The sequence below is a fragment of the Rhea pennata genome, chromosome Z, assembly GCF_028389875.1.
Source record: "Rhea pennata isolate bPtePen1 chromosome Z, bPtePen1.pri, whole genome shotgun sequence".
Classification (NCBI taxonomy): domain Eukaryota; kingdom Metazoa; phylum Chordata; class Aves; order Rheiformes; family Rheidae; genus Rhea; species Rhea pennata.
This window is the reverse complement of record NC_084702.1, coordinates 68,685,850-68,830,028: the sequence shown is the minus strand read 5'-3', so window position 1 is coordinate 68,830,028 and position 144,179 is coordinate 68,685,850. Positions and strand designations below refer to the sequence as shown.

Here is a 144,179-nt window from a genome sequence, read left to right as displayed (position 1 = left end):
AGAGTATAGAAAGAAGGGAACCAAAGGAAAAGAAAAGACGTAATCAGATCCACAGAGAACTGGACCAAGGCATGCACACAAAAATGCTGACACAGCTGTAAGCAGCAGAGGGGAAAAAATTGGTTTTTATAAAGACTTTAGCATTTACATTGGTCCCTGACTCCCCTTTTTCATTTGATTCCTCCAGCAGCTTCCCAGCACTGGGAACTCACACGGTCCCAGCACTGAGCTGAACACTTACGCCGTTGCTCACGTGTGAGGCACAAGAAGCTGAGAGGCACCATGGAGCTGGGGGAGAGGGAGGTATGTGACCTCTGTGTCACATACTGACATAGCTGAGCGCTGTAGAGGTTGGTCCCTCATGGGACAGACTTATAACTGTCTGCCCAAACCAAAGCCTTCCAAAATATTTCCTCCTCTCACATCCTCTGTCAAGCAGAGCTGTAGCTAACAGTGGAAGTGGGGATACACTCAGGAACCACTGGAACTTACTGCAGACAGCAGAGAAGAAAGGAAAAGCTTGTCTCAGAGAAGAAAAGACAGGTCAGGGATGCAGGAAGAAAAAGCAAAGGTCTACCAAGTGGCTGGCTGCCAGGTCTGCTTTCCAAGCAAGCTGCTGATGCTCTGAGGGGGAGCCTACCAAAGCAGTGCCGCTGACAGCTATCTCTGCAGCTTGGCTGTAACCTGCACAGTGCCTGGAAGCTGCGGTTACAGAAAATGAGCATATACTTAATCATATGGACCTACAAAAAGTGGAAACAAAGTCTTGTTCCTTTAATCGTACAATTAGAGTTTCCAAGCGTTTTTCATCATGACGATAAAATAGACATCAGTGTCTATTGAAGCGCTGACTCCTGCATAGTAGTTCATGAATTCTTCTGTTGTGACCTGAGACAGAAGGATTTAAAACAGGAAAATGAACCTTCATTTTCTTCATGTTGTAATAGAAAAAAACTACACATTCAAAAAAAAAAATCTAAATTAAACCTTAACATCTGCTATTTCACATTATTGCCGGTGAAAAGGAACCCAATAGGAAGAATGAAAGCAGTGAAAATTTGCAGAAGTTACTGCAGAATTTGCAAAACTTCTTCATTAGAAATAGAGCTCTTGTCCCCCAGGTATGCTTAGATGGGAATTAAAGATGCACAATTAAATTAATCTTACCAAGAATTGAAGTTAAAATGAGTGATGCTCAAAAAGACAAATATTGTTATGCAGTTTTTACACTGATGCTATCATTTGGTTGTTTGCAATATCTTTAATAAAAATGGATTAGATTTCTGGTGCAACATAGATAAATAGCTAAGAGTTTTATATACATTCACCAGAGATAAAATATCACTGTTCCACACAGGTCTCATTTAAAAAGTCTTTCAAATTCCCAAAGAGTTTTGAATACTTTTAGTGTACATTTTGGAGTTAAATAAAAGTTAAGTTAAATAAAAGTAAGTTAAGTTAAATAAAAGTAACTAGACTAAGTGTCAATTTTTAAAAATTAAATTTAGCACCTACTACAAATAGTAGCCTTAATTCTTGAACCATATAGGTCATTCTTTGAATAAAACATCACATATAAAAATATTTTCCCCTATAATATTTTGCCTTGTGCACTTGAGAGCTAGAAAAAATGTGTGACAGTCAGAAGAACTGAACATTTTAGCCTATCCTACCATTACAAGCATCCTAGACCCTGGCTGTTTCAGAGGTACTCAGCAAGATTACTGAGAAGAGGCCCTTTCTACATTTCTAGCAGCTGCAAAGCCATGAGGCATTTCAGCTAAAACCGTTCTAGGTTTTCTCACTTGGTCAGCTATCTTCTTCTAGTGTTTTGTAGGAATAATTTGAAATCATTCGTCAGCAAAACCCAGATCAAGTAAGTCTTCAGTGCTAAAGTCAGGGAATGTAGCTCCACTTCAGGTAGAAGTCACATCTGGACAATTAATCTAACATGTCCTTGGTTTTTACTAGTGACACGGCAGATTTAGGCACAGGAAAGCCATGTTCAGTTCTCAAATGAAACTGCATCTGGTGGGCTAATGTCAGGATTGCTAAACAAAAGGTAGGGGTGGTCAGAGTAACTCTTCCATTAGCTCAAAATCTGCAGCATTTACAAAGTACAAGGCATTGTGGAGGCCAGTTAGAGATACAGTGGCACTAAGTTTGTCGAGGATCATTTTGGGAACTCATCTTGTTTAATGTTTTCATGTATGACCTCAGCACAACAAAGCAGGAGCGTTCTGCTGAAGTTTGCCAGAAGTCGCTGCTGCTGCAGAGAAGGAAGGCGACAAACCACAGAACTGGGTAACTCTGAGGATGGTGTAACAGAAAAGGGGATGAAATTCAGCTCTACCAAGTGCAAAGTATATACCCAGGGGATATAAAAACTAATACCTCTCTACAAACTGAGAACTGGCCTGTTGGAAACAAAAGAAGTGGAAGATTTGGGTAGAGTAGCCAAGCATTAGACTGGCAACAGTCACCAGTGTAATGCAGCTGTGAAAAGCCAGGTGCAACCTAAGCAAGACTGTTTCAGAAGAGACAGGGAAGTGTTAAAAACATTGTAGAAAGTTCTGATGAAGCCTTATCTGGCTCATTATTACGAACAGCTTGGACTGAAGATATGGACATGGAAATAGCAGACACATCCAGGCTCACTGAGTTGGTCAGACATATGCAAATTTGGGTCAAAAAACTTTGCAGACACATATTGAGGGGAAAAAGAAGTCTGAATGGCTTGGAAATTGAGAAGGTTATGAAGTGGATGCATGAGAAGTCCATTGCAGAGGGTGATCAAGCTCTGTACTTGAACTGGAAAACCTCAGCTGAGCAGTAGGCAAGGCCTCCCCATCCTTCCCCAGGCCAGCAGTTCCTCGCGGCACAATTCTCTCAGCTGCCTCAGGTCCCTTTGGCAGCCCCTTTCCAGCCTCTGCTTCAGCTGGAGCTGTGGTTTTTCTCTTTTTTCTACTCTAACCCTAATCTTCTATTCAATTCTCTCTGGATAAATCCATATCTATTATGCAGTGATTCCCAAGCCACTGGTCTAAATAATTACACATACTATAGAAGTGCTAAACATAAAGTATTTCAGGAAACATGCTTCTGAACTAGGTCCTGTTTTTTATTCTCCTGAGAAGTGAGAAATCTTCCAGTTTACAGAGATTTTGAAAATTAGCAATTGTGGTGGGTTAGTTTGAAGATATGCTTAGTGTTGCTTATAAAAGTAGAGTCATAAAGCCTACAAGCCTGTAAATGCAATCCCTTGCCTAGCTTTCGCATCTCCTGCAGATTATTTTTGCCTCTGAATGCCTAAGCAAGCTTCACTAATAGTCCTAAGCATTGTATATTCACCTGCTTTTCTGTCTCCCATGAATGTGACACAAATGCCCTGCAGCTGCACATTTGGTACTGGCATCATTATCACATTTAATAATTTTAGCTGTGAGTCAAATGTTGTATTCATGGTTGCACATCAGATGTTTCACTTACCTTCCCATCCTTGTCATAGGGTGAATCAAAATTATCTAGAAAGGACCGGAATACTTGATCTTCTGTCCAGTCTCCATTCTGATATTTAGGATGATGTTTTGCATTGTAAACCCCCCGCAAGTCTTCAATTGTTATGATACCATCTCCAGTTTTATCTAACTTCCTAAATGCCTGCATGATTATTTCTTTTCTGGCATTCGACATGGGAGGCTGTAAAGAAATATTAACAGATCCATTTGATTTCTGCCAACTACTTGCCCAATTCCAAATTCAAGTAGCTGCTGTTGTTTTCAGTAACTCTAGTTCAAGCACTTGGGACAGCAAACTACTGATAGTTTACATTGTCTGTGCGACATAAAGCACAATATATTATCAAAAATCAGTAGAATGGAGTTTATTCAGTATCTATCAAAAGGCTAGTAAGTAGACAAATAGAGAAAAAGTGTTTCCTGGAATATTTTTCTATACCATCAGTTTTAATTATTTTAACAACAGTAAACAGTAAATATTTTCTCTTCTTTAGCTGTTTAGATATCAGCAGAACAAAAGATCCCCAACCAAAGTCAGTCATGCTGTGTTTAATTAGAGAAAACTCTCACTGGATTAGCTTATGTTATAAGGAGATAGAAAACAAGTGAGATTAGTGGACAGAACCTCATAGGACCTGAACTGCAACACAGGTGGAATTTAGGTACTTAAGACAGCAATTTGTTAAAAAAGAAAAAAAAATCACAATCATTTATTTACTAGGAGCCTTAGGTTTTGTCAATAAATTGCAGAGGCATGTTAGGTTCTGAGCTCTCTTAACTACAAAAGGGTCATTTAGGACAATTTTTAGTATATGCATTAGCATATGAAGATGGAATATTTTATCTTCTCAAGAGTTACTGACATTTTAAATACAACTGTAGATTTTGCTAGTTACTAATATGAGTATCACTACTCTATTTAGCTAGCACTGACCATGTTCATCTAATGATGAAACAGGGCTCTTTCTCCATTTAGTGCAATAATACCGTAAATTCTCACACTTACTCTTAGTGTAACAAGAAACTCATCAAAGTCAATTGTTCCACTGCCATCTTTATCAAATATCCGGAAAATCTCTTGTGCTTCTTCCTTGTCTATCATCATAGCATAATCATTTAATCCTTTCACAAACTCTTTGAAATCAAGGGTCCTGCTGTTGTCATCATCCATAATCCGAAATACTCTGTGGAAATGTGTAATTTGAAGTTAGTAGAACAGAAAACGTAGAGAATGATGCAGCAATTTAAATGCCAAAGCATGAGGCCACTGGACTGACCACTACAGTCTTTGGAGGACAAAGAAAAAAAGAAAAAAATAAAGCCAAACAATGAAAATCTCCAGAGGTCCCTTCCGACCTCAACCATTTTGTGATTCTGCAAATTTGACTTCTTAGACTCACCTGCCAAGTCCTTTAATGCCTGCAGATCCCCTTGCTAAACACCGCAGCCGAAGTCTTTCTACTGGGTCCGTGGTTTTAGTTAGACTTCTCTTGGCCTGGATTGCCATCTCATGGTCATGCCTTGCTGTGCCTGGCATCTGGAAGACCAAACCTCCCATATAGCATGGATTCACATATACAACACATAGTACTGAAAACTGTCTTAATATATTGAGTATCACAAATCCTTGACCTGTAAGGGACCTTCTACTGAGAAATGCTTTATGCCCGTCTTGCAAATATTTAGGTACTCTGTTAGTTTTTCAGAGTTTGGGCTGGAGCTCTGATTCATCAGAGCATCTTGTTTTGATACTTCACATCAGTCGTAACTGAAGTATTAGTTTAGACACTGCTGTGAGTTAAGGGAATGACCTGGACCCGTGTATTCGCATGCTTTCCTAACTCAAGCCATTGACAGAGTCTGTTGAGCTCTGCTTTGGACTTGGCAGGATTAAAGAGTTAGTAGAGAAGAGCTCAGGGAAGGCTTCCCCAGCACATCTGCAAGTCTAAAGAAATTTATACAAGGAGAGAAACCAAGCTGCCGTCCCTTGCAAAAGGTCGTCAGGACAGAGGGGGCAGCTCTCACCTCGAGCTTCATGTGGAGTAAGTGGTCTGGACTGAAGCTAGAGCTGCGAGGAGAGGCCTGGTGACTGAGTCCAATGGATGAATAATCAGAGCATTTGGGGCTGGCAGCTCTCTCACAAGGATGTGATTTGACCCTCTTCTATTTCCTTTTACTTATATCCTTTTCTCAGAAGGGGAAATTGTCAGAGGAACTGAACTTTTTTCTTTTCACAGAGTGAAAATAATTGCTTTGATCTGCACTACACGGGGTCATCAAATCTGAAAGGAGAGCTCAGAAAAACATGCTATGACCTTAACCCATCGGCAAGGAATAAATTGCGGTTATGAATTTGTTTAAGACCACACTGAAAGGCAGTCCAGCGCAGACAGGAGAGCACTGCTGCCTCTAGAGACCCTACCTCCAACCTCTGCCATGCCAGATTTGCAATTGCATTCCCACTCAGGAAGAACTGTGGCAGCATAAATTGTGGCTGTGGGTCACAATAAGACTTTTTTCTTATATTTGCTTTTGTTCCTAATTAGTTCAATTTCTCCAGAGCAGGGCTTTGCACACAAGCAGCTATCACCATGAGACTTTGTCTCACCTAAGGACACCCTCTGCTATTTTAAGACAACTAATGAACAAAATAGCTTAAACTGGCACAGCATTTATCACCCCAGGCTGTCAGGACTCTGCAAGCAAGCACATAAGCCTCCTGGCTTCCCTCAGAGGTAGATGGTGGAATAGGAAAATCAGCCCACGGAGCTCCAGCACTGTGAATAATGCAGTCAAGAGCAGCGCACACAGGCTGGTAGTGGGTCACTCCTTCTCACACAAGGATTACTTGTGCCACACGCTAAGAAAAGTAGCAGCAAGACTGCCACTGCTCAGCTGCTGTTTTCGGGCCGTGTCAAAGCCTGACCCTCAGGCACATGCAAGTTTTTGTGCAGCAGCAGGCCACGGAGGGTAGACATTTGTCTGTAGTTCCCCATACTGACATCAAGTGCTGTGAGGAGAGGACCTGAAACCCCTGTGGGCAATGATGACAAACTCAGGTTTCCACCCTTGTCTGGCTGGTTTGGTTCGTTCCGTATTGCAGGCTGGAACCGGGCAGAGGAAACATCTGCTCCAGACCAGGACAGCGGCGCCAGAGCCTGTCTGCTGAATTTGCAGATCACAAAAGCCCCCAAAGTATTTTCCGGCCTCAAAAGCATCACAGGACCAGAATACAGCATGCAGAGAGCCACGGCGGGGCTGTGCTGAGTTAGCGCAGACCCCTGGCGCAGAGGAAACGCTGTCCTCTTCTTCTTGATGAGGGTGCTCAGGAAAGCAGAGAAGGAAGAAGCTGGATGTCTCTGTGAGCCCCTGTCACCCTGTCATTGCACCTTGAAATTCTTATCTTGGCATTATTCCACGTGCTGCAGTTGCACTGAAATGTTCAAAGCAACCATCTAAGAAATCCGGAATTATCCTGCTTCATCTAAACTACTCCATTTCTGTCTGCAGAGCACTGGCTACAATGCGTTTATCTTCAGCATCCCAGTCATTCAGACCACACCAGTTGGGTTTGGAAAAATATAAAGCAAAAATGTATTTTTTCCCCAACTGGTTTCAATACTAGAACATTGCAGAAGTTGAGAGCAGTAAAAAAGAGATAATTTCAGCTCTTGCTTCATCCAGAGTGAGCAAATTTCTCAAGGGAATTCATTAATGAATGACCAAAAAGACCTTAGAGCCATATGAGATCAGCAGTCAAAAATGTTTCTGCAAACAATGACCTGTCCTAAGAGGAAATTTTATTCTGGAAAGAATATAAAGTATAGTGAGTTTACAAAAATAATGTGCAAACTCTGTTTATATTATATAATTATGTACTATAGCATTTTGTATACATAATGCCTATATATATATAGTGCATATAGTGTGCACAGTGTATATATAGTGTACACAATATTATATGCAGCATGTCTCTATGTTCCCTATATATTTATATAGACATACAAATAATGATCTGAGACAAATAATGACATAATTTGTATCCACTGAGTGCTGCAAAAATCTACACAAATACATGCCACAGAAGAAGTTTAGTCTCCTCTTGCCACCAGTTTGGTGGAGGCATTTCAGTATACTGCAATGATGAGCATCATATAATTACAGTGAGATCCATGGCCTGAGGCTGTGGAGGGATCATCTAATCTGATATCTATTTTGGTTTCATGTACATCAATAAAAGCCACTAAAACATGTCAAATGTCAGTTATCCCTGCATTAAGTATACAATTTAATTTTATACCTAGAAACATTTCTAGCTGAGAACCCATCTCCAGGTTAAAAGTTGTTCCAGTAGTTAATCATTTTCATTTTAAAATACAAGTTTTGTTTCTAGTCTGAATTTTCCCCAACATTAGATGCTATTACAGTTTCTTCTACTAGATTAGAGAGCTATTGGTTCAAAATTTGTCCTCATGGAAACACCAGAAAGCCCCCTCGCGACTCTCTTTAGCCAACTGCTTAGGCTGAGTTTATAACTCTTGCTACAAGGTCAGTTTCCAGAGTTAAACAATCCTGTTGTTTCTGAACTTTCCCAATTTTTCCAATATTCTTTTGGGGACGGGACAGAGCACTCTAATAATCTCGTTAATGCTACAGACAGAGATAACATCACAACTGTTCTCCAACGCATCATAGTTAAAAATACTAATACAAAATATTTCTGCTGCTCTTTGTGAACATACATCCTCTCAAATATATCAAAATCACCAACACCATGTTGCAATACCAAACATAGCAACTGAAGTCTATTCATATAATATTTCACTTAAATAAGACATTACACTAAAGCCTCTTAAAGATGACCTGAAATTGTATGCCACAGAACAGTATGTCTTTGAGAATCCTTTCTATACATTCAATGAATACAAAAAAGCAAATGAAATATGAACCCAGACCACAGTAACATATACATCACTGCAGATTCCTCTTTTCTGTTGGTAGCTGGTTTAAGCCAAAGATAAACTGTTCCACAGCTGTTGAAAGACAACACCATACTTCAAGAAAATAGATTTTGAATCCTAGCAAGGATGGAGCAGTCACAGAGCTTCTTCATATGTTCTTTACTCTCCTTTCATTTTGCTTTTTATATGCTGCTTCTTCCAAGTCTCTACAGATTGAACTACCAAATATAAGGCAAATGAAATACCTAATCCTGCCTGTGCTTGAAAGGAGTGGCAAAATCCTCCTGGTATGTGGTGGGAGCACGATCTGATCTCAGGCTTTGACAGGTCATGAGCTGCAGAGCCAACAGACAATACAACAAGATATGACCCTGCAAAAATGACTGTTGGTTATTAGCGCAGATGTTCCACAAGCCATTTAAATTGAAGAGTGCGTGAATTCTCATTCGGACAAACCCTGACAATAAATAAACAAACCCTTTGGACAACAGCAGTATACTTTGGGTGACAGACATCTACATCCTAAGAGACCACCAGGCAGGAAATACCAGTGCCCTCGACCAGAACCTCTCTGGAAAGGTGAGAAATTTTCTCTGAGGGATTATTTGGTCTTCTCCTCGCACACTCTGAAAGCATGTTCAGGAAGGCACCTTACTGTGCCTGCATCCCACAAGTCTCCATAGAGTGACGGTGCAGAGCAGAGGTGACTTCCACAGGAGACACAGCCAAAAGAGTTGTTGCTTCTATTCACTATCCTCCTTGCCCTGCTGCCAAAGAGAGGGGTAAAAGGAGCGTGCAGCCTTTTATTTACCTTCTCTCAAACCTTCGGAGCACCTGGCCAGAGCTCAGATAGCACTATGTTCTAGCAGGTTAAAAAAAAAAAAAAAAAAGCTTTCAAAATTAGGGCCCAGATCTACTGTCATTGCTGGAACTATAGCAGAAACAAAGCTGGCCAGAAAGCTGTCACAGAAGACCACCAGATCCAAGCAACTGGATAGATACTGACCCAGCAGATAGACGCAGTTGTTCGGACCCGGCACCCGCAGCAGTATTTGCTAGCTGGGGCCCCCGTGCAGCCCCCACTCTCTTCCTGCTCTGCGGTGCCTCCAGCCCTGCGCTGGCAGATGGCACCGGAGGAGCACGGCCTTATTTCGAGGTGCCACTGGAAGGCTGTGATTGCATCGCCTCTCTGCGCAGAGGTCTGCGACTGTGCGAGGTGGAGGTAAAATATTGCATGAAGTAACTCTGAGCAACGAGAGAGGTAAATGGGAGGCCCTAGAAGGGCCCTGCTGCCTGTGATCCTCTTCTCCGGAGAGGATGGAGGCTTGTCCGGACGCCTTGTCCTCTGCTCCATCTCTATTTACTGACTGTAGGCAGCTATTCCTGCAGACTGAGGGCTGGGTTTGAAGTACCTAGCCTCCTTCTGCAGTGCATGAGGGAACAGATGTGCGCAGCGTGGTATGCCGCGGGGAGCAGCCATCTCGAGGTACGGTAACCACTGCAAGGTCTAGCTTTTCGGTACCAAACCCCCTTCTGGGATCTAACATGAAGGAATTACAGATATAGACAGGACCTGCTAAATGTAGCAACTCCCTGCGTCTCCTACAAGGACCCAGGCACCCGCGCGCCGCCAGCTTTCCACCCCACCGAGCGCCCGGCTTGCAGCCTCCCCGCTGCCCTCCCGGTGCGGGAAGCCCAGCGGCTCCCCGACGAGCCCCACAGGGCTCCCTGCCGCGGCCCCGGTGCCTCGGGCTGGGGGGCAGCCCCGTACCTGCGCTGCCGCTCGGCGCCCCCCCGGGGCGGGGGCCGCGGGGGTCCGGCCGCCTGGGCGCCCCCAGCTCTGGGCCCGGTTGGGCAGCGCCGGGGGCGGCGGTGGCGGCGGGGGGGACGCGGGCCGTGCCGCAGCTTCCTCGCCCGTCTCCGTCTGCTCCCTTACGCCGTCTCGCCGCCGCCGCGCTCCCCTTCCCGAGGCCTGGAGTTTACCGGCCGGTCTCCAAGGCGACGCTGGCGCGGTGACGGGCCCCACCTGCTCCACGGCCTAAAGGGCTGCGATTCCCTTGGCTCTGCTCGTCTCTCTTCTGGCCCCCGTCCCTCCTCCCTTCCGCCCAGCGTGGCAGAGGAGACCTCCTGCCTGCAGGTTCGGCTTAGGTTGGCGTAGGGGAGATTTAGGTTTGATTAGGGGGGGAGACCCGGCACCCATGGGTGCTCGCCGGAGGGCACCACGGTGCCAGGCGAGCCCGCGCACAGCCGTGCTTCGACAGCGCGTTCCCCTCGCCGTGGCCGGCAGCGCTGGGGAAACCTCCTCCTCCGCTCCCCTGCCCTGCTGGCTGATTCCCATTTTACAGGCCTGCTGGCGCCTCCCCGGGAGCGGGCTCCTTTGCAGGGAGGGGGGAAATAAATAAATAAGAAAATTGGAGAAGGTTAAACGTTTGCACAACGCACAAAAGGTTTGCAAATGTTGTTAGCGACGTGGCGCAGCCTGCGGAGAAGGAATCGGCGCGTGGGTAGACTCCTCGGGGCTTCCTGCAGGAGCGGGCTGAGCGCCCCGGCTCGGAGCGGCAGCTCCCGCGGGCCGCGCCAGGGGCTGCGGGAAACGTGGAAAGGGCCCATCCTGCGCCGGGATGCGGCAGAGCCAGGACGAGTAAGCACCTCATTTCCGGACAAGAACAGAAAACGAGCATAGGCAATCGCCCGGGTCATAACCTCCTGGGAGAGGGCTTATCTCTCATCAGCAGGTACCTCCTGGCACTAACCTGCAGACCATGCAGAACTTCATGTGGGCTTTAGCCCTCCCCGGCTGTACATTAACGTGCAACCAGGAAATAATGCACGTTTAACCATTCAGAAATTCCCAAAATATTGACTTTGAGGCAACATAACATCCCCCCAGTCCCATTAGGTTTGTGTTTCATGACCTGATCTCCAGGGGCTCTCCGGGAGCGTGGAAAGAGCTCTGAACGCGCCGGGGTGGCCGGCGCAGGAGGAACAACCCTCGCCGCCTGCCCGCCTGCACTGCATGTGCAAAACGCAGACCCCAAGACCACAGAAATCCTTCACACTGAGCAGCAGCTTGGCCTGTGAAATTCAGCACCCTGCCCGAGTAAAGTAATTGCCTAAATGCAGAATTTGCATTCGTTTTCAGAGGGGTACGTGTAGGTGCAAGAGCAAGGACAAACTCCAGAAAGCAAAGGAATAGGCTAGTTTAACATCTCGATGCCCTGTTGACTTCCACACCTTTCCTGCCCGCAGAGGGGGAGCACAGACGAGCACCTGTACACTGGCACTCCGTCTGCCTTCAGGACTGGCCTGTGCCCTGCCTGGGCTAACTCCTGAGTTACAAATCTGAGCAATTATTTATGCACTTTCAGGCGTTCCCAGCTGCACCAGGCTGGGATTAAATTTACCTGATTGCATCTGCTCTGTCGCTGTGCACAAAGCTGCAGGTGGAGCTTACTGTAGTCAGCAGCTCGCCAAAGGTAGAGATTTCATCAGAATGCTGGATTTTTTTCACCTCATTTTCTAACTAGCTCTGAATACCCATTTATTTGTTTGATTTTTACTGTTAGTCAGTTGAGTGCACTTGGCTGAGTCCACTAGGAGAAGAATCAGAGATGTATAATACATACGTATAATATATATAATGACGTTTTCTTTGGTGCTGGTCTCTGGGAGCCCCCTCTCCAGACTGCCTCAGGCAGCTCTGGTTCCTGCTCCTGAGCTTCCCTGTGGTACGTGAATCAAATATTTTTCCCTACCACGAGGGCTTGAAATAGCAGAATGATTAACCAGTGCCGCCAGCCCAAGGAACAGCATGCTGGCGGTACAACAGTGATCTGCACAGCTTAGTGATGCCCTAACTTCCCTTCCCTCAACCACCAGCTCACTTCAGAAGTGACTTCTGTCACCCAGAAGGGTTAGCTGCTTGTCAGAGCCCTCCACGCACATTGAGCCCTGAGACAGTGCTTGAGCTGCCACCACTGCATACGAGCTGCCCTTGCTCCAGCGAAGACCTCCTTTCTCTGGCTGCCAAGGGCAGAGTCTTATGGGACCAGACCCCAAGAAAGATTCGTGCAAAATACAGGCACTTACCCTCCCCTCCAGCGCCTAGTTCTGCCGTGCCCAAAACCCTGTGGCTTGTCACCACCAGCACCTGAACGTTCAGTTCCCTCAGAAGTACCACTGTTTTAAGAGGGCTGCCCTACTACCAAAATCTGATGAGAGCGACACAGCAGGAGCCCAACAGTACGTGCTTACTGCTGTTTTAGATACCTTCGGTCTGCCTCTTGGCTGCCTAGAGCTATGCAGGACCTGCCTGTGCTCTCCTGGGATAGCAGATGCTGGCATTTAGGCTACCAAGTCATCCTTTAGCTGTCCCTCCACCAGACTTACAGGATCATAATAACGTTTAAAGTTAGAAACTAATTTGACTGGGTCAACCCAAAGGTCTGCTAGGCCCAGTATCTCAATCCCTATGTGGCCAGCAGCCACCAGTGGGAGTTTAATCACGGAAAGAGTTATCCTCCCCCCATATACACCCCAGCGGTCAGCCATTTCCTGGCTTCCTGAGCTAGAAATTGCACCCATGGAGCTATTCTTTATGAGTTAGATCTGCTTAACTTGAGCCCCTTAATATGCCTGTAAATTTTAGGTCCCCAGTAAAGCACCTCTCTGAAAAAAAGGGCCTTTGTTCCCTGTCTAAGCAACGGAGACATGCAGGTGCCCTTTACACCCTTCAGGCAGCAGGTCCAAGGGACTGACATGTCCAGATCCTGCGGATGCTCTCGCAGCCATTCGTGATGCTCAGCAGAGGCATGGGGATGTGCCGTCAAATCTTGGAGCTCTGATCTGAGCCCACAGCTCGCTCAGGGCATTTACAGGGCATAAAGATCAAGACATTTTCCCTCTCCACTATCTCCTAGCTCCCTGTAGTTTGGCTGTTGGGCTGCTTTTTCAGGTATCACGCACTGACATCCAGTCTGTGGCTGTTCTGCACCTATGAGAGGAAGCAGACCACAGAGGCAGGGTAACAGCAACCCTGAGCCTCCAGCTGCAGCTTGTGAACTCATGCGGCTTTACAAGTGCTGACTAGAAGAAACTGCCAAACCCCATTTTCTCTGGGGTTTGTCAGCAGAGCGGTGATCTGAGGAGGTCAGACCTAAATAACGAGTTAAGACGCTACAGAAGCTCTGAGCCCAGTTCACTTGTAGTGAACATCATGAACTCTTACGACTCTCACTCTGAGGTTACTGGCAGGGGGGAAAGTCTACTGCCAGATTAGGAGAAGAAACAAAAAGAAGACTTTCCCTTTCACAGGATATGCTTTTCATTGTAAATTAAGGAGGAAAAAAAAAACACATTTGAAATTTCGAAAAGGCTTTCGGCAGCACGGTTTCAGGCCCATCAGAACGTTCAGTGCTTTGGCTCTTGCGTGGCTTGTGCTGCACGTGCATCACCAGCCAGCCAGCCCACATGCTGAAGCAGACAAGGTGCTTCTCTTTCTCCTGCTAAAAGCCTTTTCATGATCAAAATCCTAAGATTTTTTTTCTGTCATAAAGCAGTTTCAGAAATCAAGTTAAAGTCTTTTCCTATAAATTTCTGTATTTTCCTGTTATGTGGGTCTTAATGGCTTCAGCCAAACTGATCCTGCTTTAAAAGTCCTTTAAAAAAAAATCACAACAAGAAGTCCATGGAAAAACAGTTCCATCTCTTTTTTCTCCCATGTTTTGAAAACCATTGAAGAAGCAGAAGGCATAGTGTTGAATGGATTATGCTGCAAGCAAAATTTCCTCATGCCTTTGACATACATATGATGCACAACTTGACTTGCTCCTTTGACTCCAATCTGGCAGCATAATACTAGAGTTAGGAAAGGTCCTGGGAAATGTGTTTGTGCACTGAAAACTTGACTTAGTGCAGAATAATGCTGAAGAAAAAAATAGCTGTTACTTACTTCACTGTTCCTTTCATAGCTACTGATGCCTAAAGCTTGCAAAATCTGGATTCTCTCTTTTTTTGGAGAGTGCTCAGCTAGACAGGTGCGGGCTTGCATGGGACATATTGCAATTTGAATATTTAAAGAAGGGCTCAATATGAGAGGATGTTTTATTTCCTGAGAGGCAAGAAATGCTGAGAAGTGTGACCGTCTAGCCTTGTAACACAGTACTGCCATTACTAGTAACACGCTATTAGCTTCATACTGCGTTTGCAAGGCCTCAAGACAGAGGCTTTTCAGGTTTAAGATGTTTTATTTTGGCTCAGTAGATTTAGCATCAGTTATTCAGATTTCTAGTAAAGAGTCTCCTTACCAGCTTGTGGTGAAACATTCCGCATTTGTGATGTGCTCTTGCCTTCAGCTCAGCAAGCTTTGCTCTCCCTCTGTTTGCTTTCTAGTTTATTAACTGAAAAAAAAAAAAAAAAAAAAAAAAAAGCTCACAAGCTTTATGGAAACATAATCCAGGTCCTCTTATCCAGCTGCAGGTTAGGTAGGAATGTCACCGGAAGAGGAGACCACTACTCCCAAGTTATGATTCATGACCCTGTCCTGTCCTGATACCTCCATGGCTTGTTTTGGAAGGAGCCAGGGGGACACTGTGTCCTGACACATGCTGCAGATTGTGCCAAACAGGGAAAAGTAGACACATCAGTGCAGATACAGCAACAGGATTCCCAATACTTTCTCGCTCCACAGATGGAGTTACGAAGAGTTACAGACCCTCCTTTGTTCAAAGACCTTCTCCATCAGTCAAGTCTTAATTTCACTTCCTAGCAAAGTTCCTGCTGCAAGCGCGGCATCTAATCACATAAAGCCCTGTGTAACAGAGATGAGGTGTTCAGGAACCCTACTGTTCCCTGAAGTTAAAGTCATCTGGCAACCACTAGTTCTCACTGTGTGTCTCCATCAGTGATGCCAATGCTGACTGGAGTTCTGTCACAGTACAAACCCGACAGTAGCAGGAACCAGAAAAGAGTAATTTATAGCATCGATTCTGAGCTACTGGCATTTGACAGCACTTAAATCTTTGTAAAACACTTTTTCTTCATGAAGACTTGTTCTTTTTTAGAAACAAGTGGGCCAGATTGTCTTAAATGGATTTACACTAGTGAAAAATGTAATTTGCTGGCTTATTCATGTAGCTAAACTACAAACACTCCCATGTTTCTCTGATACACTGTTCCTGCATTTAAAGCTAGATAATGCGAACAAGAATTTGCAATTATCTACCCAGAAATTGCATAATCTGTTATGTTTGTTATCTACAGGAGGAAGCTGCTATCTTCTGATGGATGAAACCTCACAAGTTTTTGTATAGTCATGTGGTCCGGATGCCACCAAAGATGGCTGTTTTGATGATGCCAAGTAAAAAATAAATAAATAAAATAAACCAGAAGGTAACTTAACATTTCTCAAAATAAAATAATTACAAGAATAATATGAATCCTACATTGCTAGTTATAATTCTACTGTAAATACTTTGCAAGCTCTAGTAAAAGCATTTAGTCCACCGCTCACTGCCTCTGCCAAGGGAAGAGGCTACAGGGCCATGCTGCAGCCAGTGGTGCAGTACTTACTGCAGCTGCCTGGAGTGCGAGGCTCTGCTGAGTGGCGTTCACCCTGTATAGAGTCCAGCTCTTCCTCTAACGTAGCCTGATGTCACTCCCTTCCTCTGCTGACATAACATAGTCCTGTCAAGCCATCACCAGCACTTAGCATCAAGAAAGAATAAGAGAGATGAAGCCTGGGACTACTTGCTGCCTTCAGCAATGTCCTGACGGAAATATGGAATTACTCGTATGCCAAGTAAATGCTCGTGACTGCACCATCACCCCAGTGCCTGGTTGCCTGTAAAGAACTAGACCTCCTCTAGCCAAAGGAAAAAAGGGGGGTCAAGACCCTAGGAAGAATCAGAGCTCCAAGCTGATCTTGGGGGACTTGCGGTTACACAGCACAAATCAGTGCCTATTTCTCAGAGACAAAGTGATGGGACAAATTGGGTAATTTGGGAGGAGGAGGACATAAGATTCACCCCTCTAACAGTGGATCTTCCTGTGAGTTTTGGTTCTTGGCATCCAGGTGTTCTCTGGCTGTCACGGCTTGGATCCAATCAGAATAAACACTGAACTCTGCCTCCTTTTGCCACAGGACTCTGAAAAGGCAGGTGTTACTCACTCCTCAGTGGGGCTCAGTTTTGAAGAAAAGGTTGATTTTAGTCTCCAAAGAGTCCAAAGGAAAAAGAAATGAAGGTTGAGTTAAAGATAATATGTTAAAAATATCTTCCCTTAAAAAAAATGTAGACATTATTTCAGTTAAAACAGGAGTAGCCCAAAACCTACTGAGGCTCAAAGTTCACTGGTGGCCAGGACTCAACTGATGAATGTGAAAAAGGTTTTGCCAGCTACATGGAAGAGTTTGTGGAGGGCACGTACCCAGTCTTAGTGATTTCTGTGCACAATTCTTTAAGGAGTTTGGATTATTTGAAAAGACCACTAGCATTCCTCATGGTCCTAGATAACGGCTTTTTAAATATTAGAATTTGAATATCAAAGTAAGATTGTAAAAGTTACTCAACAGAAGTTCTCTCCCCCTTATGCATGTTCTTAAGCATATTGAGCCTAAGCAAAGCTGCTGCTGCAAGATAAAACAATTTTAGGTAAACAAAAGCATAGAATTAGGTTTTGTAGTACTTTAAGTCCAGGGACTTCCACAGTGGACCTTGTTCTTTCAAACAAATACAAAACGTTTTGGGCACAATATTCAGAAGAGTCAGTGTAGTCCTCAGTTGATGGCAAATGCTCTGAAGTAGAGCTAACACCCAAACTGAGAAATATGGAAACAAGAGGAAGTGCAAAATGCCGTGTTTCACTTATTTAGATGGTATGAGGAGATGGTGTCACATCAGCCTCAAGGTGTTGGATTTCTGGTTGGAATATCCCTGGTCAACAGCGTCGGCATTCTCCTCTGAGTAGGGGTGAGTCTTCAGTCCCCTGCTTTAACGTTCAACTGTACAGTCAGAATTGCACTGGGAAAATTGTTAGGTGACAAGTTAGGTGACCTAAAATTTCATTTGCAATGTTTACACAGCAGTTGAAATTTCTTAATTTTCTAGCCCTTCCTCAGTGACTTTTCTAATGCAGAAATTTTCTGGAAAGAGACAAATTGTTGAGCTAGGGAATCCTGACATCCAGCAGTTCCCAGAATATCACTGTTAAAAACAATGAACTCTTCCTGCCACTGCTAAGAGCTCAGTCCAGCCCTTCGCTATTGAAGGTCTGCGGGGTAGAAGTCATCTTGAGCCTTATGATGAATTCTGCTCCAGAGCCTTCCTCAAATATTGCTATAGAGCCATTGTAAAAACTGGAGATTGCTCTGGGGATAGGCTTTTCAGTAGATCAGGAAGATGAAAGCATCATTGGACTCAGCTCAGAAATTTGGTGATTTTGGGGCTAACAGGAAGAGCAAGCTTGTTAAGTGCTTGGGCTAGTTTTTTTCTTTTTTTGGTTTACTAGCATGATCTGTTCTCTAGAACTTTTCAAGACTGCCCATGATTTCCTGTGAGGGAGGACTTTGCTTTACTTGAATGATGAGGCTATTTCAGGCACTCCGCGATGCTTATCTTGTAACTCCGGTCTCTTGAAAAGCAACACATGGTTTCCTGTTGTCAAGAGCAAAGTGATAAGTAGTCCTGAAGAGTGTGCTGTGGTGCAGGATGGAAGAGGCAGCCTTTAAGTAGGCCAGTCATACAAACGGCTGTCAAGGAGGCTGCTGAAACAAGATACATGCTCCTTCTGTTTAAGGATGCTCTCAAAGTAACTCAACCTAGTAAGTGTAATTTCAGTGTTAAAGACACCGATTTTTTTTTCTAATCAAGAAGTAGTAGTGTTTTGTTTTGCTTTTTTAATTTTTGCATTTTATGATGTTCACTTGTTGAAAAGAATATGCACTGTTCTTGATACACAGTGATTGAACATTTGATTCCATTCTAGCAGCATTTCAGCAGAGTAATGTCTGCTTAAAGAGGAAGCAAGTTTGTTTGACTTCGTGGAAGTGCTTCTGAGCCTTTATTTATTTTTAGCTCCACCTCTATTCCAGTCTACTCAGAACTGGCAGAAGACGAAGCACTGACCAAAATTCATGCTGCTTTCCTCCCTCTGACGGGGGCTCTGACCTTTGTGGAACTCAGCTGCATGCCCACCAGCACCCCTGAGCCCACAGGTTACAGGCTTGTTCCTCTGTACAGCTTTGGCTGTCCCTTTATAATATGCCATCATCTAAACCTGCATACTCTCTGCAGTGTATTGCACAGAGCTGACAACATCTGGAGTGTTTTATACAGATGCTTTATGCCTTAATCTAAGAAGTCTGATTCCAACTGCCTGTCCTCCCAATCCACTGCTGAAACTGTCCCTGTGAGTTGATGTAACACACTTGAGATGTTTTACTTTGGTGCTCTGAACAGCATGTGCTTTCTCTCTGCCCCCACCCCAAACCCACCTACCTCCCTCTTCTTACTGTGTAGGGAGCTTGTCTCTTAGCTTCAGTCCTTGAGCAATGCTTAGGTTAGATGCCTAAAGAAGGGCAAAAGCTGCAGTGTGTTTGCAGCATATCCAGCCCAGTACAGGCTTTTAGTTGTCCCTAAGTGGCATTTCTAGACTGGCTGTCAGCATGTTACTATCAGACTTCCTACAGAAAACTCTAGGTGAGGCTGTGAGCAGCAAAGGTTGTAAACTTACCGAGGGAGTAGGCAGACCTCACACTTTGCTCATCACCGCCACTCCAACCCTCTCCTACGCATTGCTCTTTCTCCCAAACCACTTCCTCTTTGTCCGCTCTCTCTGTCCTTGGTTCACCTTGGCTCATTCCTCTCCCCCTGCTACAGTACAAGCTGCCTTGATGGCTTGCCCAATGCAGATTCTGAATTGAGACCGTGCTGTGCTGCCTTCCAGCGATAGCCTCTTGCAATAGCCTTGCTAGTTGTTTGTGAAACCTGTGCGAGCTGGTGTTGCTTGCTCATTGAAACATGTCGTGGAGTGGTGCGCTTCTTTTGCGTCTTCCTCTCGATTCCCAGGTGTTTAAAACCCACCTCCTCTCAAGCACAGAAACAAAGCAAAACAAATGAACAAGCTAGGTGTTCTTTAGAGGAGTACTAGTGCTTATGAAAGGAGCTAGTGTCCAAGGGACACTAGCACAGAACATGTAATAAAACTTCTGAGCAGGGTCCTACCTCTGTGAAGTCTACTTAGAATAGATGACCTTTCCTAATCTTTGGAAATCATTTGTGCATTTGACTGTGAATTGCTTAACTATAAACATTCACTTGAATTTCTAAGGTGTAGCAGGTTTCCACAGAGCATGCCCAGGCACTATCTCAGTTACCCCTTTGATTTTATGTTGACTGAGCTACTCAAACATAGACGTTTAACAAGATAAGCTCTTTTTGTGGAAGTAACACAAGAACTTTTAAAAAGTGTTTATTTGTAACCCACATTCATAAAACCACTCTAATACCTGCCCTCTGATTCCAAACAGAGTTTTTTGTTGGAGCTCAGGTCCACCTGACCTCAAGTGAAAAATTGTCACTTCCAGTCCCAATCTGGCCATGACCAACTTTGGCTTCTTGACAGATCTCTCAAAAAAATGAAAGCAGTGTTGTGTAATGAACCAAAGCATGACAAGATGATGCAAAAGATATGACATGTTTATGAGAAAAATGGGGCAAGATTTTTATCACAGTATGCAGAGCAGAGCCTGGGATGAACAAGCAACACCGTCAGGCACACTGTGGCACAGTGCAGGCAGAGGTGAAGTGAGAAGGGCAAAGCAAAATTAATCCACAACCCAGATAATTTGCAGCTGAATAATCAAATGCTATTAAAAAAAAAAAAAAAATTCACTGAGCATATAAGGTAGTTGCATTAGCAATGACTGAAGACTAACCAAAAGTTGAACATCTCTCAAAAATACACATCTGAAACAATGAATACTCTAAAGTTCAATACAGGGCCGTTACCATCCTCTGAACTCTAATGCTCTAATGCTTAGTACCAATAGCTACTTATCACAGTAAGTCTGGAGAAAGTATGTGGTTAGTTAACTATGTTGAAGTGAATCACTTCAACAACCAAATTGTCGGGGGGGGGGGGGGGGGGGGAGGGAGGTGTAACCAAAACCATGCACAACAGACCACTTTGCTACTCCTCTCTCTTCTTCTGTCAATAAAATAATGCTACATACTGGATTATGATAATACATGAGATGGCTCAGCTTGTTCCACTGAGCTTTGTTACTGATCTCTGTGAACATCTACATGCATCATTCATTTACTAAGCTGTTTCTGAAACCACATATATAAAAATGCCTACCAAAAAGATCTAGATAAAAGGCACTTGTAGTGCAGCAAGAACAGGGAGGAAGCATGGATGGCTGTTCTAGAAGGGTGTGCCAAGAAAGGTCTTTATCAAAGTTTTGAGTCATTCCTACTACAGTGATGGCAAAGACCAGTGGTCTTGAGTGCGCAATGTTTTCTACAAGTTACTTAATCTGCAGCTGCTCTTAAGTATAGCATGGCAGAAAGCAACAACAAATCATATACAGCAGTCATCCACTCAACTGTTAGAAATATTCTGATGTGCTAGAAAGATTAACTATTACCTGTTCTGAGATATAACGTTTCTACCTACTACATCCAGCAGATGATTCTTTACCTTAAGAGAAATAACACCTCATCAGAAAGAACAAAAGAAAAAACCCAAACCACTCTTGTCCTACCATGGTAACTGTATAGAGAGGATAACATATTTTAAAATACATTTTCTTTTCTTAATTTCTCTTTTTTTTTTTTTTTTTTTACTATTATTTTCTACCTTCAAGAGATAGAGGGCACCAAAATGATAAGCACACAAAAAAGACAGTTTATTCCCTACTCCCTGTTCACTTTTGCCTGTCCCTTCACAGCTGTAATGGGAACAGTCTCTCGCCTCCATTGCCCCTGACCGCACCTAGAGGGAACTCTGTCCCAGTTGCAGTCCAACTGCTTTTGGAAAAGGAAGGAGGTGCACAGCAGCCATGCCCTCTGTCCAACCTTATCCCCCCCAAGATACCGGGACCTAGTCAGCCACGGACGCGCACACCGGTTCCTCACGGGGTTCTCCCCAGGTGCCGTGGGAAGTGTCCATCTCCAGCAAGGCCTCCAGCGCTGCTCTGCCTTCTCCCGTTCGCACAACGCGTACCCCGCCGTCAGAGAGGCACCGGCCCAAAGCGCAGCTCCGCGTCCCTGCTCCAACAGGGAAACGCCTGGGGAGGCAGGTTTCCTCTCGGCTTCTCTTTTTCAATCTGTTTTACATAAGACGCAAAAAGGAGACCAAAACATTGCTGAATTATCTTCCAAACTTAACTTCTGATTTCTGCCAGGAAAAAGAAGAAATAGGTTGAATTTCTCTGAAAGATTAGTATCAAAAACATTTCAGAGAAGTCTGAATGTCTAAAATACACCAGAGAAAAACGTATTGCAGAAATGATTTATTTCATGCCAACTCCTTTACTAGATATTTAAACATACATTTCAAAAATATATCCAGTACATCAATAATTTAGAACACTATACAGAAAAATTTGTAACTCAGTGAATTTCAAAACAAAGTATTATGCAAAGACATACTTGTATCATAAGGCAAAAGAAGCTAGTCTATCCATCAGCAGCACTCCTACAGACTGTCCTTGATACACACTGGAGAATGAAGTTCTATTACTAAACCTATAGTTACAAATAAATTCCCTTATCTTCCGTATACTTCCATAGTAATTTCAGGTGTTTCTACAGAAAATAAAGAATTTGTACAGAATTTGAGAGAAATGCTAAGCTATCACTCTCAAACTGTTACAATTTACAGGAATATGCCAAATATAACATCATCCTGAAGAAATAACTGAAGGTGCATATTATTATTGCCTGACCATTACAACTGACATACAAAAAGATAAATTTTTAAGCATGCTGAGAAATACATTCTAGTGCATTTTAATAGAAACAAGAATAAATCTGACTGGGCTAATGTAACATAATCAATGATAGCAATTAATACATGAACAGGGGATCTAGTTCAAAGTGCTATTTTGCTGGGAATGCTAGGTTTCTATTAACATAACAAAATAGTGTAGGAGTGTCTTAATTTCAGACTAGATTACTCAATTAGAGGCACAGCTAATATTAGCAGAGAACTGCTGTGAAACTGTACCTTTACCTGCAGAGTTTGTTAGAGAGGAAAAAGAAACAATCTCAAAGTTTAAGTTTTACAAATAAATTACTCTATAAAAATTAATCATTTTCTGAATTTCGAAGAAAAAATATAAGTTAGGAAACAATATATACCACAAATAATGATTTTGTTAATGATTAAAATGTATACATTTGACTGTCATGAATATGTCAGATTTCTTTACGAAATCTCATAAAAATTCTTACTTCATAAAGTAATCTCTATTTGGTATTCTAAATGCCCCTCAATTTGCAAGCAATTAACAACAATGAAAACTGGAACAAAATAATGTATTTTTTCATGTAACAATTACATTATTCCAAGATAAATTTAATAAAGTACAAATTATCCTTAGAGTAAATCAGAGTAACCAATTTTTTAAATCCTTCATATATAAAAATCATTGTCATGGTTAGTAAGAACAAATATTGAAAAGACAGCAGCTTTCCCTCATTCCTATTAACACTGTTAGCAATAACTTAATTTACAAGTGTTTGATTGCAAAACAAAGGCAGATTACATACTGTGATTAATTCAGTAGTGTCATTTACAACAGTATAAAGTTGGCTGTTTTTTAACACGTTATCGTACCTAAATGATAAAATACCTCACAGCTCTCCCAAAGTGTCACTACCAGCACACAGCAAAAAGAAGCTTCAACATCTTTTACTCATACTATACTCCCTCATATAGAGACTCCCACATTTCACTGCTGAGAGCTGCACCTCACTTAAGTAAAGTGCAAGGGACTCATTTTCCAATAGATAGATTGGAATATGTATATTTTTAAATGCCTGAAAACACAGAACTCCAAATCTAGCAGGAACTGTTAAATTTGACTATAGCTTTTTGCCACCCATAATTTTAAGAAACTCGCTCTGCACCGACATTACTAAAGCAGCTACCATTTTCGTTCTCACTTTGAAAAGTTCATTACAATTTTTATGGGTTCTCTGCACTGGTTAAAATACTTGATATGACAACATTTAAACATTTGTATTAAGCCCGGGGTTTCCTTTTGTTTTGTGTGTTCACAGCTTAAGAGGAAACAGTGTGATAACGATGATAAAATGGAAGTATACCCGAACTGTTCAGTAACTCAAGAAGTGAAATTATAAAGAAAAATAACTTACTTTTTAGTTACAAATAAATATGACCATATACTGGCAGAATAAATACACTAACATTCAGTTTCCAAAAGCACAGTTGCAAGGCAGTTATATTTTATATCATCTAATCTGGAGCATCAAATGTGTTGCAGTAACATTAGTCCATAGTGCAGCCTCTCCTTGAACATGTAATAGCTATTTATTTTTTAAGCTGAGGTACTGTTAAGAGTAGAGCTACAGCAGCAAAGAACTCAGCAAGAGTTACCACAGTCTGGCTGTGAAGTGGGGTAAATCCTCAGGCATTTAGCCTCTAAGCAAGTTCCCCATTATTTATACAAGCAGTAAAAAAACTAGTTTAAAACTAGATAAAGTACACAGCAAATGATGTGCAAGCAAACCCTCTATTTCTCCAATGTTCTTTTATAGTTTTGCCCTCTATTTCCTTTTTGAAAATCTTCCAGATTTATATTCACAATAACTCACAATTATTTTTTAAACACACTAGATTAATTAGCCTACTAGATTGCACTTATTTAGAGCAAGGGTAACTGTTAGTCAGCACTGAACACTATAGGCAAAACTCTGGCTTCACTATCAATTCCTAAGTTAAACTCCAGCATCCAGGGAGCTTGTGACATTTGGGAACTCCCAGCACTATCCAGCAGAGACATCCTGAGAGATTTTAGGGGCTCTGCTGCCCATGCTGGGAGCCACTGGTTATTTCATTACTGCACTGCAACATCAAAAAAAGGCCAGTAGGTTCCCACCCCACATAGGCAGGAATTTCTGCATTAGTAACTGAAATTCCACTGCCATACATTACCATACGCAAAGAGAATTATACAGAGAGCTTACAGCAGGGACTAGCTAGCTTTCGCACATAAAATCCTACCCAAGTTTCCATTGAAAATTCTGTTAGCAACCATTCCACTTATTTCTGAGAGCAGAAATGAGGCCCCACTAAGGCTCCATCCAACTCTCTGAAGTCAACAGCACTTAGGTGTTCCTACGCATTCAGAAAAACAAACATTCCTTCTGTGATGATCCATCAGCACTGAATTAGATCCCATTGTAGAGACATTTCAGGTGTTAAATGAAGAACTGGCACCTTACTTCATCTGAAGAATCTTACAAAGAAGCTTTTGGGCAAGCAAGTGAAGTATTTCCATTGTTAAAACTTACAGATATCAAGTCTAGGTACATTCACATGGATGTCCAAGAATATACATAAACTGAGTAAACCAATTCAGTTAAGGCTGAATTAAGGATATTTTTTTCTAAATATATCTAATATAAATTAATGTGTTAACATAATGTTGCTAAAGATCAGCCTGCATAAAAATGTCTCCCATTTTCTCAACTTCCAGTCCATGATGCAGCCCTGATATTTTGATAAAACTTTTCAAATAATCAAAAAACCCCAAACTAGAAAAGTCACCTCTTGCAGATATTTTGGAAATTACATGTGCTTGGACAAACATGGGCACAGCTGTCATTCACTGTATTCACCTAAGAACAGAACTGACAGTTGTTTAATGTCTCCCCATTTATTAATACAATTACTTCTACACAAGTAGATTACTTTTTCTGCTTCATAGTAACAACTCAGTGCTCTAAAATAGGCAGATCAATATCCTACAGATAGCACTACCATACTAAATACCACTGATGTACTAAATCAGAGGAGGTAGATAGAATCCCGTTAACATCTGCTTCAAAAAGCAAAGACTAGAATTAGCAGAACACCTCATTTATGAAAATTTCCAGAATAACCCATTCCTAGCTGCTTAAAGGGCTGCCTATCTTCTAAGTATGATTAAGAAAGAAAGAAAGAAAGAAAGGAGAGAGAGAGAGAGAGACAGACAGAAACTATGCTTTCAATTTTCAACATCACTTTGCAATAAACACATAATAAAATACCCAAGTAGCAAAAATATAAGACAAACTGCTATAAAGCAACATTTTAAGTTAATCAAATTTCCCAAGGTATCATGAGTATGACTACATCTTTTACCTTATGATTAAATTTGAAAATTCATTCAGTTAATTGCAGTTTAAAAATATATCTACACCACTGAAATTAATTTAAAACATTTTATGTCACTAATAATTGGCATTTTTGAATGGCATTTAAACGAATAAGCATTTATTCTTTTTGCGATGATTTACTGTAAAATACAGGCACCTTAAAAACAGATATGTAATGCAACCAGTGCAGTTGTGACACTAAAAGTGTTTACAAATCTAGTCATGCTATATAGTTCCCTTCTTCTAAAGAAATACTCGTAAAATTTTAAACCGTGCCTGAAACATGTGCAAATTGTAAAGTTTCAGCATTTAATTCAATTTTCACATTACATTTCTTTTACAGCTACAAAACCATTAATGTGCTCAGATTTTCAACTTTTATACCTGTAAAAATCTTAAGCAAGCATCATACCTAGGATAATGTATTCTTGCTATTGCACTTACGCTCATATGATAGTGAAACTCAGATCCATATTCAATTATTTACACATGTGAAAACCATTTATTTGCATATAGCATTGGAAAATAAAAATTACCTTTCATGATTGGTACATATTGCTCCAAAATTTATGCCAGCACATTTTATGAAGAACAGCCAGACATTCAAATTTTCTGCTTATAAAGGATCTGATTCAAAGGCTGCTGAAGCCAAAAAAAACAAAAAAGCCTTAATTTAATTCACTAGATTCTGGACATAAAGTTCAAATAGAAAAATTTTAGAAAGTGTTGATATAACTGCACTTTGGCTGCATTAAGATGCTCTCACAACATCTATTTAGAAAAAAAAATCCTTCCAAAAAAATCCTCTTCCTAAAACTTACATGTTACAATTCAAGTTGAGCCTTATGTACATTTATCAAGTTTATTCTGTAGTAATTTAATTGATTAGTTTTCTCCTTTTGGTCATGACACAAAAGCCCACATTGATGCATAACAGTATCTACAACATAAGATAATAATCTTGACATAAGTCGTAGATTTATCATACAGGTGCACTTCCAAAATATAGTTGTTCCTTCATATTCTCTCTTTAAATGGAAATGGTCTTTTCCAGTTCAGTGATATATCACAAATACAGTATTTTTCCAATCAATGAGTAGGTAATAGATTTCCACAGAATTTTCCTTAGGAGTTCAGACATCATCAAATATTCTGCTTCGAGACATTGACAAGTATCTTCCACCAGGCTGGTACCTGTAAAATGAATGTTAAAAAAGAAAGAGGGTCACAGAAAATCAATAGATAAAGATCTGTGAAATCATATCATCCCTACTGCAGTCTATACATAATAGGTCTCTATGAATTATAGGATCTGAAATTCTACTGAATTACTGTTTTCATGAGAATTTGTTAGGTGGTCATTAAATTAAATCTCACGTGAGCAACAGAAACAGTGACATGAACACAGGAAGTCTTAAGAAATTGTTTCTCATTCTACAAAGGAAAGAATTTGATTTTTTTTTTTTTTTTTTGAATAGTAAAAACTTAAAAAAACCCCACACATCCAAAAGTTGTTTGGTTGGATAATTCCACTGGGTATTCCTAGGAGAACAGCAGTATCTGAAATGATTAAAACAAATGGGTGGATACTTGGTGGGGAAAAAAAAGCTGCCTCAAATCATTAGTCAAATATGTTTTAAATGGATTTAAAAAGCAGAAGTAAGTTCTACTACATGCAAAACGTACTTCATCTTTGCAGCAGCTAGTAAAACCCTGGACACAAAGCCAGAACCTAGCCTCTCTATTGCTGTCACACTGTCCTAGAATGCTTGTAACCATTGCAGGGGAAAAAAAAAAAAAAAAAAAAAAAAAAAAAAAAAAAAAAAAGCTACTGTTTTAACAACTGATGTCACTCTAGTTATTTTCAAGTGAATTTGTATTTTATGTGCAATTACTCTTGTGTGAAATGAAATGAAGGTTTCTAGAGGAAGGCTCACCTATGGCTCCTGAAACTTCCTGGCTTCCAACTATGGAACTCTGTGGCTCCAGATTTTCTTAAACTAAAAGTTCAGAACAGTCTACATTGTAAAGTCTGTAAACTTGCACTTGAAAAGGATTTGTCCCATATGAATTATATATGCATATTTATATCCTTGTAGACTCTTGTCCCAATCACTGCATAAAAGTGAACATTTATTAGAACTGCTACACCAGTATCTCTTCGAACTTTTGCTCTGCTTAAAGTGAATCAAATTTTGAAAGGTAGTGGCACTAGATTAGACATGATGAGTTGTGAATATCAACTAACTTCACTGAATCAATATGTAAAAAACAGTAATGTCATTTAACAGGATTCTTGAGACACTTTTGAACTGCAGTTTATTTCCTGAAGCTACAAATGTAAGTCAAATGAAATCATTTCTGAATTTTTTTATTCTTAGCTAAGAATAACAGAAATTATAATGCTTCATAAGGACTTTTTAAATGATTTATCATGAAATAGTTCTAAATTGTAACTGCCTAGATAAAATACAGACCCATAAATTATTTCCTTTTCAAACACACACCCATAAATTATTTCCTTTTCAAATATGAGCAGACCTTACCAACTAATATAACATAGGATTCAGAATATTTGGTGTTGGAATTAAGCCTTATTATAGGCACAATTACATTGTGCAATGTGAGGACATTTTGTCCAATAGATTCAGATTTTCGTTTACTTCAGTAGTTCCAGTCGCTAGCTATATTCCTGCAACTATAACACAGCCATTAATACTCAGTTTTATTTTTTGCAAACTTTTGTGATGGTGCTTCTTTAGGAAAATCAAGTGAGCTTTCTGAAATCTTATGAGACATTAAAGATGACGTAATTTGTATCTTTGCAGGCATTTTTCAGTTCCTTCACTTCTGTATCTCAGATTGTACCAATATACTACTTGATATTCAACTCAAATGTAACTCAGACTTTTCTAGAACACTTAAAAGAAAAAAAAAAAAAAAAAAAAAAGGAATCCTGAGGTTTCAGTTGGTTTTAAACCATTTCCTGTACGATCAGGGAGGGAAAAGAAAAGAACTTGGTGAGACTCATCACAAACCTATCATTACTAAATTATCCCATATAGTGGTTACAGATCAAAAGACAGAAGACATTAATATCCCTTAATTTTAAATAAAACAGATGATTCCTTACCTTCCAGACTCTGATTCAAGAGGGTCATCGTTAATAGAATCTGCATTAAAATCCAAAGGTTCTGCATCCTGGAGGAGTTCTATTCTATCTCTCTCAGTCCTACCATTTGATCGGGTATACTTTGATAGTGCTGAATAGTAAAAAGAGGGAAAAATATTTGTTTGCTATATAAATGTCCCTTAAAGTTTGGTATTTCCACTCACTCCAAGACCAAAATAATATTTTTGTAGTATCGCACTCAAAGAGTAAGCCTGATTTAGAGTACATTCAATATTAAATCATTTCTAGTTGTATGCTTTTTAAAAAAGAGCAAGTTTATGAATTAATGAAATACTATTGTTTTGCAATTCACTCTACCACCTTGATAAGGCCAATGCCTACAGTTGGTTGCAGTGTTGGAACCCTACATATTTATGTGGTTAACATTAAAATATAATGTTAATATACCACTGAAAATTTATGTTTCCAACTGGGGTATAGGGGAAAGTCCACTACAATTCTTTTATCAAAAGCATGTTCAAAGCTTCCACGTGCTTTGCTCTTTTTTTTTTTTGTTTTGTTTTGAAAGTAGTCACCTTGATACTTCTCCTGTCTACTCAGTAAACTTTGCAAACAGCTTTGCAAAACTCCGTTCAACCTGTCACATTGTTTACTTGTTCAGTTTCATTTCTCATTTGCTGTTAGCTTACAGAAGCAAATAAAATTTATATAAAACATTCACAGAACGACAAATGAACTTTTTAGCAAAAAGTAGGCACTAAAAAAGTTCAACTTTTTTAACACTGTTCTTTTTCAAAAGTTACACATGTAACAATCTAAATAGGCTAGTTTCACAGATGTTATTATAGGAACACATACACATTCACCTAATAGGTTACTGGCTTCACATTTGTTGGTCAATAATCTGATGATTTCAAACAGAAGAGAGAAATTTTAATATAAAACCCTCAACTTCAAGACATATCCTAAATAAAGTCTCTTTGTTGATCACTGCTACTCTAATTGCAAGTTTTACATGTCCCTTCGGAGGTCCCTACAACTGAGACCAGCCAGGATCTCCACCCTAAACTAGAAAGAGAAGTGTTGGAGATGGGAGGAAATTCAGAACTCTTTTCAGGTGGCTTTAATGGGCAGGATGGTACTGTGCCATAAAAAGGAATGTCTTAGCACACTATTCTAAGACAAACAGGAAATTATTTACTGTTACTTACAATCATTAGTTTCATAGAGACAAAGTATTAAAAAAGGTAAAAAAAACAAACAAACAAACAAACAAAAAACTTACATCTATTTGCATTGGTCTCTGAGAAGCTGGATTCTTTTTGGTCTGTGTGAACAGCTCTGCTTCTAGTGGAATCTTCTCTGTTTCCATATCGCTCTTTCCATTCCTGGAAAAAGAAAAAAAATATCAGCTACAAGTAGAGAATGTCACAACAAGAGCATAATTTGGATCAAGAGACACTCTAGACCCACAATCTAGAGCTAACTGGTCATTCATATCAAATTATAAAAGCAATACTTTGAAAACATTATTGCTCAGTATCTTGATACAGGTAGAAATTTTGCTTCGTTTTTTTGAACTCAAGATATGTCCCTTTACTAACCATATTTCAATAATTATTCTTTAGATGAAAGAGTTACATTAAACAAGCTACCAATTAAATCTACAGACAAGGTTTGTTCAACTGCTTCAAGTTATGTGAGAAGACAGACATTGCTTTTTTTTTGTTTGTTTGTTTCTGCTTCCACCTAGTGGTAGAATGCTAAAATAGCCAGTTGTTGATAGCACAACAAACATTTGGACAGGCCATGTTTACTTCTGCTGTGTTTTCATTCCATCATATAATGTTTCAGCATTTATACTTGTTAACGGATTATCACATGCTACTTTCAGGAGATGGCTTCATTTCTCAACAGAAAACTTTTCCAATGGTTCAAATAACTTCAATATATTTCATATTTTCATCTAGATTCCAGCTCATGAACTGGTAGGAACCGGATTACTGTTCTAATTTGTGTCATGAGCTCTAACAGTTCTCAGCTGCAGCAAAATCAAGCACTGAACAATCATGACCCAGTAAAACACTAAAAAGCTCCAAATGTTTTATGAACGAATGTGCTATTTAATACAAACAGAAATTGAGGTTGCTGTTGAAATTGGAATTGTTGCTTAACATCAGATTGCTTCAGCATCTACTAAGTGCATCGTGCATTTGCTTCTACTTGGTTTTGACAAAAGTATGATGAAATCTCATAATTTTAGAGCTTATCCCTGCTACCTTTTGGAGACCCTTTACGATTCCTGCTCAACTTGTTTTTTCTTTGGGGGATTGGGGGGGGCACTGAGCAAGGGATCACAGAAAAGGCCTGCTCAGTATTTGCAGTCACAAGGAACTCAAGGCAAGTACACTTAAGCTTTAAAAGCCCAATGGTTTTAGTTGCAGTATGATCTTGCCTTTCTCTAGACAAGATTTTCCTCTTCCTTCAGTTCGTTCATTTTTAGCATGCATCTTTTGGATTCATCTCTTTGATTTTAACTTTCTGTATTAAATACCCAGTGTTATAAATTTATGAAAAACTGAAGGTATAGTTAACTGAATTTAACTAAACATCTTATTTGTGTGTCTAATCAGTGATGGCAGCCCTCCTTCTGTCTTAAATTTAACTCCTGCCTCCGAGGAAAAAATAAATTTGTGCCAATTGCTTTCTAATAACTGCACACAGCAAAAGGGAAGTCTGGGAGGAGCATAAAGTTCCAATTCCAGTGACTTTGACAATATCTCATACAAATCAAAAGTGCATTACCAGATACAATAAAAATATTTTTAATTCTGTTTGTGTACTTGCATGAGAAGAAAACAAGGTCAGATCTAGAGATCTCAGAGGTTGCCTAACCTGAGAGGTGTGAACTGTTCTTTTAAAAACAGGCTTCCCCTCACAATCATTCTTTTTGATCGCTGTATAAAGTAAATATATTCTAGATACACTACTGGTTCCTAGGACATAACTTTCAGGTTGAAAACTACATTTTAGTTTCTTCTCAAATAAATATTTTATTCCAAGGAGAGCAGTATCCAAAGAAGAGATCAAGAGCAAACCATGTCAGGATATTCTGCACCGTACAGATTAGGAACCTTCCTAAACTAGATTTAGCAAAAGGATTTATGCCCATTACATAGGATTAGGTCCTTCTCATAGCACACTGAGTAAGATGAGTATGCAAGCAGTGTAACCACAACTATTCTCTCTTATTTTATAATTAAAATGTAATATTATCTTTTCTTCTCCCAGCCAAGAGTATTCTACAAGACTAAACTGATTTAAAAAAAAAAAAAAGCCAAATAAATCAAATAGGATATTTAATCTATTAAATGCAATCTAACAGATATCAGAGTATATTATTATAATTAGCTAAAAAAATTTCATACCCTTCTTCGATTTTCACCTTCTTCCTGTCTTTGCCGTTTTCTTTTCTCTAGAAATAGAAAAATAATTTGTCTGTAGCTAGACAGACTGAAAATCACTACTAACAGATAAAGCATGTATGTGTGTATTATGTATTTTATTTATTTATTTTTAGAAATATCATTAAAATTCAGAACTAACTAGCAAATATTACTGGAAAAGGTGTTCATACAATTGAAAAAAAAAAAAAAAAAACCAAAGAGCTGCTTAGCAATCATTATGGAGTTTTCCATTAAAATTCACTGGCTGCGGATAATATCTTAGGTCAAGGCAGAACCTCTGGAAACTGGATGGCAAGCATACAGAAACTTTTAGAAACAGCTGGAAATACTACAATGTAGAGAAGAAACTTGAGCATTATCAAACCAAGATCTTTTGCTTAGGTTCTATTTGGTCTAAAAAATGACCCAAATAGTTTCTGCCAATATCTATCCAGCTGGAAGTGTAACATCACTGTATCAGAGAAATGGCAATCTCTTGTTTAAGAGAATGAGACACACCTCTTCCAAAAAAGAAATACTGCTACAAATAAACCTAGCTGATTTTGTTTTTAATGAACTATGAAGGAAGAACAGCAGTATCGCAGTGTATCCAGAGATTTTAACTGCTAAATCTTTACTCAAGAATCACAACAGCTTAAAGTAACTTTAAAGGATACCTTCAACAAAAGACTACTACCACAAATCAACAAGAGAGTCTAAAAAAAAGCTTTCCAAAACAGCAGGTAGTAACAGCTCCACAGGACTACATACTTTCTTTGATAACACTGTAGTTAGCTGAAACTGCAAAAAGATCTTAAGATGAATTTGGAAGGGACAACTGAATGATCACTCCAACACCAAGAAACATTAAAATGAGGTTGTTAATGGTTAAAAAAAAAAAAAAGGTGCTAATTATCCTTTATAACAGATTTCACAGGATCTTAGCACCATTAGATTGGATCAGTATCAGATCAGTACTGACTTCAGAAGAGCACCACCTAACTGAATCATAAAACATGCCTCATCCAGTGTCTAAAATTTAGATACTGGAAGAAGTCTGTACTTCGGATGTCAATATAGTCCAATACAGTTTATATAGCAAGCATACAGCTGTAAATTTATTGCCTCACTCTTTTTCAAAATACTTACAAACTATTAAGTTATATGCTTTTTTGCAACATTTTAGATTCTTTTAATGCAAGAATGTATAATTTTTTTGTAGGTAGAACAGGATAGAGGATCTAATTTACCTCTTCTGATCAGTTCTTTTCCTTCATCAATTAAATCAGATGTCATTTCACTGTCCCCCATGAATTGCTGGAATCCCAGAAGATTCAAACAACGAGTTCCTAAACTGGTGTAAGCAGAAGGATAAGCCAATTCCTTTGTTAATCTACAATGAATAATTTTGATATATCATATTATAATGCAAAATGTAAAATTACTCATAAATCATGAATAAATCAAAGATACAAGAAATAGAGAAGACAGATTATTATACTTATTGAGAAATCAAAAAAAAAAATCAGAACAGCTTCAGGTTCTTAAATCCAAATTAAAGTAATGTAATATTCTTATTAAGGGAGAGGAGAATGCTAACAATGCTAAGACAACTGTTCGTAGTTTTCTCAGATATTATTTATACCTGTGTTAGCTCACCGACTCTTCTCTGCCAGAGCAAACATTATGCCTATTTTGATTTCTGTGTTTTCTGAAACCACAATATGGGAAGCTACTTTCATCTCAGTTTTCATTCAGGAGAAATATGTGGCATACTCTTAAGCTTTCAAATTCCCATCATTTTTCAACTTCTCAATGCAACCATTGTTTTTATTGTTCATGTTTTCCTCTCTCTAAACTGGAACATCTACATCATTTTTAAACTTGGTTTTGTTACATATTTACGCTGAGAAGTGCATTCCTGTACTATGTCTGAACTTTAAGACTGATGGATTTAATACGGGAGACTAGCTTTCCTCAATGGATTTTCATTAAACATTTAATGTTTCATTAAAGATGAATTTTTAGAAGGCATAAGAATTTAAGCAAAGTAACTTCTTTTCCTTCATTTTGCTTCCTTTTCACTATGATATTTAACACCCACGATCATCCTGAACAAGAATTTGCACAGGCCATTTTTTTTGTCACTGACTTTCCTGTTTGCTTTAGGGTTGGGTTCCTCCCTCCCCCCCCAAGTGTATGTCACCTAATCTGAAGCTGAACAGCAAAAAAGCTGGGACTGCATCCTTACGTTATTACCTGTGGATGTGTGCAGGCTATTAACAGACACTCAAGGCACTGAACTACATTCTATGTAACTCTATAGATTACCTTTGACTGAATGGCAATGCAAGTTTGAAGAAGCAGACCCAAATGCAGCCAAATAGGGTTTGCCCAAAGATATCTCATCTCTTACAGTGGTCAAAAGCAGGTATTTTGAAAGAATGTAAGGACAAAGCAAACATATCATGATATTTTCCTCAAATATTCTTCCAACATCCAACAACCTCTGGCTCAAGAAAGCTGTATTCAATGATTTAAACCACTATGCTTTTAAAATATACTCTGGTAACTGATCAGATATTTGTTACGAATCTGTTAGAAAGTTCATTACCTGATGTTTCTTTTACTGTTTCTTAGTCTATTAGAAAACCTTCCTGAAAACACACCCTCCTTATGTCAACTGAACTAGCAGAATCTAAATGTTCGTAGGCTCCAAAGTTTGAACAGTACAGACCCCAAAACCAAGAATGAACTTAATGAAAAAAAATCTATGTTCAGAATTAATATAAAGGATACCTTAAAAATATACACATTCCAAGAAGATAAATAATGATCTACAGTTTTATTTTTGGCCTTTTTATTAGTATGTCACAACAACTCAAGTGCTGGAAGAAGACTCTATTCCTAACTGCCGAAATTAATACTTATTAATGCAAACAAATGTGAAGGATCACAATCCTGCAAATTACTTACCTGAAGTATGTGGCAATACAGAGAATGACAACAAGCATTGGATAATATATATAGAATCCATCTGCAATGAAGGACAGCACTCTCATAGAGCCCATTATCTGGAAAAAAAAATCCACTAGTACAACAGTAAATTTTACATACCCTACCTATATCCAGAAAGACAGTGAACGTTGCTTTTTTTTCCCACAAATACACATTCTTTTGTAGTTTCTGAAACATAGGTAATAATTATTTAGACAACTATTTAAAGTATTACCACTACAGATCTATTTTAGGCAGCTGACCTGGAATGTCCAGCTATAAAACAAAGCTCACCTCCAGCAGCGTGTTCACTCTGAGGTTTCTAAGATACCAGATCTTTTTGCCTCACCTGATACAGAATCAGTTCAAAATTGTTGGGAGTTTCACATGCTGTAAAAGGAATCTCCTGACTAAGAATTTATTTTCCAGTAACAAAGGGAAAGGTGACTGACCCCCCCCACAGAAATTAGTTGTTCAGTTAAAAATCAATCTCATAGTTTTGAGTGGCAAATCAGTTTGCTCTCAATCCATAAAGATACTTCATACACTAAAGCTAGCAGATGCGAAAGCTATGAGGAAGTGAAGAACAGCTTGCTTCCTTCAACGTAACACTGTATTTTCTTAGCATAAACAGACCAAAGTAGAAAAATTGAACTATTTACAATTACTGTGAGTAGCAATCAGCATCTAAACCCTGGTCTATAAGTGCTCTACCCTGTTTAATATTAGTGAACCTCTGGGCAGGGTTGGGGAGAAGAATCTGAAGCTTAATAGATCTTAAATGTCTCAAAATACACTTCCTCTTCTCTAAATCACACAGAGGCCTCAAAACTACATTTTCTGTACTTACTGACGTGTAAGCAGTTGGTTGAGTGTTTTTATGAGAAATTGTTGCATCCATATGGGTCAAGCCCAAAAAATTCAGACATAATGGTGGAGTAAGACGGCAAAATAACCTGTATAAAAGTAAGATGGAACAATGTTTAAAAACAATTTATTGTATTAAAAATATTAATAAATGGTAACTAGATACAACATGGGTTAATGATGAAGAGTTTAATGGGATTCATACCCATATGATCATAAATGAAAGAACATAAAAGTTTAATGAATATTTTTAATTATTTGACAGAAAATCTGTAAAATATATACTATGTACTCACATTCCACTGAAAAGGAGACTGTAAGCATCTGTCTGATGATGTGAAGCTAAGTAATAATAGTTAAACACACGGATCCTGAAGACAGTAGAGTAAACACAGATACTTAAGAAAAAGATGGTGAGAAAACAGGCCATCTGGGAGGGAAAAAAAGGCACCTAAATTTAGAACTCTACTAAAAGTTTTAACATTTATAGTTTGTTTACAACAGGTTGATCGTACAATTTTCTATTCTGAGACGGAACAATAATAGGAGCTCTAAGAGGGTTTTTTTGTTTGTTTGTTTGTTTTACTAATTTAATTCAGAAGTATTATTTATAACATCCTGCACTTCATGTTAGTGAACACAACTTACTGTAGGAACATGTATGCTATTTCCTTCTGTTATAGAAATTAATATAATTGCCTTGGTAATTACTGCGATTCATTTGGCATTTTCTTCCCTTAAAATACTTGTTTTATTTCTTATTAAGTTCAACCTATTTTTTAGCGTACTGAAATTTTTCAGCCTAGCTCCTTTAGTGATAAATTTGAGCACTCTTATGCTAACCACACCTCCCAAGGCTGAATTTTTAGTCAGTAACAAATTAATATTTAGGAGAGAGAGGCTGCATACATAGTTGATTAAAAACGTATCATATACAAAGTCCAAACATCTAAGTTCCAAGCTACTATTTCACAAATTATTCCACATATGTACTACTCAGCTCAAGTGTCATGTAGTAATGGAGAAGTGCAAGAACCTAAAAAAGGGGGACCTTCTCTGCAGAAGCCAAATTTGGTGTTAAGTATTTTAGAGGCCTTCTGGAAGTTGACAGCTTATTTATGGAAACTTATTTTAAAATCAGCATAGTCTGCTATTATTGTAATAACAATCTAACTATAAAGATTTTTGTTGTGTAATTATCTCAAACTTACCTCTATGTATATATAGTTGTATGTCTTTTCTGCCAACTGTATGAAAACTGCAAATAGGGATAAAACAGGTTTTGTGCTGAAAAATGTGCACTCCGACCACACAACAATTACAGAGAATGTGGCCAAAACGATTGCAAGAACCCTGTAAAACCATGGTCGTAGAAGACATTCCCAGTACCACTCTGGAGAGGGAAAAGACACACAAACACACAGACACAGACATACCCAAATTGGTTTATGTAAATTATACAACCAGAAATGGACCTGCCTTACCAAACACTTGCCCTTAAAATTAAGGCTGGAATCTGTGGTGTCATTCACCCAAATTTAGTGCTTTTTCTGACACCTAGAGATCTGGCTCAGCCCTAAGGAATCAGTTGGAGAAGTGGGGAAAAAGAGGGTGGGATTTGGGAGGCAAATTTTGCAAAAGGATTTGGCAGGGAAGGTGGAGACTAGAACTCTTCATTTTGGGCCAAATTATTGTGGGTGATATATATTGACAAAACCTAGCAACAACCCACTGCTAGCACACAACAAATTAGAAATTAGAACAGAATGAGGAGAAGACACCTTCTAAGAAGATACACAAGGAACTGCATCTACAAATATTTGGTATAGGATGGACAAGAATCCTTTCCTTCCCTTTTAATAGAAGAGCTGTGCCACCTCAGTAGTCTCACAAATGTAGAAGGTAACCATGATCCCCCAGCTTAGAGTTTCTATTTTTCCTCTTTTAAGTTCTAAATTTTCTATTGATATTACAACATGCAACTGTTACTAAGTTTGTAGAAAATTTATGGTCAAAATCATGAATCGAAAATTGATGGCTATTTCATCACAAACACCTGAAGATATACATTTGCTTCCCTCTGTTATAACTGAACTATTTACATAAAGCAATGTAATTTTCTTTTATAAAGGCACCAGTTACTCACGTATGTACTCAAAATCTGCACGACAACACTTACCAACAGTTGGTGTGTAGAAATACTGAAAAATTTTATTATCTGATTCCTGGGATTGAAAAGTATGAACAAATTGGCGACTTGCGCTGGTTTCGTTTTTTGCCACATCTTCCAGGTAAAAAGCTTGTTCTAAAAGAATTTGCCACTGGACCTGTGTACGACGATGTCTCTGTACTGAATAAATTACCTATAGTAAACGAATTCCAAGAAATTACAGTTACAACATCCTTGTTGCAAAGACGACTTGTAAAATCTCTCAAAAATTTGTATGCTACAGAACTGCAAAGATTAATACTGTAAACTCACCAAGAACAGGTAGCTAATTCTCTTAAGAGATATCGTAAGAGGACTACAAGATTCCTGAATTTAAAAGTTCTCTCATCATAATCTATCCAGAGGTCTGTTGACATACTAAACTTCTACGTTTTCTCCCATGGCAAAAAGTTTCCAGAAGTAGCAATCCCAAAACCCACTATACTAAGCCTATCAGGCATCAAACTGTATTTAAATTCTTAGTTTGACTATCATTTATTCTCACTACATTAGCATAAATAGGGCATTATCTCATTATCAACACACCTGCTTGTGAAGTTTGACCAAACTTTTTTCACTTGGATAACTGTTCTGTCTTTCATCAAAATCTTCATAATCATCCATGTTCCTTCCCATTCTTTCCTGGTACTCTGTAGGACACTGGAAGGTAAAGGAAAATTGACTGGAATATGATGAAGGGGTAGTGAGTGCTCTTTCTTATTATTTTTAAGTATTTTGGACCTTTCATGCAAGTTAAATGCTCACTCTAAATATGAATTTTCCTTTTTGATATCAGTAATTGTCTTCCACCAGTAGAAGAAAAATCCATATTTTCCTGTTCCAGAATGATCAATTTCTGATTCTCAAATACTACATATCTCAGAATACAGTATGCAGATAAATATGTACACTGTAAGAAAGCACTGCATAAAGAATTTCAGTTCAAATGTGGCCAGTGGAAGTTACAAGATGCCAATTAGAGATTTTAAGTTAAGATAAAGACGAAGACAAAGAATTAGTTACCTTTTTCAATATCGTATCAACACATTTTCTCAAAGGGTGATTATACTTGATACTCTCATTTACTTTACGGACTTCCTGTTCATTAAAAAAAAAAAAAGTTGCTTCACTATATTAAATAGATAAAATAAAAATTTACAAGAGCTCCATCTTGTGAATTTAAGCAACAAGGATCAGAGACTAGTAGCGCATCTCAACAGAAATTCTTTGAAAAAACAGCAAACCATTCTGTTCTAAAAAGGCACCCAGTGTAGTCAAGCAAATCCAGCTTGGAAGCTCTTCTTAAGATTCCAGAAACACATTGGGAGCAGAGTACACAAGACAACATGCACAATCTGCACAAACACTAGCAAAACAGCTCTATGCTATATAACCAAGTATCACTATGGAATGTTATTATTGATCAATACTACTCCAAAGGGCTCAATATAATAAGAAACAAGGGTTGTTGAGTTGCCATGAGACATAAATTCTTCAGGTCAGGCAATACTTCTCCCTTAAATTTTATGTAAAACCTAGTGTTATTAAGTGGCACACTATGATGATACTCCCGAATTACAGTTACTTCACAGCAGCTTCATGCTCCTTAAGTTTTCTTGATACAAATGCTCACCACCACCAGGAAAATCAGATATGACTAATGACAGTCTCCACTGTTTACATTTCATAGTGAAAGCTAATTACTAACCTCCATAATATCCTCTAAATTCTCCTCTGCATCTGCTTTTTCGGTCATCAGTTTGGCAGCTTTGAAATAGGTCTTCATGAGAAGATAACCCCGTTTGGCCCCATTCCAGTGAGAACGGGGAATTTCCACCAAACCATAACCCAAAAGCAACACAAGAAGAAAGAGACCCCAGGTGTTTGCGGCTGCTATCCCAATAGTCTGAAGTTGGTTCCTAAAAATACATACATAAATAAATAAACAAACTAACACCTCCTCCACACACACACACACACACACACACACCTGGAAAGGGTGGATATGGGGCTAAACTCTTTTCAAGAGCATGAGGCTAAACTCTTTTCAGTTGTCCCATGTGACAGGACAAGAGGCAATGGGCAGAAATTGAAGCACAGGCAGTTCCGCCTGAACGTGAGGGGGAATTTCTTCACTGTGAGAGTGACGGAGCACTGGAACAGGTTGCCCAGAGAGGTTGTGGAGTCTCCTTCTCTGGAGATATTCAAAGCTCACCTGGACGCGGCCCTGTCTAACATGCTCTAGGTGACCCTGCTGAGCAGGGAGGTTGGACTAGATGATCTCCAGAGATCCCTTCCAACCTTACCAATTCTGTGATTCTGGAAAACAACCTTGAAATATTTGTGCACCAACAAGGTGGGCTGCACAGGAACAAGCTCAGTATCATCTGTAATTCTGCTTGTTCAGGAACAATCTATTACTTTGTCACATTTAGAGCTGCTATGATTTTCCATGTCTCTCATGCTTCTGAAAGAGGCGTAAGTTCTTTTGCCTAAAATGCCCTCTCTGGAGGGGAAACAAAAAGGCTTGCTATCAAAAGAATCTTTTTGCTTTAGGAAACAACATGAACTTAGCAAACTTACTGAAACAAAGCATCACTACAAGAAACAGCCTCTTTCAGAGCCCAAGATTTGTGTTCAGCGGCAGAAGTTGAAAGCAACTAGGCAATACACAGTAGTGTCTACTACTGTGTAGAGCATAGAAGACTAATAGCAATGGTACAAATATCAATGATTTTGACTTACCGTAAGGCCTGCGAACAGAATCTACATTAGACAGAAGTGCCACACAGAAAGTGCTGGCACACAGTTTTTGAACAGTGTTATTTTCAAAACACTGAAAAAAATTTAGCACTAGCTTTGCAAATGCCTATTTGTAAGGAGAAAAAAAATTGCTGCAAATATAATTTGCAATCCTACAATCCTATATATCAACACCAGAAAATCCAAAGGGGAAGAGGGGAGGGGAGTCAAAAAATTCCTGCCTATAAAAAAGAAACAAATTCTCAAAGTGCCTAGAAGAAAAAAAAACAATCAAAATTAAGTTTTTTAAAAAGACACATTTCATCTACAAGAAAATATATCTGTGATGATACATTTTAAAAAATATTTCATGTAAGTGCATATAACATTGTTCTTACCATTGCAAATTGAAGTTTGGGTTTACAGCCACATATATTAAAAATGCTCCAAAAATCAGCAGGTAAGTACCGTAATAGATTGCATTCTCGATCAGTGCAGTTTTAATCTTCCCAGTAATGGAGAACCCTCCTGATCTAGCATATGATTGCATGAAAGGTAATAGAATCCTAGGCAAAAAAGCAAAAAAACCCAACAAAAATCAGCCAGACAAAAAGTGTATCAGTGACAAGATATCAAGACAGGGCCTTTAACTTAAAAACTCCCAAGCTTCTAGTAAAATGTGTTAATTATCCTGTTTTCGTTCTAGATACACTGGTCTGATGGCAAACCTTAAACAAATTGTAAATAGAAACAAGACAGTTAGCTTTACCATAGAAAACCTCTTTATCAAAAGCTGATCTTCTTGATTGAGCTACAAAGATGATAATTTGATGATAAGCTATTCAGAAACCACATATCGATCTAAACCAAAAGCATGATATTCTGTTTTCTGGAGCAAGGGGGTGCTACCTTGCCTAAGTCTTCAGATCCTCTAAATATATTTGAGATACCTTAGCAAAATAATGGTCATTCATAGAACTGCATTCTATGCACATACATCTTAAGGAAAAAAACACCCTGCAGATGAGAGTACTGCTAGAAAGAGAGACTTTATGCATTTTAATCTTTAGCAATATAATTTTTACACTAATGTGATCAAGAGCAAACTCAGAGAGATAAAGTACATGAAGTTGGGAATGGAAAAAAACTTCTGAACAGTTCGAAGTTATTTTCTGCACAGAGGCCCCAGGGAAAAATATGCATTTATAAAGCTGTATCCAGTAAGTAACAAGTAATATATGTGACTAGACAGCTTTGTGGAACAGTGATATATAATCTTAAGGAGTACAGTAAGACTGCTAAGATGTTACAACTGCATCATGGTCTTTGTTACATTTCTTTGCCTTACTTACCACGTTAAAAACTGTGATGTCCAATATACCACACGCCAGAAAATTGGCATAATTCCATTAGGAATATAACTCCATGGTTTGAAACATTTTTGCTTGCTGTAGTAATGCAAGACAGTTTAATATTAGTTGTAGGATCAAGAGTACAAGAAGTACTTTTCTATAAATTCCCCTATTCAAAAAAGGCTTTGAATATGGCTAGCACGTAATACACATAATACAAGTCAGTAGTCAACCATCACAAATACACCTCAGAATGGAAGTAATGAATCACCATTAAAAATATTTACTGTTCTGCTTGGAAGTTTGAAAACTTTCAAAGTTTTAAGATTTGAGCAGCAGCAACACAGCATCTACTCAATTATTAAGTGGATTTTTCTGTTTGGCACACTTAAGTGATCTATTTTAGCAAATACTCATCAGCATCTTCTAGAACTACAGGTTAATGACTGTTTGAAAACTATTAAATAGTTTTCAAATCATGTATTTATATAGTTATGTTTAACTAACACACAAGTGGTCTTAAAGAAAGGTTAAGTGTTTATTCAGCAAGTCTGTTGTTTCCCAGATTTTCCATGAATAAACAACATCTGAAGAGCCTCCACTTTGGGGTAACAGAACCTGGCAATACTTCATGCACACACTATCACCTGACATCTTAAGTGCTCTAATCACCATGCAGATATCTAACTATATTGCATTTATCTACAAGATGCAGAAATAGCAAATGCAGGCTAAACAGTGAATAGCTACAGGAAGAGCCCCCTCCATCAGCCTACATTCCCCTAAATTTGGGGATTATTTTCTTGCTGCCAGAAAACAATTAGCAGCCATTGTTATTTTCACAAAATATCATTCAGATAATGGTAATTATTTTATACATGCAATTATAATAAGCAATAATATATGCCGCTTGCACTTAATACAAGTCTACTAATCTCACTCATAAGGCATAAAGTTAGATATTCAGACCCAAGGCTTTACAAAGGCCTTTACTCAGGGATAACCAAGATTCTTCAAAAAGTTTAGTTCTACTGCTTTAACAACAAAATAGAGAAGAAATTCAGTAGAAAATTGGGGGGAAAAAAAGATCATAGCATTTAGAAAATCAATTTAAACTAGCACTATTAAGTATAAATGCCTAGCAATAGACACAGATGCATTTTTATTCACCTTCTTTTCCCTTATCCAATCTTCAAATGTCACACCACACAGATAATGCTTCTTTATTGGGCTTAAAAACACAGAACTCACCCAACATTAAAAAAAAGAAAATTATAAAATACTTCTTTAAAAATAGTCTAATGAAGAAAACATACAACTTATACCTTGGAGCAAGTGTAACGTAAGAGCCGTTATTTTCTGGAGGGCTTGAGTTAACAGCAAGTTTGCAGCGATTATATATAGTCTATAAGACAAGTAATTTTATATCAATGACTAGAACAAGGTAAAATATTTATTTAAAAATAACAAATTGCATTTTTGAAGACATTTCTTGCACTCCAGTTTTACATTTGAGAGTAATTAAACTGCCAAAAAGCAAACCCTCAAATAAACATACAATCTGCAGGGCCAATAAAAGGAAAACTGAAAGTCTTTTTATGTTGTTCAAATTAAAAAATATATACTATAAACAAATGGAAAATTAAATTTTAAAACAAACTCTAGTTTACTTGTCTGATGACAGCATCAACAAAAATAAGAAAAATAGCTGTAAATAGAGAAACTGTCAAGCTAAAAGCAGTAACAGTATATAACAGTATACATTCAAAAAAATCCATTTTTGTTCAAGATTTCTAATTTTAAAGTGTTTTGTCTTCTGAAATTGTGAATTAAGAAATGTATCACACACATTTTATTTAACTAAGTAGAAAATCTTAGAAGTATCTCACCGTGCTGACATCCAGAGGCAGTATAAACACAATAAGAAAGCAGAGATACCAGGCCAACAAGGTTGCTATGATCACCAGCCTATGCTGTTTCTTAAAGTCTCCATATCGATGAAGTAGGAATAAAGCCAGGAAAAAGACAAATACTATCTCAAGGCCCAAAGCTGCACCACTCATTATTGATCGTTCACTCCAGCCACACAACGCAGCTCAGTTAAGGAAGTGAATTATAACTGTAAGACAAGAAGACATTTCCTACATTAAAACCTCTGGAAGAGACTCAGAGCTGTGTAGCAGTCATTTACTTAAAACACTAATAGCGTTTTCTAGTTCACATGAAGAGAACTTTGTTCAGATGAAGCATGAGATTTTCAGTAAGGTGATCTGCAGAAATCACAATATTGTGTCATTTCAATTCTGTCATTTTAGCAATGTACTATGACAACTTCTCTTAATCTTCTTGATATATAACAGATCCAGAAATCAAATCTCTGTCATTGAATAAGGCTATACTAACTTTTAAGACTGGTATAAATTTCAAAAGAAACTACACTCTGTTCTTTTTTATTCTAGAAGAAATCAATTTATTCGGAAAAAGCCAGATGAAAGTTTTAAGATAAAATGTGTTTCTAGAAAGCTACTGAGAAAAAATGTTAAATGGACAGTTTCTCAAATATGCATTTAAATCTTCTATTCACAATTAATAGAGCACAAAAATAGGTTAAGTATATGTTAGTCTACTGCTGATGTACCTTTTTTTAGATTTGAAATTTCATGTAATAAGAGGCAACATGCTAATTGATTCATCTTCCCACACCACTTCTGCTCTTCTTCAGAAGAAACAGAGGTCCGCATTCATTTGTTATTAATACCATCACGGTATATTTTTGTTTTGCTCACCCTTTGGATTTATTGACTTTGTATTACAGGCAGGGCTGTTAGGAACGCCTAGAACTTCAAACAGGCCTGCTATTACGCAAAGAGCCAGTTAGCTGCATAAAACCTAGTTTACACAGAATCAGTCAAGGAGACAGCTTCTGTTGATCACCAGCAACTGATTTGACCCTGAAAATACTGGCAGACAGCATAAAGACTCAACCAGTTGTTAGCTTCTGTTTCTCACACGTGCAGATTACCCAGTACACAAACAGCTAGAACCATCTCTTTAATCTCTACCATACCTCTTTGCCATGGAATGTTTCTGCAAAAATAAGCCACCTTCAGCAGATCTCTACTGCTTTATTCTAAAAAGAAAAAAAAAAGACAATATTTAATCATAACAAAAAATGCAAGTTTATGTGAATTATTATCTATAAAATATTTCCAGAAAATTAATTGTTAAAGGTTTCTCATTCTAAAGAATTTCCAAAATGTCAAGTGTATAATCCTGGTAAGACAAATAAACTCACAAAACCACTCCATATCGTGCTGTAAGGATCATTCCCTAAGATAAAATTGTACTTTCAATGCATTCAATTTTCACTAGAAATTCACAGATTTAAAATAAACACTACTACCAGAGCTTGCCTCAATTTACTTCTAAATCTCTTCAAAGTTTATTGAAGTAAACCATTTCATTTACTAATCTTTCAGTATAGTGCTTAGCAGACAAGATAGGTATGAGAGAACTAAGCAGTGAAAATTGTTTTATTTCCAGTTAAGTAGCCCTAGTTTGTGACACCGGTATTTCCTAAAGGGCGCAATGGGCAATAATTCTATGATAGCTCCCTGAAGATTTACCATTTTGCTACTTTCACATTTAATTCTCAAATGGTTAAAGCAGTTTGGCAACTCTACAATGGCTTTTATACAGCATTTCATTTTCTGAAAGTAGCTTGAACTACTTTCTTGTATCTTATCAAAGATGTATACATTTTCCTTTTACCTTCTCTCACACACTTAACAGGTTTACCAAATTATTAGTATTTCTATCAGGTCAAAGCATCCCCTTACTATCTGCCTGTACTATATTTTGGCTAGCTCATTTGTCAGTCATGAATCTTGGTTTTCTAACCTGCTGCCGAAAAACATATTCTAAACAAGTTTTTGCCTGTTCTATTGTACCATTCTTACTTCCTCAGCAAAAGAATGTGGTTTTTATTTATATATAGTACAGTAGTAAATTCTACAAAACCATAGTATTTATTCTGCACTCATATTGACTTCATTAAGGCAGTGCTATCTGACATATTTAATTATGGGTGTCCATTATAGGTGTACCTTATGCTACAAAAATAAATTATACTCTATACCCTCCATTAATCACACCTATACAATTTTATATTATGGTCACACCTAAAGAGTTGCAATCAGGACAAAAAAGGAAAAATTATTGTGCAAGATGCTGCACTCAGCTACTGCCCCAATGGAACTTCAGAAAAGATTTTGTAAGTCTTGTACTGAATGTGCTAAACTAGAGAATTGAGTCTTACCACAGCTTCAATCTACTTTCAAACATAAAAGCAATTCTACAGTATCAAAGGAACCTATACATTTTTCTGCTCTTGGCCTGGCTCCTATTTTAACCTCAAAATAAAAAAAATGTAGCTGAAGGTAAATGGAGTTATTGTAAAATAACACACAGATTTTATCAAAGCTGCAGTTCAAAACATCTACAGGGTGAGCAAGAAGCAGTGCATGAGAGCAGCTGTTACCATGAACTAAAGCCTGCTTAATAGGACAGCCTTAGCTGTACTAGAACTGTGACACACTTGTATTGGACCTTAAAACATACTACCGCAGGTTTTAAAGCCATGCTTTCTTGGCAAGAAGCATTTGCCTCTAAACTTAGTTATTAGGTTAATGAAGGGTAAGTTGCTTACTTGTAATCATGCTTTTTCATTTTGTTTAGATAGGTTTCTCATCATTAGCTCATGGCTCCCTAATAACATCTGGCCAAAATTCCTAAAATCCTTAAGAAATTTTCTGCTGAGAGCAGTGAACTACTTTACAGGGGTTCTCTCCCAACGTTGCCTTAGCAGAACCTTCAATTGCCTAGAAGATGCTTCTACTAAGCAATGACAAGTAACAAAACTCCTAGCACAACAAAAATATATAAGATGATACAATAGCGGAAACAAAATAAAAAGAAAAACACTAATGAAAAATAATTCCTTACTTCTGAGAAGTCGCATTTGAACAATATAAATATGAAATGTTCATCTGTAAAGCCAACAGGTCTTTCCTATGAAGCGGAGAGTATCTACTGGGACACTTCTTTTCTGGAGATTAAGGCAGTTTTTACAGAATCACAGAATGGTTGAGGTTGGAACAGACCTCTGCAGATAATCTCATCCAACTCCCTTACTCAAGCAGGGTGAGATAAAGCAAGTTGCCCAGGACTGTGTCTAGTCAGGTTTTGAGTATCTCCAAAGATGGAGACTCCACAACCTCTCTGGGCAACCTCTTCCAGTGCTCTGTCATCCTCACAGGAAAGAAGTTCTTCCTCATGTTCAGATGGAACTGTCTGTGTTTCAGTTTGTGCTCACTGCCTCTTGTCCTGTCACTGGGCACCACTGAAAAGAGTCCGGCCCCATCATCTTGACATCCTCCCTTAAGATATTTGTAGACACTGATAAGATCCTCTCAGTCTTCTCTTCTTTAGGCTAAACAGGCCCAGCTCTCGCAGTCATTCCTCGTAAGAGAGATGCTCCAGCCGCTTCACCATCCTTGCAGCCTTATGCTGGACTCTCTCCAGCAAGTCCATCCAGAACCGGATGCAGTACACCAGATGTGGTCTCACCAGGGCTGAGCAGAAGGGCAGGATCACTGCCCTTGATCTGCTGACAACATTCTTCCTAACGCACCTAATGCAGGATACCATTGGCCTTCCGGACCACAAGGGCACATTGGTTGCTCATGGTTAATTTGCTGCCACCAAGACTCCCGGGTCATCTCTGCAAACCTGCTTTCCATTACAGCCCCCAACCTGTAATAGTGCATGGAGTTATTCCTCCCTAGGTGCAGGACCTTGCATTTGCCTTTATTGAACTTCATAAGGTTCCTCTCCAACAAACTCTCCAGCCTGTCCAGGTCTCTCTGAATCACAGTATAGCCCTCTGGTGTATCAGCCACTCCTCCCAGTTTGGTATCATCCTAGTTTTGCATCATCAGTTATGAATCAAGATAAGTGAGTTAAGATCAAATGCTGAAGTACTGGCACCAGAAGTGCAACTTAACCAATAAAAACCAAGTGCATGCATCAACAAAGCTAAGGATTTTGTTGGTTTTTTTTTGGTTTAAATAGACAGAGGCAAAAATACTATGTTTTTATTTTATGAATGGAAGAGTTTGATTACCCTTATATAGGGGAGAACAACTTCCAAAATTCCTGGAAACTGAGACGAGATCCTTTCTGAATTCCAAACTTGGCTAACAGCATTTTGCAAGTGCCATACTGGGTCCAGTACACATTTTCATAATTGCTTTGAAGACTCCCTACCATGAACCATCAACAGTATTACATTACCTTGCCAACCTAAGAATGAACCATGTTCATGATCATCTACATTACAAATGAACTACTCTGCTTGGTACAGAAACACTCAAGTTACTAGATGAAACATCAGAGAATGAAGCGCACAGTCCCTCTGAGCTTTTATACAGCACCAAATCTGAGAGAAACATCTGTCAGACAGGGTCTCCTACCTCAAGCTGAATTCACAACTCTATAAGTTATAAACTGACAACTGCTATCCCCAGTAATATATCAGCTGTCAGCTCAAGGGTGACCTTTGTCTTCCTGCCAGGTGGTAAGTTTCCTAGTTCCTAATCAGCTTCTTCCTGTAGAGCTAACTTTGGAAAAAAAAAAAAAAAATATATATATATATATATATGGTCTGCCAGAACACCTATGATAGGTTTCTGAAGCCTGCCTTAGTCTGTAAAACTATGCTCTTAAGTATGCTGAAGTAAGACATGTTTTACACACATGCTTTAAACCTTTTGGACTGATGGAACTGCCTCCTATCAATGACCCTTAATACTTCCATCATTAAACAATAAAATGGGCTAACTTAACTTAGCTTCTCACATTTTAGCAATCTTAAAAAAAAGAAAAAAACAAGAAATCAAGCAACATTAAAAAATAATCCTTTCAGCTATTTTCATATCCAAGTCTTTCTATGTGTGTGCATGTCTTTTTTTTTAAAAAAAGAAAAAAGAAAATAAAGTTGCAGCTCAGGAAAATGAGTATATATAAGCAGACAACAAACAAGAAGCTTCTGTATCTTAACTCAGAGATAAAACTATCTGAAGAAAGAATCTAGTCATAAGCTGCCCAAGACAACTGACCAGAGCAGTTATCCAATTGCACTAGCTGGGAACAATAACCTCCAAGATGAATCAAGAAACGTATTTGCATAGCTCTGATGTTCTAAGAAACATGAGTACAGCTACACAGACATATTTTATTATAATCTATAACTTCGATTATTTTGAAAAGAAGAAAAGACTTAATAATTAATTGCTAGCATATAAGTATTTAAGGAAACAAAGCATATAAGGAAATAAAATACATAATAAAATACTGTGCTGGCTCAATTCAAAATAGCAGTATTCTCTGATTTGGAGGGAAACTGGATTCTCCTTAGGAACAGTAAATAAAAGCCAAATGCTTTACTTAGGTAGATAAGGATGTTCAAAAAGAAGCAAGTAATCAGCAGTAGAAATACACAGTAAGTTTGCTTGCTTTACTTGGCACTGTCTAGTCCTCAAATGAAAAATACTGAGTACCACAGAGACTGATGCCTTCAGAGAGGTGAGTACTACAGAAACAACAGATTGAACAAAACAACCTATTTGCAGAAACTAAAATAGAAGACAAAAGCTGTCTAGTTGCCATTAAAAAAAGAACAGAAATTGCTATCTAGGCAGCCTGACTAATGCACCTACAAAGAACAGCTGTTGTAGTAAGGAAGGTAAGGAGCTAAATCACAGGATCAGAAGCCTAACACTGCAGTAAGACAAACTTAATTTATTTGGCTGGTAATTTAGAGCTTTTAAAAAATAATTGAATTTTCTTTCTTTCACCAAACACTTTCCCATGCTTCAATAGAGAAAAGTGAGTATAAAAGCGTAAGAGAAGAAGGAAGAAAAGGGATTGTGGGATAAAGTTAAATGCAGATTAAAAAAAGATAAAGAAATTGGCTATCATTTGATTATCTCTTTAAATAACCTTTAAAGAACCATTCCATTATTTTAGTTAAAACTAGATACGGCTGACACTAAATTCTCCATAAAGATTATATGAATGACAGTTGAGTCATACCAGTGACTACATTCAACTTAATTGTGCGTGATTTGCTGTGCTTTCCATTACCATCTCCAGTTTTGTAGGCACATCTCTCCATCATTATGGTGTAAACAAGGGACAGCATTTATGAGCAGCTTGCTGAGTAAGGGTGGAGTTGTAGGTGTGTTCAGAATTAATTTTCCATCCCTACCAATTTCAAAACATGCAATTTGGATGTTATGGGTGAACAACTGCATTACTGGAAGAAGGTCTAGCAATAATCTGAAGCTTTGTGTGAAAAAAAAAACATATATGTTTTAAATAGGTGAACAGGTGTGGTTAGTGATGTGACCAGAAAACATAGACAGAGCCCCTCAAAGTCCCTCAATTCCATACCTCCACTGCTAAGTTGCTCCCAAAAAGGCAGGAAACCCTTTCAAGGCAAAATGTCACCATCACCATGATTCAAATCTCCCAAACCAGATACTGCTGCTACACACTGAAGCTGCTAAAGCAGATCGCTTTACACTCACTGACCACACAGAATACACTCCAACTCCACATAAATTTTGAAAAGCCCACCGATATGCATACTTTAAACGTACATGCTTAGCACCTCTGAAAAAACAGGAAAACGGGAGGCTAAGAGCAGACCAGGCCGAGCATACAGACTCCCTCCTCCCCCTGAGCCCTCCCGGCCCAGCCGCTGCTCTTTACTCCCACCCAGGGGGAGCCCGCAGCGCTGTCACGGAGCCCGGGGACTCCGTGCCCCCGACCCGGCTCTCGCTGGGGGCAGCGGGACCCGGCCAGGCCGGCCCCTCCCGAGGGCGCTGCGCTCGCCTCGGCTCGGCCCGGCCCGGCTCGGCCTGGCTCGGCTCGGCCCACCGCGCCGTGACTTGGCGCTGCCACACCGCCCTCCCCCCCCCCCCCCGGGCCCGCCTCGCCGCGCTGCCGGGGCCCTGGGCCGCGCCGGCCCCTCACCTCACCGCCAGCTCAGCAGCGGGTCCCTCGCGGAGCTCCGCCGCCCTCCATCCTCTCCCCCCGCCACCGCCGGCCTCCGCACGAGGGCTCAGATCGCCGCGCCAAAGGCGGCGGCGGCCGCGCCCGACTCCCTCTGCGTCGCGGCGGCGGCCGACATCTCCCCCTCGCCAACCGGCCACCGTCGTCGTCATCGCCCCCGCCCGGGAGGCGGCGCAAGGTACTGTGGGTACAGCCCCGCCGGCGGGCAGGCGAAGGTGCGCGGGTCGCGAACTACAGCTCCCGAGAGCCCTTGCGGCGGGCGGGCGGGCGGCTTCCGGCCGGCGCCGGGGAGCCGCGCGCGCCCAGCGGCGGGACGGAGGTGGCCGCGAGGCGCGGAGCAGCTGCGGGGCGGCGCGCGCGGGGCCCCGCCGCCGCCGCCGCCGCCGCCGCCGCCGCCGCCGCCATGCACAGGTGCGGCGCGGGAGCGGGGGCGGAGCAGCGCCCGCGCGGAACGCGGCACTCGCGGCGCGGGCGGCGGCGGCGGGCGGAGGGGAGCGCGGGAGAGCCGCGTGGAGCCCGGCGGGCGCGGGGCTCCGGGGCGGGGGGAAGGGAGCGCGCGTGGGCACGGCGGGGGCGGGTTGCGGGGGGAGGATGCCCACGGGGGTGGAGGCGGGGGCGGGGGGCGCCGCGGGTCCCGCCGCGCGGGGGGCGGGGCCCAGGCGGGGCGGGAGCGCCTGGCGGGTCCCCGGCTTCCCGCCGCCTCCCCAGCGCCCATCACCGTCGCGTCGCGCCCGGTTGCTCCATCTCCCGTGTTGTGTTACCGAAGGGTAATAAAACGGTGCAGCGCGAGGGGGTTTTCTGCCGCCTGTTAAGTTTAGCGTCGGTATGGCTGAAGGCTTCAGTGCAAGTGGGGTTTTTCTTTCTTTCTTTCTTTCTTTCTCTTTGTTGCTGTTTCTGCAGAAAACATCTCCAGGAAATCCCGTCTTCCAGCAGCAATGTCTCCACAAGCTTCACGTGGGACTGGGACTCCACCAAGACCTCGGAGCTCCTCTCGGGCATGGGGGTGGCCGTCCTGAAGAAGGACAAGCTGGGCAATGAAAACACCCCGCAGGACCTGCTCGTGTCGCCCTGTCCGCCCCCGAAGCGGCAGAAGGTGAAGGAGAAGGAAAAGGACTTTGTCATCGTGCGCAGGCCTCGGCTGCTTCGAGAGGCAGAGCCAGGTAGCATTGTGCTGGTCCAGGTTTCTTTTGGCCTGCGAGAGTGATGGAGAGCAGGCACCGTAGGCCGTCAGTGCTTCGTTCTGTCGTCTTTTCTCTTTTTCCTTTTCCTTTGTTTTCCGCTTGTCTCAGGGAAATGTGGTTTCCACGTCTAGTGCCTTTTGGGCTTACGCTGGCAAAAGGGTACGTAAAACAGGACTTAAACAGAGGAGATGTGTCCGAGTCTAAACTGGTGACGCCCGTGTGCCGTGGTTTGCCCCTGGCTGCTCGGGATTTGTGTCCCAGCTCAGCCCGGCCGGGCCTGAGCTTCTCCCGTTCCTCTGCCCAGAGGACCCGTTCCTGGAGATGTTTCGCCGTGCAGCAGACAGGACTGAGCTCCTCACAAAACGCCGTCGTGACTCCCGGGTGAAGCTGAGCTATTGGTGCGGCTGTCCCCTGAGTAACTTGGAAGCTCTGGAGATGGGTCTTTATATGATCATCGAGGAAAGAGGAGTCCTCGAGCCCCAAGGGACTCGGACGCCCACCTCTGACTCTGCAGGCTGTGAGGAATGCCGGAGGGCGGCATCTCCGCTCCTCCATTGCAGCTGGGCTGAGAATGGCTCGGGGGACCCTGCCAGAGAGCTATGAGGAAGGTGCAGCAAAGGGCGCAGGGCTCCCGGGCCAGAAAGGGCCGTTTGGGGAAAGAGCAGGGCGGTAACCTGCAGTGCTGGGACACTTGAAGAGGGGCTGTGGGATGTTGGGTGCCTGTCCCCGATGTTAGAATGTTTTTTCAGTCTGTGCTGTGACTGCTTAATTCAAAATAGAAAAACAGCTCTCCAGACACAAGGCTGTCCTGTGGAAGGTGGGAATGTCTTCAGACAGCCTTGCTTTTAAACGAGACAGTGAGACCTGCTTGGTCACAGGCATCTGAGCTTCGCTACCCGAGAATCTTTCCCAAGTGAATGACAACACCTTCTGGAGCCCTGTATCTATCCCTGAGAAGCTGAGACCACATCATGTCCTTTAAGATAATTCTTGGGGATCGGTGTGCACATTTTAAGGACCACTTTGCAGTGCCGAGTTCTCCGCTGAACTTTGTGAAAGCTCACCTTGGACTATACTCTGGAAGGCTCACGTGCATAGATAGATTGGGCACTTTAGCAAAGAAAGAAAAGACAAGAAGTCCAATACCCAATTTCTGAACCTGCTTTTTTGACTTGTCTTTCGCCTCCTGCATGCAAGGAAGTGTATGAGCCTTAGAGAGAATTACGGAGGAAGTGATTGAGATGCTTTTGCTTTCCAAATGAGTATGTGAGTGAAGATTGCAGTTGTTTTTCAGGAAAATTATTTTTCCTTAGCTTCAGGATATATACCAAGTTGATGCTATGGAAGCTTCTGCATTTGCTTGTCACACCTAGGAGGGTATTATTACCGTTTTTTCCTATAATGAAAAGATGAAAGGAGGCTAAGCAGTGTTTGGTGTATGTATAGCGTAGGGAGGGACTATAGTACTGCTTACTGAACATTTAACAACAAAGCCAAACAAGACATCTGATCAGCAGGCAAAAATGAACCAGCTCTAACTAGAGTACATTCGTTCTTTCCTTCAAGGTATTTCTTGGGATGCACTTCCAGATGAATTGCTATTGGCAGTCTTTGCATATTTGCCCCTAAATGATCTACTAAAAGTTTCCCTGATTTGCAAGAGATGGCGTCGTCTCTCGTAAGTACTGCTTTATTTTTGCTTGGTGCTCAGAAAAACTTTGCTTCTATGGATTGTTAAGTGGTCTGGTTCTTGTCTTGTGTCTTCATGTGTAATTCAGTTGATACTGCATGCGGATTATGTGCATATATTTAAGAGATTATTCAAATATTTTGGTGTTAATAAATTTTATTGAATTTTTTCAATCTTTATCAGTCTTTTGTGATGTGGAAAGCTTTCGGTTGTTTTACTTGTAGTTCTGACCCTTGATTACTCACTGACAAGTAAAATTCTTTTCCCTAGGTTTGATGAATCTCTCTGGCAGACTCTTGATCTGACTGGTAGAAATCTGCTGCCGGGAGTGATTGGCCAGTTGTTGCCTGCGGGTGTTACTGTATTCCGCTGCCCAAGATCCTGTATTAGCAATCCGTTGTTTAAAACCAGCAAGTGAGGCTTCCTCCATGTTCTGGATCCTGAAATCATTAATTTCATATAGTCTTTACTGTTTTTCTATGTATTTTTGGTTAAAATCTATACTGTTACTAACATTTGTGATGTCTCAGTGTAGTGTGACAGAGCTGATCGCTGTGTAGGCATGTGTTGAAATAAGAGGCTTTGCATTCATCAGTCACTTATTTAAAAGCAAGTTAATGCAATTTTTGAAAGTGTTTTTTGAGCACTGTCATCCACTTGAAATATATTTCTTTATTTTAGAAGCAAGAATTATTAGACAATTTTATATTTAAAATATATTTTAAAAAATAGTTCAAGTCCATCAGGATAGACTTACAGCTCTTGTGATGAATCTTACATTTATGTGCCTTGAAGTTAAGAGTTCAGCAGTTTTGGTTAGTAGCTTAGTAGCAAATCTACTAAGCTTAGTGTAACTGTTCATATAAGGTACAACTGTACAAATATTTTCTGCAGATTTTGCACACATTTATTGTAGTAGAAATATTTATGTTATTTGGAACTTGAGGATTGGTTTTTAGTGTATTTTTAGTAATCCACCTTTCTCCTTTTTAGACCTCTCAGGGTTCAACACATGGATTTGTCGAACTGCACGGTGTCTGTTGCGGATCTGCAGAGTATCCTTTGTCGATGTGAGAGACTCCAGAACCTCAGCTTGGAAGGGCTAGTGCTTTCTGATGACATCATCAAGTGAGTGACATATTCAGTAATATTCAATAAATACTTTCTGTTTCGCACCACTATTTTGTGCAGGCTAGTGAATTTACACAGTTGAGAGTTGTGCTGTGGGAGTCTTTTGCAATGCCTGGTTTTAGGCAAGTAACAGAATTAGCTGGTGGGCTCCATGGACTGCCTCTTTGCTCTCTGTCCTCAAAAAGGCAATGTGCAAAGGTAACTCCTTTGTAAAAGAGTTTTTCTCTCGTTCTCCAGAATAAGAGAAACTTAGAGAAACTGCTCATCTCTGTAGGGTATTTATGTCCTTTGGCTGTTCCCACAGCAAAACAACTTCTATTTTCCCATTTCTGCACTCCCAGAGCACACATCTCTTTCTATTTTAAGGGGTCCCAGCAATTTCCCTGCCAGGTGCTTGTGTGTTTCTGCTCCATTTCTCACTTTTTTGTGACCTTCTCTTTGAGTATCTGCAAAACTATAATTTCTGTCAGGCAGATGAGCTGCTGTTTGGTTAAACTGGAAAGACAGTGACATATGTGCAATCAGCCTCTTGTTTGATCATGTCAGGTGATTGCAGAGGAGCCAGGGACCTCAGGTCAAATGGCAGACATTCTAGGTGTCTCACATTCTTCTTTTGAATTTTTCAGCACTTTCCTTGCTCTAGGGAAAAGATAAATAAAGATAAATAAATAAATAAAGCACAACTAAACCAATATGCTTTGGTTTTTGATGCCGGAAAAAGGTGTCTGAAAACTGGGTACTAATTATGTGTGGAGTACAGTTTATTGCCTTATGGACAAATGGCTAGGGTTTTTTTTTCTGTTTGGCCAAGTGCATGTCTGCTGTAGTGTAGTAAACAGATGTGTTCAGGAGGATCCTGTTTGGACATGTTTTGTACTGCAATAATCACCATCTTAGAGAGAGATGGCTTCAGATGGGGTGATTGCTCAGTCTTTTGTAGAGGTACAGTCACTTCTGATAAGCCATAGGGTTTGTTTATTGGCTTACAACAGCAGAAGGTGAAAAGAAATTCTGTTTCCTTTTTAAACACAGCAGTTTATAAATATGAAGACTTATCAGGATCATCAGGTAAACGGGCAAATATTCCTTTCCAAGTATGGAGTCTAAATACTTCATGACTCTACAGTTGATCAGTTTAATAAAGACATAATATTGCATGTTTGACAAACAACTCTGAGCCTGGAATCTTAGCTTTTAAAATCCTAGTAATGCAAGTGATGTCCCAACACTTAAGTTTGATCTGACTTTTCTTTTTTCTCTCCTACAGGAGCATTGCTCAGAATCCCAGTTTGATGCGACTAAATCTCTGTGGGTGCTCGGGGTTCTCTGCAGAAACCCTCGAGTTGATGTTGAGCAGTTGTTCTGAGTAAGATAAAAACAGTTTTTGCTATTCCTGCTTACTGCTATTCCTGAGAGAAATTATATCTGTTCTTTTTCCCTTTCTCTTTTTTTCCTTCCCCCTTCCCCTTCCTTTTCTCGCCCCTTCTCCCCCAGCTTCTTTTTCTTTGTTGCATAGGCATCCCCATTGTACTTCTTCCTAAGAGAGATACTAAGAGACCTGTTTGTGTTCCCAAATGTCTGACAGTTTATTATTAGCTGAATAATCAGATAATTTGTTTCCATCAAGCTACTTCCTTTTTTAACAGCAAAAAGAAAGTCTTGTTGCTGGATAGAAGGTGTGTACGTACCTTTGATTATCTTGCAAATCTGATTTTTTCTCAGTGAAGGCAATATGTCATCCTCAAAAGCGAAAGCATGTGTTTTGCAACTGGAAAGTGAAGTCTGAAATCTCCCTTTATACACAGAATACAGCATGGATGACAGAAAACATCATGCTCTTCCATCTATGTTAAAATAATCCTTCAATAACCTATAATACCCTTCTGCTCTATGAAGTTCTGTGTTCAGATTGACAGATCCAGTGATTAAACCATCTGCTGTCAGGAAGTCACTGAACCCCAACAGATCTGGGATTTGTATTTAGTCTTTCTGCTGACTTCCTTTGAGATGCTTGACAAACTACTTAATTTTTGCTTTGGCAAAAACATGTTTTTAATCAAACTACTGCGAGTTTGTGGGCAGACAAATCCTTAATCTCTTTCTGCCCTGCCTCATGGACAGATAATGCTTTCTATTGCTTGGTCTGATTACTTGGATCAAAAGCGCTTTAGGGAATGGCTGTCTCTGTACAGTGCACAGTGCATAACACTCGGAAAACCGGATCTGGGCTAGGAATGCTAGTGGCAGTGTATACCTATTTTTTTAACAATGGAGCGGAAGCCATATAGTATGTGTATATGTTGGTTTCACCACTATGTGCTCTCCTAAGGTATACTGTGGGAGAGCATCTTACTGCTTTAATGATTTACTTTTTTGTTTACATAGAGCTTGCCACCCAAAGGCTCTGGTTGTGCTGTTTGCTGTGTCTGTATCCTCTGGTTACATCTACAGTGCCTGCACGTGCACGCGTGCGCACACACACGCACAAAAAAAAGTCTTTGTCCATGTCCTTGAATGGTGCTAACCTGTAAATATGAAGCATATAAAGAGAGTTAGGGTCACAACTTGGCCAATGCTTACATAAAACTGTAAAATATTTTATATAATTAAGATTGCTTGGTCACCTGACCAACACTAATATTGGATAGCTAGCGGTGGTGGGTTTTTTTTTCCCCCTTTAAATGTGAACACTTATTCAGTAGGAACTGATTCAGGTCACCAGCCAGAAACAAGATGAAAAGATAGTCTTTGTTTTTGGTGGTCTCATGAGACAACCATTTCACTTCCTAAAGTATTATGGAATCAGGTTGGAAAGGGGCCTGCGAGGTTACTTCAGCACCCTGCCCAGAGCACAGTTTGAATTCAGCACCAAGCAGGTTGCTTATGGCTTTCTCTGATCAGGTTGTGAAAATCTCCAAGGACAGAGATTCCACAGCTCGCTGTGCAACCTGCTCCAGTGCTTAATTGTTGTAAGACTGAAATTTACACTCATTAATAGCAACTTGGTAGTAGAAGTTTTTGCCTTAAAAGTATCAATTTAGTAGATAAATATCAGAACTCAAACTGTAATACATCTATTTCACTCATGCTTCCAAATAACCTTCTGGTATTTTTCTATAGATTGGAGGAGCTGAACTTGTCTTGGTGTGACTTTACAGCTTCCCACGTCAAAGCAGCAGTCAATCATGTTACTTCAAAAGTAATCCAACTAAATTTAAGTGGGTACAGACAGAATCTACAAATATCAGGTAAATAGCAGCATGGCAAACCTTGATCCCATTCTAGGGGAAAAGATATATTGATTTTTAAGTATGAGCTGATTTGTTGAGCTAAACATCAAAGCAGGCTTTTTATTTGCTTCTGGTTGGCATCTGCTGTATATAGTAGAAATATGATGCAGTAATAGTGATCTTTCGCTCAGTGTAGTGTGATGTTCTTGCTATCACAGAATCTTACTCTTGTCTCCTGCTCAGGTATGAGGGATGAGGTAATTTGTCCCTCAATTTAAAAATGAGTAGGTGAAAGCTTGTTTGATCTTCATTTGGAGGTGGAGCCTGCACTTCTGAACCAAGTCCTGCAAGCAGGATCTGTTGGGTCACATGTTCCACTGTGGACTGTGGTCCTCTAGATTTGTGGGAAAGAGTTCAGTTCTTGGAGTCATCCTAAGTTAAGGCTTCTGCTCTTGTGGTTGCTGAAGGTGTCTTCTGGAAATGAACAGATGAAATAGCTACTTCAGTTTCAGCCTGGCGTAATGTCCTAGCGAAGACATTTTTTGTTACAAATTAATTTGATTGTATGTCAACTGAGAAAGCAGATAATCTCAACTTCAGCAATTAACAGTAACTATTTACTTGCTGTTACTTTTAGAGCATAAGCTGATAGAATTTGCTGGGTAATAAAAAATGCTGGGAAAAGGGCTCAGCAAAATGGACAAAAGCATAGATAAAGGATGAAAAGGCTTTGATGGTCAAGAAAAATGAACTATATCAATGAGCAAATGTGACAATAGGGCATTGACTCACAAGCAGTGAAGTCCCTACCTACAAGCTGTGGTCTCCCTTTGATCTGTTTAAATCTCACACAGACCTTGCATGCATTCCGCTTGTGGGGAAATACACCATTCTGCTTCATATCTCCGCCTCAAAACTGTAAAAAACCACAATACCTCCTCTCCTCCTCCAAGCCATTTGGCCTCCTTGCCAAGGAATTCAAACCTTATGTTGGTCTGATCATTAAAGAGATCACGTGGCCTTTTGTTTGCAAAACAATTTCTGTGAGAAAATTATTTAATAAAATCTATAGGGTATAAGATTGGAGCATGGTTCACTAATCATCACCATTTAAGTATTATTACCTCTAGTTTTTGCACATGAGCTCTGAAATACCAAAACTTTCTCTTGGATGCTTATACTCAGTTTCCTAATAGTGGCCTTTTGGATGCTATCAGATATGCTATCTGCAGAAAATGACAAAAGCTCCAAGGAACTTAAAATTTTAATTAGGAAAACCATAGCTCTCTGTCATGAGAAAGAACTTCTGTGTGCATGTGAAAATGGAGACATCTGTAAAAACTGACATTTTAAGCACATTGACATAATTTTAAGCATTAAAGGGTATTTGAAGTGTTGAAAATTTGAAGTGAAGTGGTACAGAAGTAACTTTCACTGTATGTAAGATACTTCAGGCATCTCAATCATTTGTCTAGTAGATTTCTACAATAGCAACATTTAAATTGCTTGCTTGCTAAGTTTCTGATACAACTGATTCTGGATACAGTTTTTTAGACTATCAGTCTGTTTGGCCAAAGGATTGAAAACAGTCCCTGTGCAGTTTCTCAATAGGTAGATCCTATGTTTTAAATCTGCAGTATGAATCGCTGATGAAAAATTGGATTTAAGATGTGGGGTTCCAGTAGAGAAGATATACATGAACATAAATAGAGCTGAGTATTTCAATCTCCGTATAAAGCATGTCTGTCTTGTTACTGAAAAATGTGCTGACTCTTTGCAACGTCTTTTCAGATGTTAAGATACTGGTGGAAAGATGTCCTTCTCTTGTTCATTTAGACCTAAGGTAAGAAACCCTGTGCAGCTTGTATTCAAAACTTTACCGTTCAGGGGATTTCTCATTCTATTTTGAGCAGTAGCTAAGAGTAAGAGTAGGATTTCACAGCCAGAAAACAGTTTCTCAGCAAGCCTACAGAAGATTTCCTGTTTTGCATGACATAAGTTGGAGCAGGTAACATTAGTGTGAAGATTTGTTTGTCACTTGGGCATATATGTTAAATACACAATGGATTTGTCACATAAAAAGTGTTAGGAGTCAGTAGGTAGAGTGAAAGATTACTTTTCACACATACAGCTCCTGAGTCTAGCGCCCTACTTCAGCTCCGATACAAACTTGTTACGTGGCAATAAAATTGTAAAAAGTATATTTTGTTTTTAAGCTGGTCAACTAAATCTTTTGAAATCTGAAGTGTAAAGTAATTGTTGTTGCCTGAGTTCTGATGCAGAACATCTGCATCCAGAGAAGCTGCTGCTTCACTTCCCCTTCAACAAAAATCAGAACCCCCCCCCCAAGCATGCACTTTAGAGATGGGTCCTTTCCATAACAAGCAAGAAAGCGCTTAAATGGTGGAAAAAGAAGTTGACATTCATTAAACTTTACAACTTTGGAAATATCAAATTTGCTGCTTCTTTGTAGTTAAAGGACAACCTCTAATTCATATGCTCTCCTGTGTGCAGTGACAGCGTGATGTTGAAGCCTGAGTGTTTCCAATATTTTCATCAACTCATCTTCTTACAGCATCTGTGTCTTAGCCGATGTTACCAGATATCACCTGCTGCCTTAGTGTAAGTAATCTTTAAAAGGCTTTGGTTCACTGTTCGTAGAGAGGGTACGTTGAACTAAACCAACTTTACTTCACACTTAAAAATTGCAAGTACTATTTTGAAAAAGAACTTACTGGTGTGAAGAATTAGGAATAAAGGGCAGAGAAAAAAGAACCTGATTGCTAGAGCGTGTCCCTTCCAGAATCCGGACTGCAACCAAAGGGGGCTGAGAATGTTTCTGTGATGTGAGCCTACATGCATGAAGCTCACTGCTCAGTGTGTGCATCATGTCTCCCCTTAATGGTATTATACTACTGGTATTTATTACTCTTGGGTAGAGCTGGAGGTTCCAGTCCTGCCAGTGACCAGTAATAGTGTCAGTATTATGCAACTGTGTATGGGTGTAAATTCAGGTGCTCAAGTTAGGAAGTGTGAGTTTCTGGGGAAGCCTCTGGCACCTTCTTGGTCAAATATGTGTCAATACAGCTGTTAATTGTGGAGCAATGGGAGGTGAGGTCCTTTGGAAAAGTTAATAGAGTGGATAGTTCTCAATGAACAACTAATCCGCACATATTCCTCTGCTTTTGCATGTGTCTCTATCAGTTATTGGTTGCCATTGAAACACAGATTTAGAGTTATTTACAGCTAGAGGTTTTTATGCTATTTGTTATTAGAGCTGTGCATCTCTGGCCTGTTTTGAATCTGTAAGTGCATGCCCTCAACTATCAAGCTTTGATTTGACCATAAAGCCTGGAAGGATATTTGACCATAAAGCCTGGAAGATGCAGTGTTCTGACTCTTAGATCAGCAGTGACCAGGAGTGTACTTAGGAACCAACCTGAGTCATTAAAAATAGTGGAAATCTAGGAACACAACACTTTATGTTGTTTTAAAATAGTCTACACAGCTTTCTCTTGTTTCTTTCACTATCCTGTGAGGAATCTCATATTCACATAGGATTCTTTTTTTTTAGATTTTTGTCAGCAGATGAGTGTCGTATGGAGCTCCTTCAAACTGCCTTCTGTACTGTTCTTCCCCAGCAGCTTTCCTTCCTGTTCCCCTTCCCCCAGCTGCTTGCTGTGTGTGGCCTGCCTCACACACAGTTCCTTCCCTTCCTGCTGTCACAGCTTGTTACGATAAGTTGATATGATCCCTATAGCAGGAAGCCATATTGCAGGAAGCAAGCACTTAGAAATGCTGTTTAGAGTGAGAGTAACACCATCAGCCATGGCTTTGTCTGGCAAACCTTGAGAACTTCCAAGGGTGGAGATCTCATAAGGTCTTCCTGTTTTGGTGCTTCGCTAACTTCCCTCTAAAAAGTTTTTCTTAATGTACAGCCTGAACCTCCCAAAGCTTGGGACACCAGTGCTTCTTATCATATGTCTGATGCTACCAGAAAGAATTGGAAGGCTCTGTCCTCTTTGTAGCTACCTGTCAAGTAACTGGAGGCTGCAGCTGGACCACTCCTTCACCTCCTCTTTGCCAGACTCAAGCCCTGCTCCCTGAACTTCTCTTGTGTCCTAGATCCTGTGCATCCTTTCCTCCAATTTCTTAGTATGGCCGGGGGGGGGGGGGGGGGGGCAGGGGAAGAGGGGCCAAAACCGTGAGTGTCTGGTTGACTGTGGCCTCACCAGTGCCAAGGGGCATAACTCCTCTAAGTTCACTGGCCACGCTTCATGTGTGGAGCTTGTGTTACTCCCAAGGAGAGTGCTCTGCTGGCTGCTGCTAAGTAAGTAAGTGTGGTGTTCCTCATAGTCCCCATCTGGGCTGCAGCTCAGCAAGGTGGTTCCTAGCCTGCACTGGTGGCAGCACTTTCCTTTTCTTCTTACTGAATTTTGTGAGGTTTCTGTTCACCCAATCCTCAGCTTTATCAGTCTGTTCCACGTTTCAGTCATCTTTTTATCCTTTTCTTTCTTACTGACTTTTTGGGTTGAGAGCTTGCACAACTGAGGACTGGTTCATGAGCAGGTCTGTTATGTACTGGTGAAATGGCTCACATCTAACTAAAGCAAGGATGCAGAAGACACAACTGGCCTAAGATAGTGGCATTATTCCAGCTGGAGGTCTCCAGTACCTCAGGGATCCTCTGGAGATTCAGCAGGTTACAAAAATGCTGTCAACTAGCAAGAATATTCAGCATGCAGTAACTGCATAGGTGCAAGAGGGGATGTTTACTTACTTTGTGGATTTTTTTTTTTTTTTAGTGTGCTTTTTTGGGGTGGAGGACACAGGGGGGGACTTGAAGGGGGGGAAGTCTTTTGTTCGTTCTTTTCTTGCATTTTTAAGCTCTGCTGAGATGAAGGCAGGAAGGCTAGAAAAGCTTATTGTGCTCTAATAGCGCTGTAAATATTTGTTTACAGAGCCTTGGAAGAGGATTAGGTAACTGAGCTGAAGGAGTTATAAAACCCAGATTATTTACTTGGTGGGACCAAGCGGTTGCAGTCTGTAAGGGCTCTGAGCAAGGATGTGAGTCTTACAAAAAAGATCAACAGGAACAGTGATTCCCTTTGGAAAAAAGGTCTGCCCAAATGGGAATCTGAAGAACCTTTAACGTGGATGGCAGTGTGCTGTCACGGTGACAGCTTGTGTATCCTGTATCTTTTGCCTTCTGCTTTCATCTAAATAGTTGCTTATACATGCAGATACACAGTTCGCATGATTGCTGGGCAAACATTAAACAATAGAGGCGCCAGGGCTGGCTGCTTATCAAAACATGATGACAAATTAGAGATTGACAGTCCCCACTGGCTTGTGTACTGCCAGCCATGTGTTGAAATTTCATCTGGGTCAATTCCTTCCACTTGTTCAAAACATTTAACTCTGGAGAAATGAAAGAGGAGGAGCCAGTTTGTTTCCACTGTGTGCAAGAAAGAACAGCAACAAGCTGTTTAAATCCTATTTAAATGACCCTTAAATACAGCAGTGCTTATATAGATCTCGTATTAATTCTTCAGTTTTCTATTTTAAGCTAGTGGTTTGTCAATTAACCTTACTTTCCTGAACTACCAGTACAGAGAACAGGGTTTCAGTTATATAGGTATTTTTTAGAAGTAGGAAAGGACATTTATTCCAAGTAGTTACTTGCCTTATTTTGAAAAATTTAGTTCAAATGTATTTAGCTAGGTTGGGTATAGATTACATACATACATACATACATATATATATATGTATGTATGTATTTTGCAGGCTAACAACTGCTTTATTGCTCTTTTTCTAGAGAACTTGGTGAAATTCCTTCATTAAAGACTCTTCAGGTATTTGGAATAGTGACTGATAACTCCCTGCAGATTCTCAAGGAAACGCTTCCTGACTTGAAGATCAATTGTTCACATTTTACAGCGATCGCAAGGCCAACTGTTGGCAATAAAAAGAACCATGAAATTTGGGGCATCAGATGCAGATTGACACTGAGAAATCCTAGCAGTTTATGATCATGTGTGGTTCACTCGATGCTATGGACGTGCTGGGTGTAGTGAGGCTCCTTGCGAAGGCAGAGTGCTGGAGTATCTTTAATTCTTGGTCTTGTGCCTTAATATAGTTTCATAAATATTTTTACAGTATTTTTTTACTTAAAAGCGTTTAGAAATCTTATGAGCTGTGAGCAAGTGTAGAGATTTTTTTCAAAGCCCTTGTTTTAGAACAGCTTTTTAAAATATTTTTGAAACAATCATAACTATGAAACCTCTGGCAACTGTTGCAGGTTCTGATGCAGCTTTCTTTGCTCTAAGGTGTTCTAAAGGTGCTTTTGTTCAACTCTTCCAAATCTTCTACTCTTAAAAAGGCTTGCAGTGCTGCTAGATACCTTAATAAGGCTCATTATGGAACAGTCTTGATCTGGGTTTGCAGAGCTCAAACTGAATAAGGATATTAAACCTATCCAAAGTCTTAATTGAATAAGATACAGTTATAAGAGACAATCTACTGTTTGTGAGGACAGAGGAGTCAGCTTGGGCTCCAGCTGCTTCTAAATTCATTCAATCTGAAAACAGGAAGGGAGCATGGGAAGGGAGATCTACACAAAAGCAGCTAGGAGGCAGCTGAGTACTATACAAGTTCCAAGCAGTATAAAGGAGCTACAGTGACACCTTTCTCTAACAGGCCACAAAGTAACTCCTATTTTTAGCATTCCTCCTTGATAGTGAAATATAGAACTTGATAGCCACCATAAACTTTTACAGATGCTTATAATAAACAGGTTTCAGGTTTTTTTTTAATGTAGCCTTGCCAGATTTTCTGACTAAATGTTATTGAAACTTAATGTAATTTTTTCTGGCTTTTGCAAGCTTCAGGAAGCCTCCATTGGGAAGTATGATCTCATCTCAGATAAGACTTCATACAAAAACTATCATATTTTCTTTAATGAATATAGATCTCAGATCAACAACAAAACCATACCCAGGACTGCAGCATAAAAGAGCAGTGGAAGGAAGAAAGCCTTTGGTGCTACTGCGGGACACCTTTTTTCTAATAGCTTAAGTTTTTTTTAAAAATCATTCCACTTCTTGTATCTGTAACATTAACCCAGCACTGCTTTAGTTTTTTTCTTTAGCTTTTCATGCCTGCCTCCTTAATTAGGAAAAAAAAAAAGTTTGAAAAATGAAATCTAAGGATAAGGACAGGCAATTCCATCAAATAAAACTTTGATCTGTCTCCGTCTCTGGTGTCCTCCTGCAGGAGCAGGCTCTGTTGCACCACACACAAGCATTAGCTTCCTGGCATGAAACTTTTATCTTGCAACCACTGGTACAACATGAACACACTGTCCTCATTCCAATGAATGCAAGAGGCAGGTGGTAAATTCATTCATGGATATTTGAGGTGAGGTACAGTGAGAATGGTTAGATAGGTATAGCTTATAGCCCTTACAAAAAAAAAAAAAAAAAAAGGAGTTATGGGCAAATTACCCTGTGAAAGTTGGGGGGGGGGGGAAAGCAGTAGGAATTTGGAGGCTATTAGACATTTTATTACTTCAGTTTGCAGTCTTATGCCTTAAACTGCTTACCAAAAAAAAAAAAAAGAAAAAAACACAAACCTTTGAGCTGGCAGCACAGCATTGCTCTAACTTCTTCCCCCTCAACAACACAATGTAACCACATGAATCTCTTGCATTTAAATAAAAACCTACAAAATTACTATACTGTACCTGTAATGACTGAAGGATGGGAGGTTTTTCCAATTTGACACCAGCTTTGTGACATGCATAAAGAAAAGCAGAAATTTGTCCAAGCAATGAAAAAAATGACACTAACAAAAAGGATACCATCACCAATACACTTAGCATTTAATAGACTGTACACCACTTAAAGACAGAACTGGGTTAGTACTATGGCTTTAGCTTCTGAAAGTTTTTTTTTGTTTTGTTTTGTTTTTTTTTTTTAATATCAAATGTTGGCAGAGTACAAGCATCTGTATTGCAGGTTTATTGGTTACAACAGTGGCTGCAGCAGACAATGCAAATCCTCTGGCTATGATGCAGCACTGACATATTTCTAAAAGAAGAGTTTGGTATTTGGTAGTCCCAGGCAAACAATACTGAACTCTACTACAGAGACAAATCAGGTAAATGTATCATATATTCAGCTGCCTGTAACTTACAATGCAATTTTAACTTTTTTCTACAACAGTTTCTAGGTCCTTACGCCTTCTTTAGGTAAAATTCAGAGATTTAAGTAGTAAGGCACAAGACTTTCAAACAGTTATTACACTTTAATTTTATTACATAATGTATAAACACCACTTTAAAAAGCAGAGAATGACAGGTTTATTTTAGCAGAACACAGAAGTGCAGACCAGCACTAAATGAAAACAGACCAGGGATTTGAATCAGCAGGTAGAAGAGAGACAGAGTTGATTACCAGACTAGGCAAATTAAATCACCATTAAACCAACACTCAAGTCACATCACAGAACACTATCAGGTAAATTGTCTGTACTGTATTCCTTTGTAATAAAGGATTCTTAAAAAGCATTTTATAGTTCTTTATTAAAAGCTAGCCCTGCTTACTGATTATCTACTATAGATTTCTGACCCATCCTAGTTATTTAAATCAAGCATTCACCAGTAAATGCTTCAACAGAAGTGCAATTAAATACAGACACAAAGCCAGCAGAGGACACTCATGAGTAGGTCATGTTTCCATTTCACTACATAATGGTTAGGAACTTAACTGTGAAATCTCTTACTAAACCCTAAACCCTCTGGCCTTAAACCAGATTATACTTAGGGTCTATAGGACTTGGAAAAACAGTGCCTTTTAGAATCAGCATTCAGAATAAGGAATGATATAGTTAAGAGAATGACACCCTACTCAGTCTCCATTTAAACATTACAGAGCTCTGATTAAGTAGGGAAAAGAACTTGTGCCATAAATTTTAATCCATGTAGGTGTTCAAGGGCACTTTAAATACCTAAATCCCAAATAAGTCTCTGGTCTAACAGTTAGTAACAAAGTCCTAGGAAGTTATAAATTCTTTTTTTTAAAAAAAAAAAAAAAAAAAACATTGACTGGTATACTAGACAGAGGCACATAAGCCATCATTTAGCTGGTTATAGATGGATTAGGAATAACTAATCCCCTAGTTTCTGGGCAACCTACTTTCTAAAGGATTAGTCATTCACATCTTTACCTTTAGAGTAGTTTTGCAGATTACTTTAGACATACAAAGAGCTTTATTCTCACAGTTTCCAGAATTTAAAAGTTTCTAGAGAATATTTGACCACTTTGATTTTCCCCTTCCCATTTACAATTCAGATAACTCAAGCAGATATTGCAAATAACACTTCAATCACCAGCACACTTAAAAGATGATGTGCACAAAACAGTGATAGCTTATTGAAAAGGCTGTATCAGTATCCCATTTTTCTAGAATTCAATGGTCTTGTCAAATCCTTTTCCTCTAAACTCTTTCAGAGTGAACTCTGAAGGGGGAAAAACACTGGTGGAAGGGAGAAATCCTTTATCCACTTCCTCCACTTACAAAAATCAGTTTACATTTTTGTGATTGGTAATAAATACACTGATTGGCCACACTGGAGAATATTTCCATTAGATCTGAGAACATCTGTTACAGAAGCCTCTCCAGAAGTATTTTTAGGGAATCTGCCTTTTAAAAATAGATCTGTAGTAAACAAACAAAAAAAAAATTTGATTCAAGTCATGTACCAGAAGAGTTCCAGCTGTAGGAAACATTTTCTCAAATTCTGCCTTCTCCTCTATGCATTAATCAGCATGAACTTCTAAAGGCAGTCACAGTTTACAGTTTAAAACATTATTTAAAAGTCAATTCCCTCTTTTAAAATCATAGAGCTTTTTTTTTTTTTTTTTTTTTTTTGCTGTATTAAAAACCTTGTTTACCTAACAGATATGTAATCAGAAGCATATGAAGTTAGCTATAATTTGCTGCCAATTGAACGAGTAGAATTCAGCATGGGGTTCAGAAAGGAAGCATTTTATGGGGTAGTTAGAAACTCATACTTGGAAGACAGAAAACCATATTGTTAACCTGCACTCCAACTACTACACCTAGCACATCTCATTCTTCTGTAGTGACAAAGCAGCTCAGAAGCCAAAATTCCAAACCATTTTATTTACTAAGGCCTTTTAGTGATAGTTACCTACATAAACTGTTGTGACTGAACACCTGGAAACCAGTTACCCCATTCAGTGAAGCAGCATACATTACTTCAATACACTTTTTTTTAGATAAGTATTCCTGTTAAAGGGCTTAAGAACACCCTTAGGTTTCAAGTCTCTCTATCCTAACAGCAAAGGTGAGAGCTAACTCATTCAAGGTATGTGAACAGAGCTTCTAAAAACTAAACAGATGAAAGTTAATGCAAATCTATACAGTAAGGGAAAAAAAATAGAAGAGCCAAAAGATCTGTCATAAGTTATATGAAAACTATAAAGTTGTGAAATTTTTGAAAAGCATATAAAAAGTTTGTATTTCCATTTTTGTTAGGTATCAGAATTTACCAAAAAAATCTATGTATCCTTGCATCAAGTTATTCAATCTTGACAGTCAACTTTTCTACAAAAGTATATGTATGAAGGTGTTTAGTTTTATCAGTCCCAGACTGCTATAAAAAAACTGTACATCTGAATATTTAATGCTACTCACTTAATATCTGAACCCATCTACCTAAGTTTAAAAAGATGCTCTTTCATGTTTGCCTTACAGGTTATAAGGGTCAATTTTCACTGAAGTTGTAAGACTTCAGATGCATTTTTTTTTTTTACACCAGATGCAAAACAGCTCAAGTATCAGGGTTCTAAAATTTCCCCATCTGAAGGAAAGAAAAGCATCTCAAGCTTCTCTCAAATGCTCTTGCATCCAAAAAAAGCTAACTTCCAACCTAATACAGCATTGTGACATGCTGTCTATCTCCAGGAGTTCCCTCTCTGGATCCAGAATTGTTTCAACAGAAAACACATTCGGGTCCCTCATTCTTCCAGCAGAACAGTGCACAGTGCATCCTCTGTATCAATCAATATTGAAGCTATTGCCCCATCATTAAACTCAAAAGATGTTCCTCCATCTATGACCATACATGCATCCCAACAACGGGAACGGACACAGACTCTGCAAAAAAAAAAAAAACAAAAAAAGTTTCTCATTAAATACATTTGTTTAATGTAGCTTCTATCTCAATTATGCAGTACTTTTATCGATCAACCCTATTTAGATACTATATTCCATTCTCACTACATAAAGGTCAAAAATCTATGAAATTTCCTTTCAGTACAACTTCATTAACCCATGGGAAACTAATCAGCTGTTCAGAACTGGATGCACATCAATACTTTGTCTTAAGAGTTCTTTGAAAATTGCTTACTGAGTGGGTCATAAAAACATAAAGACTCACCCTAACTTCATTAAATTTGTGTTTTTAACCATACCTGAAATTGTATCCTCAGAGGAAGTGAAATTAGACAAGATAATCAAAAGCAGCAAGCAACAGGTTCAGAAGAAATAAAAGATGACATTTATTCATACAGCGCTAACTTGTGTAATTCCTTGCTACAGATGTCATAGCTGCCAAAAAGTTACGAGTTTGAAGGGGAAACTGGACAATTCCATATTAAAGAAGTCCACTTAGAATACACAGAAACCACCTCTACCCCCTGCTCAAAAATCCTGAAGCATGGGAGGCATATATTAGGCAGTATATGCTTCCCCTGTTTTTACCCTCTTAGTACATGCTTTTGGACTCAAAGAGAAGATACAGGGCTAAAGGGACCTTTAGGTTCCTCAGTACAGCTCTTTTTTTTCCTGGGAAAGTACATAATTAAGCACAAATATGGAAGAGGACACTATCTAGATCTGAGTTAAATCAGGGCATCTGTGATCTAATGTCCTTCCATGAATCAAGAGTTAAACTAGTTGATAATGTATGCATATGACTTGGAATAAAACATGCTTTTTGCTTAAGATTCTAACAAGTTAAGAGATTCACACTAGGCTGCACATCCTCTCAGGAGAAGTCCAGCAACTGACTCTTAAATTCATCTACCACTACTACCTTTTCACAATTACAAAGTAACTGCTGTCTATAAACAGCTGAAGAAGATTTAGGATACATAATCCACATGCTCCGCCAGACATATGGCAGGTAGGTAGGTGAGCAAGCACCACACAAGATTATCCTACAAAACTGACAAAATAGATCCCATCAATGCAGAGGAGAAAGTCCTAATGATATTCTGAATCTGTTACAATCTTAGCAAGAGGTGCTATAAATGAGTTTGAGTTGAGGATTACATGATTGGCTCCAACCATGTACTCCAACCCTTCCCACTTCAGGGAGTAGATACCAAGGTGGTCACCTTCACAGAAAAAGCAAACAAGGACACTGTCAGATTCAAATGGCTCAAAAGATGTCCTGCTAGATGTTAGTACCAGACTTATACCCCTGAAAAATCTTTTTATTTCCACAAACCATGCAAAAAACAGAAGTCAGAAGTGGAACATAAATAATAAATGGAGGAGCCTTTTCTTCAAAGAAGAGTGGAGTCTCTGCAGTGTGGGCCTCCATTCCTCTGCAGGAAAACTGGTAACACAGCTTCCTTCAGCCCACCTACACAACCAAGAACAACTAACATCCTCCTGGAAGATTGAAAACACCCAATGCCAGAATGAAAACCCAGTACTTTTTCCAAGTACATAGGCTGAAGAAATCTTTCTGCTGTTAGTCAGAGTACCCATCACTTCAGAAAACCTGGACTCTAAGTACAAAAGCCATCCAGGATGAAGGCTGAGTGAATTTCAGGGAAGGTAAACCAAAGTGTTCTCTGCATTCCTTTATGTTGCAGAATCTAATGAGGCTGCTCAAGAACTGTTTCAGTCAGACAAATGAAAGTAATCATCAAGCTCAGTCTCCATCACTATGAAGTCCAAAAGAACTGCCTATATGTAGATTATCAAAATGAATTACATAACCAGCAAGCTACTCAGCACTTTGCATTATTCTTCATAAGAAACCAAATGCCTCAAAAACATCCACGTGATATGAGGATGCAAGCAGTTCTCTAGGGACAGAGGAGGCACTTAAGGAAAACAAACCCTCCAAAAAACCTCTGGAAGCTTACAAAACAATCTCTATCCAGATGGTCTCACATCAAGGTGACTATGACATGCTCTGAAATAACAGCATATGAAACAGCCATACCATAGACATCCTGTAATAAGTAGATGCTGCCTACTAGTGCAAATGAAAACCCTGATTCTCTGTAGATATCCTATCTCCTTGTGCCCGAACATGCTCTTACTCTAGTGCTCAGACAGCCAGTGAGACAGAAGAAACACAGGAACACTACAAGCACATAAGCCAAGTCTAGACATTGCAAAACAACTTGAAAGTATGTTCCACTCCATCTCATTCTGGGCAACTGAAGTATCTCAAAAAGCAGGAAGAACAAAGGAAGATCTTTAGTAGCAAGAGCTGAAGATCAACAGTGACAGACAGCAAAGACTACTTCAAAAGGGAAATAATGGGCAAACCTGTTTGCATAGATTTCTCTCTCCATTATAGCTTTTATAGTATGTCCCATGCAGAAAATTAAGAATCCTGTAGAACCCATGTATAAAAATGCAGTTATTTGCTCTTATTTTAACCCTCGCTCTTATTCTCTTAAAAAGATTTACTGACTTTTGAGACCTCCTAGATCAAATGACTATGAAGCAGTAAACATGACTATGAAGCAGTAAACATTTAAAGACATGACTTGCACTCAGTGGAAAACTTCTCTAAAATGGTAACACTGAAATCCAATAGACAGATATGTCCTTTTGTTATAACACTGACTTGGGTCAAAAGAAAGGGAATTTGGGTCTCCCTCAAGTTCTCTGATACAAGGTAAGATGAAACAAGTCTTTAAGTAACATTTCAAAACTCATTTAGAGTTGTTTTGACCTAAGTTTAAACACATCTGGTTAATATTGAAACATTGTACTGTTCTTTAGTTAACTTTCAGATTAACTACACCAACAGTTGCATGTGTTCATATCTACTTACTTGTGGCAAACTTCATAGAGAATTCCAAATTAGAATGACCAAATTATATAATAGTTTAGATTACAAAGGGCACCTAGTCCAACCTTCAGTTCAAAGCAGGGCTTATTTCAAAGACAATTAGGTTGCTTAGAGTTACCCAGTCAGGGTTGTGAATATCTCCAAGAACAGAGACGCAGTCTCTAGGCAGCCTGTGCCAGTTCCTGACCTTTTCCATCATGAAAACTTTTCCTTACATTTAGTAAGAATTTTCCATCCTACAAATCACGGCTGTTGTCTCCTGTCATTTCACTGTGTGCCTCAAAGGAATCTAACTCAGTTTCATCTGTAACCATCCATTAAGTACCAGAAAACAGCAATTGGATTTCCCCTGCTTAGCCTTCTCCTCTCTAGGGTTTTATAAAAAAGATCCCTTTGAGTTTCTCCCTTATATGTCATATATTCCAGCCCCTTAATCACCTCAGTGGCCCTCTTCAGAATTTAATCTGCTTTGTAAAGCCTGTCCTACAATGGGTGAGAAGCATATACACCCCAAACCAGTCACATTGTAAGTTGTGTTGATTCATGCACAATCTTACAAAATAGAGAACTGCAAAGATCCTTCTTGTTTATGTGAGATTAATACTCAAGCTCCTCAAAACACCAGCTGGGAGTTGAAAGATTCCAAGTGAAACTCCTGGGTTGCTCATACTTCAACAAATACACAGAATGAAATAACTTCAGTAATTGCTGTAGTCAACACTTACTTTGAAGAGAAGCCACGCTGCCGACTACTTGAGAAAACTCGGTTTGCAATAGGTTCTCGAATACTGAAAAGCATCTTTGGTTCTTCTGGGCTATAGAGCAGGGAGTCATTGTAATCATTTGTTACTGTAAGTAGAGAAGTCAGCCATCAGTTTTTTTTTCCCAGAGAAAATTATTCTCAGAAATATCCTTCACTTTAAAAAAGTGAATTTAACTGTACAGAAGAGCTGTTTCAGTTCCACTGCATGACTAACATTTACCAGCTCTCTTCACATGTTTAAGTATTAGCTGTTTTGAATTTTAGAACTATTTTCCTAAACCGACAATTGTGTCAGTATATATACACACACGCACAAAGCATATTTTTCAACAAAAAAGTGTTTAATAGTGCAAGAGTACTAAAATACCAAATTCAGTGTTGCGTATTAAAGTACAATCAAAATGAACTAGTTGAAGTTGTTATAAAAAAAACTTGTCATTTTCACTTACCTTTTTGTACTAGTTCTGTGTTCAATGGCAGATTCAAGCCTCCATGCTTTTTAGCTGTTGAGCCAAGAGAGAGAACCCCAATTAGACAGGAGTATCTCAGATATACTTAGCCAGTAGTGCTACATTGTTCACTCACCAATCTGAAGGATCTCTTCAACAGCTTGATTTGCTACTTTGTTAATGTTATAGGACCTGGACAGAGAAAAAAGTTCGCTAAGCAATACAATTTGAGAAACACACTTCCATACAGGTAAGAATTAGATTTTACTCCAGAAAGAATAAAAAACACTATCAAGTGTGGGCTGATATTTTAGGGTATTTTCCAAAGAATCTGATAATTCTTGGGTTGCAAATCTCTGTAGTTTGGTAAACCTACAGTTTACCTAAAACTTAATTCATTAAGTGAAATTTTCAGGAAGGAAAAGCATGATACACAGAGCACAGTCTCCCTATCAATAATTCTCTTGCCTTAAAATTCAAATAATTGATGATTTAAGTCCACATTAAAAAAATTGAAACCTGACAGTTTTTGTGTAGATTTTGTTTCCTATCCCTTCAGTCCACCTCTTGTAAATTAAGTCCTTTTGCTATTCCTAACGTATTGGACCCAACACTTCTTTACAAATCTCACGCTACTTTGTCAGTGTAAGGGTATCATAATTTGTGTACTTGAATTGTGCAAGCATTATAGTACAGATAGAAAACAATTAGATGCTTTTTCCTTCTGCCACATTTGGGTGCATGACAAGTCAGCAAGAAACCTCAGTTTGAGACAAGTCTAAATGTCAGTTAAAAAGAAAACAAAAAAAAAAAAGAAAAGTCACTTTCTATGCCCAACCTCAAAATGAATTTAGGTGAAAACACCTGCACAGCAACAGAACCTCAGCTGTTCAGTTCTCAGTGGAATATACAATCTTGCGTTTAGTACTTCTGTGGTGACAGTAAAATACCAGACAACCACCACATACCTGGCAGACTACAGAGAACGTTGAGGATTTTTGTCCGAAGTTGCTCCTCTTACACTCCTTGCCTACTTGCAAAACCAATTAGATGCTCAGGAGAAACTGAGATGCAGAACTCAAAATTGTTCCCTCCTAACTAGCTACTTTTTATGCAATTTTTTGCAGCTAAAGGAAGCATTTGGAGGATTTAAATGCTTCTCAGGCTGAGGAGGCCTGAACTCCAAGAAACCACCTTAATCACAGTCTAAGGAAGGTCATCTTCTGAGGTTGAGTCTTCAGTACACCACAGCATGTCAGAATCAGAACCATAGAGTAAGCTTAGAAAAGTCAGCAGTAAACACAATTGTGGCATTGAAAATGCACAGTCCTGGGATTTGGTCCCTTCTTCTGGGACTGCTCAGCACAGAACATATAAGCAACAGATAAAATGCATAAGAACAGCTTCAGGCTAAGGCATTGCATTCCCAAGCTACTAAGCACTAGAAAAGCTCCCCCAGCAATCTGCCGATTTCATCCTTGGCAGCTTCTGCAACCAAGTTATGCTCATTGAATACAAGATTCTGAAGTACAATGAAAGCTAAAACCCAGTAACCATAGTTACAGCATGAATATTCATTTCTGTATTTCACTAAAAGCTTCGGTTTTAGTCCATGTTAGTCTGTCACACAAATCCAGGGCCTGCTGTACAACTTTAAACCATAACTACAGCCAGATTTCCAGATAAAACAGGCTCACTGTACATTTCTCACATCTCAGAAAATTACATACATTGTATCTATATGCAATAATATAATTTGTTTAAGTTGAAGTTAAGAATATTAGCCCTTTGACTAGACTAGTGTAATTCCACTTAGACATGCCCTTTATTTTAGGGAAGTAATCTGGCAAAAAAACTGTGCCTTTTCAACTAAGTTTAAGAGAGTTGGAAGAAGAAAGGACAATACATGTGCCAGAGAACACTTAACAGATTCCAAGTACGTTTCCCATTCTGTTTAGAGCTTAGAAGTTTTCCAAACTGCTATATCTAAATATTTTTGTTTTAGCCAACAAGAGTAGTTCAAGGAAACCCCCCTTACATGCTCTGCAAGTCAGAGCAGGATCTCTTTCCCTCACCACCTCCCATCATTTGCACATAGAGAATCCAATCTTCTTCACCTGACAAAGTTATAGCTAAGGTAAATTTCTGTCACAATCCCTCAATTCATTATTTGTTTCTTCCTCCTCTTCACCTTTGCAAGTGGGAGGTTTGCTGCTCTTCTCAAACACCTGAGAGGGCTCTGAATCATACTGAGAACCATACTGAGAACATAGCTGTGCCATGCACTGACTGACCATAGCCCAAGAGGGCTTCAATACAGGTAAGATGCTTAGGCAAAACAGATTCATCAAAAGCTAACATATCTGAAACAATCTTTTCTGTCAAAGCAGTGAAATGAACTTACCATGCTTTTGATCCTGTTCCGGTGCATACGTTAAGCCCTGAACTCTTCTGTTTTTCCCAAGGACCACCATCAACTGATATCTCATAATAGGAGGCCCTATGAAGCGAGAATTTAAAACTGGGTTTGCAGGACTTATAGTTCTCCCTGAATGAGACAGAACACACAGCCTTATCAGGCAAATAAAAATTTAGAGGGGCCAGTTTCAGACACGGATGACAATTTCACAGGCTTTGCACAGTGCATTTCTGATTTGGCAGCCACTTTTGATTCACTCTTTTATAGCAGTTTTTATAACACACAATGTGATCTGCAGCATGAACTTTTAAGCAGTTTTTCTGCAGCTGCTTTTCACATTACACTCTGAGCTACGAACTCTGTAGTTCATCTGGCAATAGCTTTGTGCATAAGGGTTTGCTGACTTACAAATGAAACTACAAATATATTACCTTTTTGCATAACTGTTGAACTACCACAAAAACTGAGCTTATGCTGTGATTAGGTCTCACAAAATTACATCAGGGAACACTAAGAGGTAAAAAATTCCAACGTCAGTGAGTAATAGCATGGCTCCAAGCTGAATTCTTGATCACTTCAGTAATTAAAAATCCACTGTGATTCTTCATGAACAGTTTTAGTTTGACAGTAGTCAGCAGGCTCAGTTTCTCTCCAGGGCAAATTCTTCCTAAAACTCAGTGTAATAAGTCTTTGGGCACAATCATCACTTTGTATGGTATTAACCATATCTCATAGAATTCCTTACTAATGCTAGGCCAATGGCAACCACAACAACTCTTTCCATAAGTTTCAGAACATTTAAGCATATATTTAGAAACTATAATTGATGTTTATAATGACTAATATTCATATTCAACAATATGATACAGCTTTCAGAAAAACACAGTCACGGTGTTCAGCATGACTGAGTTGCACCCTTCTTAGCAAAAGGAGCTTACTGAATTGCTTTGGGTAATGAAAGTTTCAGTCTGGATAGACTGGGAACAATATATTTCTTGAATATTTGGTGTCAAACAGTTTAGACTGTTTGTGACTAACAGCATTATGCATACTCACTCTTGAACATATTGAAAAATGAAAACTAGAAACAAATTAAGAACAGAGATGCACAGCTTGACTCAGATTAAGACAAAGTTTTTGCAAACTAGATTTTTCTTTTCCAGTTTTCAACTGTCATGTAGGAAAAAGCCCTTAGAAACACCTAGGGTTATTATACACAATCTTTGCTACTGGAAATTTGCTCCTACAGATATCGTATTCTTTGGTGTTCATCAAATATTCTGGAATCAAAAAGCACAACGTATTTCTGGTATTCAGAAGTAGAGGGTTTTTGTAAAGTGTCAGAAAGCAGCTTTGTCTTCCTCTATTGCTGTATGTTAGAGAAACTTTTTAGCACCTTGATAAAATTAGGTTTGATTTAGTAGAAAGCAAAATTTGTATCTGTTTGAGACTAATTCCTTCTGCCAGTCTGAGGCTGCAGTCCAGATGGAAGATAAAGCACTCATGGAACATTTATACTGTTTCCAGCAGCAACCACAGTGTCCCAGGCACTGTACAAACACAAGAAGAAGTTACACTCTAAAGGTTTTTTTTTTTTTTTTCAAAAAAAACCCAAACAAACAAACAAAAAAAACCCCACAGAGTAAAGGGGAAAGGGATGTAAGATACAAGTAAAAGTTTGGCCAGAAGTCTTGACTCAGAATCATGTTTTAACTCCTTTCCCGCAGCCCCAATCACTTTCCCCACATCCTTCTTTGATTAGGGGAGATGCCTTTATCTTCGGGATAAAAAGGATTGTCCTAAAGATAGTTTGGAGAATGCAGTACCAGGATTTGATATAAACTGGTTTCTTAAAACAAGGAAGGAAGCGTCAGACATTTTTCTATAATAACAAATACTCAACCAAAGGGATGCCACTACCTTTGCCTCTAGTGACAAAGAAAGGAAAAGGAGAAGTTACTGGATTTCAGTTTGGTCATGTTAAGCTTATGACTAGATATTTAAGAAAAGATGCAGGACGAAACAATTTAAGGACAGCCATCAAAAATCTTCAATCCACTGAAAAGACAGCAATCAAAGGTATCTGGTTATGTAAGAACTATCCAGGAAAGGAGTAGAACAAAGAGAAAAAACAGGAATAATGAAACAGAGTGGCCAGACAGGAAGAGGGAAAACACTAATTCATATCACTGCACCAAAAAAGTCTTTGAATACACACTCTGAAACCAGCAACAATGCAGTGTTATATATTCACAGACTAAGATAGAAATTTCACAACAAAGACTTCCCATTTCCAATTGTTCACTGCAATTTCATTGAAAAAATAAAGTCAACTGTGCCTTGCTGCCATAGTAAAGAATTAAACATACCTGGATGAGAGAGATTCCCCAATGAAGACTTCATTGAGTGCTCTCACTGGCAAAAGATGAGGACCAGAAATCTCAGATCCTGCAGGTATTGAATATGGTCATTTCAACTCAAGGCTCTAAAACCCAATTTTCAAAAACAATTCGTGACTCTAGAGAATGTAGTCTGCTACCTGGGATTGCATTCTAGACCTTAATTCTCAGTGTTCAGCTCAAGGACTCAATTTTTTCACCAATTGCTTCTGTATCCAGTCACAGTCCTTTATGAGAGACCACAAATATTTGAACCAAGGCCAATAAAACAATGACACATTTTTGAACACTGTTTTTCCTAGAACCTGTGTTTAACCAGACAGTATGAACTCTATGTCAGTGGTCACTCCTCTAGCTTAGTGAAGTTCACTGACAGTGACTTAACAGATGTTTTGGATAAATTTCAGAGAGTTAGATTACACACCACAAACTAACTTCTAATTAATAAGGACTCAGAGTTCATGTTGAACAAGGCCTTCTCAGCAGGAAAATCCAGGACTAGAAGCAAAGACAGAAATTAGTTCGCCATAAATTAAGCAACTGAATGTGTTTTATTACTTAGGGATTGCCCAGGAAGAAATTCTCATTTCTAAAACATTCTAATCCTATTCAATCCTCCTACTTCGAAGTTGCAGTAATTTGTCTCAATATACAATTAAACTCTACAAGCTATTTATGCAGTAATTAAACACTATTCCCTTGTTGAAACTTCCCATCTTTCAACAATAACAAAAAAGTTAACAGCATGATCTTCCTATACCAGTATTTGCAAGCATACAGCCACTTGTGGGTAGTCCGAGAGTGGTTTTATTCAATTATGTGGTAATTTACTTCAAATTCAGCACAAGTTAAGAGCACATGTGTGCGTATACACACACACAAAACATCTAATTGTATGGCAAACTTTGTGTAGTTACCCCACATCTCCACACTAACACTAAGACACTATTTAAAGAGTTTAAATATTTTTCCAATAGGTAACAGTTAATTTATAGACTTTTTTCCTTTTAAGTGTTAATATTAAATTCTAGTTCTAACTGTACAGTGCAGAAGAAGCACATAAAAACCTAAGGTACTTCCCTAAAAAGATATATATATATATATATATATATAAAGCCTTAAGAGTCTGAGCTAAGAAGAGCCATCTCTCCCTCACTTCTAAAATGCATGCGTCTGTATCAGCCTGGTAGCAACCAGACTTCAAACACTTCATGAATTCTTACAAATCTGTGTTTCCTATTCCAAGTTATTATGGCAAAGGGGTTACATTCTTGTCACTAACTTTAACGTACTTTGATCCTGGAATCTTTCATTTATATGAGCCCTGCTGTGTTGCTCCTGGCTTAGCTGCTGTTCATGTAGATCTACAGGGGTAGGGTTAATACCAGTTCCTTCAAGATACAGTCTGATTCGTTGCCGCCACTGCCACCTAAAAAAAAGAAATTGGTATTAGCAGCTGAAATGCTCATTGTAAAGTTAGCTAAAATTAGAGCCTTGAAGATAGAATGAGTTTTTCATTGGTTCACTCTCAAAGCAGAGTATTTTAAGATCAAAAGTTTAAAGTACATTCCAAGTAACTTTAAGTTTCAAAGCTTCCACTATCACTTCTAAATTTAGAAAAGTCACATTCAAATGCAAATATTTTACATTTACTAATTTGCTAGCTAATGATTTTTGTACATGTGAAATAAGATTACACCAATCAAAACAAACCTACAAATACTACATCTTACCTTTTTAAACAATGAATAATGCATTTAGATATGAATTAGCGACTGGCATAATGAGTAACAGGCTCTTAGGAATTTACACAGCAAATAGCTGCTGGATGTTTGGCATCACTTTGCTTATATTTGCAGACATCCAGAACAGCAACTCTATACATTCCTTTCTCTGTAAGGGCCATAAGTATCCGTCATTTTAATAATCTCCTGCCCTTGCAAGTCCTTTAAGATGATCGAGAGAGAAGTTCAAATGAATGCCTTTTACATCCTTTTGTTTCTTCTTTGCTAAGCTGTTACATCATTTAGATTGTAGGGCTTTTTCCTAGATGAGGGCCTTCTCCCTCTCATGATTTAGAGACTACAGTAAACAAAACAGTAGCAGCAGTTCTGATTCAGAAAGCAAATAGCAGTGAAATGTTTTGAACACAGCTTTGCCCAGTTCACATTGCTGACATTTGGGTCACAGTAACCAGCTTACATTTTTCCTAAAATAACACCAAGGAAGATTTAGGCTGAACAGAAATCCATTACTACTTTCTCTATCTCTGAATTAGGACGACATCTTATCTTACAGTAACTCTGATCTTCAAATATACACACTATAACTTCACTTAATCTTTTCTATACTGAACTCAATTCTCCTCTCTGCACCTTAATGCATCAACTTTCCTAGAACTTCCTGGGGGAGAAGAGAAGGTAATTTCCAATCAGCTTTACTGCTGTTGCTCTTCTGAAACCTCAGTACTCAAATCCTCACACACTATACCATTTGAGGCTTTTCCAGTACTAGACCAAGAGAAAAAATTACTTTACATCTTAAATGTGTCTTGTGTTTATACAAAAAGTTGTATGATGTTTGCTTTTTCCGTAACGCTGACACTAACTTAGATTTGGTTTTCAGCCCATTATAATTCAAGATATGAAACATCTGCCTGTCATTTTCATTGTGTATTTCTGCATCTGACTCTTCCAATCAGTAAATGCAATACTTTGCACATGTCTTGACTGAACTGAAAAGCATTTATTTCAATGTCTCAATCTATTTGGATGCTAATCCTGCTTTCCTAAATGTTTGTAGTTCATCCTACTTTGATCTTTAAGAAATGTAGCATCTATTTACACCTTCGCCCAGATCATGAAAGAAAGTACTAGATATTACAAAACCCAAGGAACATCCTAGCAACGCTGCATTCAATATACCCTTAGTATGATTAACTATCTGCCCTGATATTCCAAGCACAATTCAGGCAGCCAGGCAGAAAGCTTGCAATAGATGTCATTAAACTAGCTTCCTTACAATACTCATGCTAGAATGCATCCAAACTCCTATAAAAAAAGCATACAGGACAGCTACGATTCTGAGAGAGTGTTACGCTGTTTATTGCCATAAAAAGAAACACGGATAATCTGACATTGTTTGCTCTTAGTAAGTCTTGATGACTATTACACAGGACTGTAAGAGAAGAGTTTACACAGATTGTTTCACTAAGGTGACTGTCACATACCTGGAGAATGAAGACCACCTCTTTTCTGGTCACTGACACCTCCCTCGGGAATTATGACCGAAAGCTCTTTCAGTTTCATCCAGTAAACCAACTATTTAAAAAATTTCCTTACACCAAATGAAGCTGAAAACTGCCGAGTCATCAACAACCCACTCCCTTCCTATTCTGCCCTAAGATTTTCATTTTTAGTAATTTTAATAGTGGAATCCGAGAAAGTAATGTTCCTAGGGAAAGGTGACTAAAGTCAGTCCAGTGCTCTCAGTACTGTCTGCTGTTTTCTTTCCCTGTTACTTAATTGTTTTGATCTTTCACTGCTTAATTTACATACCTATCCTTTATACTCCTGGTCAGTTGTATTTCAAAAAAAAAAAAAAAAAAATCAAGGCATGGAATAATTTCATTCTTACACATGTATAGTCTTACATTCCTCATCTGTAATTGGCTGAGTCTTCCTTCTCTCTCAAATCGCTGCTTGCTAAAAGCAGTCATGAGCTCAAGTCTAGCTACTACTACATTCCAATTAAGTTAATCATTTTTTCAGAGCAATGCTGGTTTTCTTGATCCTTCTCTCCCCTTAGAATTTACTTTCCTTTACACTCCCAATGTGTTTTAGACTGCTTTGTTGTAATCCATTTTTCCAGCTGTACTTCTTGTTCCTTCCCTAAGAATTACAAACTATCACTTCTGTTGTTCAGCTATTCCTGCAGTCTCAGTCAATTCCTTCCTGTTGCAGGGGGCTCCAGACTCAACTGTTAGCTTATTAGATTAATATCTTCCAGTAAAATGTTTCCTGGGTGTTTACAGTGACAGTGAAACAAACCCTTTAGACTAAATATTCTGGAAGATGTTTAAACTGAAGGCAATCTATATTTCAGTTTTGTTCAGTTTAAGGGAAATGAAAATATTACTGGTAGAACTCAGGCGCTGTGGAATTCTCAACTAAGTCTCTACCTCACTACTGAAATATTAGCTTCAGCTGATCTTTCACACCCTAACTTCCAAGTTTTCTACTCATCTCAGTGTCCCTCTCCTAATCCATTCTGCTCCCCGCCAAACTCATTCCTCAGTTTTGCTTTCTCTGTGCCTGAACAAAATGCAAACAACACTACTAGTGAGTCATTTAAGAAGATACTGTTCCAATTTCTCCAAAACTGATAGGAGATTTCTACTTTGCTCGCAACTAATGATTTTGAGGCTTTCAAAACAGGGAAGGGTCACTGTTTTATAACTAGTGAGACCAATGTTCAACTACAGTTTAGGTTTTGACTGTGACTGAACTTGTTCTATTTAGATCAAAAAGTTCAGTAACCCAAACCAGTTTGAAGTATTTCATACTGGAAAACAAAAAAAAGGGAAGTCACATAAAGGGGTTGCACCACAATTGCAGAGCTCAGCCTTCATCAGTGGTTCCAAAGTTTCTGCTTAATTTAAACTTAGCATGAAAACTGACACACTGTAGGCAAGCACAGATAGGAGAAATGTAAACTACTTCACTATGTAACAGCAGGAAGTATGTTCCCTTAGCACAATCACACATTCCTGTAAACTTATGCCTACACAGACATGCACAAAGGTACTAGTGTAACATGAATCTGAGGAAGGAAAGAAAAAAATTGCACCAAAGCAGACACTTCCACAGTTCTCTTGGTGATGCTACTCAGGTCTCCACTTGAGAATAAATATCAAAGATACAGTAGGAGGAGACAGGCTGTAAGTAGTTTAGCTGCTTCCAAAGGCAGATACAGAAAGGCCTGTGCTGAAATCCTTAGAAGGGCAAGCAGAACAGCACAGCAACATCAAGATACACAAGCAATGCACATTAGTTATGCTTTGAATCACAGAAGAAAAGGATGGGACATAGCAGTTGCTCTGAGAACTCCAGTAAGAAGAGATGCTCCTTGTGCTGAACAGGTCCTTGCTAAGGGACGCAAGTTTTCAGTCAAATTTATTCCAGAACAATAACGAGAAAAATGCTTACCGTTTTAGCTCTGATGAGGCTTCAGGTCCATAATGAGCAACAACAAGAGTACCAGCAATGTAAAATCTAACATGGCATCCAACAAAACATCAGAAGCAGTTACAGTATCAAGGAGGTTACCTGCATTTACACTGCCAGATTTAATTAAATCACTTCACATGATGGACAGTTTAAAGTTTCTATTCTCCATGTCTCAGGACAGAGTTACAACTGCCTTTTCATTTAGTAACAGATTGAACTATTCAGTTATTTACAATGAGTCCTTATGACTGTATTAACCTGATTCTAGAAGCCTCCTCTGGTATGCCACTAATAAAATTACACTTCAATCAAGCTACAAATATATTTGAAGTACAAATAAACAAATTGCAATGTTTTCATGTGAAAGACTTATTTCTGCTTGATGGTTTGCCACTGTATAAACAATCCAGAATTTTAATATAGCACAGAAAGACTTTTTAAACAAGAGTATGAAAAACTTCCTCACTGTGCCTTTTAAAATTCATATTGCATCCTGCTTAATTCAAGTGGGATTATTCAATTCTAACAGTAGTGAGTAGTGAAAGAACCAAGCTAATTTCAGTATTCTTAAAAAAAAATAAAAGCAAGCTTTCACTAACATTACTCTGGTAACAGCACTTAAAGTGTTCTACATTAGTCACCAAAACCTCAGACTGACCATCTCCTAATTATATATACTTTATAGCTCATTAGATTCTGCCAAGAAGATATTAATATGGCCCATTATTCTACCAAGTATACTTTGAAGTGTTAAAACATGTAAATCAATGCATCCTTCATAAGAAGTTCCTTGTTTACACATTTGGTAATTCAGAAGAGTCGGTCAACTCCTGAAGGTCATAGCAAAGTCTTTGGTGGAACTGGCAGAAAGTTTTGTGCTTTGTATTCCAATCCCACCCTCAACCACAAATCCACGATTCAGCATGGTACACATCTACAGAATCCACTTTGAGGCATCAAGATTTTACTAACCATCATCTCTTCCTTAGGAATTGCACAACATTAATCCCAATATAATACTACTTAAAAATAAATAAATAAATAGAGCACTAAAAAAAAAAAAAAAAAAAAAAAGTGAATCCTACCTGAACTCACCACGATAAAGCTTCTGCAGCGCCTCAGGAAAAGAGCGTGTATATCTCACAGGCAAGCATAAGTGGCCCTCTGATCTGGAAGCCAAAAAGGAATAGAGACAATGAAAGTGACAGCATAACTCCTGAGGTTTCATCCTTTAAAAGAAAAAAAAAAAAAAAAAGGAAAAAAAAAAACAGTTATTTTGGCTAGATGAAGCAAAGCTTTCACCTAAAAAAAATGTATCAAAAGTCTTCATCTTTTTGATACTGCAACTATGCTTCTGTACCATTCCTATATACATATCAGCAATAGTACAGATTTTTCAGGCCAAAGGAAAACTGGGGGGGGGAGGGGAAGGGGGAGGGAAAAGGCATGCTGAGCTTTCTTCCATGTTTCCCCTAAAAACTTCCTGTTAAGCTATAATCCTGTAAAAATATTAGTACCTGTTTGTACTAATATAGTTCCTATCACCATAGTTCTATACAAGGAACTTCAGCTTAATAAAACTTCCGAGTTAGAAAGAATATTTTCTCCATATACAGATAAGTTAGTGACAAGAGACAGGTAAGTGACATGCCTAAGGTCAAAAGAATCTCATGTTCAAGCCAGAAAACCAAACACTGATCCCTTTCATGAGTGATATTTGATAACTTGAAGGCAGTTGTTATTTGAACTCTGCTATTCAGACTTGATACTGTAGAGTATCTACTCACAGCATTTGAAAAGTTTTGAAAGAGCAGTAGGAGCTGGAAAGGATTAAACCCTTTTGGCCATCACTTTCTCATCAGCTAAGATTAGATTAATAAGGAACACCAGAAGTAGAAACCCAGGTCTAGAAATCTCAACAGACAGAGCCTTGATGCATTCTGAGTTTTCACTTGCCATCCATTTGAAGGTTATGCCAGTCAGGCAGTGCTACACTGTACTCACCTGCTCAAATCAATCTTATTGCTAGGTGAATGCAACTTGTGTGGAGTTATAAGTGGACAACTAAATGCTATTAACTGGCTGAGGAGACAGTGTCCTCTGAAGCATGATATGATTTACATGAAAGAACCAGAGGCGAGAAAAAAAACACAGAACAAAAACCATCATTTGTTGAGGCTCTATCAGACTTCCCATAGGATTTACCTTCTTGATAAACAAATTAAGTGCCTGAATATTCAGACACCACTCAATTAATTAAAAAAACAACAACTGAGTTTCACATTTTACAGCCACTATTCTATACTACCATCTCTAGCCTGGAGCTTTTGGTTAGTAATACAAGTTAATCAGCTCAGAGTGCCATTACATTTGTGTGTGTGTGTGTGAGAGAGAACATAACTGTGGCAGTTTAAGTTATTACTTAGTCAATACCTTTAAATGTCCTTTCAAATGGGGGCAGGATAACTCATTGTGTACATTTTCATAATAAAAAAGTAGTAAGTTCACTACCTCTATAATCCACTAGAAAAGACAATGGAGGAAGTAAAAAGCCACCTGAGGGGAAATAACAGGCCCTTGCAGGCCTGTTTTAACCAGAGTAGAAACCATCCTATTAGACACGAGCTTCAAACCTTGGTCCAAAAGCACCTACTTGTGCTGGGCTACAGAGTGACCAGGAGCAAGAAAGTTACATCCTGAAAAGTCATTCTGGAAATACTACTTAATACACACATTCATATACTTTAATTAACAATCCATTATCATACACTATCACTCCAAACAAGTCCTGCTACTGAAATATTTGCACAGTTGACCTCCTTTCAAATGTGATCCTACTTTGTTCTGGAGCTAGCATAAATTCACATGGTGCCATACTTACTGGTACTGGATTTTGTAGGGAAAAGGTTGTTCGTGAAGCTGAGAAAAGCCACTTCAGTTTAAAAGGACTTATTTTAGACACCAGTTTCATCTAACACTACCAATATTTCGTATTCAAGGCTCTTCCTTCATATCCTGAGCATCAGGAAAAAATAGGTACATATGATGCCTGCTATTAAATGAAGTATTGCTTTCCCAAATGTGTTCATACCTTTCAGGATCCGTATTTACTCCAATAACCGGTTTAAATTTATCAAAGACCTTACTGGCTGCCAGTAACATTGTACCATCACCTACAACAACAACAACAAAGCAAAAATAAAAGTTAGTTTCACTTAACATTCTAGTATTCCAACCAAGTAATCTCTCATGAATTGAAGCATTATTACTACATACTTTTGTATCAACAACTGATTAGGTGAGTTGTTCAAAAATAAAATGGAAAATTACTGAAACTATTTAAAACTGGATAGTGACAACCAAATTCAAGATGACAAAAATGACTGAAAAAAACCCTACCTCTCTGACAGCTATACATACTCAGGCAATTGAATTTGTCAGAAGCAAGTTTGAAAAGGGCAAGTAAGATAAATTCTTTTTAACAAAAAAAAAGTTTAGAAAATACTATCAGAACCACAGGGAACAGCATAATAAGAGATCTTACTGTGAATCACATGAAAAAGGTGGCTTTAGTTCTTTATTTTCTATCAGATGGCACAATTTAAAGATCTCATTTGGTTCCAAATACACACAACTAGGAAAAAAATCTTAGATAAAACTGTTTAAATATAAGTCTAAGTGTCCCTAGTTTCTTCAGATATGTAGCAGTCTCTTTCCTGTCCCTTAAACAGAAAAGTAATTACAATCCAAAATGATCTTTGCACCAAGATACGAGTCCTGAAAAAATAAGTAATGTTTTTTTTAAAAAAAAAAAAAAAAAAAAAAAAAAAAAAACACACCATCTATTTCCTAGCTGCTGGCTTCATAACTATGCCAAATGTTGCCATAGCCATGTCAGCAGAGAAAATATTCAAACCTCCCCTTTCCAACTTAGAAAGTCTGCTAAATCTACAGGAGTATATTCAGGTACTTCAGGTATGAACATGCATCCCTTTCTACAAATTCCGAGTGCAGTAACCACTAGCCATGAGCAAAGTGGACTCTATGGGAGAAGAGAAAGGCAGAACGAAGCCGCAGCTCAATGCTTTTCTGAACATGAATCAGGCCCTAGTAACACGTTGCATTACTTGCAGCAAAACACAAAATAAAACTGAACAAACTGCTGCCACCCAATGTTACAAAGAAAGAATCAGGTTAGTTTCTCTACTCTAAAAAGCTCTGAGCAGCTACACAGGCTGTTCAGAAGTTGCATACTTTTTGCCTCCTAATGCTACAAATACTAGAGGAAGAGAGGATGGTCACAATTTTTTCTTGTTTTCCGACAATTGCAATTTATTTCCAAAATGGGTATATCCCTATTAGTTTCACACACTGCAAAATTTGCAAGTTTATCTATGAAAAAAATACTGAAATCAATACTTCCCACCATAAAGTCATACCTCCTGCTGATATAACAGCATCTGCCCACTGAACTGTCTCTTCATTATATTCACGACGTTTAACAAGACGGACTTCTATCCTCTCGTTCCTATAAAGTGCAGGAAAAAGCCTGAATGCGTCCTATATTGTTCCTTGTCACATCTTTCTGAAAAACTGACATGTAATTAAGGACTAATTACAACGGTATTTAGTTTATGAGCACTTGATTCTCACACAAGTCCTTCACATTTTTCATTTGTTTTCAAGGTAATAACACAGCGTGTTATTTAATTGTACTGAGCTAGTTCACATTAAGATTGTTTCAGGAATTACTGTCCATCTACATCACCCTGCTTTCAGTATTCCTATTGCATTAGCATTCATCACACTGAGCTTGTTTCATTGTTTAACATAATCTGTCAGTATTTGCACTGTTCCTGAAATCCTCCATTCAATCTTACCGTAAGCTGTCTACAATATGCTCCACGTTTTTTGTATGAATGCGATGTCGCTCCAGTAGACCAGCGTAGTTAGATCCCTTCAAGGCAAGCTGTGGGACAAAATTTGATTTTTAAGTAACTAGGCACTACAATGTGTACTCTTGGGTAGTATAAACACAACCTATAAAAAGCATGCATTTTATTTCCACAGATACAAGCTTGCATTATAAATATTCCATCAGTTACTTCTTCATAGGTATATTAGTCAGCTGAAATTCACAGTTGGTATTAACTTAGTTATGCAGCCATGGCAGCAAAGAGACAGAGAACTTTCTGATAGCCCTACATGAACATTCAGGCAAGTAGGTCACACTGATTTCTATCCAATTGCAGACATTGTTTCCTTTGAATTTGGTGAATAACAAACTCTAGCTAAATCTACATAAAGTATAGTTATATCAACCATACTACAGTGATACCAAAACTGTCCAACCAAAGTTAGACAGTGACTTCAAGAGTTATAAATGTTGTACTATAGACAAAGAGGGCCACAGAAGAAAGCAATGTGAATGATAATTAAAAACCAGACATTTTGAAACACCTGGCATGTTAACCTTCAACTTGTATTGAACTACAATGGAAAACTGCCAGCTAATGACAAGAATGACATATCCCCTGCACCACCACCACCACAAAAAAAAAAAAAAAAAAAGAGAGAGAAAGAAAAAGAAAAAGAGCTGAAGAACAACCCACATGCTATTTTTGATTTTGGTCCCAAGAATACAAAGCAGATTTTCCAAACAAATTCGTAACAAGAACAAGATAAACAGTATTTAAAATTTGCATTCTAGCATCATCTATCTTGGAAGCAGAAGAATTTAAATGCTTAAACTTCACATCCTCTTCAGACCATGCAAACATCCATACGGATAGGCTCAAGTGAACAGGGAAGTAGCCCTCAGACTGAAGATTACATTTTTTTGCAACAAGCTTCTGCATGAAGAATTCAGTCATCATCCTTACGCATTCATCCCCCACTATGCTTTACCTTCATCTGATCTTTTGGGACTAGCTCTGTCAAATACATGTTTGCATGTATGTTAAACCTGATTTGGAAGGGGAAGAAAGAGGGTACGAAATGAAGGGATGCCTTTAAGCTAGAAAGTTAACACATCCACAGTGAATGAGACCTCGCTTCAAGCAGTAGCCTGGACTAGATGGAATCCTAAGATTCCTTATAACCTGAATAATTTACAGTCATTGCTTCCTTTTCACGATCAATAAATGCTCAAGAATTTACCAGTGTAAAAACAAAAGTTCTCCTAGAGCTTGTGCAAAGTAGTTGTTCTGTGCTTTGAATAGGCACCACCATCAATTTATTCATGGGTCTTTACTCAAGGCTGCATGCCCTTCCAAGAGTAAGTGGTGTCAGACAGCCACATCTAATATCATTTTCATATAGATTCCCACATCACATAACTCTACAGTAGGCAGAAGAGCAGAAGGATATGACAGTTCCGGTTAACTGCAATCCAACACAGACTTAGAACGATTGCATTTGTGGGTCACTCATTGATGTCACGAAATCCAACCACTAGATAAATATGCAAAGACAGACTCACAGCTGAAGAAACTACAGAAAACACAATGGAAGTGATCACACTAAAACTGTAGCTCTGTCCTACTCAACATCTATTTAGAATCAATATTAGTAAAAATGTCATCTTTAGCTGGTCTGAGGGCTGGGATCAGGAAGCCATCTCCAAAAGAAGGGGCTCCCAGGTTTGCTTTGCCTGGGTGCCACCAATGGCAGTACAGACGGACTGTACTAGTAATTTGCAGTTATGTTGGGTCACTAGTAAAGATAAGCATTCAGATGATCAGAAGACATCCACACACAGCTTTCCAGTCATCTCTATAAGACTTGTTAGTACTAGTGTTTTTTTTTGTTTGTTTTTTTTTTTTTTTGTTTTTTTCTTTTGGGGGGGGGGGGAGGGAGCAGGGGGGAGAAAAGATGGTTAATGTCCCATTAACCACCTCACATACTTCAACCCCTTCTTTTACTGCCCAGCTACAATGCTGATACATTCCTATACATCTCCCAAGCACCTTGAGAATGGATGGCATTGCACTAGGAACTTGAAAGGTGCTGCTGGGTTAACTGTGGGGAGGGGAAAGAATATGCAAAACTAGAGTGAGTTATGACACTGCCCTTGGCTGGGTCTACTGCCAGCCTCAGGCAGGCCATTCAGAGTGGAGAGGAAAAAGGAAGAAGATATTCACCACCTGCAGTTAAAAGCTGTCCCTGAATCTGCAGTTTTGGATGGCTAGCATAAGGATTTCCAGTGGTGCTCTCCGGAGCACAAACTGACATTGCTCTGCTACCAGAAGGAACAGGAAATCCACAGCACATAACCTTAGCGTAACAACAGCAGCGTTACAAAACCAAACTCTCACTCATGCCTCCTCTAGAAACATCTGCTGTGATTAAAACTCTTGCCAACAAGCACCTGACAAACAAACTGTTGTTAAAGCATGTTTTTCAAACTATTTCCACAGACTGTTACTTCCACATACAAAAAAACCTGCTAACTCCATCTTGCAACTATTTACCTCATTTATTTGCCTCATTTGTCAGCACATTTCCTTTCAACTTGGTCCAAAAGAGCTTTTTATCTCAGAACAATGACTTATAGCAATGACTCTTTGTATACTCATTTGTACACATTTGAGCTTCCAACTTCAGTAGTATTGTTTCAGCTATCATTTCATTGGTGTTACTAACAAGAAGAGAGATAAATAATTTCATTGCTTTAAAATCAAATCCACTCTGTAACTTGTATTTGTCTAAAATATGTCAAATTATTTCATCAACAGCTTCAAAAAGAAGAGAAAAGAAGAAAGCCCAAATAAGCCTTCAGTATCTAGATGACTGGCTGAAATAAACTTGTGATATACCACCACTCTTGCTAAAAGCAGCACACAGAACTGGTATTACGTATGTAGAGGTCTCTTCTTCGAATTTATTCCTAGAAAAATAAGCAGGTATCATTAGGCAGCTCAACTAAACAAAAGCTATGGCTTCAAGTTTAAATAGATAAGCTCCATCTACAGGGTTACTGAATCATGCTAATTTGCAAAAGGCTCCACAATTTAAGAACAGTCTACACATCTCTAGTCTCATCGTTCTAGAGCTCAATGGTCAAGAACTCTGAGTTCCTAAAAGAACTAGAACTTGTGAGTGACAGTCTGCCTGAGCCAAACCACAAAGGCCATACAAGTCTACCAGTACAGTTCAAAACATCCAACATAAATCATAAGAGACACAAAAACTTAAGACTGTGGTATACTTCCAGAAAATGGCTAAACTGAAGACTGTCTTTCTAGATAAACACTGGAAAACAATATGCTGGTCCTACAGAGCTACAGAACTTCAAATGGAGTATGCTTGGAATTTGATAGTGTTGTGAAGTTGTGAGAAGCTAGGTGAGGGCAATACTTAGGTCTGAGCCTGTAAGTAATTTATTCCACTGGTTATCAGGAAAGATCAATAAGAGAAAAGAAAATTGAAAAGTACTAATGAAGAAAAGTTGCTGTTCTACATCCACACAAAGACAGAACAAGGGCAGAACACACAGCAAATGACACACCAGAGAACAAGAGCAATCACCTAAAGGGGACATCACACTGATACCTAACAGCAGCAGTATTCACTGAGAGTGAGAAGAAACAAGTATAGCTGTAGTAGCCCTATTAATCTGACTTCAACAGCATGCAAGCCTGTAAAATAAAATACATGAATATAAATGTAAGACCACTATTCTAGCTAAAAGTGCATTAGCACATGAAAAAAACTGGGACAAATCAGCCAAAAATACATTTAGATGCAAGTTGAACAGTGCTCTTTAGCATTACAGCAGAGAGATACTGCAAAGCAGGCTTCTGAAACTAGTAGTCACTGGCAAACACATCAAGATGAACAAAACATGCTCTATTAAAGTACTTTTTTCTTAATAACCTGCAATAGAGAAGGCCAAGATTGAATGTTGGAAAAAGCTCTTCTCATCCTATCTTCCTGCATTATTCTTCTTAAAGGATAATTTTTCATAGAACTTCAAGAGCCTTCTAGGCAAGAGACACTTCCTTTATTGCTTTCTGTCTTGCATCTTAACTCTCATCTCTGGTAAATCTCACACTGCATGTTTTGAAGAGTAGAACTGCTCTGCAATTAGGGGTATGGCTTGCAGCAACAAATACGAAAAAACATGTAGCCAAGTAAGATAAGAATATCCCCAGTTGTCTACAGAAGTGGATTATGATTCTCAATTTAGAGAACAGAGGGAAAGAAAAGTCACAGAAGTTTTGATAACCTTTGCTACCTTAAGCATTAGGATAAAATAGTATGCCCTTGGGGAAAACAGTAATGTTGTGAATATTGATCTCATTGCATTCACAACTTTGCTCTGGCAAAGTTCTAAAAAGCTCTAAATTTTATCTCACTACACTAAGGTAAACAGGATCTTTTAGGATTTTGGAGATACAGATAGATATAAAAATATAGTTTTGCTAATACTAGGCTTATGCTGAATTTACAGCACTTAAGCTTCACATTATGTTAAACTGCCACTGCAGTAGGATGGAATTAATGTATTCGTAGACCAATCGGTTGCTTTAAGTCTATTATTCATTCAGGAGAATAAGTTAAACTAAACACCTGACCAAAGGCAAAGCAGGAAAGTATAGATCTAGAAATGACTGATCTCCCACATTTCCAAAATAAGTTATGTCACTGTCATGTGTTGCCACCCCCACCCCAAGCAAGCAGAAAAATGAGAACAAGTTATTGGTTTCTATTCCACCCAATTTCTACAGGAAAAAAAAAATTAAACAAATAGATTTAGAAAGCAGCAGTTAAACACAGAAGACAAGTTTGAATTTTAAGCTATTACCACTACTACAGGTGAAACCATTTAGCGAGTATTAAGTATCAGAATACAGGATTCTAAGCCATCCCAAATCTTCAGAAATCTTCTCATGAGTTCAACTCTATCTCCCAAGTACAGACAGTTAGTACCCTGGGTTTTTTTTTTTTTTTTTTTTTTTTTTTAAGTATTTATTGTAACAGGGCCATGGAATAAACTTTATTCCTTTTCCAGAAGGGTGGTAAATTTTGAACCAGATACAGCTCTGAATATAGCAAGCTCTTGGTTTCCCTGACAAATAAGGAACATGGACTCAAAACTTGCTTAAGTACCAAAATCCTCAAGATTTTGGTAATCTACAGTAATTTAATAATTATAAATATGCAGGTATTTTTTCCATCTTCTCTAGTGGTTAAGTTAAATCATCATTTCTGTGTTGCTAAAACAAATTCAGCTTTCTTCAGAAGTTAGGCAGTAACTAAGTTTTTCGTTTCTCTTCATCTATATTTAAGACTTCCAATCACATATTAAAATTTCCTGGTTTATATTACAAATAATCCACAAACAAATTAAGTGGAATTATAGCCTGATTCAGTTTCTGGATTTTAGAGAGTAAAGCACAAGAGAAAAAGGTGAAAGTAAGAAACTGGGCAGTTAGTGGTAGATCTTGCTCAGTAGAAATCTGCAGCCTAGAAGTATTTCAGGCACTCTACAGAAAAAGGTCTGCTAACAGTACACTCCCAAGAACCCTGAACCACTACTCTGAATCTTTAGTAGGTCTTTTAACATCAGCTGGAACTGATAGAGAAGGTCAACTTTGTGGTTTTATACTACAGGTGGCCAGGTCTGAATCTGACACAAAACCCTGATTATTGATTTCTTATAACTGGAAAAGTGTTATCAAGGAGAAACAGTCACCAAGATCCACAAAAACTTCATTTGGTGTATTGATATCAGTGATCTTGAACTACCGAAGATCCTAACTGAAGCTACTGACTTCTCAAACTTCTTAAAAGGTGAAGCATGCTCTCCTACTTGCTTTTGAACTAGAAATACTAAACACATGAAGTCTGATCTTTCCTGGTTTTGCTAGAGAGTTGGTGGAGTCATCACATTTGCGAAAACATCTAGTCAGATCTATGTCTTTACTGAAAAAATTCAGGTTCAGTGAACTGATGCTTTGTTTGGTAAGCCTCTGTCTCAAACTTGTACTCACAACAGGCGAAGCTTCAGCAGAGTTATGCTTTCAGTACTAGTGTATTAACCCACTTTGGGACACTCAGCTCCAGGTCCCAGGAAGACTTCAGGCAAAATTGTTTCAGATGATTCAATAGTTTTAAATATATATATAAAACACATAATCCACAAATCCACTAGAACAGGTTGCCCAGAGAGGTTGTGGATTTTCCATCCTTGCAGATACTCAGAAGCCGTCTGGACACAATCCTGGACAATGTGCTATAGGTGAACTTGCTTGAGCAGGGGGGTGGGGAGCAGGTTGGTCTAGATGATCTCCAAGGGTCCCTTCCAACATCAACCATTCTGTGATTCTGTGAATTAAAAGCTTGCTTATACTACAGCTCTAATTATAATCATTTGCCTCAGTTGAAGGAGCAAAGAAATGTGCAGCTTTTCAAAAACACAAAGTCCTACAAAGAATCAGCACGACCTAGGCTCAAGGGAGGTTTAAGGTCTCTATAAAACTTGAAATATGAATCAAGTTTTCAATTTCAAACTACTGCAAAATTGCAAGCTGCACCTAGTTCCTCCCTTCCTTCCCAGGATGGGTTATTAGTTACTACAAAAGTCTTGTTTACAACAAAAAGTGCTTGTTTACAGTAACAGTGTTAAGTACACTGACCTCTATAGAGTACCTACCACAGAAGAATGGTATTAGGTTGGTCATACCTTGAACAGCACTCTTGTCTGTCTACCGTTTATTGATGAACTAATCAGTTGTTGGTTGCATAAAGGAGTTCCTCATAGTTTGACTTTTCTAGGTATCTAATAGTTTAATGTGTCATCCTTTAGGCCTTGGAAGCCCAAGGGCTGTTTTAGCTAGGAAATTTTTGCTCATACTTTCCAAATTTTTTTAAAAAAATAGACCATTCACTTCCATTATATAGTAACAGTAGCTTTTCAAATGCTACAGCCTTTGTATCCACTATAAAGTGATGATTACAAAATCTTATCTGCAAAACACTTCATATTCTAGTATTTCTGACCTCAGTAATTTCTATACTTGGTTAGGTAAAGCTGGCAATGATTGTTTTTTTGACAAAGGAAGGTAGTTTTTCCTGAAGCTTTGAAAAAGAATGCTGCTTTGGGGCAAGAGTTTGAGCTATATATTTGAAGAAAAGTAAAAGAGTCAAACTGTTTTCTAATTCTTCACCTATCACAAAATATTGTTCTTTTAACCACAAATGAACACCACAGATGGTTTGTAATTCAAGGCTAATAGAGCATAGCGCAAACTGTGGTGTTAACTGTAAACAATTTAGTAACTACTTTCTGCATTATTAGTTTTCTTAAAAATCTAGTGCAGGCTATTGAATCATGCAGTTCATTAATTTACCAGGACACTAACATAACAATGTCACAAATCACAACCAGCTAAGTACTTAAAAACAATATTAAAGATGTTTCTGAACAACCTACTTTTTGGCTGAACTTAGAATCAGATGCTGAGCAAGATAGCCCATGAAGTTTAACTTAAATGCAAATGCAGGGACCTGTATTTGCATTTATTTGCTTCGTATGATTAAGCGTATTTGAATGAGGTGTTGGAAGAACAAGCATTACAGAAAGAGGAAGTGACTGCATTACCTCTGTTTCCACCATTTTCCAGACTCCTCCTATGACAGGAAAAATTAGATTTTTTTTTTTAACAAAACAGAAGCAACTGAAGTTATCCAGCACTAAGGCAACTGTATCAAATTTTAAAGGTAAAAATAAGCAAATACATACTGTGATTGCATTAATTGTAACTATAGTTCCACCTATCTCAAAGATTTTAGTGGACTATTTCAGAATTATTTCTGAAAATAGTGTTAGATTAGAATACACATTTACTGACTATCAAGATCATACAAAGCTGTGTCTTTTGAATTCTGTATGCTTCTAATTCAGTAAATTGAGAAAAAATGTTTTTTCTTTTCATGGTAAGGAAGCAACTATAGTCCTACCAGTTTTTAAAACATTCTTTACATTCTCTTCAACAGAAGAAGATCTACTGGAAATCTGCTGCAATAATTCACATTACAGAATAAGCAACCAGAGATAGGTAGTTTGAAATCATCAGAGTGATGAAAATCTTCATAGCACCAGCTCATTTGCTGAATGAGCTCCCACTTAAAGACACTACCTTCATATGCCAAATATGTGGATCCACATAAGACTATATGGGTCAATTATTTACTGCTTTTCAAAGCAATTCAACTTAAAAAAAAAACCACACAGGCCTCTTTTTTTTGGGGGGGGGGGAGGAGAAGGCACATGGGGAGAGCACAAGAATCCTTCTCAGTTATCTGATTTTAAATTTAAAAATTAGAATTTAGTTGAACCGAGCTTTCATATTATTACTTCTTTCTGCCACTTTGCTTGCATGTACAGACATGATAGTATTTTGAAAATACTGGAGTAACATTTTTTAAGCAAAGTTCCAGCAGATCACTGGCACCTGGGCTAGAGTTGGAGTGCAGGTCTTTAAAGCAGAAATCCATTACAAACCCAACAGCCCAGATACGGTTTTTCTAAGTGAACCTTAGGGTGATGACACAAAATTCACAATCTGAAACTCTAGTAATTAGCAAAGGCAAACTGAAAATGAAGCAGAAATACATCTTCTGCAATTTACTGGGGAAGAAGGTAAGGAAACATTCCTGTAATAAAAAAAAATTTTTTGCTTATCAAATCAGAAGTAATACATTTTTTCATAACAGATCATTTTCTAAAAAGCAACATGAAAATTTTAATGCATAAATTACTAGCAGCTGCTGCTGAAAGCATCTAGATTAAGGTTTTTCAGCTTTTTTGTAGGTTCCTTCCCTCTCTCCACAATTTTGCAGGTTTTTATTGGTGCACAAGAACTCACTAATTCCAAATGAAGCTTTCCTACCTATTGAGAGATGCTCCTCCCTTCCTGACCAGCATGGTTTTGGTGCCATGTGTTAAAGATGAGTGCCTCCAATAAAAAGAGCTGATAACAGGATACCTTTTCTCTACAGAGCCAACAGTTCTCAAGGAAGCTGCATGAACTTCACATTGTTGTCACCCACAACAACTTGTTGCAGCAGTACAGAAGAAACAAAAATTGTTTCAGATCTCCTACTCCTTTCTTTCCCTCCCCACCCCAAATAAAGATGCAGAAAACATGGGCACAGTTATGTATCAACTGTGGTCCACATTGAAAACATTTTATCAGATAAGTTATATTGATTTTGATCTTAGAGGGAAATGATTCAAAGGTAGTTAAAACTGCATATGAAATGCATTAATACTGTGGAGTTTGGATAGCTAACTTTGTTAATCTTCCCTAAATACCTACCAGCAGTGAGAAGTTAGAGCAACTGACATGTAATTACCAAACTGAAAAAGAGCAGGTTTCAGAGGGTATCAGGCTTATCTACTACTGAGACACTAACTTCCCTCAGTTTATACTATGAGAATAGCAATGCTTGCTCTGTATGGGTTTTCTAAGAGTCAATTAAAAGGTAAATTGCCTTTAAATGCTTTTAACACATATAATACCTTTAGGTATTATTAGTTGACCAGGTTGTTAATTTTTGTTAAGCCAGCTGTCTTTCAATGCTGTCCCAATAACCAGCTCAGAAAATTCAGATCGCTGTTGATTCTAGTAAGCAATCTGTTTGTATGGACTTAAGAGAATGACTAATATTTAACTTGCAGCCAGTAACTGCAAGTATTAGAAGAATTGTATTCTCTGTAACCCTCAGGAAGAGAAACAAAATAGCTTCCTGCATAAATTGATGCTTAGAATTTACTGACGCAATGCTTTTTAAAAGCACAATGGGTCATTTATCTTTTCAGATAATAGAAAAGAAATTTCTAATATTTTTTACAGGTCTCTAGTTTCCTTTCTAAACTAGAGACTTCCAAAAATCTCTCCTGTACAAGGGGTTTCAGAGCTCTTAATCACACTTTTCAGGCTATTTCAGATTTACTAATGGTGATAATCAGATGTGTTCAGGTAAGGTTAAGGATTATTTTTAAGGATCTGAGAGTATTTGCCAAAAGATATACCCAAACCGCTTGAAACAAGCAGATGTAATGTATGTAGAAGCAGCAATGGAGGATTTAAACTTTTATAGCTCTACCAAATACTCCTTCAGAGCATTTGCTTCTGCTCTCCATTGCTATCCTCCATCTGCTCCTCTTTTTTGGTCACTGGGACAGTTCCTTCACCATCTTTATTCGCACAGAGAAAGAATTCAGGAATTCTCCAACTGCAGTCTTGCAGGCCTTACCAGAGTCTGAGTAGTACAACTCACCTGGTATGTCAAAAAAAGCCACAGAAGTATTCAGGATACAACTGCTCAGGGCCTCTATTGTTCTGCACCTCTATCTCCTATTAGACATGTCAGATAGTCAGCTTGTATTCTGAAATATTCTGCTTCTCAAAGTATGCTACAGGAGCCAGTGATTTCTAATCAGCCTCCTCTTAAATGTGGAATAAATTCTGTTTCATTAGAAGCCCATAGTTACATACCCAGCATTATTTTTGCATTAAGTGACTTACTGCATTTTCTATCTTAATATACAAATGCACAGACTGCAGCAGCAAAGTTCAGCTCTGCTTTCCTGTTTCAAAGTCATCAGGCACATCTGCCTAAGCTCATGATGATCATTATTTATCCTATAGTAAAATCTGACGTGGCACTCCCAAGCAGGCACATGAGTTATCTTCTGTAAACTTGCATATATCTATCCAGCCCACAAACTGTAAGGCTTCACAGATTTCAATCATTAGCACTGCCTTTAAGTTTAATTTCTATATTCAAGATAGCCAGTGTCTCAAGATCCATGATGGACCACAACAACAACATGCTTCACTGCTGGTACAGGCTCCCTTATGCAGCAACACCGCAGACGAACTCTGGAGTTACTTCAGCTTGAGCCACTGCAACATAACACAACCCCCCCCACCACCACCTACACCTTCTTTGTTAGCATAACATACTTCATCAGATGAGCTAAACTCTTCCTATGTGCTTTCACTACCAGTTTGACCCTCTGATGCTACCCTAGCTGCAGTCTTTCACATGAGCCTCAGTTCCCATTTTATCTGTATTGCCTTTCTGCAGGACTTTAAGCTCCCACACCAAATTCACGACTGCTTCAGTTCATGACCACCAGGATAAACCTAGCACCACACTGGGCAGCAGCAGAAGGGGGACTCGTGCATCTAATGGCAATGTCTGGTCTCAGCTTTTTTGGATAGCTGGGGTCCCCCAGTAGTCTGGGGACCAGCTTCTAAAGTCACAAGAGCAGAGAGGGCACAGGGAAGAGTGCAGTTAACCTTAAGAATTAAAAAAGCATTCATTCCGAACCTATCCCCCCAAAATGCAATCGAGTGTATTCTGCAGACTGTCCTTCCCCTTCTAAGAAATGATCTTGGTTGGTAATAGAGGAGGTAAGAGATTGATTCACTCCTAGAGGCCTTTCCAGCAACTTTAGACAGGACTACTTCCATTTACAGTTTTTAAGGCACATTTGTAGTCCAAAATAAAGATAACAGAAGCAAGATGTTCAGATCTAACATTCATAGCTAACATATCTAACCTAGGGAACAGGAGAGGCAATAGAATTATAAACAGTTATGTGAAAAATGCACACACACAGGGTATCAGTGCCTTTCCTTGGAACACTTTCTCAAAAATGACAGCTCTGCTTTCTAGATGAAAGAAGAGTGCAAAGTTATGAACATAGATCATTAAGTTAAGGATCTGCAGTGTCTCCTGGATTCCATTCCAAATTTATTACATAGCACCCTTCCAGACAAAACTCTGAACTTACACTTTTTGTAACAGCAAAAGGAGAAGTAAGAAGAACAAAGAAAGATGCTTCAGTTATTAGTAAAACAGCTAATGTAGTAAATAATATTGTTTAAAAAATGATGATGTACTGGCAAGCGTTTTAATGCTGTGCTACAAAAATTAGCTTTTTTAGAAGCTTCTGAATCTTTACCCAACATATTTGTCGAGACTGTCATTAGCTCACAAAGTTCAAGGAAAAAAATCCGAGATAAGAGTCAGAGTGTAAATAAGAAAATTTTTACAGATCAAATAAAAAATTTTAAGAAACAAGAATTCTCTTTCCTATCTTAATTCTCGTATTTTCTAGCCTTATTTGGAGCATTTTATTTTGGGAGATATTTACAGTTTGTTCTCACACAAATCTTAATATTTCCACTCACATGGCAAGACGCTAAATTAACATTGCAACCCACACACACAGGCAAGTGACACTTTATCTACCTGTAGACACTATTAATTTTATTGCTGCAACTTCTCATGTGGAAGCATTTTGAGGGGAAAGCAGATCAAAAAAAAGGGCAGTTGATCCAGAATAAAAACATCCAAGATACAAAATTATCCTATCATGCCTCTAAGTTGCTCCATGAGGACAAATGCTAAGATTTTTCTGTAACTATCACAATCAGGCACTGTGCACTCATGGTTACATTTTCTTTATGCATCTTCTGACTGACATCGGTAACCATCTCTTCAAAATGTTCAATCTTGTTAGAAGGGACAAACTGCAGCTACCTCCACATTCAATCACAAGCATCTCCAGGGATATTTAATGCTTACCAATGACACTGTTTGCTAATTGATTTGATGTTGCAGTCTTGCTTGTATCCAAGCAGTTAGAGAAAAAGTGAACAGTCTATTTTGTTTCACTTGTTTCTGGCTGTACACTGAATACAATCTGATTCTCTATACATAACAGAGAGAAACACTTCCTCATGAGAAGTTTAAGTATAGATAGAACAGCAGTCTTACAGAGAAGCTGCAAGCTATACGAAAGTATTGATGGGGCTGACTCAAACACCAACTGATACATAACAGAGTAGGAACAGCAGCTGGTAAGTTTCCATACTAAACATGATGTTGTATGAAGTCTGAATACTTAAAAAGCTTTAGAAAACACGCAAAAATGTTCGGATAGGAATTCTGTAAAAGATGGATGACCAACTTAAGTAGCCAGGAAGAAGCAAGTAAAAAGTTTACTTTAAATACCATATTTTTTTACCCTAGTTTCTTAAGATGCAAGGCTATGCAATCACATCATCTGTCCCTCCCAAAATTAAAATCCATTTGCAAGTCTCATCCAAATCTAGCAAATAAATAGAGGTCTAAAATATTTTCCTGGTGCATGAGTATCAAAGGCTAGACAGACCCAATGATCTGTTCTGCACAGACTGCTGGTAGCCAAAACAACCACAGCAGGTACTGTCTCCTACCAGGCTGATGGACATGGAGAGCACTCCATGGAGGCAAGGGAAGGAGATGGTGGCAGCGCAGGTGGGTGGCAGCATTGAGGCACTGAGCCTGGCAGAGATGAAGACAAGGATACAGGGATAACTGGAGGCACGTAACAAGTCCGGAGATGCTTTCCTTCAAGTGCCATTCTTAATGGAACAACCACCTGCTTGGAACTGAACATTTCAAGACTGAAGAAAAAAAAATAAGAAAAGCAACCGAATGACAGAAGGATACGAATGAAAGATTCGACTGTTTAGCTGGAAGCACTGTTAGAAATAAAAAAATTGAAGAATGAAGTGAGAAATCCAAGTAAAGAGACAGAGCAAAGGTGGAAGAAACGAGAGCGAGCCCCTGCTAAGTATGATATTCGATTACAAGACAGATCGCTTTTCTCAACTTGCTGAGATCGCTCAGAAAAACAAAACACACTCGCTACATGAATCCCTCAAGTAATTCGTAACAGAGCAGTAAAAGTGGGATTAAGCTGCACTGCTTACTCCCCCTATACTAGCCTGCCACACCAAGGAGGAGGGTCCCTAGCCGCGGCCTCCAGCGAGCTCAGGGGGCAACGGCCGCGACGCGCCTCGCGCCAACGGCCGCGACCCGCGCGCGGCGCCCCGAGCCCCCCCCCCCCCCGCCCCGCAGCAGCGGCCAGCGCGGGCCGCCGCGGGGGCCCAGGCGGCGGCACCCCGCGGGGCCTCGCACTAACAGCTCCGCTCCAACTCTACGGCGCGGGGACGCGTCCCCGCCGGAGCTCCGCGCTCCGCCCGCCCCGCCCCGCTCCCCCTCGGCACCCGGGACTCCGCGCCGCCGCTCACCAGCTGCTTGAGGTCCTCCTCGGAGAGCCCGGCGTAGCGGTACCGCTGCTGCTCGAACTCGTACCGCGTCGTCTTGGCCACCACGGCCACCCGCGCCGGCCGGAACCCGCCGCCCGCCGCCGCCGCCGCGCCGAGCCCGCCGTAGCCGCGTCGCCTCGACGCGCACGGCCCGACCGTCGCCGCCGTCGCCCGGCCGCCGCCCTCCCGCCCGCGGGAGGCGGAGAGGCGCCGCCGGGCGCCGCCGAGCAGCAGCAGCCCCGGGAGGACGGAGAAAGCCCCCGTGGCCCGCTGGCATAGCAGCAGGGAACGGCGGGCGGCCGCCCGGCTGAGAAAGCAGAAGTAGCCGTAGAGGAAGCCGCGAGAGGAGGACATAGCCCGGGCTCGCTCGGCCCCCAGGCCGGGAGCCTGCGGCCCGCAAGCGGGAGCCGCGAGGGCGCAGCGCTGCCCGGCGGCGGCCGCGCCCGCACTGAGGCTGCTCCCGCGCGGGCAGCGCTGGGCACACGCGGCACGCCCACCCCTTCGCCGCGCGCAGGCGCCGCCCTCGACCAATGCGGAAGGGCGCCGTGACACACCCACCCCGCGGCGGAGCCGCGCGCGGCGCGCGTGCACGCGCGGCGGAGAGCGGCGGGCGGCGCGGCGCGGAGCGCCGCGCGCGCATGCGCCCTTCCCGCTTACGCTCCCGGGGTGGGCAAAGGGAGAAAAGAGCGCGCGGCGTGGCGAGTCCTGCTCACGTGCGGCAGAGGCTGCGCATGCGCTCGGCTCCCCGCCTGCCCGGCCGGAGGTTTCAGCCGTTCCGCCGGGCGGGGCGCGAGGCGCCGCGCCGCGCTGCCGGCCCAACGGCCGTTGCGGGCGGTTGGGCGCCTGTGCTCGGCGCGCGGCGGGCTCTCTGCTGGCCGCCGGGGGATCGTCGCTGCTCTCCCCTCACGTCCTGCCGCGCAGCCCCTTCCTTTTATAACAGTTCGTGAAATAAAGGCGGCTACTTCCTCTGTTCCAACTCACGGACGCAGGACTTAGTACTAAACAGGCTCGTGAAATCCGGAGGCGGACCTCAGTGAGATTCCCTACTCTAAAGCTGCATTGCTTGTGGTGTTACATACCTGATTTGGAAAGTTGAATAAGCAGCAGGTTCTCTGTTTAAAAAAGAGCTAAGTATCTAGTGAGGATCTCATCAGAAAATCATTTTTGAAAAGTCCAGCTCTTACCCTGACTGTTCAGTCTTTATTACATTTATCGCACTGCCTGAGGAAGCAGAGGCAACGTGGTGAAAGCAAAGGCTTGGGGAAAACAGCGTTGAAGCAGCGCTGTGAATACATATGAGTGGGGCAACTCTGCATTTTGCAAGCCTCGGGGAAAAGCTGCATTTATAAATCATGAGCTACTTTTGCTGTTTAATACTGTAAGCAAGCTATTTGGAAATACTGATGGGTTTTAAATAGCTGTCTTTTCAGGTATTATCAAAAATGTACTTCAAAAATGTATTTCTACACTGAATGCTTCATTTACTTATATTTTTCTAATTACTCTTGTGCCTGTTCTTTCCTTGGAGGAAGTTACCATCTGAGCTGCTGTAGAGAGATAGTGAAGAATCCCCTTTTTAGCTGTCAGTGCAGTAGCCTACTACAATACTTTTTTACATACAAGGGTCAGGAGATCAGACTAGCTAAAGCCATTCAGCCATATGCTATTGCAGTGCTATAACAATACAGAACAAAAGCTCCATCCAGTCTTTACTGATAGGTGGGAGCTTTTCTATCTACTGATTAGCCTAGCCTTGATGGAAACTACCATAAAACAGACCAGATAGTAATTAAACATAACTAATTCCCTTGCTAACCAAAAAATATCTTGTGCTGTATAACCATTAACTTTTACATTGTACAAAGCAGTAAATAATACCAGATCACAGAGACCAAAAGGATAGAAGATTTTGAAAAGGTAAGACAATTTATGGCTCTATTCTGAAGGGTATCTATTTTATAACCTATTTGACAATTGAATTACTCCTCTATGATGCTGTGATTCTGTGCTTCACAAGTTACGTAGGTATATTTAACTGTTTCGATCTTTGCAAAACAAATCAACTTTAACCACTATTGCAGGTTTGAATATGAAGCCTTATTGTACTCTGAGGCCATGCCATTATCATCTAATAGTCTTTCGAATTAATAAGCATAAAATATGAAAAATATCTGAAAATGTAAATTTAAAACAGCGTATCTTCAGGTTCTGGAAGCAGAGCTGAGACTCAAACCATCAAGTGATTGATCCAAGATCCAAAAAGGAAGTCTCTAACAGGTTAGTTGAAGAGTAGCACTCAGATCTTCTGATATCCCATTCTGTATTTGGAAAAAGATCCAAACTTTCTATAACACATAGATAGAACAGATGTTGTGGAATCTTACAGATTGTGTCTTACTTTGTAGGTGAGCAGTGGCTAATACTACTTTCAAAATTTTCAATAAACTTACCAGCCTCTCCCTTACTACACCCTTTACTTTGAGCATACACTTGGATTTATGTGAATAAGACCCAAGTATCTGTCAAATGATACAGTTAGTCATTTCAAAATATGTTCATAGACTGACATATATGATGCCACATATCCATGCCACATTTTAAATCACTTCAGAGCAATACACCCAGTGCCTTAAAGGACAGATTTCTTCATGTGGAATTAATAAGTGTAAGCCTGGTATTCTTACGATATGAATACAGGGCAGGGATGAATTCTCACAGTAGTAACTGTTTAACCGTTGGCTGCCTGCAATCAAATTTATCAAAGGGACAGAGAACTCAAAGCTTGTTAAACTCCTTATGAAAAAAGACACCTCACTAGCACTTGCAGCTTCAGTGTAACATCCAGTTTAGACACCAAGGAATTAATAGATGAGGTAAATGTCAAGACATAATCCTATAGAAAATCAAGCAGCCTTAGTTCTATGTTCATCAAACTACATAATGGACTTTAAAACAAAAACCTATATAATAATCTTAAAATGATCTTTTTGAAACAGTGTAACTGGAATCATTTTTATGTAGAAACTAAATTATTCCTAAACCACTGCACTAGCTGCAAAACTCCAGCAGTGGAAGACTGTACCATAAACATTCTTCAAACATAGCCTCTTTAATGCAACAGAATTTGCACATTGGTTCTACTGCAATTACAGTCTAGGACAACTGTTCATTTCTACAGAAGTTACATTCTCCTATTAAAGTCTATGAGTAATGACATCTTGTTGTTACTTAATTAATAACCATTTATACAATTAACTTATCCAATCATTTATGATCTCTAGAGTTTCTTAATACGTGTTTAACTCCTACTGATATCTGAAAATGATAATGTTATCTTTATATTGAAGATGATAACGCTATCAGTGTTGGTTGCATTCACAGAAGAAGGGGTAAACAGGCCGTCTAGGTAACGTTTTACGAAACTGAGTCCTCAGATTGTGAACCCAACTGACCACAGTTGTTAATTCTGCTTATTCAGAGGAAAACTCCAGACGGACTCCTAGAGAAAACAACACTTGTTCAACGCATCAGACTCTTACAATCCTGGTAGATTAATTAGCAGTTACATTCTTATTGAATTCCTGAGGCCAAATTCTATGCATGTGTGCTCGCATTTTGCTTGCAATATAGGTACTCTCAGCAGTGATTATGTTGTTGGTTCCTGTAACTTGCTTTATAAATTCCCCAAAAGAGCAGGATGTTTCAGAACAGTAACAATAAATGCAGTTATTTTTATGAATGCAAATTATTATTTTTCCATAAAACTTAAGGGCAAGCTTTCTTGTCCACACTTTCACTAGGATATGTATTAACAAAAATTTACTTGTCTGCTTTTCTTCTTTCTTGTGTATGCAAAATAAACTACATCATCCATGAAGCAGACTAACAGAACAGACTTCAGCATTTCAGAAGCAATTTGAATATGCTGAAATAGCTACAGACACACAGTTTCCTAAAAATGAATTTAATGCTTCTGAATATGACTCTGGAATCTAAACTCCACTTTTTAGACAGACAAGTGCTATAGGAAAGGCTTTAAATGTTTATTGCATATTTTCCTGCCAGGGCGCCCCAGGGTTAAGTCTTCTAAAAACATCTCTTACAGAAAAAAGTATGCTATTTCCATCCCAATCTATTTTTTACAGTCTGTCTGTAGCACTAGAAGTAATAGCAAATGCGCAGTTTTCCCTGTGCTGATTCATTCACTAGAGGCATTACTGAACTCTAACTGTGATTTAGAGGTCATTAAAGATCACAACATTAAAAAAGTCACAAGATTTAGGAAGAGATACAAAAATTTTTGAAATAAACACTTCCTGACCATAGAATAATGAATTTAGGTTATCATCTCATCCAAATATTTTTTGTCAGAAACTCATAATGTCAGCTATCTGCAAATATATATCCTTTTATTAGGAATTGTTAATTCTGGCTTCTTTTGAAAACTACTCCCCTAGTAATATCTATGACTTTCTGATCCTTCATGCTCATATATACAAGTGAATCACAGGGATTTGACAGAAATTTTGATGCAGAAGGTATGTTCTGTAAATAAAATGGCCTTTTGAAAAAAAGTAGAACAGGTTACTCCATGAACAGCAAAACTAATGATATCTAGTTTCATATGGATTTGAGCCACGTCCCTACTGTACTTCCCAGTAAAGTAATTCCAGTAATTCACAGTAATTCCAGCTATCTATCCTGCCATGTTTTTCCTGTGTCCTCCTTCCCAGCAAATGTTGCAACTGGTTCATCCATATCCACATCCTCATCCACAAAAGCCTCAAAGTACTGAGTTTACTCTGAAGCTCTTTCCTCAAAGGACACCCTCATCTGAGTTGTGTCTCCCAACAATTACAAATTTTCATGAACTTTAAGAAATTATTTTTGCACTGTCTCTTGTCAAATATTTGTCTCTGATCAAATTTGTCTGAAACCAAACAGTGGGCGCAGCTTGCGTCAGACAGATACAGGGACAGAGTAAACAATTGTTTAGATCTTGTTTTCTTAGGAAAAACGGGCTAGAAATACTGCAGCATGAGAGGAACTGCTTGTAGAAAACTACAGCTGGGACACAATATAAGACACCTAATTAGACTGAAAGGCATGGGAAAATGGTTTATTTTGGGGACACAGTAATGCTTTGTTGCTGTGGCTGTCATAAAATGACAAACTTTACATTAGCAAAACCAACTTAATATATTACGTATTAGCACACCTTCAGTTTTGAAAACAATGATTTTTAGTGCAATGAGACTAAATAGAATAAATATTAGAATTTCAAGAGTAAAAATTTGTAACATAAATATGTCTGCACATCTATGTATTTATATGGCCTCTATTACCACAGTATCCAAACTCGTCAAAATAATTAAAATAGTTAAACATCTCTTTTCCTCCTCAGCTTTTGGGAGATACAGCTTCATTTTTAAATGTGTATGTGTACATAAACATTTTTTTTGCATGTATATATAGTGATCTTGGGAAAAGTCAACTCAAAGTTTTTGTTTTTTCTGATGAGCATAAGCCTCGTTACATATGTTGTGATAGCAAATTCCGAAGTTTAGGTCTTGCATCTGCCAAAGCTCTGTCTCTTCTCTGAAACTCCTTCATTTGGCAAGGATTTTACAGCTGTAGTGGGATACCATGACAGTCTCTCAGACACTTGGGCCCGTTTTCATGGGCTTTGATTATCAGGGCAGACTTTGAAATCAAACTCTGCATTCAGGGCATAACCAGCTGAGGTCCAGGGCAAAGTTCTCACCATGACCTGTTGCTAAATACATAGGGCTGCCGTGTTTTACAACTGTTGGAAGTTTTTATAACATAGAGTTTTGTTCCCAAGTCTGAGTTGCTGCAATGAAATATGGAGGTCAGTGATACAAACATAGCTGTGGTCATCAGGAGTGAGACTGATAGGAAAGGACACTATGTACAGCTAGTCATGGAAAGTACATTTTTGTTATCATGGCTATTTGAATATCAGTAAACTGAAGAGTCACAGCATCCCAGTGCTGTATACCAGCTTAAGTATTTGAGACAGATGTTCTCTTGTGAAACACTTCCTTTTTCCTGTAGGCAAAACCCCAGACCCACTTAGGCTCACTGTCATCTGGATGCTAAATCAATGTCAGACAAGTGCTAGTTTAGGCAGGCTGTTTAAGATTCAGCATAATCCAGATGCTAATTTTGGCAGGCCATTGAAAATTCAGAAGGAATCTGGAATTCTTCCAACTTTATATATATGTTCAGATGGGAAAACTAAATTTTGATTTTACTCTTCAAGCCTGGCTTTTAAGGTTCAGAAATTATTACAGCTACCTTAATGAAGAAATCTTCAGATATTCTAGAATATTTTTTCATCTCTGAGAATGACAAGAAAATAGTATTTGGTAACCAACAATATAAAAAGTAGCGGAGGGTTGCAGGAGAATGAAAACAGACATTTTCTTAAAGTGAAGAGCATTAAATGGTGTCTCTGTATTGTGCATGGGGTTATGAAGGATCTGATACTTTGTTAGCTCACAGGTATCACTGAGGAGAATTGATTTTTCTAATTCTTCATAGGAATGATTACACAATGAACAGTAGCTTGTGGAATTACTTTTACAAATTGATTGGGTCTTTGGCACTGTTGGTATTATTGCACATATTAGGGCACGTAACAGCTTCGCCTTGTTACAAGAGATGATGCTGTTTAGGGATATTGACAATTAAAAAAAGATCTGAAGTAATCTTTCACGTATTTAAGAAATTTTTATGGAGCTCTCCAGTCATATCATATGTGCACTTATTTGTATATATCAAATGGACAATTAACAGTGCAAGTGCTTGTTTTGTGCAAGCAAAGAAGGTGTTCATGAGTGCAAACGGATACACTTTTAGATTTTAAAGCTCAAATGCTCCATAGAACTTCTAGCTTTCAGTTCTTAATGCTAAATTCTCTTGCAGCTTGAGGGTGTAAAAGCAGATCTTGGTTCTTTGCCCTTTAACAAAATTTCATACCTGGAGTCTACACCTCCATATATTTTCACAATAAAAAACTTGCTTGATTATGAAGGCTTGTTACTACAGACCTTGTTCATGCTAAACTGCCATTGACAGTTCTTATGTGTACTGATGAATGCTGCCACACAATTTTAAATGTGTTCAGTGAAGCCCAATTTAAAGTCTTCAAAATGTATGTTTTAAATAACAGATCAAAAAAACAAATATATATTCAGGTATACTATTATTCATGGTTATATCACTTTATCCATCAATATGATGAATGAACATTGATTCAGTTTTAAATTCCTTACTTTAATAATGCCTATAAATATATTTAACTCTATAACCCAAAGCCTTTGTAACATTTCTTGAATACTGGAAACCATCCTGTCAGTCTCATCTCAGTGCAAAGCATGCTAACTGGAATCCTTAAAGTGCATCTTAGGTTCTTTTCCAATGTGTTAAACTTAAGCTGTCCTAAAATTAACTTTTGCTTGAAAGTCATGAAGTAAAATATCTGATTTCCTCTCTTCAGGGACTGATGAACCAGCTTAGAGATTTCAGGAAGATGAGCTCCCAGCTGCACTGTTGTAACCTCTGGTAGCTGTCATGAGCAGACTACAGGCTGCCTGCGGTTCCATCTAGAATGATCTGAAACAGAATTTTAAAAAACCTTGCTTATTTGAGTGTATTCCCATTTTCAAACAAATTGGCATTTCATAACACCAAAGTAGCAGGTTAAAGTTTGGATATGATCAATTCCTGGTTTAGATAAATATCTAACTAGATAACGCACCATTATACACAAACATTTGAGCATATGAATAGTGAATGAGGTTTGTGCCTTTCCATGTCAATAGAGTGAGATACATAAGCACTTGAGGATTTAGTTGCCTAGATAGGACAATGTGTCTGGGACCCAAACCATAAAAGGAGCATTGTCTTAAGAATTTGGTATGTTTTTGTCACATCATATCACATTTAGGTGCTCAGTAAGTTGTGAAAAATCCAACATACCTTTAAATAACTCACTGGCCATGATAAAGTACCAATATATACTTGTGGTGGGTAATCTATATCTATGAATAACCTGGATAAAGTAGATGTGTCTGACTAATGTCAGACACATCATGTCACTGTATCTCAGTATCTGCCTAAAAATTGCTGCTACCGTCTGGCCACATCTAAACACTAGAAGTTTTTAGATCTTTTACAGGTGAACTGAAAAGACTTTCAATTGCCATAACACTAAATCTGATTTTTCCTCATCTCTTTCCAGCAATGCTGGGTATTTACGCCAACCAGGGTGTTGCCTTTTCTGCTCTGTTTTAGATGTTGCTGATATCCACTGCAAAGAAAACAGAACCCTGAACTCCACGTTTGGCAAAACAAATTATTTCCTGCTCTGCTTTTTTAATCCCTGGCAATTCTGTGTGTGATAGAGTTATGATTTGGAATCTTAACTTTAAAACTGGGTAAGAATTTAAATAAAAGAGTAATTGATAAAGAATGTCAAAAGAAGGTACCAGTTTTTCAGGAGCTTCTACAGTATTTCTGAACAGTAGTTCCTTTTAAGAACTTTAAAACTATTCTACTTAAAAGCAAAACAAGCTTGCTCTCAGATTTTTTTTCAAGCTTGATAAACATCAGGATATGACAAAGAGTCCCAGCGAGGCCAACATGGGAGCTACATGTAGAGCAGATTAGGAAATTTCCCATTGTTCTCTGTAAGAAAACGAAAATTGCACTTCTGTGATGTGATATCGTCTGGCTCTCAACACCAGTAGTCTCAAAAATCCATGCAATTCTTGGTGGATCCACATAGGACACACTATCTCTCCACTCAGTGTGGGTTTTTCTTTTTTGTTTTTTTTTTTTTTTTTTTTTTTACGTTTATGGCTATGTGTAGGTAGGCTGCTTCAGACTGCCTGATCCTAGACACTAGCACCTTAGAATTCAGCCTCATAATTCCCCAAAGGAAACTCCATGCCAGAAAAGAGAGAACATCTACATCATGATCCTTCAATCAGAATTAAGTCAGAAGAAGATTTAAGAGTAAGTTGATGGTGAGGTGTAATGGAAGACTGACATAGTGCATAACACATTTGTTTGCCTAGTCACAACTGTCATCCTCATCTCTCTCATATACCTTTCCCAGCCTCTCTGTTCTCCTTCAGGGATACAAATCCTCATAAATGAATTTCTGTAAGATCAGAGAAAAGTGAAAATGATGGAAATCACAGGAATCATCCTGTGTATAGCGCAGTGCTATGCTAGTACTGATAATTCATGCTACCTTCTGAAAAAAAGGCCTTATAGGTCTCAGAATATCAGTTCTTTATAAAGACGGATGAGGTTACACCTTAAAGACCTTCTACTATTTCTGATGACCATCACAGAAACAGCATCTGTTTCTAAATGCAAAGAAAATGCATCATTTTGGAGAAAGAACAGAATCTCCTTAATGGCTATGAAGAAAACATGAAAAAAATCTCTTAGAAGTGTCAGAAGCAAGAGAGAATATTTTCAAAGACATACTAGTGACTTATTAGTCAAAGTGCTGGATTCAGATCCCTACTACCTATGGCAAGCTTAGATGCTATGGTTCTAAATCACAGATCCATGTTCTGGCAGGATGATTTTTTGAGCCTGACATAGGTACCTCACTTTTGTGTGCTGACAGTGAAAAGAGGTATGCACTCTGCAAGGGTAATACAGTGTCTAACTTAGAGAACTGTCTATCCAATAACCATATATTGAATTTAGGTATATTAATAGGGCAACTCAGTACTCCCACAGGCTGAATTTATAGCTGCCTATAGTCAAGATGTTTAAGAAAGAGGTGGCACGAGAGTATGTCTGCTCAGGTACCTGATACAGGTCTGCCAGCATATAGAAAAATCCTTAATGGATGGTAGAGATCTATTAGTGAAGGAGGAGGAGGAAGTAACAGGCTGTACGTTATCTTGTTGTGGAACACCTCTAAGACACAGACGTGTTTGGTGGTCTTTATCCACAGGGCTGAGATTCAAGTTGTTGTGTAACAGGAAACTGTTCTACTAGATCTACTGGGCTCTTCTATTTGCCTGGCTAAGGGAAATTCTCCATTCTATCCATTGACGCAGGTGCTCCATGCAGCACAGAACGTAAGATTTACATTCTCTCCCAAGGAGACCAAAAACAGAAAGGAAGAGTCACCCTTTTGTATGAGGTCAATGGCATTTCCCTCAGAAGGGAGTATGCTAGCCCCAAGCATCCACACATTGCCAAATCAGCATTTTTCATAATTTTATTTGTTATTTAGTCAGAAATTTGTCATAACAAATTCTCCAGGTAGTCTTTCCTCATCTAGATATTATAAAGACAATTAGGAAGGAAACACAACATTTAGCAGAGCAATAGATAATGAATGAAGCAAATGGAAGAAGAGATTTGCCTAACTTTGTTCAATCTAGATGTTTGCTGTCTAGTCTAAATTCATCTTCTCAGCTCACTTTGTAGTGGGAAAAGACAAACACTTCCAGAGAATCCACTCTTGAAACCCATTTAAAGATGGATGAATTGCTCTGTTTCTCTTCACTTAAATTTGTAGAACAATTTGGTGATGAGAGTATCCAATCTGATATTCATTACAAAAAATACAATTAGAGCATATTTCTGCATTTTACCTCATTCCATTCTACCCATTTTGTCTCAAAGAAACAATGACAGGTCTCCCTGTTCTTGATAAACAATTTCCTTCTTCTTAATCTTAACTAACATAGTAAAATATGATCTGATGAAAATATCAGATACCTACACTTAATACACCTTGTGTAAATATATGTACCTTATGACAATAATGTCTTCATTTGAAAATGAAATAATTCAGCTAAGACTTTCAAAAATATTGGAATAGATGTCTGTCTTGAATCCTGCAAGATGGTAGAAATACCTCTACCATATTATACAGCACCCAAGTATTAACATCTTGTGGATATTAGAGTGAAAAATTTTGTGTAAAAAAAAAAATCTCACAAATATTTTTTAAGTATATATGGAATCATGTTAATGTTCATAACCACTTCATTGCTTATTATATATACCATCCTTGTTTTTCTCTTCAGTTTCTTGGACTAAAGATTCTTCTGATCTTTTGGGTTTGTCTTTTACACTGTCATGAAAAACTGGCCTAGCATAATTTAGGGAACTATGTTAGTTTCTAGCAATGTTTCTAGTAAAATGTTTTCATGTAAAATGTTTCTAGTAATGAAACAGTCATTGAGAATTTACTCCTCTTAACATTTATAGTAGTTTAAAGGAGAGGTAACTTCCTGAACTCAGTGGAACATTAGAAAAAATAAGAAGGTTTATTTATACACATCCTTCAATGAAAATTGAAGTGCAGATGATTTTCAGCAGCACCTATTAAGATTAAATGTTCTTAAATATGCAGGATCAGATCTCTTGCATCCAACTGTATATGTCTATGCTGATATTTAAAATTGACCTCATCCTGTCCAAACCCAAGAGATACCTTTCTCTGTCTGTTTTGGAAATGGGAGTTCAATGGACAGGCACACTGTAAGATGCGAATGTCTGGCACATGAAGTGGGACATAGATACCAGTAACTGATACTATGCAAAATTAAAACCACATGGGTCTAAGAATAACAGAAGAGATCAAGATAAAGCAGGAAATGTTAGAGATCACCCAAAAAGCACTTGAAAAGGAATGTTAGAACTCCTGTAAGTAACTGTTTGGACGTAAATGAAAGACAGAAACTTAAACTAATGGGTCAGGAAAAATCAGCACCTGACATGCGTATCTCAGAATCTGTTTGCTGGCTGCCATCTGAATATCTGTATCAGAAGTCTCACAAATCAAAATAAATATTTAACTTGTAAATTTGTGCTCCTACACTGCTTGAACATTCCCTTTCACCTCATTTTTTTTCTGGAAGAACAAAGAGTTCTTATCATCAATAATTTTGGAAGGTAATCAAGCAACATCCAGAGTTTTCAAGTTACCAGAAACTCTTTGTAAAAGTCAATAGAGACTATTTAGGATTTGCAGAGGGAATGTTTGACTATTAGGGAGTAATTTTGGGAATTCTCAGAGCTAACAATTTTCCCATTTGATGCACAGAAAAAAAGGTATTTGTGAGAAAATGTTGTATAAAAGCATCGTGCTTTGTTTAGAGAATGGAATGCCACTGAAACAAAGTTAAACAACAACTGATCACGGGAACAAGTACTGTAAACTAACAGTTTTGCCAAAAGGAGAAAAAAGCTTGTTTGTTTTCTTAAGTAAACAGTCACTCATAGCTGTTACTTATACATGACTTGATTCTTGTCGAATAGTTGCTGAAGAGTTCAGAATATAAACTCAGTATGTTACTGAGTTGAAGAGGGAATTTATGCAGTAAGCATCAACTGCCTTAGTTCCTCTATGAGGAAAGAAAATGTAACTGGCAACTCCTCTTCTCCCACTAACAATTTTTTTACAAGTCAGTGAATTCACCCTGAAGTGTGTCGTGCCTTCTGCTAAGTCAGAAGATAGAAACACTTTTAACTTTCACAAGCACATTATACATGAAGGCATTAACAACTGCTTTAGCACTGCTGTGAATGGATTCAGCTTTCACTTATTCAGGTAATAATTGCCATCTCAACACCTCCAGTCACTTTTACTGAACTGTACCAAAGAAGCCTTTAGGTAAAGCTTGGCAATATTAAAATTTCTTAACCCTCATTCAGTCTTTTGTCAAGAGTATTCCAGTGCTATACACATGAGTAGATACTTGATCTAGCAGAACTTCACATTGTTGACAATAGTCAACCAAAATGCCAACAGAAATTATCTTTATCTGTGTTGAAGAGAGCATCTGTGACAGAATTTTTGATTAAAATTATAGTCAGCATTAAAAAAGTGAAATTTTCATTGCTTTAAAGAAAAAAAAACATCAAAGGACCACAGCATTTAAAGGAAAGTTTGTGCTTACCAGATCCACTGCTGCTTGCTTGAGTTACTTTTTCATCATCTTCATCATCACTATCACAGTTTAATGGATGAAAAGCTATTTCTGATTCTGTGTCTACTTGATTAGCATCTGATTCTTGCTCAGTAAAGCTTCGCAATGCCACAAGGCGGTGATGTATTGCTGCATACAGGTATCCAGCATCTTTTGAACTTGCCTGCAGAAAATAAAATGCCTAGAGTCAAAACTAAACTAAACAAAACTAACTATTTTGCAGTTGATCACAGAAAAGCAGACTCAAAAGTTTTCAAAAGTAATGAAAGAGCTCTAAATATTTTGCACTTTTTAATCAAAGCAATGTATGTAAGATTCACATCTAAGTTTCAGAAAATAAATTTGAATTCAAAAAATGACAAATTTCTTTAAGTGGTCTGAGTTTTACAATATACTAACATGAAGCTGTTGACTGTTTTCTTTATAGATATAAGAAACACAAGCTTCAAAACAATTATTTCTCCTGGAGAATGGCTCAGTTTGTACTGAGTAATTTATATTTCCTGAATGTGGTTCTAGAAGTAATAAAGCATTGAAATATTAATGCATGTATTTGAATTTCTGCTCACAGAGTAAATAAGAATTAAAATGTAACTACAGAAAGTTTATTCTTGGTTATAAAAATTAAAGATGCCATGAACTCTGCTGCTAAAGCTGATTCGAAGTTGGGCATCATCAAGAAGGAAGGGTATTGAGAACACAACAGGCCAACATTTTGCTAAACATAAAACCTTAGAGCACCCACGTCTTGAGTACTTTGTTCAGTACTGGTAATCACATCTCAAGGATGTAACAGAATTAAGGAATAGAGAAGGGCATCTAAAATGATCAAGGGGATGGAGCAGTTCCTTATGAAAAGAGGCTAAAAAGGTTGAGAGTCTTCAGTCTGAGAAGAAGGCTGAGAAGTGTATAACCAAGGTTTACAAATCAAAAATTGGGGATAAACTGGACATGGAATGGTTGGTCATCAAACCACACAATATAAGGATGAGGGGACACTTTGTGCAATTACTAGGGGATCAGGGTAAAACATAAAAGTACCTCAGTATATAGTGAGTAATGAACTTCTGAAACTTACTGCCTCAGGAGGTTGTCAGGCAGACAGTAGAAACTACAAATAGTAGGCTAAAATAAAATAATAAAGGCTAAAAATGGATTAGATTAATTCAGGGGCAATCATTTCATAAACAGATACAAAACGAAAAAAGTAAGGATGCATGCTCTCACCCCCCAATACAACAATTATAGATGCTGGGGGAATATAAAAGGTAAACACTACCGAAGGCGGCTACGCTTGCTTGCACTTCCGAAGTAGGTCTGCACTTCGGCACTGTAAGAATACTGGGCTAGACAGACAGTTGCTTTGATCCAATAGGATTCTTAGGAAGCAGAGCATTTGCTAGAGAGTAACTGAATGCTTATGCTCTTCTGTGGCCCAATTCTCTACTTTTGTGCATCATGTAGAGTTATTTCTATCTGGTTTGGATTGGAATAACTGTTTTCAATGTGTAATGGTGAAAAAGCTGCACAAATTGCAAAGCAGCAGCAGTCCAGGGTTGTCACCTCTGCTACTCAGAATTGCAGCAGCTAACAACAGTTCTCTTCCTACAGTCAAAGAAAGCAATTCAGAGCGTTCAAGTGTCTTAACAGCAAACACCACTCTCAGTGGACAAATCTGAGCTCTCCAGACAACTCAACTTTTCAAAAAACGTAGGATGCTACTCAGTCCAATCAGTTCTATCTGTTGTTTTCAGCTTATTCATTCAGGGATCAACTGTCAACTTTAATCTAATATAAACTCAGGCTGCTGCTAAAAGAGCTGGACTTACCTCCATAACCTTACCAACTCCTCATTTCTACCCTCTCCATTGTGCCAGTACCACAATTAGTGTGGTTACATGGCAAATCAAAAATTAAGCCTAAAACCAGATGTAGAAAAAAAAAGAAAAAGAAAGAATCCAACCAGGTTAGTCCTCTGATCTGTCTCTTATAGCTGTAAAAATTCCAGTACCACCGGAGGGGAGGAGGAAGAAACAAGCATATGAGCAAAGGGGGCAGGGTCAGCACTCTGCTCAAGGCTAGGTAAGTGCCACAGGCCCAACTTAACGGAGTCTTGTGGACTGTGATTTGTATTCAACATAATATACCTATGCTCCCTTGCTCATGGCAAGTCTTTGAATAATATCCCTGATCAAAATGTCTTGATCATTCACATTAAAAAGGGTTAACAAAGTTAAATCTGCTGATCCCTTGGAAGGAGTGGGTTCCACTGACTGCTAGACCAGCAGGACATACATGCCAAGGCTTTGGTGATGCCTGCTGGTTGATCATGTTGCCTTCCATGCACAAAGGTCTCGGTGTTAGCTGGATTGGGTACCACCTGCAGCAACAGATCCCAGAAGCTCCAGTGATGATTACAGAAGTAGCTTCCTGCTCCCTTCACCACTCTCATACAGCTGCCATGTATCTTGGTTTCCCAAGATACGTGCTTTTTTACTGTCCAGGAGTGCCAGGACAGAATTTGAGGTATGTTTATATAGTTTATAATGTTTATAATTGCTCTGTATGCTAGAGCAATTTCTAATGCTAATATGGAGAGCAACTGCACAGCACAGGCACAGTGCCTTTTGGGAAGTGGCAGATTTACAGTGCTTACATGTATAAAGCATGGTGTTTTGCACGTGGACAAAGTCCAACACCTCCTCTAAGTGGTGATTTACCATTCTTGTCCATAGGCTGAACCCTTCCTAGCTAGGATTTGGTGGAGAACCTCCAGACTCACATGGATGCTCTCACTTCCCAGTTCAGGACCTCAATCCTTTATGCACTATTTATTTGAAAGTAAGTCCATCACCTTTCCATTCTCAGCTTATGAGCCCTTGCCAGATAAAACCAGGATGCCCAAGAACATCGTCTTACATAAATTCAGGTCACAATTCTATGTTCTCTCTGAAGTGAAATATGGGGGTCCTAGTCTGGATGGGTTATTATAAGCATTATATCCAAAACTACAGCAGAAAGCTGCTGCTCTACAAAGTAACTTATGCATGTAACTACCTGTATAGAAATTTCTTAATGAGTCATTTCTGTAAGAGGCAAAGTCCAGAGCACTAACTGCTGCATTTGACTCTGGAATAATTTGCACTCCACTTGTGGTATGTGAACCAGAGCCTGGAAATGTCTGTCCTAAGGCTGTATCACATCTTCACACCTTTTTCTGAAATATCAGGGGATATCCTTGCTAATTCATTCCATAATAAAAGTCATGTAAGTGTTTTAAGCCCTAAGCAGAACCTAACAGAAAATAAAAAGCAATTTGCTAAAACCAAAGCCTCAGCAAGTCTCCAGAATTCAATGAAATGTGGAGATTTGAGGCAGAGGGAATTATTTCTTGCTTACCTGTATTAGAAATACTTGAACAGAGTGGTCTTGGTCTGTTGCAGTGAAGCACAGACTCTTTCTATTTGCTCTTTTTATCACCATTTGATCCCAGAGTCTGCTGTTGAGAATCAGTCTCAAACTGCCTTGATTTCGCATAACTAAAGTAAGAAGGTTTATATAATAAGTAATTGTAACTACCTTCATTTTTCTGCAATACTTGTATACAACTAATATTTTCATGAATTACTCTTTTTAAGTTGGTCAAAAACTTGGTATTTTGATTTTAAGTTTTCTTTTATTATCAAAATATTTTAGTTTCTCTCAATACATTTGGCATACAAAACAAATAATCCACCCCAACTGTACAGTGCAATACAAAAAACAGCAGCACATTAGAAACAACATTCCAGAAGTGACTTGAAAGGCAGTGCTCCTGGAAAAGCAGACTCAACAAAGCGCTAACTGTCCGACTGGTGACTGAGCTAAAGGTACTTTGCAGCAGAAATACACAGAGCCTAACAACATCAGCAAGTGCACAAACTGAGCAAAAAACGCTCAGGCAACGGAGTGCCCCAGTTTGTGGGCAGCTAAAATTATCAAGGAACGTTAAAAAGACTTTCAGCAACTTGATTGAAATAGAACTAGATGCTGAGTTACAAATGTTCTGAGATAATTCATTCTGGCCAGCAACAGTACAAATTTAGTGTTTTGTGTATGTGTTGTTTAGTGATTTCATTCTTACTTAGCCTTGATTGCAACATTCCAAGTTTATTGCTAGAAGTGTCATTTAGCCTCAGGGATCCTCTGCCTCTTTCAATCCAGGTTAAAGAAAGCTTGTTAAATACAAAGAGCTTGCAGTTGATCTAAAATAGAAATCTATGATGAAAATTGCCAGCCAATGGCAATTTTATTGGTTTTAAAACTTTATTTATATTTTAAGCCTTTTGATAAGGTTTTAGATACATATGTATACATATATATATATACACACACGCACATATATATACCAACCAGATATATTAACATTGGTTATTATTATAACTGACAGTCAATTACTTAAAATGAAATGACTCCAAATCTGCACTAAACCTTCTGCTAATTAAGTCATGGAAAACATTCAGCATGAATCTCAGTTTTCATGTTCATTAATTCTTCATCTGTGATATTCACTAACAAAGGTGAACTCGCTGCAAGTGATCTATAATCTTATTACCTTATTCATTAAAAATCTTGTGCAGCACAGCATACTAGTACTATCAGAGAGTAAAGCTTCTATGTTCTGACAGAAGATTTAATCAATGCTAAAATTAGCTAACTTTCAATTTTAAGATTTTTTTAAATCATATACATGACTACTATTTACTAAGAAAATAAGAACTTGAAAATGAAGAATAGTAAGATAAGTTCTGCTTGGACAGAAAGATAATTTGTGTTTTAGATGAATTATAAAACTAATTACTTGGTAACACATTGCTTTTTTCTCAGAAATGTTTAACCATGAAAAATTTTAAATCACTTCCAGTTTTGAAGTTCTAGTTAGTAATGGTAGGCTCAGTAATCTACTGTGAAGATACTTATAAAAATAGAACCATAAAATGAAGTTTTAAAGCACAGTCACTTACTGATAGGGACTACAGGATGAATAGATATCAGATGAAAAAAGAAGTATCAGCCTACAAAAAAATTAGTTAGTAGAGGAATATCTAGAACAGTGAAAATTTAAAATATTAACCAAAATGACGTTTAGGTCACTGTAATCTCTAACAGATTTAGATGCTACTTTTAACAACAAGAAAACTACTTACCATGAAAACTTCATGAAATACACACCTGTAATACATTGTGCTCTGCTTCTTCTCCAGTTATGATTTCAACTTTATCTAACATAATTTTCTCCACGGGCTTGGAAATACAAGCAGCAGCTGATTCAGTTAGTGTTGCATTCTTCATGAAAGCTATTCCTGAAAGATCAAAAAAAAAAAAAAAAAAAAAAAAAAGGAAAAAAGGAAAAAAGAAATTCATCTCTTCTATTTGTAGACGGGATATTTTTCAAACAACAAAACTAACACATTTTGCGGCCTGTGATATCAGTATTCCCTGTGGTGCTTGATATCAATTAGTGTTTTTAGTAAGTTTTGGGACAAAACTAGTAACTAGGAGAGAGAAAATAAAAAGCTGGAATACCTGTCACACCTGTTTAGATTCATTTTGAATTGAATGGGGCTCTTTGCAGATGCAGAGGTTTGCCCCAAGGAACAACTTGTAGGAACAAGCCCTAAATAATTAGAAGTTGAGTTTCCAAATGAAAGTGGTTAGTTATATTGCTGTGCAGATTAATAACTAATGAAAGATTATTCATTCATAAATACATGAAAGTTAATAAATTCATAAATAATGAAAGATAATCAGTACAGCAATGCATGTACAATTAAGACGTAACAGAAAGGAACATACGTTACAAGACAGTTTAAATTTGCATAATTTAAATACTTTTTCCATAAGCTTCTGTTTTTTGATTTGTAAGAATGTTCATACAAAGTAAGAGACTGCAATATACCCATTAGTAGAGATGGGTGCAAAATTTCAGGAGAGGGCTCAAAATAGTGGCCTTTTTGAGATTCCTCCATAGCCCAGTTTTACATTGCTCACCTAGTGGAAAAGCTTACACCAGTCACAAAAAACCCTGAAATCTGTTTGTACAGAAGTATCAGTCACACATACTTGTACGCCCTTAGAGTACCAATAATGCAATGCTATTTAATGAACAGCACAAAATACAAACAGCTTAAAATTGTAGCTCAGAAATGCAGTCCAAAATGTATTCACAAAATTGACTGTATATTTTCAATAACACACACGTATTTGTAAAACTCCATCCTTTCCTGAATAACTTAGATCATTCATTATGAAGTTAGTCCATTTCTAAACCAAGTGTCATAAACTAAATCACAGCTGCTTTTTAAACACAGATTTCTGGAACATACTGTAATGGGTGTACTAGTGACTGGATAACCTGAGAACTGAAGAGAATTTCTGAGCACTATCCATCTGACATGCTCTAAACAGTGAAATAATAAAGCTAACTCTACTTGTTTGTTGAATATACTTACCTGTTTGTGGATGAAAAGATTCCATGTACACGGATGTTACTTCTCCTTTGTATGAATCAGCTCCATTACATGTCTTAGGATGCTTTTCAGGACTCTAGAAAATTACAGGGAAATAAGAATTCCTATTTAAATAATATGGCTATGTTACCTCATATCAAGCAGAAAGTTGGATCACCTAATTCATACTGGGGTGAAGACTCGGAAACTCTAACATATTGAGAGTAAAAACTGACAAATGATACAATTTTAGTCTGTAATGGAAGTAATTTTATTATCACCAAATCAGTACTTCATTCTTTCACAAAGAACGGCTCCTTTGTAAGGATCCTGGACTAGGATTTAAATCCACAAAAGGATTTACATGTTTAAGTACCAGCTAATTTCCAAGTTAAGCACTTACGCCTCCCAAAAAGTAGTTTAAAAACTCCTAGGCACCTTGAATTTAAACATGGTGGAATTAAAAACCTCACTGACTTTCCGTTTTTGCAGATGAAGTCTTATAGGCACTTCTGAGTAAGTGTTTCTGACTATTGACAATGCTCAGTAATTAAACTCCTAGTTTACACCTAATTCCTGGTCGTAAATCGTAATCCAGGCCTATGGTTCCCAAGCTTTTTCACCGCAGATAAGCATACTCTTTTCGTTCTGCTTCTGTGAGAAACAGTCCTCAGTTTGGGAACCAACTTTTGTCTAAGATTCCTTCAGGACTTGATCCATTAAGCTGTCTCACTGCATGCACAATATATCTTACATTGGACAATAGCTAGGACGGGGGATTCAATTTCCTCCTCTGCCCAAGAGAATTCATACTCATTTTCCCTATCTCTTAGCAGCTATAACGCAAACTCTTAGAGTACTGGGAACTGCATTCTTTTCTCTGCTGTTGTGGCTGTTCCACTTTGCATCGAATATTTAAACAATCCTTTTCCAGGACAAAATACGAGCATAAGGAAAAAAGCACCTACCAATATGAGCTAATAGTAAGAGTAGTTATCTAAGATGGGGAGATAGGGATGCCCACCCCTCCTCAAATATTTAAATATTTCCTGTACATCAGATATTGGAATCATATTTACTCACACCTTAAAAGAACAGGAAATAGAAAGAATCAGTGTCTGAGAAATTTTATATTCATAAATAGATTAATCTTGGTAAGAGTCTGCTAGTATTTACAGATCTTACCAAAACTCTCTCAATCATGTTTTCTCCAAACACGAAGTCAGAATTGCTGCTGTTTACTATACTTCTGTCTTCAGCCTGCTGAGTTCTATGGGAACGAAATAATATAAGCATGTGATTTAGAACTTGGTAAAGAATATGTAAGTAAGTTCATGCATTTACTTTACCACTCTATACACTGAAGATGAACAAGCAAAAAAATGAACTCTTTAGGAATCAGACAGACAAAGTCTTTAAGAGAATCTGAGAATATTTTCTAAATAACTGTCCACAAAAAGAATGTTACACTGTGTTTCATGAACAGTCTCAAGGATGTTCCTTAAAAGCAAGGGATAGGAACAAAACAACATGCCTCCTTCTGAGGGAAGTATCTCACTCCATCAGCTTTAATGTGTCACATTTCTTTTCCTATTTCCTTTTGCTCTGGCAAAAGAGTGCCAGCAACAATTATTGCCTCCACACTGATGCAGAATAACCTACTCAGTGCTCCACAGGCACTTAACATCTTGGAAAGACAGACAGGCAATATATTTTAATGCACACCAACTCCACATAAATTCAAGTAAATACTGCAAAAATGTAAAAGGAAACAAGAGAGGTCTTTATATTTTTCAATGATGTGTCCTATCAATGTACTTAACATGAGAACTGAACAAAACTAAATACTTGCTGTCCTTTGCTATTGGCCAAATATATCTTGGGAGTATAGATCTGAGAAAATTTCACGTGATAGATAAATTACTTCATGGTTAGGACTTCCTAGGGAGTTCCTTGAATGTGACTTGTTTTGGCAGAAGCTACATTAAAACAACACTTGCTCTTCTTCCCCTTCCCTCCTGTCTCTTTCCTGCTCAGTGTCTAAGGATAGCTAGGTGAAAAACACTTCTTTTTTTTGCATTGGCACTCTAAACTTAACTTCACTCAGTTAGCCTCTTTCCTCTCAGGAGGTTTTAAAAGAAGAGAGTCTTTGTTTTTTAAATAGTGGCACTGTCACAATTTGTAAGTATATTCAAGAACATACCATATAAACAGAGTTGTCATTTGGTCTGCTGATTATACAGCCGCTTCAAATGAACATGAGCAGTTTTTTGCAAAAGTCACTAGAAAAGTCCTTGTAAACCTTGTGTGGAAGCTGGGTTTGGTACTATTTTTTCACAAAAGCCCTATAGGTTGCTTGTGATTTCTCTAGAGCTTAATCACTGTATCTCTTAAACCATTCAAATTCTTGTCCTCCCTGTGCTCCAAAAGATGGCTTGGCAGGAAGATGATCTGATATTCTGCCACCAACTGTATACTTCAGCACAGCTCATCAATGCTCTTCCGGTTTGTTCAGCACCCTTGAGAGCGCTCACAAGCAGCTGTGTCAGGCAAAGGACATTCTGATAAAAAGCTGGATTAGCTGGCAGAACTTTGATGATCTACCTCTAAAATTAACCTCTTATGTTCACAACTACAAAGTTCTTGAAATCTTTTCACACAGAATGACGGAATTCCCAAGTACAGGCTTCCTCCATTTTACACTTAGGGGAACAACTGTTCCTTAACATCCCGATGTTTGATGGGCTGCTAAGACTAAGAAGAAAAACAAAAATCAGATAATCAGTTTCTTTATCAGCCTTAAATCCTTCCATACCTGCAGTCTTGTGCCATGAACGGGGAATCTGAAGTCAGTTTAAAGTAATTATTTCCTTATCCTTTCATAAAGAATACTTCCCACTAACATTTGCTAAATTGTGATCGATTTCTATCTTGGTATTTCATCTGCTGCACTAGCAGAGCAGCAATAATAGTGTTCCAGAAGAGCTAACACCTAGAACCTAGAGCTTTGCCTAAGAGCAATGAGGGAAATGGATTTTGATTAAGAAATGCAAGAAATTAGAAAAAGTAATCAATGCAGGATCTTTGTTTTTGCAGACAATTAAAGGGGAAGTGCCAGCCTCAGAGTCTCACTGAAACGTCAATGCCCTTATGTTGCTGCAGGGCAAGAGAAGAGTATGCCAGGGATGACATTGCCAAGGACATGCAAAACAGATACACAGATTTCAGGGAACTACCACTAACAAGCAAGAATTATGGATAAGACTACACAAAGGGAACAGGCCCAGGTACTCAGCTGCTCCTTGGAGCGTCAGGAGTGGACCAAGTAGCTGCCAGTTCTAGCACTAGCCTTGAACCCCTGCAGGTTCTCAAGCAAACCCTGCATTTCCCCAGCACTGTATTTCTGTCATTTAAGACACAATTGCCTTTCCGAATTCTTAATCAGGCTCAAGAAAATCTGCAAATTTCTTCTCTTCATTACTGTAAGGTACAACAATGTTCCCTATTTTTGTATTTATATGCAGTTTAATAAAATTCCTTTAAAAACCTGTTGTTCTCACGCTACATATGAGAAAACACCTATGCCAAAAATATTTTTCTTACATATTGTAAAGCAACAAGCACTTTCTACAGATCAAAATAATGGCACTTAGATTCCCTCCCCAGCAATCTCAGCAAAGCAGTAAGCACCTATTCAAGTTAGTATTTTACTCAGCAAACAAATTCACATTTACTACAATTGTGATGATACACAAAATTAATCAAGCACAGAACACATCATGCAGATCAGCAAATCCCCTTAAAAAAAAAAAGGAAGAAAGAAAAAGAACTACCATAAGCACTTTAAATTTCTGTAACTTGTCGATGACAAAACCTTACATAGCATTTCTCTATCCATTTACTTCAAAAACAAGCCACTCACCTACCTTTTCCTAGATATGGTGCAGGTGACAGATGGCAAATGGGTTTAAAATATTGGTATCAACTGATTTGAAAGATAACATCATATTCCCTTCAAATTTTCCAATACGTAGATTACCATCATTCTTAATCTACTAAAAATATAACATGCTGTGTGGCTTCATGTTGCCTTCATAGGGCATCATCACAGCATTTATTATGACAGAAGAGGACAGGCTGGCTCTTCCAACATAACACCGAGTATCTGCCCTCTAATGACACTCTTCTTGTTGGGAAGGGTTAAGAATCCAAGTTGCCTGAGCACACAAAATTCTTCATCTCTCAGAATCCTGGCACTGTGCATTGCGTATTTGTGCGCAAGGACCTTTATCTGTGATTCATCAGGCCCTGAAGACTGGAATTGAATCCGTTGCAGTTAACATGTTCTCCTCCACCTCTTTGGATGTGAGGAGGAACAGTAGCAACATAATACATTTGTTATCAGTAGCCCCAGCAGTTTTGAAAGGTCATTCTTCAATCACTAACTGATCATGTATTCCTGATGCTCACAACTTCCAGGTAAAAATCTTTAACCAAGCATCAACAAGCAGTATCAACACCCACACATGAACCTGCTGACACTAACCTGGTTAGTCACAGACCTGCAGTATTCTCATGCAGCAAGTCTCCAGAGAGAGGAAATAGCTTTTGCATTTTATTGCACATTTGCATCAGTCATATACAAAGGCATTAGAGTGTAGGGCAATTTCTGGCTACTTGTCCAGACAAGTCAGCCTCCTCATGAAATTCTAAAAGCCATGTTGGTCAACCCATGTTTGCACAAGATATGACCTCATCACACTATGCTAGTTGTTCACTCCAGTGGCAGCATTCACCATGTCTTCCAACCAGTACTGTATGGTTCTCTTCAAGCCACCTGTGTGGCTTGCATATTTTGGTAATTCCCTAGTTTCTCTGCAGCCAAAATATTTATGAGATGGTGCAACTATGTAATCAGAAACACAAACATAACCACAAACATTCAAAACCAAGCAGTATTTTGAGCTGGCAAAGCTGCATGAGATTACAAACTGAAGTAGCTTCTTGCTTGGGGGTGGCTAACAAGAGACAAGCTGTCCCACAGAGATCATCACTGGCAGGAGTCCATTCCTTATAGTACATGGAATTCGTGTCACCACCCACAAATCCTGGCACCACACACAAATACCAGTAAGCACAGTGTGGCTGCAGATAGCATGAGTTTAGTACTATGTTAGATATGTTGAGAGAAAGCGCAGGTCTCAGGCCAAATGACAAAGTATTGTAGGAATACATTAAAAATCTTACCGTGCTGTTTTAGGACTAGAGAGATTCATCGTAATAGATGACCTTGCCACTGTCTTCAAACTTAATGAATTCTCAGCTGAGAAATAAGAGCTGTTTTCAGATAACTAGGAATAATATAAGCAGATGAATTAATCCAAGCATATTCTCAGGTCTGCTAGAAAACCAAAGTCACTGCGGTATATATCTGTAGTAGTTGGCAGAGCTTTCCCCCACCGTGTACTAGGCCAGTGCCCTTAACAACATCCTTTAAATGAATGCACTACAATGTTACTCTCTGAAAAAAACAAAATCAAAAAAGACCCCCAAACTTGATTTGCCCACAGAACTACAGTGTCTGAAAGTTGAGACAGGCTGCAAAGGAGGCAGTTTATTCAAACACGGTCAGCACTGGTAAAATAGTTCCCTCTCTAGTCAATAATCCATTGTTTCCACTGAAACTGATACAGGAACTTCCTTTGAAATCCTGCGGTGAAATAACTGCTTTAAAACAGTGTTGTTTTTTAATTTGATTGAGCTACAAACATGTGTATCAGCCATTAAAATCACTCTTCTTTTTTACCTGAACATGTGCTCTTTTCTTAGTCACTAGAGATGTTATTGGATTTTCAGGACACGTGAAGGTTTGCGGCGGCTGTAAAATGGCAGGTCTAATGACATTCCGCAACCGACTTTGTGACAAGCATCCTTGTAAACAAAAATAAAATATTTAGAGAACGACTTTTTCTTCACATCTAATTCATATCTATGTGTCTTGCCCCTTTATCTAAAAGCTGCCGAGCACACTTAAATAAGTTACTGCTATTGTTTATTTACTATGTGTTCTGAAAAATGCTAATCCCTTCTAAACTATACAATTCTGCACTGAAACCAACCCATGTTATCCCATTAAAATAGAAGAGTAACACAAATACATACAGATATATATATATATACATACATACATATACACACACACATATATATATGTGCCTGTGTGTATACATATGTGGGTATCTGTGTGAGTGTGTCTGTGTACATATATACACTCAAACAAATCAGGACTGCTTTGTGATAGATCCATCAGCTGATACTTCAAATTTAATCCTGCACCTGCAGATGCTAAGAATGATTCCTCATTGCCTTCTCTGAGAGCGGAGTTACAGCCTTGTTCAGTCATGTATTAGAAATGTGGAATTTGACCATTCAAAGTTATGATCTCTCCACTCAGAAATTAATACAGCCGTAAGCAGTCAGAGCAGAGGATCAGAACAGAGCTCACAGGATACTTATGTCTTCAAATAAATAACTTATGAACCTCATAAAGCATTCACTCAGCACTGAGGAGGGTTGTCATTTTTATCTGTTCTTTATCTGTTAAGAAAGTCTTTGTGGAACTGGAGTCAATATAATATTGCAATGACAGTTACCTTCTTTTGTAGTTTTGGTGTTAGTCTTCCTTCGAAGAAGAGCTGAGGTCATGAATATGTTATTCATCTTTACTAAAGAAGGAGGAATTTAAATTTTAATAAGTAATAATAAATCATAAATTAGTCATCTATGTGCCTGTAACCTATCACCAGAGGAGACTCTTTAGTACTATCTTAGCAATATCCTAGATTTTGTCCAAACAAGATCTCTGAGATAACTGTCTTCATTTTACAGTTGAAAGGATTTAGACATGGAAAGCACCCCAGTTGTTTTGGCTATGTCAGAGAAAATGCCTTTTGGATATTAACAGATGTTTTAATCTCATAAAATCCTACTCCAGCTGCTGGTGCTGCTAGTTTGCAAAAGCCATGGAAATGGAAATACTATCTGGTACAGTCTCACGGGTTTTTTAGGATCAGTAGATTAAGGTACCCTGCCCTAATATTTGCTTCTCTACGTAAGTATTTATGGTGGTGGTGGTGGTTTTCTTTGTTTTAATTACCTGCCTGGGAGGGGGGAAAGGTAGGAAGGATAGTAAAGGAACACGATCTTCCTCTTTTCTGAGAGACTGCTGTATCTGAAAGGATAGAGAGACCAAAATTATCCTTTGTTTAGAACAAAAAAAAGATGAATTTTTGAGCGTAGCCAGTGCCTTCCTTGGCAGCAGAATCAGCGTGTTACCTCTGACTACTAGCTTTCTGAGGCAGACTTTCAGGTTACGCCTTTACTGCTGAAGGGGTCTCTGAGGCCAAACAGCCTGGCTTATCCACACTGCTTGTATCTCGCCAGCTTCTGTCTTGGAGGTGGCCACTGGAGTGGTTCAAAACCAAGCCAGGGAGCGAGCTAACGGTCCAGCAGGGTGGGCAGTCAGGAGGCTTAACACACCAGCTTGCTCCCGAACCTTGCTTCATTTTTTGCTACCCGCATACTCCTCCCACTGCACCTATGATTTTTATATACGACCTCAGTGTAATTTTCAGGGTAAGCCAAACTCAGGTTATCTTATATCCTTTTAGCTAGGTGTGCCACAGGACACCAGTGTATCTATGTACACTATATGTAAAATATAGTTTATATATATTAAGGCCTAACCTCTGAAGTAACTTTCTGGCCCTATCATTACATTAAATACTGTAAAACCCAGATCATTCCTACTGCATAGTAGCCTTCAATTTCTATTGTGTATTTCCCTCAAATATCATGGAAGGAATACAGTGCCCTTAAAAGGATTTTCAGGTAAGCTGGCAGGTGGATGGCAGTAAAGGCTTTTCTGAAAATGGTTTTACATTTTCACGGATTCCCCAAGGAACATTGATCTCTTCCACAAACCAGGGAATCTCATTCCTTCCCAGCTCCTCTCTTCCCTTGACTGAGTGAACAGTTCCAGGAAACTATATGAAATATACACATTCTTCACCATTTTATGTAATATTAAAGTAAGGAAAAATCATGTATTTTTACTTAAGATGGTACTTACTGGAAATTAATATCACTGTTTAAGTTTTCCTGACTTGGAATATTTCTACAATGCAGATACATTTCTTAGACAGGAAAATACCTGCTCATCTTTACCAGATGAGATTACAGAACTACAGTAATTAAAAGGTGAATGGAGCTAAACAGCATACCTGTGTTGGACTGTGAGTCAGACTTCTGGAGAGCAAAAGATGATGACCTTGTACGTTTTCTGAAGCAACTAATGAAATCTAAAGAAAATTAAATATAATGTTCTGTAGAAACAGTCTGGCAGCAGATTTCGGCACAATGGTATGATGCAGAAATAAAGCCTGAAGACAATAAATTCTAGGAATGATTTATAGCTTTAAGGCGGAATCTAAGAGCAGAAGAGGGCCTTATAATCTCAGTCAAGACCTGATACAAAGCCCCAGGGAGTGGTCTTTATTTCTACCAATATCAGGGGACCTAGAACCAGCACTCAGAATCAGTTCAGGGCCCACAGGCTCAGAGCACATTAAGAATGAGACGTTACATTATAATATGTGGCCTAAACGAATAGTAAAGGGCAAATAAAAGCTAACAGAGCTAATGAATACACCTGCCTGTTTTTCAGGAGTTCAGCTCTCTGACAAATATGAAAGGTAAGATGGGGGAAAGATTCTGGAGGTAAGACAGAGTCATTCTAGGAAATACCAGGGCGCTTTACAATCTAAGTAGTCTGAGTCCGTTAAGAGAGATTTGTCCTGGCACATAAAAAGTGAGGATTTGGATGCTCTTTTCACAGGCAATGGTCAAATCTATGAATAACTCAGTGTATTATTATACTACTTCAATGAAATGATTATTACCATTTTCAGCTTTGCAAACTGGGTCTTCTGCAGGCCGCTGGAAAAAAAATAGAAGGGTGGAAGGGTCAAGGAGAACAGATCTGCCATTTTCTAGAGTAGAACACGAACTATGTCAATCCAACATATGTATATTAAAAGCAGTCTAGTCCCTACTTTTGCTTGTTTTACTTTGAGCCCAATTATTACGAGTCTTAAACTAGGCAAGTCTCTTATTGCCACTAGGATCATTGTCGATAGAATCCTTATTTCTTAGCATTTTCTATCAATTATGCAAAACAAAAGCTTAAGTTTTTACCTTCAAAGGATGGTCCTTCTTTTCAAAGACAAATGTTGGTTGGGCAAGCACTGATCTCTCTGGAAAAGTAAGAATGCAGCCTTTAGTTTGGAGGGATGCAAGTTCAGACCCTTGTTCCCACTACCGTTGTGCTGGAACTGTATGCAAAGAACCTCACAGTTTCAACTCCCAGCCTGTACAGGTTTTGCATAGGCTCTTACATGCGCTGTGCCAGTCTTCATTCTTTAGCAAGCATTTTTCGTCTCTTCCAAATTCCTCCCCAATATTGTTTTCTATATCTCAGTATCCATTTTGCAACTGCAGAATAGAGATGCCCCTCAGATTCTCCATCCTGTTTCACAGACATATCAGCTATACCTGTGTCACTCCTGACAGGTGTTTGTCTAAGGTCTAATACCTTCTCACAGCAGAGACTCCACAGCCTTCCCAGTCAATATTCTATTTACACTTCCTGGACAAAAAAAAAGTATTTCACATCAGAACATGTCATAAATGTTTCTCTATGTCAATCCTGATGTCCCCCTTCCTGCAACTTAAGCATATTCGCAGTGGACTGAGAAATAATTTGCTTCCTTCTTTGAATCACTCTTAAATGTTCAAAGACTTAAAGTCTCATCTTTTCTTTTTTTTCCCTCTCCCTTAAACTAAACAATTATTTCCCTCTGCCTTTATAGACATTTTTTCTAAATATCTGAGCACTCTTGTTGTTCTCCTCTGGAATCCCTCCAGATAGTTCCATGCCACATGTGAACTTTGTCATCCAAGATGGATCAAGAGACCCAATTGAAGCCTTACTAGGGCTGAATAAAGTGGAAGGACTATTACTCGTCTTATGATATTACTGCTTGTTTCCTATCTCGTGTGTTTGCTTTCCCCTCTAACAGCCTGCCATTGCTGACTCAATGCATGCAAGAGCCTCCAAAAGCCACCAAAAATTTATGCAAAACGGTACCTAGCCTATCATTTCTTATCTTCTTTTTTGTCTGGCTATTCCTACCTAAGCATGGTTGTTTGTATCTGTTGCCTTTGAAGTGCATCTTCTTTATTTTTCCAGCGTGCTAGGAACATTTTAAATACTGTCCTTCAATGCAGTTGTAGACCCTCACAGCTTGACAACATCTGCAAATTTCATAGGGGTTCTCTCTCTCCCTCAAATCACAAATGAAAATTCTTAGTACCATCTTCAGAACATACTCATAGAGCCCCAACTGATGCGGAGCTTCCATTCTGATCATAAACCACTGATAACTATGTTGTAGCTAAGATTTTCCATTAAATCTTCACTAGTTTGCTTATGAGATTGTCAAATGAGTGTACAAAAACTCCCTAAAAGTTAAGATATTTACCTATCTCCTTACCCTAGGAAGAAAATCAAGTATTTGATGTGATTTGCTCCTGAAAAATTAATGTTGGCTGTTACTTAACACCTTGTTATCTCCTACATGCTTACATCAGAGCAGAATATTAAATTTAGATGTTCTATAATTATTCATCGGTATTTATAGACTGAATGTGAGCTATGTGTTCATCAAAGAGAACACAGAAAAATCTCTTTCAAACAACACACATCCTAATATGTTGAGCCTTCAAATGCTTAAGTATGTATTTAAGCATTCTGTTCTTTTATTACACCGTACAGACACACACGGTAAACTATATGAACTTGCGGTAAATCAGTCATCAGCATTAGAAATGAGTAACATATCATGTAGCAAGAGACAATACCTAGGTCACACTGAGTATGCAGTGAGTGACTGAACTAAAAATATCATTGTACCAGATGGTTTAAGACATGTACATCTCTTGTTTGATTGTTTTCTTAACTTCAAAGCATACTCTTTTCGTCAGATTCATAATGCAGATACTAGGAATGATTTGAATGAGACACTGCACACCGTAACTCAGTACGGTCACTTGTTGAAACCTTGTCCTTTCCTTTCCTAATCTCTACTCCAATCTTCATACTCCATACTTTTCCACTTTAAAATCAAGTTACTGCTCACTCTAACAAACTTGTGTGGCACGTACAAAACAAGAGGCTTATTATATTCCTGCACCATCCTTTAAGAATTTAAGGACATCCCTTAAGAACATCCTTTAAGGGTGAATTCCAGCTCTAATTCCCAGAGAAATGCAGGGATGTGAGAGGCAAAATGATCCCAAGATCAATACAAGCAAGGAAATGTGTTACACCTGGCCTCCCAGACATGTTCACGCTTCCCACTCTTGAGGTTTCAGATAAATGAATGCTTAACGACAGTTTTAACATATGAATATGATACAGAAACATACCAAGTTTTATAGATCAAATTCTATTCTTGAGTGTACCTCTTCATTTCTTAGATATGACTAAAAAAAACGTGGACCCATGTTCTCTTTTCTTATTGTATTTTTTTCAACTTACTTATACCCTGGATCAAATTTGCGTTGATTTAGGGATCATCTTACTTACATGATTTACTTCAGGCTACTTACTTTGTTAACAACGAACTTCACAGCCTGTGCCACTCCAACAGGCTAATGTGGTTGTTGGTGTAAAAGAAGAAGTTGTATTCACCAATACCATCCATTAGTGGCACAACAGAAGAGCAAATAGGATTCGCCTCATGAAAGCTTGAGATGTCTGTAACTTGCAGACCACAGAAACAAGCATGTTTTTAGCATGAGATATTGGACCTGTTTGAGACGTGTACTTTAAGTGATGATGTACGTATTTTTCTCCATTGAGGACAAGGAGAAACTAGAGTAACTACTGAGCTGTACGACTGTCTTTGGCCAGAGAAATCCCACATTTGACATGTCGTCAGCTTCCTCATGTCAGAACATGCATCATGTACACATCCTTTTTATTACACTAGCTTCCTGCAATTCATATCCGAATGTTCATTCTCCTGTTCAACAAAAATGTGTGTGAAAATATATGGATCAATCTTTTCACCTTGGCTTGCATGTCGAATTACAACCAAACCAATCAATCACTTAAAGAGTTAATAAAGCTAACATCAACCTCTCATGGAAGGATTAAAATTACTGAATAAATGCATCATTCAAATACTGACCGCAATTTTTACCTTATGTTTAAATTCTGTATTTACATGGCCATTGTGTGTGCAAAGGACTGAATTTAATGAACTTGGTATACTTTGCAATGAAGATCTGGTTGCCAGTACGTGGCCCAGAAGCATCATTTTGTCCTTACAAGAAACAGCAGGAAGAAAAAACCCACACTGTTCAGCTCCAAAAAAGATAATTCCTTGTCACTAGAAGTTAAATATAATTTCCATAATCTGGTTGCAGCTGGGAGTTCATGGCATGGCATGAGATCGGGCAATTCCACTTCTATTCACTAGAGGGGAGTGGCACATATAAACAATAGTATTTCATTGAAATATGACTTACTGAAGATGATAGGCTTTTTTCCTGTCTCTTTTTTCAAGAAAAGAGATTTGTATTCTTATTGAATGAAAAAAAATACAAATTAAAGCATAAATACTGAAACTTTTATACTCTTCACAGTATTTCCCAAGCTCAGAAGCCAGTAATATTTTTAAACGTACATTTGCTACTGTAAAGCATGGAATTAGCAAAGACTGAATGCTATGGAAAAGGAACTGACTTTCTATCACTGAGCTAACTTTTATTGGAGCTAAAAGGCCATAGGGAGTTTGCAGAGATTACAGAAGTTAACTACAATTTAAACAACAAAATAATTCCAGTAATAGTTTAAAACCCAGGAGTTACTGAAGAAAAATTCATAATTGGTTCATTTCCAACAAACGAATGTGAAGCTAGGATATAATGGTATTCTTAAATAGGCAGATTTTGAAAATGCAGCAAACATAAAAGATATATGGCATCAACTCTTTTTGAGCTAAAAGGAAAATTTTCTTGCCCTCAGTATATTTTGCCAGAAGTTGCTGATGCTGTCACAGTGACTCCTCATCATTTGGAGGGGTTTGTACTGTTTTTACCCAAAGCAAGAAATCCTATTTGTAGTTCCTGAAAAATATTCCACACAATTGACCTGTAAGATCTTCACCTCTTAATCAGGCCTGTTCGTAACAAAGATTTAAAAATATATTTGTTTAACGTATATATGTATCCCATTATAAATTCAACTTTCATTCCATTTTCCACTTCTCAGATACTTAAATACAAAATATCTGCAGCTGATCCCCAAGGAAAAAACAATGCAGAATTAACTGCGGATATAACACAACTGCATCAAGGAATGAACACAGTCACGCCAATGTGCTCGTTTTAACGCTGGCAAGTAATTTTGCATTCTTCTCCCCGTTCTTCTGCCCAAAGGTTGCTGCCGGCAGGATGGGTGGCAGCCAGGCTCTGCCTGACCCTGTCCCGGGGAAGAGGCAGCAGCAGGCAGGGCGCCAGGGAGGGACGAGAGCAGGGTGGCCTGGAGCCTCCTCCCCTCCTCCTCCTCCTCGCCACCAGGACCCTGGGACAGGCACCGGCTGGCTAGTGCCTGGTTAAGACCGGGCCGCTCCAGCCCTCAGCAGCTTGGTACTTCTGGATGAAAGAGGTTGTTGGAGAAGTTAACCACAGGAACCTGCCAAGTGGGCTGCCTCCGGCTGCTCAGACTGGAATAATGCACCAGCCTCAGCCGGAGTCCAGGCACGGGACCGGTCTGTCTGCCCACGGACAACCTCCGCGGACTATGTGTTCTTCTCCGGGCTGCAGAGCCCCCAGAGCTGCTCGGTTAGACAAAACTCAGCCCAGCGTCTGCTGCGTTCAGAGCTCAGAACGAGCCCCTGCCTGCGAGACACATTCGAACTGTTTTAGAAATTCATTTCCAGCTGAAATTTCCAAATTCCTAACCCCTTAGAAATTCACCTGCCCGAGATGTTTTCCAGGTGGCCTCCCGGCAGCAGCCCGCAGAGCCCCGCTCCCACCTCCGCGCTCCCTCATCCCCCTGCATCTCCGGCGGGCAGGTAAACTAGGCTAGTTCCTACGCCCACGCGGAGCTTGCGTTTTCAAAATTCAGTTTGGAAGAAAATACAGGAATGCACGTCGGGAAAAAAACAACTGCTGGCTGCTGCCTAAGTCACTAGTCATCAAGGATATGGGAATAATGCAAAACCCACTTTCACCAGCTTTGCATGTAGCCCACAAAGCCAGAGTTGCTCATGAAGAGGGTCCTTCAGCCTTTTCTGAGGCGATCCAGTCTTCACTTCTATTGCTATTGCCTTCATCCTCCCAAAGCAGTAGAAATTTTACAAAATATGTATTAAAAAATATATACTGAAGCTTTTGGTAGTGTTACCATTGTAGCTATTACTCCTTCTTGCCCAGAAAACAGATACAGACCCCAAATCTTAGGGAAAAAAAAAAAAAAAAAAAAGAATCAGAAGTCCTGTGTCAAGAGTGGCTCTAAGTGCCATGGCTGTAGTCCTCCCTAAACAGAGAGAACCCTCCCAAACCTTAAAAGCCATGGGTAACAGAGAAATTTGCAGATCTCAATACAAATCTTTTCTTTCTGACTTTTCAATAATTAACTTTTATATTTTTAGACTCAAAAGAAAATAAATTCTGTTGCATCTTCATTGTTACTAAACATGCATGCTTACCCAAAGTTTGAAAACACTGTAATTTATATTCATACCAAATACTTTCACATTTTTGTTTATCAAACTAGGAATCTATATCTGTAACAAATAAAAATAGAAGGGTTTATATCAATCAGGATGGCTGACTTCAGTGGAAGCTGTGAGTGTTCATCGAATCTAAAAATCTACCTGATTTTATATATACATTAAGATGCTTAAATATAGGCAGAGTCTGACGACTATGATTGTTCTTACATGTGAATCACTTTTCCAGTCTTGGTAACATATACTAGTACACAGAGAAAGTACAGAGATTAATTTTCTCATTCAAATTAGTTCTATTCAAATCAGTACCATTGGCTAATGATCCCCTTTAGGCACTTACAAATGTAAGCAGCTATTTAAGGATTCGAGCTGTCAGCGGTGTCAGAGGTACGGAGCATCACCTAGCTCTTCTAATGACTGCTCAGTGACTACTGTTGCTCAGGGCGTTGCCAGTCAGCTTCGAAGAAAGCTGTAATAACCTCCCCATGAAATTAATCTAATATTTTCCAGTAAATTAACCTCATCCTTACAATATGTAAGGTGTCTACACCTTACATTGTGTTCAGTTTTTCTGATTTAAAAGGAATCTTAACTGAAAGCCAGGTGAAAAGCCGTAACTTAAAAGATTTCTCCACCAAGCTGTCAAAAGGTTCTGTTCGTTTATTTATCAATGAAGTGCCACTGACGAGTTAGATGGCAAGACTGTCATGTCTGCATCACTTCTTTCAACTGTTTCATACGGAGAATTTTTAAATGCCTAATGTCAATCCACTGGGCTTTTCCTGAGCTCTTACTATTCCCAGAACTGTGTATGTTATTTGTGTAGCTCTTCAAAAGTAAGTACTGGTCCTGCAAACAGACATGCAGGTTGACTCAGCTACGAAACTCAATCCTTCGCACAAAGCTTGAACAGCGATTTGTTAATTCCATCAGAGATTTAACGCTGACAACAAAAGCGAACTCATGAAAAATCATCTTTTTCTTCATTCCTTAATGAAAATAACTTCTACCTCTTCCTCTCCCTCTCTTTTTTGAAAACAATCCCATTGGAACCTTCTAGTAAAAAAATTCATTCCAAAACAGAAACTACAGTTTTTACTTTGAAGAACAAAGAAATAGAAAAAAAAATCCTTAATCATAGTTTCATTTTCATAAATAAAGTAAGATCCTGGACAATCCTATGATCTCCAAACAATGTCAGTAGCGGCATCTAACTGATAAAACATTTAACTACGTCCAGCTTTCTCTCATGACCCCATAGTAAACAATATACAATTCATTAAAACTGTTAAATTGAAAGTTAAAATCAGATTATCCTCTTATTTCATCAAGAAATAAGGGCATGGCACAGTATTCGCAAGTTTCTACACTGATACACTGCATCATGACTTTAACTAACTTTGTATACTATTAATACAGTTTTCAAAAATAAAAGCAGAAACACTCTTGCTTTTGATGTAAAGAACTGCTTAGATCATTGGTTCCCAACTGAATTTTTGCTATAGTCACAAAACTTAGACCAAAGAAAGTTAAGCAGTAAGAACACGTCCTTGTATGGAGGCTGCAGACAACATTGCTGGTCCCTATCTGTGGCCAGTTTGGCTATACTTGAGAATCTCAGATTTCTTTTAAACATTTAGCTAAGGGAAGAAAAAAAATATAAACACATAATTCTTTGATTTCTGCTGCTAGTATCAAATAGATGCTTCTTTTAGCAGAAAACTGTATGAAATTAATTATTCTTGCACAGTACGTAAAACATGTCTTAAGTCTCCAGAGTTTTACATCACAGAAATTTCTCTTAATTCCTGCTATTTTTTTACTTGTCCCTCTGACTGTGAACACAGTTTTGCCCTTCACATTACTGTGTATGTGTCTTTGTCAAAAAACAGAGCTTAGTGCTCAAGAGGCATAAGCTGTTCTCATCTTACAGGCTGCTGAGCAGCAAAGTTAGATGTAATTCGATTTCTAGCAACAAAAACATGAACATTAAGTTTAAATAATTGATTTATAGTATTTCACACACAAATTAGCTAAACTGGAAAATCTAATTGGGGAAAAAGGTCAACAGGAAAAGATTTACTGTGATTTTAGCTGTTTCATCTCCAGAGGTAATTTTTCTACATTATTCAAATAATAAGAGAAAAAAAAATAAATCTTGTCTCTACTATTTATTAATATCTGTTATTTACAGTAATTTATTGAAAAAAGTGCTAAAATAAAATATTTTGCCTGGCATTATATGGCAATACACACAAAAAACTGAAAAAAGAAAACAATGATGGACTAATATGTAAGTGGAAGATGTGTATCCAGAAATTAGCATTGTTCCATTAAAGAAAAAAGAACTATTTTGATTGTACCAACTGATGATCTGTCCATTTCTTTATTGCCTCAAGGAGTATCACAAATAAACTGTGTACTAATATGACTAATTTATCTTCAATAGTCTGTAAAAAGCACAGAACATTACTTCAGATGATAGAACTGCAAAAATCAAGCAGAAAAGAAATACATACCATGAAAATATGAACAGAATATGTTCCTATCTAAGCTTGGACTCACGTTTCAGTATTGTTTCTGTTTTTTAATGCAAAAAAATACACGTCTGTATTTCAAGAGACAGACAGTTTTCATCTAAAGGAGGGAAAAAAACCAAAACCTTCTGGCTACAAATAGGATTTGCTAAACCTGCAGTAGAACTGTGCTATCTGTTTTATACATACACTCACTGAACTTTGCAATATAAAGTAGAGTGAGTTCACAGCCAAACGAGAGTGCAGTAAGGCTGCCAGCCAAGATCTCAGGTCCCTCAGTGACCTCGCTATATAATCCAGGCTTTCCTGTGCCAAAACTTAAATAACAAAGATGACACAAGGAGGATGTCCTAGAACAGTACTTCGTGCGCTCAAGTCAATAATCACCAACTTTAAGACTTTTAGAACAAACTCACGTTCAGAAACATCGCTGCTCCTGAATAACAGGCCCATTTCCAGAAATGCAGAGCAGTTCTCAACTGGGAATTCCCAGGGAATTCACATGCAGTGCTGGTTGTTCAGGACCTTTCAAAAATCATGTCACTTATTTAAGAATCTAAATATGGACCTGAAAACCATACATTTACATTCCTATTTACTATCCTTCATGCTTTTGGTTTCTGTTTATGAAGCATATTCAATACTTTTCAGGACAACTCCTTTAAAAATTAAGATAATTTCTCTCTCCAGTTAATATTTATTTTTAATACCAGGACAGCAGGAGTGTCAAAGTATATTTATATTACTTTTTTGCTAAGACCTTGTGAGACAAGATTAATTCATTTACACCCTAATCTATTATACATAAACACCCTTTCATCAGTAACAAAATGGGAGGAAATATGAACAAGGGCTTAAGTCAAGTAAAAGTCTAATCTGCCTCCAATGCTCATCAGAAGAGTTTCTGATAGCGAGAGGTACAGGAGTCTATCTCCCAGTGACATTTCATACTTGATCACAAACTTCTGTACTGGGGACAAGTTTACAAATTTAGCATCTTAGTAGTACTTCCAAACTTGTAAGGTAATGGAAAATTTTCTTTTAGGATACTCTTCGATTGAAGATTATCAATGAGCCAATAGAATTGCAATCAGTTCTCATGAATCCTGATCTTGCAAAGTCGTCCAGTGAAAAATGTTCTAAATGACTGGTCTAAAACCATGCTGAGGTGTTTAATCAGAAAAAATAGCTTCGACGTTGTCTAACTAACATACACTGAACATATTAAAACATCATTTTTGATAAATCTTTAGTTCTTGTAATACAATATCGTTCTTATTTCTAGAGAATTTAGAAGTATACAACAAGACATCTGGCCATCAGACTGTGCTTGCTACAGAAGTGACTGTACTTCAGGGCAAACGAACTGCACTGCATGCTGTTTGAACACTCTGTACTAAATAAAAAGTGTATATTGTTTAACTTAGGTTCAGATAGCATCTTATAAACACAGTTTGGGGAATGGATAAATAATCTCATCACACTTTTTTGTACCATTCATGATTCAGGGCTTCTTAAAGAAGTGAGTTTTTGTTTTATTGTAGTCAGGAAAAAGAAAGGAAAAATTCACCCTACTGACTATTGCAAAATAAAACTTCTGGAAGAATTTGTCCAAGGACGGCTTTACTGTACTATTCAGTCTCCAATCCTGCACGTTCTTTGTCATACAACTAGTTCATAACCCATATAAACAAGTTCACTGTCATCAATGAGACCAACTATAACAGCAAGAATTTTTCATCCAAGCAAAGTCGTGCAGAATCAGGCCCTAACTTTTTAAGTCACATTCATGCTCTTCTCAGTGCTACAGAATCTAAATAGAGGTTTCCTGATCAGTGTTGAAGCGGTTCCTTTACCTGAAAAATTCCATATATTACTCACTGCATCCACTGTTGGATTGTTTCATGCAGTATGAGAAATTTTAAAAATAAAATACTTCTTGTCTTTCTTCATCCATGGAAACTCAGCTAGGATCCTGCAAAAATGTTTATAAATACAGCATATGTCACACCCATTCATTTCTATAGAGCACAATCCTCACCTTTATATGAGAAAAGCGCAAGCAGGCATTAAAACAACAACATCCTACCTCAGAAATACTTTAGCATAATTTCTAAGGAGAGATGGCTTTATTTCAAACATCTGAGTGAAGGGAGTGTTTTGGGGAATCTCATCACTACACTGTAATTCTAGCAGAGCTGCAAGGCCAGAAGTAACGGTCGCAGAACCAGTGGGACTGTGCCAAAGTATGTAACCAGAAATTGTTTTATAACCACAAAAATTTCCAACATCCCCAGGCTCAGCATTTTCAGTCTAGCATATAAGCCTGTAAAATGCTCAATTCAAGGGCTATAAACTGCATAAGCACATAAAACATCACTTTTTCAGGGCATAGTACAAACACTAAATTTCACAAATCCCTACAAAGTAGCATAAAAATAACACTCATTTTGTTTGTGCAGAAATTGAAATATCCAGGTAAGAAGGCCCTGATCTAGCAAAACATACACATGCTTTAAGTTTACGCACTAGAGTAAAGGGGACTACATGTGCTCAAAAGCAAGCACAGACTACGAGGGCTGGCTGACTGAATAACCGGCCCAAGCAAACTGAACTAAAGCAATGCTAGCATCAGGATTAAACCTGGAAAGCTCACGCTTCCTCCTGCTGTTTTGGTTCATTTATCCACCCGCCTGGTAAAAAAACTGCCTTGTGGCATCACCTGCAAAATGCAGTTAGTAATTTAGCACTTGTACCTTTATCCAGCCTCCTAAAAAACACAGATTATAAATCAGTTCTTGCTCCTCCTCACTACCTAGATGAGGCAAGGTGACAGCCTGTAACACGAGCGCTATTTGCAATCACTGGCAGGCTATTAAAAAAAAAAAAAAAAAAAAAAAGCAGAAATCTCAAATGAAAATGCAGAAAACCACTCCTGTAAAGAAGCAGAGATCCCTTTGGGGTGCCATACGGGAAAAATTCAAGACTCTCGTAGAGTGCTTTTTATTCAACTAAAATACAAAGTGCAGATTCATGAAGGATTATCACTAAGAATTTATGATAAAGAAAACTACTGCCAGCCAAGCTCTGTCTTGTGTCAATACCACCGCGGATTCAGACTTCGTGCTCATCACTACCCCATTTCCCAAAAATCTCTTTGCTCGGGGAACGGGAGACCTGAATCACATTTAAAAAAAAAAAAAAAAAAAAAAAAAAAAAAAGATATTAGCCAGCAAGACCTACCTGTGGAGCGCTCATCCTCGGGATTTGCTTCGCCGCTTCCCGAGCCGGGAGGGAGCCTGCGGGCGCTCTGCCCCCGCGCGCGCGCAGCCGCCTCGCCGCCCCGCGGGGCGCCGGGCCCCGCTCCGCCGCCGCCCCGCGGGGCGCCGGGCCCCGCTCCGCCGCCGCCGGGCCCCGCTCCGCCGCACGCAGCTTTCGCCTCCGCGCCGCGCCGGGCTCCCGCTGGAGCGCCGCAGCCCGCGCAGCAGCGCCCTGTCCCTGCGCACAGGACGCTCCCGCTGCACGCAGCAATGCGCTGGTTTCTCATTATGAGCCCCTTAGCGTTGTATGAAATATACTATATATAAAATGATACGTAGGTATATTGTATAAATATACGTATGCATATAAAACCTGTAGTTTGTTCTAAAACTTTGGATTGAGGCTTAACAGCTCCTCCCTAGGCGAAAAACAAGCAAGCAGGCGAGCAAACGGGCGGAGCTCCGCGGGTGACGGCCACGGCCGCCCGGGCGGGCCGGGGGCCCCGCTTGTAGCGGCGAGGCGAGGCG

At 38.9% G+C, this 144,179-nt stretch overlaps 5 protein-coding genes across 8 annotated transcripts; 1 reads left to right on the top strand and 4 right to left on the bottom strand.

Moving 5' to 3' along the window:
• Positions 1 to 786: 786 nt before the first annotated feature.
• CAPSL (calcyphosine like) lies at positions 787 to 5,055 on the bottom strand. The gene is made up of 4 exons (XM_062600082.1): positions 4,919 to 5,055; positions 4,525 to 4,702; positions 3,490 to 3,699; positions 787 to 888 (listed from the first exon to the last, which is right to left on the bottom strand). The coding sequence occupies exons 1-4, from the start codon at positions 5,053 to 5,055 to the stop codon at positions 787 to 789; spliced, it is 627 nt and encodes a 208-aa protein (XP_062456066.1).
• A 20,786-nt stretch (positions 5,056 to 25,841) lies between these two features.
• On the bottom strand, positions 25,842 to 51,869 carry LMBRD2 (LMBR1 domain containing 2). Of its 4 annotated transcripts, none has more exons than XM_062599934.1 (19): positions 51,712 to 51,869; positions 45,680 to 45,742; positions 44,502 to 44,731; positions 43,938 to 44,017; positions 42,613 to 42,708; positions 41,659 to 41,826; positions 40,227 to 40,437; positions 39,542 to 39,616; positions 39,065 to 39,178; positions 38,489 to 38,672; positions 37,521 to 37,702; positions 36,606 to 36,739; positions 36,293 to 36,398; positions 35,422 to 35,519; positions 33,696 to 33,838; positions 32,428 to 32,474; positions 30,285 to 30,387; positions 29,000 to 29,129; positions 25,842 to 27,060 (listed from the first exon to the last, which is right to left on the bottom strand). In XM_062599934.1, exons 3-19 carry the CDS (start codon positions 44,673 to 44,675, stop codon positions 27,000 to 27,002), a joined length of 2,106 nt encoding a protein of 701 aa, XP_062455918.1. In that variant the 5' UTR covers positions 44,676 to 44,731; positions 45,680 to 45,742; positions 51,712 to 51,869; the 3' UTR covers positions 25,842 to 26,999. The 4 variants fall into 4 exon arrangements, 3 of the variants coding, with proteins under 3 accessions (XP_062455918.1, XP_062455917.1, XP_062455919.1); XM_062599933.1 differs by having other exon boundaries at positions 51,717 to 51,869; XM_062599935.1 differs by having other exon boundaries at positions 33,696 to 33,799; positions 51,717 to 51,869.
• Positions 51,870 to 52,116: 247 nt separating this feature from the next.
• On the top strand, positions 52,117 to 67,551 carry SKP2 (S-phase kinase associated protein 2). The gene is made up of 10 exons (XM_062599279.1): positions 52,117 to 52,161; positions 52,651 to 52,910; positions 54,498 to 54,609; positions 54,892 to 55,035; positions 55,615 to 55,749; positions 57,020 to 57,118; positions 58,873 to 59,000; positions 60,774 to 60,825; positions 61,497 to 61,604; positions 64,801 to 67,551. Exons 1-10 carry the CDS (start codon positions 52,154 to 52,156, stop codon positions 65,012 to 65,014), a joined length of 1,260 nt encoding a protein of 419 aa, XP_062455263.1. The 5' UTR covers positions 52,117 to 52,153; the 3' UTR covers positions 65,015 to 67,551.
• NADK2 (NAD kinase 2, mitochondrial) lies at positions 67,278 to 103,948 on the bottom strand. Its single transcript, XM_062599278.1, has 12 exons — positions 103,481 to 103,948; positions 89,255 to 89,343; positions 88,814 to 88,902; positions 87,466 to 87,547; positions 85,460 to 85,543; positions 80,439 to 80,575; positions 79,117 to 79,195; positions 76,733 to 76,876; positions 74,465 to 74,520; positions 74,329 to 74,382; positions 73,842 to 73,965; positions 67,278 to 70,166 (listed from the first exon to the last, which is right to left on the bottom strand). The coding sequence occupies exons 1-12, from the start codon at positions 103,850 to 103,852 to the stop codon at positions 70,028 to 70,030; spliced, it is 1,449 nt and encodes a 482-aa protein (XP_062455262.1). The 5' UTR covers positions 103,853 to 103,948; the 3' UTR covers positions 67,278 to 70,027.
• A 4,653-nt stretch (positions 103,949 to 108,601) lies between these two features.
• RANBP3L (RAN binding protein 3 like) lies at positions 108,602 to 143,707 on the bottom strand (the record flags this gene model as incomplete). The annotated part of the gene is made up of 15 exons (XM_062600507.1): positions 108,602 to 111,139; positions 116,473 to 116,665; positions 119,902 to 120,041; positions 120,626 to 120,746; positions 121,714 to 121,844; positions 122,994 to 123,087; positions 124,176 to 124,260; positions 128,238 to 128,341; positions 128,797 to 128,921; positions 129,644 to 129,715; positions 130,147 to 130,221; positions 131,273 to 131,350; positions 131,951 to 131,987; positions 132,246 to 132,304; positions 143,635 to 143,707. Coding segments are annotated over 15 exons (1,431 nt in total), but the record flags the coding sequence as incomplete, so codon positions are not given.
• Positions 143,708 to 144,179: the final 472 nt, after the last annotated feature.

Excerpts from the sequence above, each read along its gene's own strand:
- CAPSL (XM_062600082.1), bottom strand. The coding sequence starts at position 5,055 with ATGCCAGGCACAGCAAGGCATGACCATGAGATGGCAATCCAGGCCAAG. Across the intron at positions 4,703-4,918 it reads GGCATTAAAGGACTTGGCAG|AGTATTTCGGATTATGGATG; the intron begins GTGAGTCTAAGA and ends ACATTTCCACAG. Across the intron at positions 3,700-4,524 it reads AGTTTCTTGTTACACTAAGA|CCTCCCATGTCGAATGCCAG; the intron begins GTAAGTGTGAGA and ends ATTTCTTTACAG.
- LMBRD2 (XM_062599934.1), bottom strand. The coding sequence starts at position 44,675 with ATGAGTGGTGCAGCTTTGGGCCTTGAGATAGTATTTGTCTTTTTCCTG. Across the intron at positions 35,520-36,292 it reads AACCAACTGCTTACACGTCA|ATAATGGGCTCTATGAGAGT; the intron begins GTAAGTACAGAA and ends TTTTTTTTCCAG. Across the intron at positions 30,388-32,427 it reads AAGGTGAAAATCGAAGAAGG|GAATGGAAAGAGCGATATGG; the intron begins GTATGAAATTTT and ends TTCTTTTTCCAG.
- SKP2 (XM_062599279.1), top strand. Across the intron at positions 55,036-55,614 it reads CCGTTGTTTAAAACCAGCAA|ACCTCTCAGGGTTCAACACA; the intron begins GTGAGGCTTCCT and ends TCTCCTTTTTAG. Across the intron at positions 61,605-64,800 it reads ATATCACCTGCTGCCTTAGT|AGAACTTGGTGAAATTCCTT; the intron begins GTAAGTAATCTT and ends CTCTTTTTCTAG.
- NADK2 (XM_062599278.1), bottom strand. The coding sequence starts at position 103,852 with ATGTCCTCCTCTCGCGGCTTCCTCTACGGCTACTTCTGCTTTCTCAGC. Across the intron at positions 74,521-76,732 it reads GGAACAGGATCAAAAGCATG|GTCCTATAACATTAACAAAG; the intron begins GTAAGTTCATTT and ends TTCTCTGTCCAG. Across the intron at positions 73,966-74,328 it reads CACAGAACTAGTACAAAAAG|TAACAAATGATTACAATGAC; the intron begins GTAAGTGAAAAT and ends CTCTACTTACAG.